This window comes from Mus musculus, chromosome 13, assembly GCF_000001635.26.
Source record: "Mus musculus strain C57BL/6J chromosome 13, GRCm38.p6 C57BL/6J".
Taxonomy (NCBI): Eukaryota; Metazoa; Chordata; class Mammalia; order Rodentia; family Muridae; genus Mus; species Mus musculus.
The window spans coordinates 72512717-72656895 of record NC_000079.6 but is presented as its reverse complement, the minus strand read 5'-3'; the positions used below and the strand labels follow the sequence as shown (position 1 = coordinate 72656895).

Here is a 144179-nt window from a genome sequence, read left to right as displayed (position 1 = left end):
CCGGCCTCACTGCCTGCTGTCAATACTGTCATCACTTCTAAGTGCCAGTCTCATGTTCCCCACGAACTGTTCTCCAGCAAAATGCAGCAGCCATGCTGTGCTTTAAAAACATTTTAAAACCCCTATTAAAAATAAGTTAAAAAAAAAAAAAAAACTAAGCCTACACAGCCCACCTAGGCCTCCATGCCCATGACACATCACTGTGGCTTTCTGCAGCTACCATGTTGCTGAGTCATGACCCTCAGGCTTTAAAAGGTTTGGACAGTAGACAGAATGAAGGCTTGAATTGTGGAATGTCCACAATTTCTAGAACACCTGCCATGAGCAAAACCCACCAGAGCATGTCAAATGTTAAGCAAAAGTCACACAGTCTCTCTTAGACCCAGACTCTGGATTAAGAAAAGCATTAGGTAGTGAGATTAGGCAGTTGAACCTCAGAGAACATCAGGACAGGTATCCAGGAATTACATCTCTGCCTTTCAACACCCTCTTCTGGAGCAAGTGGCAGGAAACAGCTGGCCAGAATTTCTGGGTGACTTAATGAAGAATAGTGTTCTTTGAGCAGATCTGGTGATTAAATTGTATCAAAATAATATTCCCTGTTGGGTTTCATGAAAGAACTTGACCTTGGGAATCACTGGGGTTCACTCTTCCATTCTCCTATCCTAAAGGGACAAGAAATGAGGTTTAAGGACAATGCGTGGGGATTTCCTCCACAGTAGATGGTGGCAGACTGCTTACATGATCAGAGCTGGTTCCCTTGAAACCTTGTGATAAGGACAATGGTACCGCTGTCACTCAGGCCACTCTGCAGATTCTGGCCCTGTCTCCAGACCTCTGCATCAGCACATCAAATAATTCCTACTTTCAGAGAATCACTAGTTTGTTGCAAGCTGGTGGGGAAGTTCAGCCCATGCAACCTGTCTTTTTAAGCTCTGTGTTGGATGATGTTAGATTGGAAATGGAGAGCCAGAACAGCCCTAGGGAAGTTGAGCTAAGGCTTAGGAATAAAATTTGCCTGGGAAGGCCCATAAGGACTGCAGGAATTCAAGAAGCAAGTCTCACCCTCACATGTGGCAGGACATTCTTCCTTTGTGACATTCATGGTCATTGTAGTCACCACCATTGACTGAGAAGAGTTGTTAATGGGAGGGTTTTTTTTTTTTTTTTTTTTTTTTTAACTATCCTGTTCAAACAGAATCAGGATCAGAGTGTTGGCTGGCTGTTGTCACACAACCAAGCCCTGGTAGCTTTCTAGCAAAGAATTTTCACTCTAAGCGTGCTACACTTTCCCTACCTCACTGCCTGCTGCCAATTCCTTCATCTCTTCCAAGTGCCAGAGTCCCATGTTCACAATGCACCTTTCTCCAGCAAAATACAGCTGCCCTGCTGTGCTTCTGACACAGCAAACCAGTGCCCCAACACACCCTGTTTGTTCCTTCACAACCGTTCTGAGAAATGCCGAGGAAACAAGATGGTTCCCAGAAAGAAGGCAAAATTCGTGTGAGTTCAGCATGCCCAGTGCACATATGACTACAGGTTCTCATGGGATATCATCAGGCTGACACCATCATAGATAAGATAGATGGGCTCCATCTCATAATCTCTGTGACTCTTTATAGAGCATGTGGCTCCTGTGTCATCCCATTCCTGCACTTCTCACCATGGCCAGACACTGACATATTTACATTTGGAGACCATTTTGTGCTACATGGATCAGGATCTCCATGGTCAGAAAATGCTAGCTTTTGCTTACACACTGGAAGATCATGAAGAAGGGGCATGCAAATACAAATTCAACTGATGGAATACCCTGTGCATGACCATGTGTATGCCCAGTCCTTGTTGCTTGTGATTTACATGGCACTCATGACTTCAGGATATCTCCCCTGAGGCAATGATGTAACTACAAAAGCCAACTGTCCACAGCACCTTTGCTGCTACCAACACAAGTCCTGTGTCCACAGCACACACACTCCCTTTTTCCCTTTCTAAGAAGCTGTTCTCCTCATCTCATCCCTTACAGTTACCCCCAGGTCACACTCACTCTCTTACTTAAGCTTCTTGGTGGGCTTGAGTAATCTTTATATATAATATACATACCTCTTATCGACACCCATTCTAAGCTCTTTTGAAAGTGTAATAGAGTCAATGACATTAGATCAATTAGCTGATAGACTTAATGGTTTTTGATAGCTTCTGGCAGTATCATGAAAACCTCTGGTGTGCTGTCTATGTGTTCTATTTTTAGCCTCAAGAAATTATCTGAAGTTTGTTGCCTCCACTATCAGTTTTGAAACTATAAAAGTCTACTGAACAACTCAACTAACCTTCCAGATGATCAACATATCACTATGCAGGATACTTCAAAGGTTTGGTGAAAGTACCTAGTGGTCTTGTCTGATGAAAGAAACTGAGCCCTGGTGTCTGTGTGCACAGACTTAAAAGAGATTTTGGACACTGCTCATCAGCACAAAAGAGGTAGTGAAGACCAGGGCCACTGGAGACTCAGTCCTTCAGAGGAAGCTGGGTGCAAATGCCTGGGTTCCTTCCTCCTCATCTCAGGCTATTGGAGTATAATAAGAATATGTTAAGATCCACATTTGACACAAAAACCCAACAAAGAAAAAGAACTTCAGACCAATTTCCCTTATGAATATCAATGCAAAAATACTCAATAAAATTCTGACAAACTGAATCCAAGAACACATCAAAACAATCATCCATCATGATCAAGTAGGCTTCATCCCAGGGATGCAGAAATGGTTCAATATACAGAAATTTAACAATGTAATCCACTATATAAACAAACTCAAAGACAAAAACCACATTATCATCTCATTAGATGCTGAGAATGCATTTGACAAAATCCAACACCCCTTCATTATAAGAGTCTTGAAAAGATCAGAAATGTAAGGCCCATGCCTAAACATACTAAAAGCAATATACAGCAAACCAGTAGCCAACATCAAACTAAATGGAGAGAATCTTGAAGCAATCCCACTAAAATCAGGGTCTAGGCAAGGCTGCCCACTTGCCCTACCTGTTCAATATAGTACTCGAAGTCCTAGCCAGAGCAATTAGATTACAAAAGGAGGTCAAAGAGATACAACTTGGAAAGGAAGAAGTCAAAATATCACTGTTTGCAGATGATATGATAGAAATACTTAAGTGACCCAAAAAAATTCCACCAGATAACTCCTGCAGCTGATAAACAACGTCAGCAAAGTGGCTGGATAAAAAATTAACTCAAACAAATCAGTGGCCTTCCTTTACTTAAAGGATAAACAGCCTGAGATAGAAATTAAGGAAACAACACCTTTCACAATAGTCACAAACAATATAAAATGTCTTGGTGTGACTCTAACTAAGGAAGTGAAAGATATGTATGACAAAAACTTCAAGTCTCTGAAAAAAGAAATCCAAGAAGATCTCAGAGGATGGAAAGATCTCCCACGCTCATGGACTGGTAGAATTAATATAGTGGCCATCAGGCCGAAAGCAATCTACAGATTCAATGCAATCCCCATCAAAATTCCAAATCAAAATTTCATAAAGTTAGAAAGAGACATTTCCAAATTCACCAGGAATAAAAAAACACCCAGGATAATGAAAACTATTTTCAACAATAAAAGAACTTTTGGGGGAAACTCTATCCCTGATCTCAAGCTGTTCTACAGAGCAATAATGACAAAAACTGCATGGTATTGGTACAGTGACAGGCAGGTAGATCAATGGAATAGAACTGAAGACCCAAAAATGAACCCACACACCTATGGTCACTTGATCTTTGACAAAGGAGCTAAAACTAGCCAGTGGAAGAGGGCATTTTCAACAAATGGTGCTGGCTCAACTGGCAGTTAGCATGTATAAGAATGAAAACTGATCCATTCTTATCTCCTTGTACAAAGCTCAAGTCCAAACTGATCAAGGACCTTCACATAAAACCAGATACACTGAAACTTATAGAGGACAAAGTGGAAAAATTATAGAGGACAGGGGAAAAATTCCTGAAGAGAACAGCAATATCTTATGCTCTAAGATCAAGAATTGACAAATGGGACCTCATAAAATTGCAAAGCTTCTGTAAGGAAAAGGACACTGTCAATAGGACAAAACAGCAACAAACAGATTGGGAAAAGATCTTTACCAACCCCATATCTGATAGAGGGCTAATATCCAATATATACAAAGAACTCAAGAAGTTATACTCCAGAGAACCAAATAACCCTATTAAAAATAGGGTGCAGAGCTAAACAAAGAATTGTCAACTGAGGAATATCAGATGGTTGAGAAGCACCTAAAGAAATGTTCAACATTCTTAGTCATCAAGGAAATCCAAATCAAAACAATCCTGAGATTCCACCTCATACCAGTCAGAATAACTAAGATCAAAAACCCAGGTGACAGAAGATGCTGACGAGGAAGTGGAGAAAGAGGAACATTCCTCCATTGCTAGTGAGATTGGAAGCTGGTACAACCACTCTGGAAAACAATTTGGCAGTCCTAAGAAAACTGGACATAGTACTACCTGAGGACCCAGCTATACCACTCCTAGGCATATACCCAGAAGATGCTCCAACATGTAAAAAGGACACATGCTCTGTGATGTTTATAGCAGCCTTATTTATAATAGCCAGAAGCTGTAAAGAACCCAGATGACCTTCTACAGAGGAATGGATACAGAAAATGTGGTACATTTACACAATGGAGTACTACTCAGCTTTAAAAATGATGAATTCATGAAATCCTTAGGCAAATGGATGGAACTAGAAAATATCATTCTGAGTGAAGTAACCCAATTATAAAAGAACACACATGGTATGCACTCACTGATAAGTGAATATTAGGCCAGTAGTTCGGAATACCCAAGATACAATTCACAGACCACATGAAGCTCAAGAAGAAGCAAGACCATAGTGTGGATACTTCAGTCCTTTTTAGAAGGGGGATCAAAATACCAATGGGAGGAGATTAAAAAACAAAGTTTGGAGCTGAAACTGAAGGAAAGCTGTCCAGTGACTGTCCCACTTGGGTATCCACACCTTATACAGTTACCAAACCCAGACACTATTGTAGATGCCCACAAGTGCTTGCTGACAGGAGCCCAATACAGCTGTCTCCTAAAAGGCTATGCCAGTACCTGAGAAATACAGAAGTGAATGCCCACAGGCATCCATTAGACTGAGCACAGGATCCCCAATGGAGGAGGTAGAGAAAGGACCCAAGGATCTGAAGGGATTTGCAGCCCCATAGGAGGAACAACAATATGAACCATCCAGTACCTCCAGAGCTCCCAGGGACTAAACCACCAACCATATGTAGCAGAGAATGGCCTTGTGGGACATCGAATGAGAGAAGAGGCCCTTGGTCTTGTGAAGGTTTGGTGTCCCAGTGTAAGGGAATGCCAGGACAGGGAAGCGGAGTGGGTGGGCTAGTGAGCAGGGGGAGGGGGAATGGGATGGAGTGGTTTTGGAGGGGAAATGAGGAAAGGTGATAAAATTTGAAATGTAAATAAAGAAAATATAATAATAATAATAATAATAATAATAATAATAATAATAATAATAATAATAATAAATAAAGATCCACACTTGAAGCATATACCAGGAGTTATATGAGGAACCATATAGCTAGACAAAGGCAGTTCTGTCCCAGACTTTCACCTGGCAACAGTGACAACACACCTGCAGAAGTACTCACACCTGCAGAAGTACTCACACCTGCAGAAGTACTCACAGTGACCACAGGGACTTTCTGGAGGCCCAGGCACCCCACTGAGGAGTCCAGCTTTGTGTAGATGCTCATACCACAGACGAGAAGAGGAGAGGGAAGGCCCAGAGAACTGCTTTCATGCCTCACATCCTCCGACAGAGCCATTTCTTCCCTGCACCTGAGCACACGCTAGGATTTTGAAATGCTTGTTTGTGACTATCAGTGTGTGTGTGTGCAAACAAGAAAAGCCCTTGCTCAGCCCATGATATATTTGAAAGCAACTGCTTCTGAGAGAAGGGAAGTGCTGGGTGTGCCTGCAGTCTCACTGTTGTGGGAGAGAGAGCACCAGGCTACTGATAGCAATGATTGACAAGCCCCAAACTCTCTTGAGGTGCTCAGCCAACTTTCTGTGTCCAGGTTAAGTTATGTAGACACAACTCTGGCTCCAAAATGAGATATGCAGGTGAGCAGAAGGCTGAAGGCTTGAATGTGAGGTGTGATTGCGAAGATTGTGATCTTTATGGAGTAGAAGATTGGTTTGGACTGTGTGTACGTGTGTATGTGTGTGTACGTACATACATATGTAAGTGTGCATGTCAGTGTTTTTATACAGTGCATCCCCAGGTATGTGTGTAGAGTGTATGTGTGTACTTGATTGTGTGGCTGTGGGCAGAGTGAGGGGGCAATGTCCCTGTGTGGATGTAGGTGCATCCATGAGTGTGTTTGTCCCAGTGTTAGTGTACAGTGTCCCCTCATATGTGTGTGTCCATGATTGTGTGTATCTGTGAGTGTCTGTGAGAAGGAGAGATGGGATTATCAAAAATCAAAGATTCATATTTTTAAGGCAAGAATTTAAAATAATGTTTAAACTCAGAGAAATTTCAGCAAAGATAGGACAAGGAAGGATTTGGGTTAAAGTTAGGTTTAGAACAGTGGTTTTTTTTCCTGTTTTTTACATTTATTTTTTTAACCACTTATTCGCTTAACATCCCCCTCACTGCCCTCTTCTGGTCACTCCCCCTCCACTTCTCCTCTGAGTTGATGGGGGTCCGTTGGGAACCCCCAACCCACCCTGGCACTTTAAGTCTCTGCGAGGCTAGGCACTTTCTCTCCCACTGAGCAGCAGTAGAGCCCCCCACACTGTCACTCAGCACTCAGCATTATCACTCAGCACCATCACTCTGCACTATCACTCAGTCAGCACTCTGCAACATCACTTAGCACTCAGCACCCTCACTCAGCACTCAGCACCCTCACTTAACATTTAGCACCCTCCCGTGTAGAATGTGAAGAGAATAGACTGCCGCACAAACACCTGAGTGTTCACACAATATTTAAATAAGATATTGCTGCTGAGGTGCAGGACAGAAGCTCACAGTTGGCCTCTGAGGAAACCCTATACCAAGTCCAGTCAGTCCCATCACACAAACATGTGGCTACTGCCTTCCCAAGGGCCAGCTGCACATGGAACTGCACTTTCTCTTCCATAATGCTGCATGCCAACCCAAATCTACAGTTTACCTGGGAGTGACAGAATTTGCTGGCTCCACTCTGTCCACAAAGACACATTCATATTGAGTGGAACTCTTCTCGCTCCAGAAAATATAACCCTCAGTGGGACCACCTGTGCCCAGCATCACAAAAACTCGTGACTACACAAATCTTGCCACCTTCCCCAACAATCCAGTTGTGGGCGACTCCTCCCCATATATCCTAAATCAAAGGGTCTAGGGTCAGCCCTAAGATGTAGCACCCATGAGGGCTAAGTTCTACATTACTTACGTGCCTTCACAGGTACATTTTTTTCCATCATCCCGGCACAGTCCCCACCGTCCGTCCCTGAAAGAGAACAGGCATTATCTATTCCTTTCTCAAATCTCCAGAAAAATGTGCGATGTTTTGATTTGATGCTCTCTGGAGCCACTAATTACAGAAATAAAATATTAGGTGGGGAGGAACATTTCCTGTGTGTTTGCCTAGTTAACTTCTCCTATCAGGGGCACTCATTAAAATTAATAGCAGTTAGCATTAATAAAATGGTTCCGAATTTCATGAGATTCTTTTTTCACCTCTGCGCTTACTACTTCATCAAAACATCATGTGCTGAGGCTTATGAGCTGGGGAGAGAGGCTGGACAGTTAAGAGGTCTTGGAAGGAACTATCTTTGACGCTCTTGATAACGCAGGAATGTGCTTGTGTGTTTGCTCACAGGTGCACAGGTAATCTTTGGTTACAATGTATCAAGCATGTATCTGTAAGTTGAATTGTGAACTTACTTGATACCTTTGCGGAAAGCTGTGTTCTCCTCCAGGTGGCAAAAATTCAAGGAAATAATAATGACACTTGAACCAACAGCCTGAACTTCCTCAACAGGTGAGCGGCATCTCACAACGAGTCTGTTCTTCACCTACAAGTTCCTCCTGGAAGCTGTCTCCATGGACGGAGCATGCCTTTGGCTGCCCCTTCTGCACAGTAGAAAGATAAGTTCATCAAGTGAAGAACGAGATCTCGCTGCTGTCTCTCTGCGTGCTCTCCAAAGATATCCACTCCCTCCCCTCGCTGCACAAATGCTTTCTCCATCCATGACCCTTCTAAGCCTTGGGGTTGTTTAATGAGGGTACAGCAAGGATACGGAGTTAAGGTAAACCCTAATTATCAGCATTTGCCTTAGGGTGAAGAAGCACTCGGAGTCATTCCTGGGAACAGGCACCAGCCATGCTGAAGATCTGCAGAGAAATGGATGCCCCCTGAGAGAGCTTAGAACTGGGGGTGAGGGGATGGAATGTTAGTGATGAAGCCAATACTCCCTACTCCAAGTAAGCTGCTGTTTCTTGAAATGGTAACTTCTGCTTTCTTTGGAAAGCTAGTTATGTCAAATGATGGTTTCCTGGGGCACACAGGTGAAAAAGGATGCTTGATGAAGGAATATAAATATGACCTCACAGACAGTGGAGATGAGCACTGAGCTTTGGTTTGCCCTGCCTCACTATTCTTTATTAACGACATGCATGTATTGGTTCACCTCACATAGTGTTGATCTCAACTTGTAACGCAGCCATTGAGAGAAACTCACCCAAGAACTGCTCTGTTCCATGTTCCTGAGGCGGCTTGCTGCGTCTGCCACCTTGCCACAGGCCAGTTGGTGAGCCTGAGGGTTTCTTCATGATTGAATTAGAGTTGCTGGTTCATGCCTGATGTCTGCTTTTTGAAAGGACTGGACTGCAGCTGCAATTTCATGCCTGGTGTCTGCCTGCGTAGAGGATTGGTCTGCAGCTGCTGAGTCCTATTTGGTGTTTGCTACAGGATGGAACTGCTGCCCAAGAAGATCAATCTTGCCCCCCAAAAAACTATTGCTGAACAGGTCCTCTCCCCACCCCCCATATCTTAATAACTTTTCTCTTCCACTACTTTTCCTGGGTGGTGGGCAAGAGGAGAGGTTGAACCCTTATTAAAAATAGGTTGCAAAAAGTTTATGCCTACACTTTCTCTTATGCCAGCACTGAGTTCTGCCCCCAGGGCAAGAGGCCCCAGATCTCTGAGGCAGGAGCAGTCTCCAGCTCTGTCTGTAAGCCTCCAATTCTACCTCTCCACAGCTTGCAGGTGATGATCCACACAGGACTCCTGTAGCTGTTAGTATACACTGAGCCCTGGCCCACAGTGTGCTTTAGGGCCCCTCGCTGCAAACAGGAGTGGTTTGGGCTCTAACAGAGGAAGGCTTCAGAGGCTGGTGGGGACTCAAGTCTTAGGCTTGAGTTCATCAGCAGATGGTTAGATCACCTGGCAACCCCTGGGTGGGGCAAGTATGTGGTCTGTGGTGTGCTTGGGATGATATTTGGGATCTGGGTACAACATAGCTTTTGAAGACACTTCAGGGAAAATCATGGCAGCACAGAAAGAGTAAACAAGAGCGCTGGAGAGCTGTGGGTTTTGTGATCAATACTCAAAACTGAGGTCTGTTGTCCATGAAATCTACCCACCACATTGCTCCTTCTACATAGAAATTTTACTGCCTCTTCAGGGGATGACATTCTCTGAACTAATCTGGTATCTTCCTGTAGCTCTACATGGGGGCAGCTGTTATCAGACTGCCATCACACAGTGTTGGGCACAAGCATGGGCTGAGCTGTGCTAATGGTGACAACCATCAATTTGATACAACACAAAGTCACCCAGGAAGAGCATACTAATGAAGAATTATCTAGAGCGTGTTGGCCTGGGAGCATGTCTGTGGGGACTGTCTTATTTATTAATTGATAAAGACCCCACCCATTGTGAGCAGCACCATTCCCTAGTAAGGGGGATCCTAAACAGTGTAAAGGAGAAATCTGGCTGAGGACAAGCAAGGACGAGTTTGTTCTCTTTCTGCTTGTGACTACAGACATAATGTGACAAGTTGCCTTAGTTCACATCTTGACTTCCTAGAAATGATGGGCTATGACTTGAAATCATAAGGCAAATAAGCCTTTTTCCTCCCTTAATAATTGCTTTTTGTCAGAGTTAGTCACAACAACCGAAATGAAACTAGTGTTGCAACACAGTAGAACCTCATAAGGATCCCAGTCATTATTCTCCACTGGAGGCTGCAGCTAAACTCAAGGTGGGCAATGAAAGAGCCTCTATTGCAGCAGCATACCCCATTTCGCCCCACTTCACCCCCATGGAGGGCAGCAGATCCAGACTCCAGGTCCTGATGAAAACCCCATGTCCACATCTGTCACTTTGATTGTGTCATATTGCTTCCCAACTTATGTCTCTGAACACGTAAAAACAATCTACTCATGACCCAATGCATCTATGCCTGGCTGCCACATGTACTGTCAGTGTAAAACATAAAGACTCGGAAGACATGGTAGCAGATAAGAAGTAACTGGTCAACTTGCATCCATAGTCAGGAAACAGGAAGACGTGAATTGTAATGCTTACCCCCTTTTCTCATTTCCCTTTTTACTCAGTCTTGAACCCCAACCCTTGGAATGATGCCACCCAGATTTAGGATGTGCCCTCTTTCTTCAGCTAACATCTCTCTAAAAACACCCTTACAGACATCCCTAGGGCTTTACCCCAGGTGGTCCCAGTGAAGATTGACCAGCAAGCTACTCACACTTAGCTCAAAACTAACATTCCAGAGTCACAGTCTGGTGACTCTGGAATCTAAGAGGCTACAGTACCCTTTGATTAAGACATGAGACAATTTGCTGTAAATGGAATAAGGTGCAAGGACTACCTACCGGTAGTGCTCATGGAGAAACCATTGTTGAGTTAGAGTGTGGATCCAGGAACAGAGATGTGGTTTAAGGAAAGCCTTCATAGACAGAAGAGAGATAGAAGGTTGGAGAACTAGCACAAAGGAAGGATCATAGACTTTCTAGAATAGTGTTGGCCTACTGCTCAGCACATCACAAGTGATTATGCCTAACCAAGCATCACAATAGCTTCCATTGGCATTCTTAATAATTTCTTTTGGGCAAGCTCAGTCAAGTGAGTTTAGTCGTGTGAATCTCAGTTCTCCCCACTGTACAACTGTGCTCTAAGGCATATGAGTAAAAAGAAAATCTCAATTGACAAGTGTTTATTCAATACTTCTTATCAGTATTACGGTTACTTGTCCAGAGGCTCACATACTGAATACTTGATCTCTAGCTGGTGCAGCTCTTTAGAAGTGACTGGGTCCTGAGGGCATCAGTGTCATCAATAGATTAAGCTATTGATTTGTTGACAGCTGAATGGGAGTTTGGGTATACTCATAGGCTACTGGCAATGTATCTATGAAGGTGATAAGTATTAGTTACTTTCTATTGTTGTTATAAAACACATGACCAAGGCAACTTATAGAGAGGTTTGCTAGGGCTTATGGTTCTAGGGGACAAGTGTCCATCATAGTGGGGAAACATGGCAGCAAGTAGCAGGCGTGGCTGCAGGAGCAGGAATCCAAGGACTCACATCTTCCACCACAAGAAAAAGCAGAGGGAGAGAACTAGAAATGGGGTCAGAGCTTTCAATTCCCAGTGCCTATCTCCAGCTCCATAATTCCTTCAGCAAGTAGGTGCTTCTTAAACCTCTCCAGACAACACTACCAACCATGGACCAAGCATTCAAAGGCTGGAATCTGTGAAGGATGTCTTCATACAAACTGCAACAGGATACTCCCTCCCCCCAGACCTGGCAGCCATGACAGTTTGCCTCCTTTCTTGCACTCACTCTTAGGATGTTCTGACTCTTCTCAGGCTCCAAGCCATGGTGCCAACTGACCTTGGACTGAATGAAAGCTTTGAAATGGTGAGCCTCGAACATGCTTTCCTTGGGTATTTTGTCCAGATGATGGGAAACTGAGGAACAAGCTGCCAGAGTTTGTACATAAAAATAGAGGATGTCCTGTTAAACTGTATGTTTCTGAGCTCACAGAGCATTTTAGAGTCTGTGATAAACACATACTTATACACTGGTGCTCCAAAAGTATCCATTGTACATCTAAGGGTAAATGTAACTACATCCCTATTGTCCTCTGTAACTTTGTTGTTTATTGATCTTTATAGATTTCTGTTTGAATATTTTGTTATTCCTGTTGTTATCCCGGTGTACTTGTATCACATGCACTTGTGAAGTGCTGTGAACTTGGAAAGCCATCTGTTTTATGCTTGAGAAATTGAAAATGAACTCTAGTATGATGCAGAGATTTTAACTGGTAACAATGTATCTATGTACAATCTTCCTCATTGAAAGTTATGTCCTCCTTATTGCAATAATAATAAATAAAATAATAAAATGGAAACCAAGGCAGCAGAAAGATGCATCAGAGATTAGCGTCTGTGGTGCTAATCTCCAGAAAGTCTCAAAACAATGAGAACCTATTTTAAAAACTAAGCATACAACACACACACACACACACACACACACACACACACACAAAACCATCTGATTTTTTACTTTTATCAACAGAATCCTGTGTGTGAAGCCAGAAAGAAGCAGAGCAGGGATGACAGCTGGGCAACCCTGTATAGCAGCACATAATGATAATAAGCCCCTGGTGAGATGGGGGCAAGTACCAGTGCTCATAAATTGAGATTCAAACCCAGAACTCAGAAGTTTTGACTGCTGTAGAAGGAGCTTCTAAATCTAGCTGCATTGCATGTGGCTTTAAGGAAGTGGGAGTGGGGAATGCTGGCCTTCAAGGAGAAGTCCCTCTATGTTTATCATCATGTTAACTTGACACAAACCTAGAGTCACCTGAGAAGAGAGAGCTGTAGTTGAAGAATTGCCTCTGTCAGATTGGCCCATGGCCATTTCTATGGGGTATTTTCCTGGTTGCTAATTAATGTAGATGGGCCCAGTCCACTGTGAGTGGTGTCATCCTTAGACAGGAGTTCTAGGCAGTTTAAGAACAGTAGATGAGCTGGGGTGGGGGTGCGGTCCCATAAGCAGCTTTTTTTTCCTGTGGTTTCTGCTTCAAGATGCTGTCTTGAGCTCTTGTCCTGATTTCCCTCAATGATGAACTGTAACCTGTAAGATGAAAGAAACCCTTCCCTCCCCAAGTATCTTTGGGTTATAGTGTTTTTCACAGCAACAAAAAGCATTACAGGGCAATGCCCTTTTCCACCCAAACCCTCACCCGGACCCTGATCCTGACCCTAACCCTAGCCCTGACTCTACCCATTTTCCTTGAGGATTATTATTTTAGTCTTTCTGCTCCTTGGTCCCTATGTTAATCAGTTCTCTGGACTATGACAAGACACCTGAAGTCCTCTATTGATAAGGAAAAAGGGACAACTTAGACCCGTAGTTTTGGAGCTTTCAGTCAATGCTTAAGTAGCCTGTTACTCCAGGATTGCATTGTGGCAGAGAACACATGATGGAGAAACTGTTCCCCTGTGACCACTCTCACATAGCCTGGGGAAGAAAGAACTGTTCTTCTGTCTTCAAGGGCGTGCCCCACTGAACCAGGAATCTACTGCCTTCCAGCCACACCAGGCTGAGAACAAGGTTTTAACACACAAGCATTGGGGGAGACCCCTCAGATCCAAACCACAGCTGCCTCCTACCATCCGAACTCTCTTGTCACACATCAGGTCTGGCCCACTTATTCCTAGGCTTATTGAAGTTCATGTCCTTAGTCCTCCTACCCCAGAGCCTGTACACCAGCCTATCATTTAATATTCTCTAAACTCTTTAAAGGTTTCTGTGTCCCCAGCACACATAGATGCATAGAACAAGGCCCCACAATGACAGTTCAACTTCTGTCTGGAGGCTGCCAGACTGAGATCTGAACCCAGGTATCCTAAACATATGCTCTTTCCTCAACTCTTTTGCCCCTCTGCTGGAAGTGGATTTTACCTACTGAGATATCTTGCCAGCCCTATTATAAAGGAAAATGTATCTGAAAGATCTTGAATATGATTCCATTTATTTTAGAGCACTCTTGCAAACAAAACATGAATTATGTCAAAACACTTGATTAGTGCCAAGTTAGAAGTGTAAGTACATTGTAATGAAACCAAAAGCAGACAGGGCAAGGTAGCACATGTCTAATCCCAGCACTCAAAAGGCAGAGAGGCAAGTGGATTGCTATGGTTCAAGGTCACCCTGGTCTATAGAGAGAGTTCTAGGCTTGCTAAGGGTTACATAATGAGATCTCCCAAGTTCTTATCCACCTCAAAAGAGAAGAAATAAGTAAAGGAAAAAAAAAGGAAAAGAGAAAAAGGAAGAGCAGACAAGATGGCTACAGTATGTAAGTCAGGGATTTTGCTTTCTTCCTTTGATCACACATGCAAGCACAATGACTTCATTAGATGGCCCCACCAAACAAGTGACCAAGGAGCCCATCTTCTGGGACAGCTCCATGACTCCTGGCTTCATTACCAGAAACATTTCCAAAGGTTCAGGACAAAGCATGCTATGCTGAATTACCCAAGCCCACTCCCTAAAAGTCTGACCTCAACTTATGCATAGTCTGAGCCGCATTTTTCCTGTCCTCATGGGCATCACTGGTTGTTGGGCAATCTTAGTAATATCTGTGGACCAGGGTAGGCAGGGAGACAACTCACTGTGCAAGTTAGGGAACCCCAAGAACCAATCGACCTGGACTGAGAGGCTCTCTGTAGCCCTGAGAGCTCCCTTCCAGTGTGATCCTGATGACTGTTCCTTTACTTTGTTTTGTGTTTGAGATAAAAGCTCATGTAGCCCAGGCTACCCTCTAACTTGCTATGTGGCCGAGGATGGCCTTGAACCGCCTGAGTGGTGGCATTACAGGCATGCACTCTCGTGCTCTGTTTGAATGAGTGCCGGGAATCCATGGCTTCACGCACACTAGGCAAGCACCCTACTGAGCTGTATTGATGGCCACCTTGAATTTCACGGGGAGGAGAAGCAGACCAGTGAGCATGACAAATGCCCCTGGGTGCCCACTGGTGTGACCAGCGGAGCACCTGCAGGAACCGAACTGGGAAAAGAGAGGCTGTGGTCAGAAGTCTTGAGTGCTAGCCTCCCTTGCAAGGTCCTGCTCAGCAGTGCCCCAACCTCAGAGGACCTCTCTTGTAGTTCTACAGGGCAATGTCAAAACACAGGGTCATGGACTGTGCAAAAGAGACACCCTCTTGGTATAAGGAGATATTCAGGCTCAGTCTCAAGTCAAACACACTCCAGGACTGACTGCAGGAGCTAGCAGTTGCCGCCAGCTCTTCAAAAGTTCCCTCAACACCTAAGGTAATTTAGGGCTACTAAACTTCTCTACCCTGGTAGGTTCTTAACATGGGGTTCCCAACTTCAATGAACAACATCCAGACTAAGGGTGACTGGCCACAGGGGGGCCATCTACTTACCAGATAATGGAGTGCAGTGTGTTGTGCCTGGTCTTAATAGTGTGTGAAAGAGAGAAAGCAGGGCTGTGTAATTAAAGCTTCAGTATACGAATCTGCTTAAAGGTGCTGAAGTTAGGAGAACAGATTTGATTCTATACCTCATTAGAGGGTCTTTGCCCTGACAATGTCTGTCTACCCACAGCACTGCCTTACCTAACTCCTTCCTTCACAGCTAGCCACACAGAAATAGCAAGAAACTGTAAAATAACCCTTCTTCCCTACTTCCACTTCCGTCCCTTAGCAGAGCCTTGAGGAGCTGGATGGGCCTTGGTTCCTCCTGTTTATGTCTGGGCCCATTATCAGGGAGGGCACTTTAGTTGAGGGGTTGAGTATCATATAATCATTATAAAACAAATTGCTTTTCCACTGTGTGAGAGCCAGGGAGAAGAAACCAAGACCTGCCACCCACTCTTATTTAAACAAACTAATGTCACTCTGGAGGCCAAAAGGAGCCAGCTCTGCCACCCACCTCTACAGAGGCTATGGCTAAGCTGTCCGGCTTGGTCTCCCTGATGTGGGGGTGGGCTGGGGCAGCAGCAGCAGGGCAGTCCACTACCCCAGTGGGGGCTGTGAGGACCTCCAGGGAGCAGTTTCCCTGGCTATGGGGGAGGATTAAGGGAAAGCCCCATGGCAGGCACCACTCCCTCCCCCAGACTGTCCAATGAGTCTACTCAAGAAAGACTATAAATACAGCTTTCTGCTGTCTAGCTCTAACCTCCACCCCAGTGTCTGGCACACATACACACCGAGGTCTTCTGGCTATATTTCTGTAATTCCAGTAAGTCCTGAGGACCCTCTCCCCACCCTTGGGCGCGCGCGCGGGGGGGGGGGTGCTGATACACAGTTTCTGAAGTCTCTGGAAACTGAGCTAGTCACTATCAGGTCCCCAAAGAAAGGCTTCTACTAAGGAAAGGTAAACACAGGGGCTCAGAACTCCCAGTTAGAATAGCTGGAAGGCACCTGAATACCTGAATTGCTCTCTGGCGCCCCCATCTCGACCAATACCCTTTGCAGGGAAGCCTCCTACTGGGTTCCTAAGGAGGAGCAAGAGAACAGTGCTGAGTATTTCTGGGCGACTAAATCTCAGCACGGGGCCACCGGCTCCCCTATTTCTTTGCATTCTAAACATTTCTCAGACTCTTGCCTGCAGGCAGGCAATGGAGCAGACTACTAGTTGCGCACTCCTGCCCTCTCTAAGATCTTGGAGTGTAGAGTGTGGAGGGTGCGTCCTGAGGGCCAGAGGCGTATGTGGGGCCCCACTGGTTCCCTCCCAGTTATGATTCCCTGCCTTGGACTCCAGTACGCGGCTGCTCTACCCCAAGCCCCACCCTTCGGCGCATCGAGCAGCGCTGAGTCCCCATAGAGTATGGGAAGATCTAGTTCTGTGCACAGCGGACAGGGGACCTGTGTTAGGAAGGAATCGAAGAAATGCCAAGAGAGTCGGGGTGTCTGCTGGAACCTGTTCCAACCAGCGAGGACGCAGCTGTGGACTTGTGGGAGCTGAGCGCCGTTTCTTGGCTCGGGATCGCTCTGAACCAGAGTCGCTTTCGATTTGCGCAGCTTTTGCCCAGAGCTCAGCAGCACAGCACCCTCAGCAGCGCGATCCCGACACACTGGGCCGGTTGGCTGCTTCCCGGGGATGAGGAGATTGAGGGCTGAGACCTGGGAGGGAGAACAGAAAGACTGGAAGGGAAGGAGTTCTCCGTGGAGGGAGCCAGGGTACCCTAGGAATAGGGCCTCACGGCCGGATGGATCCTGTGGCTGTGGCGTCCTTCGAAGCTTTATACTATAACTGTCTTCCCGGGAGAACATGAGTCCTGGCACCAGGGCAGGCTGTGTTGCTCAGGCCGTGGGTGCCTGACCCCATTCTGCAGGGCATGCAGGCTGATTCTGAGGGTCCGGGGAACCTTTTCCCTCCAAGCCCAGACATTTCCGGGTACTCTCGACCCTGACTCCACCCAAAGCTCTGAAAATCTGTCCGGAGGTGACTCTACCAGGCAGCTTTCGCTCTGGGAACTCTTCCGCTGGCAGTGGCCTTACAGGACCTCGATATGATAATTAAGGACACACGTGGCTAAGGCTCTGTTCTAGTAGATAGAAGAATAGAAAGGGGCCTGAGAAGTTGGCCAAAAGACTCCTTCTCGGCTGGGACGATTCTAGGGGTGGGTGCGGGTGGATGGAGAGCTTTGTAACAAAATGACTGTAGTAGATAGGGCAAAACCTGCGGTTGGGACAGACCCTGGGTATCATTTTCAGGATAAGAACTCACTTCAGAACACCCTGCCCCAACCCCTTCACACACTCAAAAGGCGCCCATAAACCAGGATCCCTGTAGTGAACGAAGCATCCGGGATCGAGGAGCAACCCCAGCTCTGGGAAGAAAGAAATAGGTGCACCAGACCAGTCCAGCTCAGGCCTTTAGCTGGGGACTGTTCTGGTCAGTGCAGGGCGGTCTCTAGTGCAGGATGGTAAATAGGTCTCGAGCCACCTCGCCCGCTGTCCTTTGACACTGCAGCTCAGCAGAAGTCCAGAGCCTAGACTGCGGACGCAATTCTTGCTGCCTCCCTATTCATCACTCCTAATCTGATCATTGAACTCCTGTTCGGGTTTGGAGCCCTTCCTAGCTCGCCCTTCTCTCTGGTTGAGTGGGGAACCGAGAACCTGCACCCATGCAGAGCGAAAGTGCAGCGGCAGGCCCAGTGTATGCAGAATGGGCAAGGTCTCCAAGGAAATGTCCTCAGGCCAGACCATCTCCTCCAGCGGCGTTCGGGTAACCGAATGCAGTCACTTGCCCTTGATCTTGCAGGGCTGAGACCAGGGCGGCGGGCACGCTGAGAGCTCAGACCTGCACGGCCTTGGCAGCCCAGCCCCACATCCTTTGATCCGCCTTATTCATTCCAGCTGCGCCCTATTTGTCTGTCATTTTCCCCTTTTCCTCCAGAATCATTATTTATGGCAGAAAAATAAAAGGTGCTCCCTGGAAAGAACCGAGGCAAGGAGTAAATTTCTGAGAAACAAGAGAGTGAATATGTTTCCTTTTAAAGGTCACCAAAAAGGAGGGGAGGGGAAGGGGAAGTGAAGGGGAGGAGGGGAGGATGAGGGTCTGATCAATGCTTCCTGGAACTCATTACGGGAGAGCATTAACTAACCGCTAGATCAGAGCCACGAAAAAGCAAATATTTTTAAAAAAATAACCGAAGGTAATTATAACCCTGTTGTTGACACTAACGATTAATAATTGATCAGGAGCTACACACAATAAATTGTCAATTTATCTCCTCATAAAATATGCTTGCTAGTGTAGCTGGGTTTCCTCCCCTGGGCATGTCCTTCGAAGATCCACTCCGCGTGTACATGCTGCCTGGATCCCACAGTCAATCCTAGAAGAATGTTAGACTTAACTTCTTTTCAGCTCCAAATAGAACAAAATTATGTTGGGGCACCTTCTGAAAGCCCTTTCCTTATAAGCTCCGGGCTAGATTTAAACAAACAAGCATTCTTCCTCCTCCTTCTACCTGGGATTCCAAGAGAATAGACAGGGTGTTTCATAACTGTTTTAGCAGTATTACCAGTATCATCTTCCCAAATAATGTCTTCATTTTTCTTAGAAAAGACAGCACTCTACCCACTCCCAGTACTGAGAGCCAGTTCTCTGCTGGGAGTTGGGAGGAGAAAGAGCTGTTCGGAGAGACTGCAAGAAGTTCTGGCGAAGGCACATAGTAAACCTACAAATGGTGCCATTTGACCCCTACAAGTTGGGGTTAGCTGGGTTTTCTCCCTCACTTAGCAGTGGCTGAGGTCTGTGGTAGTCAGTAGGCTGGAAGCATTTTCATAATGACCAATAGGAAGGAGGAAATTATATTGTCATAGATTAATTCTCCTTAAAATAAGCCTTTAAAATATTGGTAGGGATTTGTCACTTGCATAAAGGTTTGAGACTACATCAAAGGGCCATGTCCCCCTTGGGATCTGTGGAAATTTAAATGACGTTAGCATAACATTCGCATGGGGCAGACAGCTGTGTGTTGTTTCCAGAATCCATTTGTGTTAACATCCTTGAAATGCTATTTTCATAAAAGCTACTTTAAAATATATTTAATATATCTATAGATTTAATTAGGGGGTCTAAGTGAATATTTTCTTCAGATCTTGATGGACTAGTTAACTAAAAAATTTAAATGGCGACAATGATTAGTATGTGGCTAATTGGAGTGAACTTTTTAACAATTCGGTGCATTTAAAAATTTTAAAAAGGCTTTTCTGACTCCTTAAATTGGTTTAAAGTGATTTAAAAAAAAAAAAAAGACTAATGTCTGGAAACTACTCCGTCATGGTGCTAGTTTCCTAATTTCAAGAGGGCACACTTTGCCTTTAGCCTCCTTCGTAAATATTCCAACGTCAGTCACTGTACTTGACCCAAGTAGGCTTGGGGCTTTGGTGCCATCCAGTAAGTCTGGACCAGGTGAAAACTCGATGGAGTCTGCAGCATTCAGGTCCACACACCTCTGCAGACCTCTCTCCCTATGCAGTTCTAGCCTTTCTCCCACATCCAGAAGGAGCGCAGACCGAGGCCCAAAAGAGGGTGCTTGGGAGACTCACCCCAACCCCTGCTAGACAGCTGATTGTTCCTGCCCCTTATTCTCTGTTGCCCGCCCCTCCTGACTTTCAGACAAAGGTGGGTGAAGTTCTTTTCAAGTTTCAAAGGCAGTTGCTAGGCAGCTCTGCTGAGACAATAACTCTTTTATTGGGAACAAATGTTGACATTTGACGGGCGCAGGAGGCAGCACCCAAGCCAGCAGCTTGGTGCACCCCCCCCCCCAACCGTGCTCTCGTCAATGCCCCGGCCCTCGGGCCCACCTGAGATTAAAGCGCGAATTCTGATAAATCGGCTCTAATGAAATCCGGTCTGTGGAGGGCCTTCTGCCCTTCTGGCTGCAGCGGCCAGACTACGCGAATGCGGGGCCCAATAGTCAGCAGCGCGCCCGGGCATGCAGGCAGTCTGTAATTCAGTGTGGCTGCCCTGCCAGAGCTCTGTGGGGCCCATTTCTCCACGGAAGTCACTTCCCTACATGGGGATTCTCCTTCTCTTCTCTTCTCTTCTCTTCTCTTCTCTTCTCTTCTCTTCTCTTCTCTTCTCTTCTCTTCTCTTCTCTTCTCTTCTCTTCTCTTCTCTTCTCTTCTCTTCTCTTCTCTCTCCCTCCCTCCCTCCCTCCCTCCCTCCCTTCCTCCCTCCCTCTCTCCCTCTCTTTAGTCCCCCTAAACACACCTGCAATTTTATGTTCCTCGAGCTTATTTAAAAATCAAGTTCTCCAGTAAGATATTCAGGTCGGGAGGGAGGTGGGTAAGCTATGGAAATCTCTGATAATTTGTTGGGCATATAAACATCAAAGCAGCTTCATTAGCTTTGGCTAATCTCCTGAGGCCTCTGGGATGTCACAGAGAGAAACAAAACACGCCAGCCTTCTGGAACCGGGTGAAGGTCTGGAGCCCTTTTGCTGCAAAAGGGACCCAGTAAGTCCAGGTAAGAAAAATTTCCTGAGATCCACTTTGGTCACACTGCCAGCTTTCTAATTCTGGGCACATGCAAGAAGGACATTTGGGCTTGGCAGTCACACTATAGCCAAACTTCTGCCTAAAATGATGCCTGTTCATTAGAGTTATCTTGGGCATTTTGTTTGTTAGATCTTGTTAATTTTCCTACCTCCCTCCTAAAATTTTCAAAAGACTCAAGTCACAACGTTACATGTGACAGAGATACTGCCACTCTGCCCTTTTAGTTCTCTGCTGATTTGTGAACATGGCCTACACCAATAGAGAAGGGCCAGGAGGGCCAGGCCATTTGTTACTGCTGTACTGCAGCATAAAGTGGATCTGGAAGGAGAGATGGTTATCTCTGCAAATCCTAAGAAACTGAAACAAACAACAAAAAGACAACGAGACTACCCTCTGACTCCCCAACCCAGGAATCTCCCAGACTAGCAAGGGTCTCTGTTGAATTAATTAATTTGCATATATATATATAATCTTCTCTTTTTACCTCAAGAGCTCAGCTCAAAACATCTCCATTCCCAACCCAGGGAGGCAGGGAGGGGAGGAGAGAAAAGTATCTCATACCAGATACCAGAAACTGACTTTAGGTCTGAACCCTGAGTGCCCATGCATTTCAAACCCATCCCTAAAGCCCAAGCGGCCTTCATTTCCCCCTCCATAGGCACCCGACTTAGTGCCTCCCCAGGCCAGCCTGCTGGGGCTTTGCTTCAAGTACCTCAGATGACTTTCCAATACCCTTTCTAACAAGACCCCAGCAAGAGGCCACTAATTTCTATGGCACAAAAAGCCACTGGAGAGAGATCCTTTTGTCAATAGCAACTGGCCTACAATTTCCCATCCTCAGCCACATCAGCCTATCGGAGCTGGCAGATGTTTAGACAAGATTTTATAAATCGTTCAATCTCAGCCCATAATGAACCCCAACTGACCATTCCAGAGCAGCCCAAAGCACCAGAGACCTCCCCCGCTGGGCTCCAATAACGCTCCCCTGCCGCACTGTTATTAATCATGGGATGAAATAGGTGAGCCTCTTGAAAAATAAGTGTATGATTGATTAAAGGGCAATCTAAGGAGCCATTATTCTTGCTTTATAAACGTAAGTTATATTCACTCAATTTATCTTTGCAGAGGAAATAAATGATTGTTCGTTTCTTCACCGAAATTTTATTATATGGGTATCTACATAATTTGAGAAAAGCTGAAGTGACAGAGTGGTTGCTTTTATGATACTAATCAAAGGGGCTGGGCTATTTGGCTGCAAATTCCAGGCTGGTCCTGTAATTAGGAGGTGAGTAGACAATAAAGAGACAATGTCTGAGGATGTTTAAACTTTTCTTTTCCCTGAGGGTAAGGGTAAGCAGAGTGCCACAGTAAAGAATCTAACTTCCCGCCCCCTCCTGTTAGTGGGAGCTGAACAGAAAGAAAAAGTAAAGGGTTCTTCAGTAAATGTGCTTGATCTATGTCAACTGAGATACTGCAGGCTGAGGAAAACAAGTGTCCCCATCAGTCATTCCCTGGGGGAGGACTCTCCAGTATCAGTGGGAGGACCCGATCCAGCACCACAAAAGAAGATGAAAAGCAGAGAGGTGGCATATCCTTTTATTTTGTTTTCTTCCATGTTTTAGAAATTTACACTAAGTAGGGATTTGCATATTCAGAGAACAAAAAAAAACCTGAATTACTTTCTGGAAACACATTTCTATGTGAATAAACTGGAACCGTAGGTATCTCCCTGTTGTACATTAATTTCTCTCAGGTCTGCAGTTTTTCAAATAAGCTCAAGAAGGACGTTTATTTCACTGGCTCTTCACTTAAAAGGTGAGGTAGGACCACCTTTGGGGCAGGAACCAGGGCTACCGCTGGAGCTTCTACCCAAATGGGTCTCCAGTAAAAATGAGCCCCAAACACCATTTTCTTGTAGGCGCGTCTGTTTTTATTTACAGTTTTAGATATAAATTAATAGGAGAACTGATGTTAAACAACCAACAGAGATTGTATAACCAGCAATGTTCAAATAAAAACCAGGCAGAATTTATTTACAAAAGTTTTAGATTTCATTGCAATACAACTTGCATAAATTACTAGAAGCTTTATATCATTATAAAAATAAATATCAAATTTGTTTCCACTTCTGAAGGACTCAAGTTCTTCAATCACGTTAGTTCTACCGTGTACATTTTTTTTTACAAATAAATTTTACAGCAAGTCCTATCACACCTATAGAATATATACCGTGGCAATGAAGTGATGAGGATATCCTGAGAAAAAACAGATTGTTTCCAAAAGTCACACAAACATAGGGAAGCTATACTATGACAACAAGTTCTCATATGCCCAAACAACGTGTGTCCAGTCCTTAGAGTCTGTGGGTTGGCAGTGCAGTGTGCATCCTCTTATACAGTGGCACAAAATGTGGTCCGGGTTTCCACATCTGGGGTTTGTATCTGTGTATTTATGAACTTGGGAAGGGAGAATAGCCTCCTGACTTTTTTTTCCAAAGCAATTGTGACACCTACCTGTGGACCAAGGAAAAGACCAAATTATCCCAAATTCTTCAGTTCCATGTCAACACATCACAACATTCAAGCTTGTGTCTACTGGCTCTGCCTCTTTGCCATCTTTAGTGGCTAGAACTAGTAATGTTGTCTAGTTTTAAATTTTTGTAACAGCTCTGGGCTAGAACTAGAGTCCACAGTGTCCATGTGGATACTGAACACCAAGTAGCAGGCCCATGAAAGACCAGGCCTGCTGGTGTCTTTTTAGTCTTATTCTGAAAGCAATATCCATTTCAGGCAAAATACCCACTTTTCTGCACAACTCACTCATCAGACAAGGTGTCCTTTATGTGTCTAAAAGAGTTTTGAAGCACACAGAGATGCCCAAATCTTTGAAACCACCATCATCAACCAACAACACAGTGGTTGTGTGTGTGTGTGTGTGTGTTCTGTTTAGAGAAGTGATTCTACAAAGCAGGACTTGAGCAGAAAAGAAAAAAAAACTATAACACAGAAGGCAAAGAGGCTAGAAGAAAGCCAATACTCTATTCTCCAGCAAAACCACACCACACTGCACAGGACAAGGACTTGGGGGCTAGAGGATGCAGAGGGAACCCACTTACTTGCACTGCTGACCTTGGCCCTCCTATAGGTAGGTCTGGACGCCTGCACCAACAACTGCACAGCCCTCACTGGTATCTGTCAGGGGAGGGGCAGTTAGTGAGGACAGGCTACAGCCCCTGGCAGCTAAGCACCTCCCAGCTCTTATCCCTGCAAGGGACACATACTCCCGGGGCATCTAAGATCCACGTTATTTATGCTCCCTCCTTCTCCTTCCTTTCTTCCTCTCCTCGAGCCCCAGTCTCGGGGATGCAGAGTTAGAAACAATGGAGGTAGTGTAAGAAAATTAGGCCTCCGAGAGTTCCCAGGAACCTGTGCTTTCCTTGAGCCAAAGGCAGACAGAATCCCACTAAGCTCCATTTTTAACCAACACCACAGAAGAAAGACTACACCCACCAGGGAGACAAGCACAGATCACACTTCCTGCCAGTAAGTTTGCCAAAACAAAATAGTTACTTGATAATATTAACAGTAAATTAAATAAAGAGTAAATAAAGCAGGATAGACCGAAAAAGGAGGGCTAGCCCTTTTTGCCTTCACTCTTCAACGGGTCTCCCCACACTGGCCTCCCAAATTCTGGGTCTGACAAGAGGCTAAGTTGGTCCAAAGGTCTCACATTCCCGGCGCCCTTTCCCAGGTTTCTGGCTAGTTCTGACTACCAGAATCCCTCCCCGCGGGCCTCAGGCAGCCTACCTTTCTTGGGCTCGTAGCCGCCGCCCGGAGGCCTGTAGTGGGACTCCAGTGAATGCGAGCCCGCCTTGCCCGTGTCGCTGGCCGCCTTGGGCATGGCGTGCAGTGTCTCGCCTGGTGAGGAGGCCGCGGTATTGTACCGCAGAAGGCCCTGGCCTTGCAGCGCTGCGTTTAAGTTCCCGTAGTTTGTGTAGTTGCCATAGAAAGGGGACGTGTAATAGAGGTGGCGGCCCAGCAGGGGCGAAGCAGAGTAGGGCGAGCCTCCCGGAGGGGCCCCAGTCGAGGCAGGCGCGGCGGCAGCAGGCAGCCCCGGAGGCCCGCAACCCGGGCCCAAGCTTGGTTGCTTGAGGTCCGACGTGGCTATCTCGGCCAGCGACCACAGCTTGGGTTTGCTGGCGGGCGGCGGCGCTCCTGGCGACGTCCGGCTGCCTAGGGGCGTCTTGCCACCGCTGCCACCGCGCGGCGCGGCTTCGGGCGCCGGGCTCAGCAGGGGTGCCTCCACGCCGGTGAGAGGCGAGGAGGTTACGGGCTTGGGTGGCGCCAGGTCCCGCTCGCACTCGTCTTCCTCGTCCTCCTCGTCCTCCAGGTCCTCAAACTTGTCCTTACACTCTGAGCCTGATTCGCACAAGGCATCCCCGGCGCGGCAGGGCAATTTTTCCCCATCTGACTCCGCTGAGCACGAGTGGTCCGTGAGCGAGTCGACGTGTAGACTGATCCCTGAGGGGACGCGATACGGTGGGCGAAAAGCTGGGCCAGCAGGGGCACCCGCACCCCCATCCTCCCAACATTCAGCACCGGCCTTCCCACGACCCTGCACCTCACCCCGAGGCAGCATTAAATGCGGCCCAGCATCTCTACAGAGCCCGGGGACTCTCCAACCCAAATCCATTTTCTAGGCCCGGGACCCCGCGTGACAGGTGCGTAGTGTCCGCCCTTACCACTGCCCGCCTGGGAAGAAAGCTCCCTGAGCCTTCGCACTGACCGCTGCCCCGCTCACCTTCGTCCTCCGCAGAGGTCTCTGTGCCATCCTGTGCCTTGTCTGAACTCTCCTCCTTGCTTCTGGAAGCATCTCCCTCGTCCTCGTCCTCATCCTCGCTTTTGTTCCTTGGGGCCCAGGTCATTTTGTTCTCCTTCTTGAGACGTCGGCGCGCGTTGGCGAACCAGGTGGAGACCTGCGTGAGGGTCATCTTGGTGATAATGGCCAGCATGATCTTCTCTCCCTTGGTGGGGTACGGGTTCTTTCGGTGTTCGTTGAGCCAGGCTTTCAGTGTGGCAGTGGCGTCCCGCGTAGCGTTCTTACGGTACGCGGGGTCGTTGAGCTGGTATGGATAGGCCGCACTGCCATATGGATGGTAGCTGATGGCGCCAGTCATTCCGGTGGTGTGCGTGTCGTATGGCGAGCCCTGGAACCCACAACAGCCTGTGAGTGGAAGGTGCATGGGCCCCTCAGGCGTCACCCCCAAGGCGACCCTCCGTCAGCCCCTTGCTGCCTTTCCTGCTAGGCTTCTCTGGGTTGGAAATCTTTCTTTAGCCAGAGAACCAGAAAAATACAAGGCTAGCTGTTGGAAAACAAAACTATTGCCATTTGATTCTAGGATTTTGTTTTAACACTTTACTTTTTCTAAAACGACATAGTTTCCCGAGTAGCGCGAACAGTGTCTGCAAACATATCTGGATAGTCCCGCACTACAGCAAGTAGTTTCTTTATATCTAAATTTCATCATAGGCTTCCCGCTCTGCTCCCTCCTTCCCTTCCCTCCCTTATGTAGCTTAAAAAATACTTCGGAACCCCACTCCGCTATTCACCCTCTAAAGCAGAGTAAATCCAATTTGCAACTCAGAAGCCAGTCAGCGTTTCCAATTCTTCAACTACGTAGTAATTAGCATTTTAATTCATCCTTTAACGTTTAACTAGGAGAGGTTTGTAACCTTTTCCCAAGGCCTGGTTCCTACCCAGGGAATTCCACCTAGAGCAAACCCCCTCCGCCCATACACAATGTCTTCACACACCCCAAAACTGCCAAGACCCGCTCTGGCGGGGCCTGTTTTCAGAACTCAGAGATGCTCAGACAGATCCCGGATCTACGGAGCTGGAACCCATAGGCCTACTACGAACTCTGGCAGCACTTAGCGGGTCCCAAACCCGTTAACACATTATTTTTTTTTCCCTGAAAGCCGGGTCAGCGAGACAGAAAACGGCCAACACTAAAGAGCTTCGGCCTGGGTCTAGGGCGAGAGCCACAGGCTCAGCCTATCCCCACCCCACCCCCCCCCCACCCGCATCCCCACCCCCCCACCCCGTGACCCCGCCGCCACCAGTCTGGCCAAGAAACCCAAAGCTTGCGGCATTGGCCCTAGAGGCCTGGGCAGCCGGGGCCCTCAGCTTGGAACCACGCGGAGAGCAGTGGACAGATTTCGCAGCCCCAGCAATCGGCACGCGCGGATTAGAGATTACTCTTGGCCCAGGCACGGGTGGAGTAGCACTTCGCACGAGCTCAAGGGAAATCAGCCTACGAGCTCTGCAGGTCAGTCCCGTCCCTTGTTTAGTGCGGCAACGGGTGCTGGTGACTTTGGAGCTGCCACCCGCAACGCGTCCCCAGCGCTCAGCTCAACTCACTCCCTGGTCCGGGTCTCCCCAGCCCCCACCCCAAAGCAGTTACCACGTAGGACGGGAAGCCGGCAGCCGCGGCGGCGGCGGCGTCCGCCGAGTACTGCAGCGGGCTGCCGAAGCCGGTTGCCGCCTGCGCTGTGAAGGCCGCCGAGCCGGGGTACGGGCTGAACGCGGAGCCCGACGCCGAACGCGCCAGCTCCTCGCTGCGCGGCGCCGCCAGCGCGGACGCGCCGTACGCGGGGCACGAGTAGAGCGCCAGCGAGCCGGGCGCTTGGTACAGGTAGCCCTGCGGGTAGGACATGGTGGGCGCGGGGCGCGGGGCCCGCGTCACACGGAGCAGCGGGCAGCGCGCGCGGCGCCCTCCATCCACGCCCGGCCGGGGCGCACCGAGGCCGCGGGCCGGAGCAGGCTGGGCTGGTGGGCGCTAGGCTGGGCGCGGGGCTGGAGGATCGGCGGGGCGGCGGTAGCGGCAGCGCGGAGCCGGTGGGCGCAGCCGCGCGCCAGGCCGGCGGTCGGGATTTGGGGGAGTCTGCAGTCAGGAGTGAGGAGTTGAGGAAGGAGCGCTCGAGTTTCCGAGGGACATTGGAACGCCGAGCTGTCCGTCACACTCTCATCTGCATATTCTGGTGCCCGCCCCTCCCCTGCTCCGCCCGCCGCCGAGGCCCCGCTGAGGCCGGGGGAGGGGCAGAGAGCGGAGGGGTGGGAAGTGGAGGGGAAGGCGGAGGAGTGGCAGCCAGAGGCTGGAGGGAGGGACGTGCAGGCTTTTGTCGCGCAGCGGCCTCTCTCCACTCCCGCCCCGGCCCGCAGCCTGCAGCGGTGAAGCCCAGCCTGGCCAAACTGGGCGTAGCGCTCACCCCCTCCCACTGGCACATCCTCTCAGCCACGTCCGCGCACCCCGCCGCCGACTCCCGCCTTGGCCCAGCCACCTTTCTCCTTCCCGGGGCCCCATCCGGGCACTGCCGGCGCTCTTGCTCGCCTAGCACTGGTCAGCAAAGGCCTCCTGCAGTCGGGCCAGGTCCGATCCACCTGGAGAACATACGGATCGGGCACCCCTCATCACCCTGAAGATAGCAGCCCAGGTCGCATGCGGTGTCCAGGGCAGACACCGCAGGGAGATGGAGGGCAGTGTGGAGACACCTGCAGAGTTGCCTGGGCATCCCACTTCTACAGTCCTCTGTCCGCCTGTACTCCAGGCTGAGGCTGCCCGTGTGGCTTCCCGTCCGGTCTCCTGCTCCTGGTGCCTGGGCTGCCAAGCATCTACCCGGAATCTGAGCGTTTCGGTTTGAAGCTGTGGGAGGCCCCGTGGTGAGGCTTCTGTCCAAGTCCACAGAGAAGATTTCAGGCCGTGTTAGGAACATCATGTCCGTTAACGTCTGGAACACGCCAGTGAGTGACTCGCTTCAACAAACGCCACTCTGGTCCAAAAAGAGTTTTTGTTTTCTTTTGTTAAGTTGAATGCCTGTTCGAAATTGGGGGAGAGGTTCCTGTCAGGAGAGCTGACTTGACTTTGCTAGAGTATCCACTGCCACTTCCCGAAAGGACATGGGCCAGCTTGTGAAGTGTCGCAGTCGTGAGGTGGTTCAGGTAACCTGAGGTCCAGGAGTTGACTCGCGGGTCCCTTGAGCCCTTAGGTCCCAGCCCCTAAACTTTCTCGACCATACCTGCTCCCTTTCCCCAAGTGAGGGGAGTCGATGGCCAGGATGGGCACTAGTACGCTGGATGTAAAGGAGCGTCAATGGGGGGCGCTTGGGATTCGTAGGGGTCAGGTGTGAGCTGGCCCGGGAGGGGGCGCCCGCCCAACAGGTGTCTCCTTGAAGCTTGCTAGGTAGAGCACGAGGACTCTGAAACCTGGCGCGCGGGCCTGAGCTTCCATTTTATTCTCGGTGGGCTCTGAAGCTAGTAGAGGGCGGCAGAGTTCTCCTGCCTGTGAGCGCCTGGCTTCTGCTTAGGCCTGGATCGTGGCGCTCCAGCTCCTGCAGCAGCCAGATCCGTGACACCGAATGAATGCTGTAGTCAGCCAGGCTGCTTTTTGTCTTGTCCAGGTCCCAGGGAACCAGGGATCAATTGTAGTGATGGACTGGAGACAATTTTTCCCGGGCAGGCAGGCAAGCAAATTTATCACTTTTGGTAGGAACTTTCCAGGCACTCTACTCAAACACTGCCACCACCATACACCCTCCCCTTATTGCCCCCCCCCCCGCCACCCCCCAGAACTTCTGAACCCCTTTCAGCAGTCTCGGTGCCTGTGCAGAGCCCACTCCCCTTTATACCCTGAGTTATTTACTGTCTAGCATCTACAGAAAAGACCCTGGGTGGGGCATACTCATTCAAGGGAGGGGGAGGGAAGGGAAGGGAAGGGAAGGGAAGGGAAGGGAAGGGAAGGGAAGGGAAGGGAAGGGAAGGGAAGGGAAGGGAAGGAAGAGGTCACCACGCTAGCACCCCAGAACAGGGCATCTGGGTGGAGCCAGATCAGTTTATTCAGACATTTTTGTTTTCGCAGGAAGAGATTCTTTTGGGAAGGGGCCCTAGGTGAGATGTCCTGTACTGGAAACAACCACAAGTCAGACTAAGGCTCTTAGCTTCCAATTAGGTTGGTTTCAGTCTTTTATATGAAGTATCTAATTTTTACCAGGAGAATGATTGTCCAGATCTTAATCTTTTCTAAAGATTAGTTTCCTGTCCTGGTTTCAATTTCAGTGGAGTTTACCCTACCTTTTCCTTGTGACTTGTGCCAGGTATGTATGGAGGAGAAAGCAGTGTGTGTTTATACATATATGTGTGTATATGTATATATACATATGTACGTGTATATACATAAGTATGTATATACATATACATGTGTGTATACACACACACACACATCTTTCTCTCTATATATATCAGTAGAATGGAGCAGGTTCTTATGCCTATATGCAGCTGATTCAGACATTAATTACATAACCATACAAATGTGCTTGACTTTGGAGGGCCTCGTCCTGCCCACAGACATTGAGAAAGTACAACCCTATTATTGCTCAGTACAACCTATCAAGACCAAGACCTCCCGTATTTCCTCCACGAATTATCTTTCACCAAAATTTAAAATGTCCATACTGCTGTCTGTTACTAATAAAAACAGCCTACCTCGTGTAATTAAACAGTCGAATCTGACTACATGCCGATTTTATTGGTAGTGACTGTGGCACATTAAAATGCCTATACAGGGACATTAGCTCGTGAGTTCCCATTGTTATTGGCGCATTAAAACTCTGGTTTACACGAATGATCCCAAACTCTGGAAAGCCCTATTTTTCTTCTCTTAGGTTAAAGTTGCATTAATCTTAAAAACAAAACAAAACAACAAAAAAACCACACCACCACCAACAAGAACAACAACAACAACAAAAAATCAAGGAGGAAAATTTACTTTCCAAGTATAGCGCCTGGGCAGATAATCATCACTGCTACTGGGGTGACAGGGTTACCCCAAACTGCTCTTGGTTTCCAACTTCAAAAGAGGCCTGGATTCTGTGCTTCAGGGTAGGAGGAGAGTTCAGATGTCTCTTGGGAATCCAGGTGCTTGGCTCCTCTTTCTCCAGCTACATACATGGAGTGAACAATGTATGAAATGTAGCGAAATCGGTTGACTGCTTAGAAAGCGGTCTCTTGTGGTGGTTGTCCAGGCTGTGGGTACATGCTGTGTACCCTCCCTCACGTATGTAGTGGAGTTAAAAACAAACCATGTTACTATGGTCCTCACACAAACAGAAGTGGAAATATTTAGAGTTGGCCCTGGCTAGCGACTCTTTCAAGTTGCCCCCGTTTTCCGTGGAGGCCACTTGTGGGCCAAATATTAAGGCTAGGAATGGAAGATCTTTCTGGGTACTAAACTGGTTTTGAAGGCCCAGGCGCTGGCCTGATACTGTCCTGTTCCATGGTTTTCAGGAGGCGACTAGATCTAAAGTCGCGCGGCAGGCGGCGAGGGGGCGCTGTGGCCCGCGCCTGCCGGCTGAGGCCCAGCTGCGGAAACCTGGTGCTGCCACCGTGCCACCGACGCGTGGCTGACGCCCCGCCAGCGACCAGATCTATCTCTTTCCATGCCTGTTTTATTCGGGAAAGAAGGAAAGCAATAATACAAGGGCATTTCAACAAAACTAGAGCTCTCATGACTATTTTCTATTTCAACTATGTCTTCCGTGGTTTAAGTTTGGGGCCCAAAAATAAGCTGCCATTTAGGTGCGTGCAGATTTTTTTTTTATCTTAAATAAAACGAAACATTCACTTTTAAAGTGGGTTTACTTTAATGAAGGAAAATTTAAAATGTAAGTAAGTTTCGATGTATCAAGTCATATCCTATTCTATTAGCAGCCAGGACTTTCTGGCATGTGCATGTTCTTGGTCATCAAGACAGAAGGGCGAGATGAAGTCAACCTTTGCTTCTTTATTCTTTCAGTTTCGTTTTTGTTTGGTTTTAAAGATTTTCAGTGCACCAATTTTAATTCTACATGCAAAGGAAGTCTCCCTCGGGCTTACAATATATTGGGGCTGCATCCGTATTTCTAGTTTCTAAAGGCGACGCGCTTTCCTGGAAAGCGCGCACACAGGACAGTCCCCCGAAGGTGAGGGGCTCTTTGATGCCCGCTTCCTTGAAAGAGAAGTCTGGGCCCCAACTGGGTTCTCAAACCTGCCTGAGAGGCCTGGCCTTCTTGGCCGGTACAGGAGGTGGCTGCCCCTGTGGAGCCCAGAATTGCTTTCCGTCCTGAACTTGGGGGTGGGGAAGGGGGGGGGCGACAACGCACTTTTTTTTTCTTGTTTCCCTCTCGAAGATCGAGAATTCCACTAACCAGTGCTTTCTCTTTTAACTATCCTCTAACCAGTGCTTTCTCCTTTATCCTCGCTCCTTCGCTTCAGATCCTGATCAGTTTCTCTTCTCATGGTTTTCTTTAGTGGGAAGCATGAGTTCGCATTCTCCGGTAGAAGCCCCGCTTTAGACAGGCTTCCTGAAGTTTCTCTCCCGCGCGAGTCCGGACAATTCTCCCTCCACATCTGGCCATTCGGTCGCTGTTCTCACCCTTGTCTGCTGGTGTCATGCTTCTGTCGCTCCTTTTCTCTCCTCTTGTCTGTCTCCCAACTGCGATCCTGCCCCCCGCGGTCCATCCGTGTCCTGGGAAAGGCGTCCACGAGAGACCCGGTCCAGGGTTTTGCGCCCCTCCAGGAGGTGGCCTAGCTGGCCAGATCCGGGAGTCTGAGGCGCCGCCAGGAGGGAGCGCAGCGCGCGCAGCCTGAGAGCCAGGCAAAGACTGGACTAGGGGACTGTGCTAGTTTGCGGTCCCAGAACCAGTGAGGGAGTTAAAAGGGAACCCATTTCAGGCCTGGCTGAGAGCCGCTAAGCAATTTCACAGCCGGCTCCCCTGGGCCCCCGCACTGCAGACACAGCTCCCGACATATAGGAGCTGAGTCCCGGCTTGCTTACTCTTGGTCTTGGAAGACGCATTTCCTGAACTCTCCTTAGCGGTTCTAGGCTCTGTGGTCAGGTTTGCAGCCATCTGAGCCTGCCTTTCAAGCTTGGTCCCATGAGCAAATGAAAACCTACCTGCCTGAGCCTGGGAGGAGTCTTTGCTGGAAGGAAAGCCAGGCAAGAAAACTGCAATTCTCTAAGTCTTTCCCAAGAAAGCAGGTCTGCTGGGGCAGGCTTAATTTCCACCTGCCATTTCTCACTGGTATGTCCAAACAACTCTCCAGGACATAGTCTAGGCGGCAGGTAACCATGAACACACCGTTTTCTCAGGCTCTCTCAGAGTGCTCTTACATACCCGGCAAGGAATATTATAATTTTTAAGAAAAAGGAGGAATGTGGGAAGGGAGGGAAAGAGAAAACACGGCAGGGAATGTAGATTCTTTTAAAATGGATAAATCTGAATTAAAAACAAACCGCACTGGGAGAAGAATGTTGGTGCTGGTACAGGGTGGGCAAGGATGCAGAGTCATGAATTCTGGAGTATCCCTGGGAGAAAATGTGCTCACCTCCACACCTAGAAGAACTTGAAAATGACTGGATCCACTGTGCCAGGGAAGGCCTCCAGACAAAGAGCTGCACTTCATACCTCTACCTCAGAACTCCACGCAAGACCCAGGGCAGAAGGTATCTCAACCATCTGGACTGTGACAGCTCAAATTGCTTCGAAGAATTGGGAGGAGCATCTAGTGACACCTGAAAAAGCGGGAGGTAAGAGCTGCTGTCCGCCCACATCACTGCACACGACATAGGAAATGCCACACGGGCGCTGGGGGAGATTGTGGCACAGAGTAGCAGACCTGAGACCTCCCAGGGGGTAGCACAAAATGTTGCCCCTGGAGAAGCCACTCAGGTCAGCAGGAGACTGGAGAATGGGGGAAGAAGACAGAGAGGGACAGTGATGAAGATGGAATTTAAAAATAAGTGCCAGTCTTTTGTGCTTCCAAACAGAGCAAGGGGACCTTGGAGGACTGTCTGTATCCTACTTCAGGCATGAGATACCTGTGCAGGGCTCATCTCTGTCAGAAGGGGTGTGTCCCGAAAGATACTGGTAGAGTAGGTAGGTAAACATTGAGGGACCCTAACAACCCTTAGCCGGGAAGGGGCTGCTGCATGAGAATATATTGCTCTTCACTTTTCCTTTGTATGAGCTATTTTATGTTTCTAAAATGTTTACAATTAGGCACTAGCCTTACAAAGGAGCACCCTAGGTGTGGAAGTATAATGTGCTTCTTGGGGGAGGGGGATGCTTGACTTAAAAACAACAACAAAAAAAAAAACCTCTCTCTTTAACATTTTAATTCTGTATTCTCTTTATAATAAATACAGATGTATTGATTTTGCAGTTTAACCTTCAAAACAAATGACATCTCTGTGTTGGATGGGGTTGTTTGAGGCATGGGAGGAAGCTGAGCAGGATGTTTTTCCTTCCATGAAGTGTGAGATGTGGCCCTGCTCTGATCAGAACTGTATATACAGGAATTCTGCAGACCATAGATTCTGCAAGGAGAGGTCTAAATGCAGGCAGGACACCTGCACATTCCTGTGGGAAGTGCCTTGCTTCTGCTCTGTATGGGATACTAGCGCCAGCATCCCGGGGGAACAGTGAATGTACATTAGATAATTCAAATAACAATTAGAGAGGGGACATCAGGATCTAGGAAACTGGAGGAAGGGCCTGTGGATGAAAGCAAGAAGCCAGACAGGGAAAGAGAGAGGGTTATCCTCCTACTGCAGACATTCCCAGGCTACCTCTCTCTCCAAGACTGGAACACAGAGAGCTTTTCTAGAAACAATGGCTGTAGGCTCTGTCCACTTGTCCTGACTGCAGCCAGAGGAATGGGGTATTTGCAAACCTAAGTCCCCATAAAGCCCTTGCACTTTGAGAGACCATTTACTATGTTCTTTCCATATAACCTGCCGCAGAGGCAGAGAGGAGAGCAATATGTTTCCAAGGCTTTGCTTTGTTCTGTGGTTCAAACCGGAGAAAGCCTGAAGCCTTGGGTTACTGCCACAACTGTCTGTCCACAGCAGGGCTTCTTCTACTGGCTGCTGCCTTCTGTAAAGCCTTCCATGTCTCAGGAGTCTCCAGGGGCAATGTTACCATCAACAGGGCTTCCTGCGCTCCTCACTTTCTGCCACTGCCTCCATGCCAGCCTGCCTAGCCTGCCTAGACACTAGAGAAGCACTAATGCAACGAATGCACACATGAAAGATAAATGTCTGGCTCTTGGCTGGTCATTTCTGGAAGGCATTAGGGTTGATATAGGGCATGGAAGACAGCAACAACCACGATGTAGATGTTTCTTTTAGGTGCTGACTTCCAGCCCCACCTGCATTTGAATGTGTAACCAGTCTAAGTCCAATCAGACTCTCCCATAGCAGCTTGGGCTTCTGAAGATAAAGTAAGATCAGCCTGGAAAGCTACATTTTAAGGCCTCTCGTTCTTTGCCTATCACCATAGGCTCATTGTTTAAATCCTTGGTCCCAGATGTGTTGCTGTGGACAACATTGGGTGGCTGTGGAAACAGTAACAGAGGTGAAGCCTATGGAAGTGGGTTACTTGGGCTGGGTCTTGGCATTTTGTAGCCTGGTTCCACTTCCTCTTCAGTCTTACTTTCCTGAGTATGGATACAATGTGACCTGTTGCACCTCTTGCTGCCAAGCCCTTCCCCCTCCATGATGTAACTGTTTCCCCTTGTACTGTAAGTCCAAATAAATCCTTCTTTCCTTAAATGGGTTTTGTTAGGTGATTTTTGTCATTGCCACAAGCAACCAATGAAGGATCCAATAGATAAGACTATTTCAAGTAGCTTTTTGTTTGTTTTTGAAACACAGTTTCTCTATGTATGCCTGGCTGTCTTGGATTTCACTGTGTAGATCAGGCTGGCTTTGAACTCATAAAGATCCACCTGCCTCTGCTGGGATTAAAGATGTGGATCACCATACCTATATTAGCATTTCATTTTAAAAATACATTTGTGAGTTAGCAGTCATCCCCAGACTTTGTATTCCTTGCGTGAAGTGTACATATGGTTTCATTTTCTGTCTCAGATTACCTGCAGATGTCCCTGAAAGGCCAGATATCACAGCAGCTGAATGAATGAATATTGACACTTTGATAAAAAAGAAAGTTAAACAAAAGCAAATTGAACTTTGATATTTTTAGTAAAAAGTATATAACGGAAGCAGGTTATAAATACCTTATTTAAATACTTACCTAATTTCATTATTTATATGTGTGTTTTTTTCCTTTCAGGTATGTATATGTGTCACATGTACAGTGTCAGAGGAGGTCAAGAGAAGGACATAGATTCCCTAGATCTGAAGTCACAGATGGTCATGAGTCATTATGTAGGTGCTGAAGATGGAACCTGTGTCCTTTGAAAGAACAGCAAGTGTTCTTAACTGCTGGTCCATCTCTCCAGACCCTATGCCAACATTTTTCTTTCTCTCTTTTTTTTAAAATATTTATTTAAGTTTATAAAATAATTACATCATTTTTCTTTTTTCCTCTCTCTCTCTCTCTCTCTCTCTCTCTCTCTCTCTCTCCCTCTCCCTCTCCCTCTCCCTCTCCCTCTCCCTCTCCCTCTCTCTCTCTCTCTCTCTCTCTCTCTCTCTCTCTCTCTCTCTCTCCCCTCTCTCTCCTAAGTACATAAATACAACCTGATCAGTCTGTACAATGTTACTTGTATGTATGTTTTCAGCGCTGACCATTTGGCACTGGTTAACCAACTGATGTGGTGTTCCTTGGGAAAGACTGTTTCTTAGCTCTCCTAACTTAATTTTTTAAAATGTATTTTAAAATAAAGTGTGAAAAGGAGATTCTCAGCCTCTGCTTTCACTGCTTCTTATGACAGCATTAAAAGTACTTTATTTAATTGCGGGCTGTTTTGTTTTGTTTTGGTTTTTTTGAGATAGATTATCATTTGTCTCAGGCTGGTGGGTCTTTCACTCACTATGTAGCCAAGGATGACCTTGAAGTCCTTATTGGCCCTCCTGTGCTCACTTTCTCAGTCTTGGGATTATAGGTGTGCTTCAGCTCTGGGAAGGTTTTGTATGCATTTATTCTTGTGAACACAGAGCCCTGGGTTCCACTCTACTGTAGTAACCCCTGCCCCCGGATCTCGGTTTAGCGTCATTGACCTCCATGTGTGGAATAGATCAATTTGACTCATACCTTTAATCTTAGCACTCAGGGTGCAGAGGCAGACAGATCTCTGTGAATTTAAGGCTACCTTGAATGTTAACATCCCAGGGGCACACTTTGAAACAAACCAGCATATCACTGTGGCAGGACATTTGTTTTCAAGGGTTGGAAATATAGATTGGTGGTGGAAATCTTGGCTGTCTCCTGGAAGGTCTTAGACTCAACTCCCACAGCAGCTAGTAAATGAATGAGTGAATACAGATGTTCTTATTTTCTGGAGGTCAGATGTTGCTGATCTTCTAATTTGCCAACTTCCTCCTCTTTTGGTTATATCCTTCTAACTACTCCCTCACAAGAGTTTTGGTTGTGATATATTATGGTCATATCCTTTAATACATACACAGTTCACAAATATTTCCTCCTAGTCTGAGTTACTGAGTTGGGCCTCCAAATATTTATATTTTATTTGTGGAGTTTTTTTATAAACAAGATTTTACACTTTGATGTAAAATCTTTTCTTTTTGCTGTCTGTATATATATGCATGCATATATATATATATATATATCATTTGTTCATTTCTGTGTGCATATTTGTATGTGTATATCGTGATTAGGTGGTGGTTATGTGTATGTGTATGAGTACATGTATATGGGTACATGTGTATATTCACATAACCACACATGTTTGTATATGGGCATATGTATGTGCATGTGGGCATGAGTATGTACATATACACACACATATATATGTATCATGTACTTAGGTGGTGATGTTGTGTATATTTCTCTGAGTGTTCATGGGCAAGTGTGTGTGTGTGTGTGTGTGTGTGTGTATGTGCATGCTCCATTATAGAAGTATGTGTCTAGTTGAGAACCTCACTCTCACATGTGAAACATTATTGTGTTTCAGTTTGGCAGTAAGTATGTCAGTCCCAGCTATGTGTTTTCCACCTAGGCACAACACCAGTTCCTTCCACTTTCATAAAGTTGTTCTTGGAAATGCCACACCCTTCTCATTGCATGTGAATTCCGAATTAGCTTTGAAACTTCTACAAAGTGCCTGCTGAGGGTTGAGTTGAATTTAATTTACAAGAGAGATCAATTTGTGGAGATTGCTTTCTTAAAAGCATATTAACTCATTCAATCTGTAAATATTACAAATCTTTCCTTTTAAATTTTAAAATTGTTTTCTTGAGATTGCTATATGGCTTTTGGTGTGCAAACTTTGACTATATTTATTAACATTATTCTTCAACATTTTATTCACTTATTTATTTGCTATGGAAATATAATTTTTTAAAATCATAATTATAGAGGAGTAAAAGTGAGGGATTTGTTTTTGGTTTTGTTATTTTGTTTGGTTTTTTGTTTCTCGTTGTTTCTCTAGACAGAATTTCTTTGTATAACAGAGTCCTGGTTGTCATGGATTCACTTTGTATACCAGGCTGGCCTCAAATAGAGTACTTTTCTCTATGCCCTGGGTGCTGGTATTAATGGTATGCACTACTACACCTGGTAAATTCTGAGTTTTATTTACTGACTTTATATTTTACAACCTTGCCAGAATGTGACAGTTTATTACATTACCTGTTAGTAGAATAAAGAACCAAAATCTCTGTAAACTGTTTTGTTGGCTGTCCACAATAATTTCTCTTTCTTGTTCTGATTTTCTTGCTTTCTTTTTCATTAGTTATGACATATTAGTTGTATGATAGAGTGAGCTTCATAATGACATGCTCATAATGCATATAGGGTACTTTGAGCATGTGGGCTCCCCTGTGCCCATCACTCATCTCCAGCCCTTCCCTCCTGACCCCTCCTATGCTTTAGAGGTTCCCCTTCCACACTCCTGTCTTTTTCTTTTTAGATTTTTTTTCTGGGTCTAGCTTATTTTACTTAACATGGTGGCTAAATGTCCAGTCCCATGTACTTTCCTGCGAATGTAAAGATTTCATTCTTCTTTGTGGCTCTATTAAATACCAACTGTGTCTGTGCCCAACATTTATTTCTATTGATGACCTCGTGTGCTTAGGCCCTAGAATTTGGTGGACAGTGTGGAGGGAAACTTGCCTCTTCCCTGTCCTGTGATGCGAGTCTCTTAGCACTGAATGCACATGGGAGCAGTCTTGGCTGAGTCTTTTTTTGGTCAGACCAAAGAAATTTCCCAGTACGTTTAAGCTGGACAGGGTTTGTGTGAATAGTAGTTGTACTTCCTGGACCTGATTTTTCCACATATAATGAAAAAAAAATCCATGAAAATCTACTAATACGTGTTTCACTAATTGATTTTCAAGTGTTGAACTGAAGTTGCATTACTGAGGCTTCCTTCACTGGATTGGACTCTTTTACAGACCAGGGTCTTTCCTGAGCATAGAACCCAAATCCTCAAGCATGTTCATGGGTCAAGCTCATTAGTGCATCAGTAGACAGGACAAATCTTCAAACGTGTTCATGAACGAAGCTCAGCGTTGACCGTCAGCACGACACAGGGAGATAAGTTCTCTGTAGGAACTTGCCATATCAGCAGAAAACAAAACAAAACAAAACACAGGTGACCATTTCAACATTTTCCACTTCTTGGTGTCCGGGTTGTAGCTCTGTGGTAGAGTGCTTGCTTATCAACACTGTAATTCCAACCCCAGCACTGCAGAACAAACAAACAAACAAAAGTAATTTTTTAGTCAAGGCTATTCAGGAGACTGCAGGCAAGATAAGACGTTTAACCTGCAGAGTTAAGCTGGGGAGTAAGATAGGCATACCCCCTTCTACTCATGCACCTGAATTTGAGAAGGAGGACATAGGCATAGACAGACAAGTGAGATGCTTACAAAGTGTCTACAAAAATCCCAAGCTGTCTCCAAGATGTTAACTTCACACTAGACTTTAACATAGTTACAGGATCAAAGCTTGTAGTGGTTTAAATGAGTAATATCCCCCACCGGCTCATATGTCTGAACACTTGGTCCCCATGGGGTAGCACTGTCTGGGGAGGTATTGGCGCCTTGATGGAGGAAGTATGTCACTGGAGGGGTGTGGATTTTGAGAGTTTATAACCTTGCCTCACTTGTCGTTTACTCTGCTTTTAGTATGTGTGGATTGAAATGTGGTCTCTCAGCGGTCTGCTTTGACTGCCTGCTGGCATGCCATTTCACCATTATGGACTTTTATCCCTCTGGAACTGGAAGCCAAAATAAACGTTTTCTTCCACAAGTTGCTTTTGGTCATGGTATTTTTTTTTTTTTAATCACAGCAAAAAAATTAACTAGTACAAAAGTCCTTGTTTTTAAAACCCATTGTGTTTCTGAATTATAACAAGAAACACTAAGTATATTTAATTTTTAAAATGCCACTCATAGTATTATCAAAATATTAAAATAGCATGGATAAAATGAAGTCAGACAAAACACGGAGAACAACAGGTGGAAAGTCAGTGAAGGAGTTACAATGTAACAGGAGTCACCACAGCTGTAGCCAGAAGTGCAGCTCTGCTAAGCAGCTCAGTGGTCAGACTGGAATGGGAGTCAGTGAAGTCTCAGTTAACATCCCAGGAACTGTCTTTACAATGTCAACACAGTTGAGAAGGACTGATGACATCGTTTCTTCCCTTGCTGTGAGGTCACAGAATTAGCTCTTTCTGGTGAAACACAGAGAGGAGACCCAGAAACTGACAGAACCAATGGAGGACGCAGGAGAGGCTCACACAGATCTTGCCTGTTAACTCTGAAGTCAATGTTCTGACAGAACAAGTCCATATGCAGGGAAAGGAGAAAACTAGCAATGCCTCTTGCCTCACAAATATAGCAGAGTCATTTTGAAACTCATGGGACTAAACACAAACATTTTGGAGAAAAAAAAAAGGATAAAATGTTACAAATTCCAGGTTTCCTTAGGACTCAAGCAAAACTGCTTATAATAGAAAAAGACATATATTGGTTAAAAAATCACTTTGGGTGGAAAATATAATAAAATGAGGACTGGAGAGCTGGCTCAGTGGTTAAGAATTCATATTGCTCTTGAAGAGGACTTGAGTTCAGTTCTCACCATGCTCCTATCCATGCCACAGGTTCAACCCCAGCCACAGGGGATCTGATGCCTTTTTGTGGCCTCTGTAGGCACCTGCATTCATGTGTACATATCCACATGCAGGCAGGTGTGCACGTACACACACAGAGACACAGACACACATACACACCGAAAATAAATATATATTTTAAGGATGAAAAAAGCAAGCCACAGGAAATCTCTGTATAAACTATATGTAATTATTAATTAATATCGCAGTTTATTCTTTACTGAGATATTTATATTGGCAAATGCATTTATTAAGATAAATCAACTTAAAATTTTCAGCTCTTAAACATTCCTTAAAGAAGATATAAAAACTGTTAGTAAGTATTTTGAAAACATTTAACATCACCAGTCCTAAAGGCGCATCACTTTGAACCCTATTGATAAACCCAGGACAAGTCCACTAGAACGGCTAAATTTAAAACACGGAATATCAAACGTGGATAAGAATGGAATAGAGAAACAGTTGAGTGTCCTGGGTAGCTGCAAAGCAGAACACTGGCTCTGCATGTAACCGTGAGCTGTCACTAATATGGGGAATTTTTAACCAATCATCCACACCCCCACACACATACCAAAGGTACCTTCTGTCCCATGGTCGTGGTAATCACATAATAGCTGCAGACGGACATCCAGCAAATGAATGGACCACTAAATTTGGGTCTATTCAGACATGCAGGTTTTAAAATGTGTAAGTGACACGTGGTAGGGATCAATCCTGAAGCAGTGAGCTAGTGGCAGACAGACAGATGTGGGATCTGGCCTCCTGTTCATCCTTTCTTCACAACAGGCTTTCAGGCAGTGTCCATAGATATGGAGGTCACCTGGGACTGAGGGGCAGAGGTAGGAAAGAGGGAGGTATTTTTATAAGAAAGGGATTGACATGGATTCACAACATATAAAAAAATTAAATGTAGTGGTTGGGCTTCACATGGTATGTAAATTTCATCTCCATTAACAAAACAGACTGCTTATGCTTTTGCTGAAATGATGAATTAATATTTAAATACTCACTGAAGAATTCATATTTGCATGACAGAGTCTATAAAACTCTTGCCAAAAGCAGTTGTTCCCAGCCACGCTTATCTGATGGTAGATGGGGAATATTCTGGTTTTATTCTAACTACATTTTTAGATAATTTTTTATTCTTGTTTTTGTATATGTGTATGCATATATTTGTGTATGTGTATGCCAGTGTGTCTCTGTGTGTGTATGAGTGTCTCTGAGTATATATGAGTTTGTCCATGTATGTGCTTGTCTCCGTGTATATGTGAGTGTGTCTTTGTGTGTGCATGTGATATGTGATTTTGTCTGTGTGTGTGTGATGAATCTCTCTGTGTATATGTATGTGTGCCTGTGTAAATGTGTTTGTGTGCCTCTGTATGGGTGTGTGTGTGTGTGTGTGTGTGTGTGTGTGTGTGTGTGTGTCTGCATGTATTTCTGTCTCTGGATGCATATGTGTATGTGTGTGTGTTTATGTGCACACCACATGAGTGTAGGTGCTTGTAGAAGCCAGATAAAGTCCCTGGATTCTCCTGGAGCTGAAGTTGCAGGCAGTATGGATCTAGCCAGTGTGGGTCTGATGGAAGAACACCAGGTGCTCTTGACAATGGAGCCACCTCCCCAGTTTTTGCTTTTCTTATTACATTTGTTACTTGGCATATTTTACATTGGCCTTCTTCCCATTCCTGAGATTTAACTCCTTGGGACCTGTGCTTGCTAGTTTTATGCCAACTTGACACAATCTAGAGTCGTCTGAAAGGAGAGAAACTCAATTGAGAAACTGCCTCCATAAGGTCCAATTGTAAGGCATTTTTAAAACTAGTGATTGATGGGGGAGGGCCTAGCACATTGTGGGTGGTGCTACTCCTGGGCTGATGGTACTACATTCTGTAAGCCAGCAATCTGAGCAAGTCATAATGAGCAGTCCAGTAAGCAGCATCCCTCCATGGCCTCTGCATCAGGTCCTGCCTCTAGGTTCCTGCCCTTGTTTGAGTTCCTGTCCTGACTTCCTTCAGCAATGAACAATGTTGTGGATATGTAAGCCAAATAAACCTTTCCTTTCAAAACCTTTCCTCTTGCTTTTTTAAATTTGGTCACAATGTTTCATCCCAACAATAGAAATCCTAAGACAACATCTTTGCTGTTTTGCTGTGTGTGTGTGTGTGTGTTTTCTTCTCATTCTGTAGTTTTGAAGAGCTCCTTCATAGTTGACACTATGTTCCTCTTAGATGTTGTCTTTCCTGAAATTGTCTTTGGATGCTATAGGGAAATGAAAAGAACTAGGCAAGGGAGAGGTAGTTCTCTCCAAGGAGGAGTTACATCGATTTGTCGTTCAGTGCCAATCGCCCTTAAAAAAATGGACACATAACATTTTGTGACATTATACATAACAAAAGAAACATATATGTAAATTAAAATACATTCTTGCAATATCAATTAGTAAAAAAAAAAAAAAAGGCCATTGATTTGAAGAACAGGGAGGGGTATATACTAGGGTTTAGACTCAGGAAACGGAAGGGAGAAATGTTTAAATTATAATGTCAAAAATAAAGAAACAGTCTTTGAATTGAAATAACATCTTAATTTTTTTTCCCGAATAAATTGTGGCTTTTTGACTGACCAGAAACATTTCTTTCCAAGAACTTGACATTTAAAAACATCCATGTTTTTCTTTCATCTATTGAGTCTCCCAACTAATTTCTTTTCTTTTCTTTTCTTTTCTTTTCTTTTCTTTTCTTTTCTTTTCTTTTCCCTTCCCTTCCCTTCCCTTCCCTTCCCTTCCCTTCCCTTCCCTTCCCTTCCCTTCCCTTCCCTTCCCTTCCCTTCCCTTCCCTTCCCTTCCCTTCCCTTCCCTTCCCTTTTCCTTTCCTTTCTTCTTTCTTTCTTTCTTTCTTTCTTTCTTTCTTTCTTTCTTTCTTTCTTTCTTTCTTTCTCTCTCTCTCTCTCTCTCTCTTCCCCCCCCCCCCTCTCTCTCTCTCTCTCTCTCTCTTTCTTTCTGCACACAAGAATGGAAATAGGAGATGACTATAGACTGTGCACAAGCACCAAGGCAGAAGATGACTATAGACTGTGTACAAGTACCTAGTCAGAAGCTCTGCGGCTTTGTTTCCTATTCCCATAGTTCATCCTGGCTCCTGCTCCTGCTTAATGCTGTTCATTGAATGACCTCCACATTCCTGGCGTGCAGTATGCTCTGGTTTTCCTCTATTAAAAATGGCACCATATCCCTTGGCTGGTATTCACATCCTCTGGGGAAGGGAAATGGGCTCTGTTCTCAGCATCATGGCAGGCTCACTACTGGTTGCAATAACATTTCAACAATTGAGAATGCAGTGTCTTGTCTTCTTGACCAGCCTGTGTGTTGAAGCATGTGCTGAGATGCATGCCTGAAGTCTCTGTTTCCAGCGTGCACCTTGCCTGACTGGGCTGTGTGTCAAACCTTATACCCTTGTGGCAGGGGTGAGTATAGTCAGATATGGGATATGCAGAGAGGGTCAGTGCCACCCCATTGGGATTGAGCTCACTCAGTGGGACACTTTTGTACTGAACATCTTCATGGAGACTCAGTGGGGTGCTGCGTAGAGCCTGGTTTGTGAGGCTACAGCGAGGTTCCTGGTTTCGGATCTTCTGGTACATGTTCCTGCCTACCTTGTTTCCCAGGAAGCAAGTGAGCAGGAGCAAGAAGAACTGGGAAACACTACAAGCAATTAAAAAAGGGAGTTTGAAAGCAGCCCCAGGAGAAGGTCACCCCAATGAGGGACATGGAACATCAGCCTTTGTGAGTGACAATGAGATTCTGGAGGGTATCTGGAGGGATGCTGTCCAGGAAAGGTGGGCAGTGGCCACCCATATCTTACAATCACAGGGCAGAAGTCAGGGAGAGTTAGTTTCTGTGGCTGATGTGAAATGGCCAAACATGGCTGGCTTAATACAGGAAAAAAAACCTATGCCTATATCTATGTATATCCTATCTGTCTGTCTGTCTATCTATCTATCTATCTATCTATCTATCTATCTATCTATCTATCTATCTATCTATCATCTATCTATCTCTTCTCAGAGTCTCAGAGAATAGAAGTCCACAATGTAGATGTCCTCAGAACGAAGTTGGGAGACCAGAAGCATTGGCCTTTCCTACCTCTTCCAGCTCACAGATTGTCAGATTGTCAGGGAATCTCCACAACCCCAGTTGAGTTGGGGTGGGGGTGGGGCGCACTTCAGCCTCCAGGACTGAAAGCCATTCTCTAAGAGGAATGCAGCTAGCACATGCCCTTAGGTGCTGACCCCATGCAGGAACTCTGAGACCCGAGAGGAGCAAGACATACGTGCCAGGCAAGAAGCTGCTGCCAGCAAGAGACAAAGCAGCAAGACCCCTGGACATAGGTGTCCTGTCTCCAGGTAGGATGCTCACAACAGGCCAATCTTTGCTACCTGCCGTCTTTTATGTTCGCTCCATGACTTCTAGGGAGTTTATTCTCTTCTTATCCCCATGGTGTTTCCAGGGTTGCCCAAACTCCAGCCTCACCCCTCACCTTCCTGTTTCCCTATGTTCCAGGTGAAAGTTTTTTCCTGTATCTGTCCCCAGTCACTAGTCCTAGAGCAGAGGTCTGATCAGGACAGGAAGCACAATGCCCCATTCTACTAGTTTAACAGTGCCCTCTTGATACTGCCTCAAGTCAGCCACAGCTGCTAGGACAGCCCCCATTTTCCGGATGGCTTCAGTGATGGCATTAATTTTTTTTCACATCTGTGGAAACTGCAGGACCAAGGCTGGGGCTTCAGCAGGGTTGGAGTCTCCTGAAGCAGGAGGGTAGCTCTCTATTTCTGCTCCTTGGTTTCCAGTGACCTCACAGGGTTATGTGAATCCTGATCATCCCATTTATGAAGATGCATCAGGAGTGAGGGAGGGTCCACCCTAAGGGCTCCGTTAGATCTCATCCTATCATGGGGGAGTGGGGAGCAGGTTAGGGTTACCACAGGGATCTGGGGGTTCATGCCAGCCTTCTGCAGCCAACCTACACACTAGCCTGGGTTTTCCGGGGTGTCAGAGCTTGTGTGCCTGATTGCCTTAGCCTATTGTGCAAGGCCTGACTGCAGTTCAGTTCATCCCTGACCCCTGCCTCCACACTGCTGGAATGTGCCCTCCGGTCTCCACACCTCAGATGCAGGTGAGAGGTGCTGCAGAGCACAGCTAGTCTAACCTGTTCTTAACCAGATTCAGAGGAAGAGATCATCCTTAGTGGGCCTGGTGTTCATTCCTAAGTCCTTCAGCCTTAGGGTCCAGGACAGAGGTGGTTGGGTGGGGCAGCCAGGGTGCACCTGGTCCCTAGGGGCTTTAGTTTGTCCTTCTGCCCACCTGCCTGGCTTTCTGTGGCTCTGACTAAAGTCCCTTGGGCTTTGCTGACTTATGGAAAGTACAGAAAGATGGGTAGGTAGGGCTTGCACCAAGGGGGAGGGCTTTACATTGAGTACTTCACATTCCTTTGAGTTGGTCATGCTCCCAGACCACTCCTGAGCCCAAGTGGTCTGCTCTTGTCAGAGGGGGTCTCCAGTTTGCTTCTTTCTTCCTATCAAAATAAGAAACGTAGATTCCATTTAGTTCTGAAGAACAGATCAGTCACTGACCAAGGTCTTGGTGAAGACATTTGTGCCAACACATAAACTGTTAGTCTTCAGTTTTTTTAAAGCCTGTTTTGAAATCAGGGCTAGGCATGGTCCCCAGGCCTGTAATCCCAGCACTTAGGAGAGGAGAGACAGTTAGATCTTTGTGATTTCCAGCCAGTCTGGTTTCCATAGTGAGATGCTATCGAAAACTGTCCAAAGGAGGGCTAGAGAGATAGATCAGCAATTAAGAACATTTGTTGCAGTGACAGAGGGCCATAGCTTGGTTCCTACCACCAACATCATGCAGCGTACATGATCATCAACATCACTTCTAGTGCCAGGAGGATCCAGGTCTCGGGCAGTCTGTTTGTGCATTCGGGTGCGTGCACGTGCTCGTGTGTGTTCATCAAAGAAAGCTGATGTGTAAGAAACATTGAAAGCCATACAACGATACCTAATTAGTTTGCAAAATTATTTTCTAATTATTTTCCAAAAGTTCAAATGGTAAGCGAGGCTATCACAGCATGGAATCAATAATGACACGAGTCGGAAATCAGCTGCGTGGGAACTAGAGGTCATCAGCAAAACTGAACGCACCTTCTGAGCGAAAGTGTGTGAGACTGAAGGCAGGCGGGAGGGCGGGGTAGGAAACAGAAACAGCACAAGGAAGTGGATGGACGCAGGCCGTGAGGCTTCCGGACAAAGCAGTCAGGTCCCCTGGACTAGGATACCTATTTGGTCAGAAAAAGGGCACTTTCCAGGCTGTGAGAGGAAGATGGAGGAGGAGAGAGGAGAAAGGAGGAAAATGGAGGAAAAAAGGAGGAAGAAAGAGAAGGGGTGGGGTGGGGAGAAAAAGAAAGAAGAGGGAATGGGGGAGGAGAAGGGGGAAGGAGGAAGCTAAGAGGCTGCAGGACAAGTCAGTCAGTCAGGGCTGTGCTGCGATAGGAATCAAACACTCATTTACATAAATCACACATAATTATACTGTTACCGTAAATGACTTCAAGATTATTGATCAAGTTAAGATTCCCCTGGCTTCTGTAAGAATTTACTGCAAATTGTGGCTTAAGGCTACAGACTGCCCTCTTTGTCCTAGAGGTGGGAGGTCAAGTAAGGGTGCAGATGGGTCTGGCGCCATCTCGAGGCCCTAGCGAGAATCGTTCCCTCTCCCCTGGCCCCTCAGCTCTTGCCCGGGTGGCTTCATGACCTCTGCCCTTAGCTTCACTTTATGGTGTTCTTTGTTGAGTTCCTCCTTTGTCATGGGCCTGTGCGTCAACACACACACACACGCACACGCACACGCACACGCACACGCACACGCACACGCGCACACAGGCACATGCACACAACATACACATATACATACACACATTCACACACCTCACATACATACACTCACACACACATACCATATACACATACACTCACACCACACAAAACACACACCACACATACACACTATACACACACACATGCCATTCACACACTCATGATCTCTCTCTCCCCCCCCCCCCACCCCACACACACATACATACACACCTGTAATATTTCCTCCTCTCACTCCTGAGGCTGCATTTTCCAGCTTCACCCTGTGAGCATGGCTGTGTTGAACTGGTCATGCCCTCTTAGTAAAGTCCTGACCTCTCTCATATTGTATTTATATATATAGTTCTTGAAACATTCTTATCCAGACATGGTTTCTAAATGTCCTCTATTTATTATGAGTATGTGTATACAAGTCTTCACATGGAGATCAGAGGATAATCAGTGTGATCACGTCTCTCCTGTAACTATGTAGGTTCCGAGGATTGAACTCAGGCCATTAGGCTTGGCAGCAAGTGCCTTTATCCACTGAGCCATCTTCCTGGCCTGGGATATGATTTTAAGTGGACTCACTAAAGAATCGGTAACAAGAGGCCGTGAGCCTCCATGTCTTTGTGTGGAATGTGCCTTCATTTCCCTTGGGTAGGTTGTGAGAACTGTGAGACCTGGGTCTTCAGGAACAACTGTGTCCTGCATTTGGGGAGCCTTTCCCAGGGCTGCCGTGGTATACTTGGCTCTGGCCAGGTCTCTGGGCAGCAGGAGCTGCACCTGCTCTGCCTTCTTTCCAGTGCAGCTTTCTCAGGCTTTGTTGCTTTAGCTCTCTCTCTCTCTCTCTCTCTCTCTCTCTCTCTCTCTCTCTCTCTCTCTCTCTCTCTCTGTAGGCTTGTACCTGGGACTTCTTGAAGTTTTAATGCGTGTTTATCTGACACCACAGTAAACACCTCTTCATGTGCTTTTTACCAATCATGTGTCCTTTGTTTATAAATGCCATCTTTATATTGCTATTATATGTTCCCAGCTTCCTTTTGCGTTTTAGATACACCCCTTGTTGGATGTTTAGATCCATCTCTTACATGTGACAGTCCACTTAAAATGAACATTTGCAAATTAAAAAAAAATGGACTCTCAGAGAGCAGAAGGCACATGGAAACTCACTCTCCTGCTTTTCTGTGGCACTCTGCTCACTTTGCATCCCGGGGAGGACGTTTCTGCATGCGTCTATGTTAGAGATGGTTTTGTTATCCCTGCCACAGGCTTCATATCTGTCATTTTGTCTTCGACCTATCATCCATTCCAACCTTACTCTTGTATTTCACTCGTAAGCTTTGTTTTGTACTTTCCAATATTGCCGTGGACTGATACTTTTTCCTATAGGTAGAGCTATTGGGACTTTGTTCAAGTTCACAGACAGTTTATTAGTTAATTGGAAGAAACACCAAGACCAGTCAATGAAAGCTATGTGCTTACCATGTGTTTAGGGTCTATAGTGGTTTCCGTGAGAAGGCCCTTCATAGGCTCAGATGTTTGAATACATGGTCCCCACTTGGTGGAGCTACTTGAGGAAGTTTGGGAGCTGTGATCTTGTTGGAGGAAGTATGTGAGTTCAAAGAATCTTAGCCACTTCTAATTTGCTCTCTCTTCTTCATGCTTGCCAGTTAAGATGTGTTCTCTGTTGCCTGGCCATGCCTTCTGTCCCTGCCACCATGGACTCTTCTTGCTGGAACTATAGGTCAAAATAAACTCTTCTTCAGATTGCCTTCAGTCATGGTGGTTTTTTGTTTGTTTGTTTGTTTATTTTTCCACAACAGAAAAGTAATTAATGCATGCAGGGTCTTTTGCTTTTGCTCAGTAATGTTCTGTGGTTTTCAGTGTGCACACAAGCATGGTCCATTTGAAATCTTTGTTACATACTTAACGTTTGATGCTGTTGATACAGATGCTTAAATGTTTCCATGTTCCTACTGGTCACTGGGCATAGAGAAACAGAGTTGCCCTGTGTTTGCCTTGATCTGATTGACTTCATTCTTTGGTTCTGGCAACTTCCCTAGCTTTATTAGAATTTTTTTTTTTTTACACATGATGATATTTTCTAAAAAGAGAATTTTACTTCTTCATTTTTAACCTCAATGGACTTTCATTTTTCATCTTTTTGTTCTAGTTAGAGCCCTAGCTGAGAGTTCACTAGAAGCAGTATGAATACAGGTTGTCACTATGTCTGTGGCCAGGGTTGAAGGAACATCCAGTGTTTATTATGAAATTCGATGCTAATTATAGGTCAGACATAAATGCATTTATGTGTTGAAGATGATGCTTTTCAGTACAGTTGGCAGAGGGTTTGGGGCTAATAATGGAAACAAACATGGTCAATCAGTTTACTTCCAGCTGTAATAGTCATGAGTTTTCTTATTTCTTTTAGTCACATAGTGATTTATGCTAATTTATTTTGATTTATTAGACTAACAAGTAAATTTGGGTAGAAACTCCTTTATTGTAATGGCGTACATTCATATGTTACTAAATTTGATTTACAACCATCTGCAAAGCTAACTTCTGAGATGGATATTAGTTGACAATTCTCAACTGGGTTTTTGTCCCAGGCACAAAAGGATTTGGGAGAAAAATCATTAGGATTTCATTTTTAAAATCATTTTGAAAAAAAAATGTGCTGAGCTTATTTAGGCCTGGAAATTATTTTTTTATGATGACTTTGAGTATATAGACATTTTTAGATGGCTAGATAGGAATCTGATATATTTTTATCTATATGTTTAATGAACTGTGACAAGTGCTATACAATGACTTCATACTTCAGCCTCTCTGGAGTCTGTAGTGATGCCTCCTTCCTCTCTGCTTCATATTGGCAGTTTTCCACCTCTCTTGTGGTTTTTCTTCTTCAGTCAACAGAAGTTCATGAATTTTTTCCATTCAGTTATTGATTTTTCCATAGTATTGACGGCAGCTCTGTTCTTTCTTTTTTCTCTTCTTTTCTTTTCTTTTCTTTTCTTTTCTTTTCTTTTCTTTTCTTTTCTTTTCTTTTCTTTTCTTTTCTGTTTTGTTCTTTATTTTTTTCTTCCTCCTAATCTGGTTTTATTTTATTTACTTCCTTCCTTCCTCCCTGCTCCATTCTCTTAGGATAGATGTTTAAACTTTTTAAAAATTATTTGATTAACTGTCAGCATCTCACTCTGTAGCACAGGCTAGCCCGGAACTCAGTATGAGGTCTAAGTTGACTTCAAACTTGTGGCAATCACTCTGCCCAAGCCTTCTGAGGGCTGAGTTTATAGGACATGAGATGCATTATGACCATAGGCTATTGATTTTCTCTCTCTCTCTCTCTCTCTGCCTTGAGACGGACTCCACAATCTTGTTCATGGAGATACGAATTCCTCACACAGAGCTTCACACCTTTCTTTCTGAGCCTGGAAAGTCTAAGCCCCATTTTCATATCCTCTGCCTTTCCCTCTCATCTGTATCTGTTATTTGACTCACAGGATCACTTAAATGAGCTCAGCTTCATTTCAGAAGTGGGCCAGCTTCATGACTGTATGCATGTTCCTTTTTGCTATCTCAGTGCTGTCCTGTCTGAGTCTGAGCTCTGAATTGTCTTAGTCCTCCGTTCACTAAACCCATCCCACTGCCCATTGTGAGGTTGGTCTGGGCTATGATTTGCCTTCCCCAGTGGACAGGGGACGTTTGTATCTGCCACACTCATAGTTTCCTTAAATTAGCATACAAAGTTATGTCCTTTACCCCTTGTCACCCTATGACTCCCTCCTGCTGATCCCCTCCCCCACTCCAATATCTCTCCTCTACTTTCTGGACACATACAATCTACTATACCAGTGAATTTCAGACTTTGGGTTCCAACCCCCTTGGGGGGGGTCTCATATCAGATACCCAGCACATCAGATACTTACATTACAATTCATAACAATAGAAAATTACAGTTATGAATTAGCAATGGAATAATTTTATGGTTTGGGGCTAGCCCAGCATGAGGAATTGTACTAAAGTGTCACAGCATTAGGGAGACTGTGAACCACAGTATTACACTTTTCTTTAACACCCCCCCCCTCCACCTCATTCTTCTTTCTGGTTTTATGATCTACATCTACACTTGCCTATATAAAATTAACGCATATATAAATTCACATATATAGACACATATACAAATATATTTAATATATTTATATAAATATATTAAAATCTAGAATCTCTCTGATAGAAGCATGTGTGTAGTATTTGTCATTCTAAGTGCCGATTTGCTTAATAGGATAATTTCCAGTTTTGTTTCCTCACAAATGTATGGTTGCATTTCTCTCTCTAGATGGACATAATTTCATTGCATGTGTCTGTACCATGCTCATTGCTCTGTTGATAGACATGTATCTTAACACACTTTTATTATGAACATGACACCTTAGGATTGCTTAATATCCTCGATTCATTGACCCTCTTGTCCTTAGTAAATGTTATCTCCTGTCTTTAAGGCTTTAGTTCCCAGTTGAAGAGCCCCTTGGATCTTGAGACGTTCACTCCATCTTTCTGAAGTTAGCTTTGGCATTGTGACTCTGTTGATTTTTGCCAACCTATGCAGATCTGTCTGGAGGCCTGAGATTTGAAGACCTTACAGAATGGAACAGACTGTGGTCTAATGCTGCAGACAACTTTACTTTAGTTTCTGGCTACTTAAATACACACATGTAAGATAGAAAGCAATGATGCAGGCAAGGTTGCTTGAGTTCAGAAAAACATGGAAATAAATGCCAGAAAGCACATACTAAATACTAACAGATCAGTCCTTTCCCAGAACTGTCCCAGGTCAGACCAATTTAAACACCCTTGTCTGGCATATATTATAGATTATATCTGGGAAAGCATGAAAACAAGGGAGGAGGCCAGATGCAGATTCAGGGTACATTGACAGCACTGAGCATATCCTTTCGCCAGATTGGATTCTACAGCTATGTTCTAACATCCAACAAAAATAAACACATTTCATAGATTGAATGCAAATGTTTGTCACAGGAGGCCTGAAATCATACCCAAGAACAATTCAGGGAACAAAATGCACTTGAGGTAAAAGGCCCTCAGCCCTTTGTCCTGGAGCCTCTCACAGTTCCCCAAGGCATTGTTCACCTTGCACATTCTTTTGGCCACATGCTGACATAACTCTTTCTGTTCTTTTATTTTAACCTAGTCATACCTTCACAGGAAGCCTGTGTTTATTGATAGGTTGCAGCTGTCTTCTGTTTTTCTATCAAATCTAATAACTTCTGCCTTTTTAATTGGGGATTTTTTAGCTCATTTACACTTAGTACAACTATTATTCACTTAGTTTAAATCAACTACATTACTAATTGTTCAGTCTTTTCTATTCCCTTGTTTTATCTTCTGGTTCTTTAGGAAAACTGATATTTAAAATTCTGATGTTTATTAAATTTCAATACAAAAGCACCCTCCTCCTTGCCCCTCTCTTAATTTGCTTTCTGTTGATGTGATGAAACAATGACAACAACAACTTGAGAGAGGAAAGGATTCTTTCTGGGTCACAGTATATCACTGAGGGAAGACAGGGTGGGAGCTGAGGCAGGAATCTGAATCAGAAACTGAAGCAGAGACCATGGAGGACACTGCTTACTGGCTTGACCTTCATGGCTTCCTCAGCCTGATTCCTTATACACCCTGGGTCAACCTGTCCAAGGGTGACATCACCTACCTTGGGCCTCGGGCTTAGGCCCTCCAGGATCAATCCACAGTTAAGGAAATGCCCCATAGACATAGCCACAGTCCCAGTCTGATAGAGGAGATTTCTCAGTAGAGACTACCTCCTTCCAGGTGTGTGTAAGTTTGCGTCAAGTTGATAAAAACTAAGCGTGAAACGCCTACAGTCCCAGTTTACTTAGGAAATAAGGGCAATTATCAACAAATGGAATTTCATGGAATTTTAAAACCTTCAGTGCAACAAATAAAATGAATAAAAAGTCAGGAATAAAGTATCTGCAAGGTATAAAACAAAACCCCCAAACAAGAAGAAATCAAACACTTAATCAATAGTCAGTTCTCAGCAGATGGAACCCAAGTGGTCTGAAATCATGGAACCCACGTGGTTGGTAGTCATACTAATAATGTTCAGCTTTCCTGGCTAGTCTAGAAATTGCTCTTGAATTTTTACTAGTTGCATTTGTCTCCATTACTAGTATATTTATTAAAACTCTTCTAAACTATTTCAGGGTCACTAGATGGTTGCCTTTACTCAACAGGCTACACCTTGGGATGCCATGTGAGAGTCTCTTTCCCAGCTCTCTTGCTGTTGGTGTACCCTTGAGATCCAAGCCTCATAGTGTGTTGTGCCCATTCTGGTTCCAATGGCCAATGATCTTCTAGAGTTTACGTGACAAAAATGTCTGTGTCATTCACATCCTCACCTGCCACCCCCAGAGTTCTTTGTTTCTTTTTTTTTTTTTGTATACTCTAGCTCCTCTCTGAAGTCACTTGAGCTCAGCACCAGAGGCTTCTTCTATTAACATTTCTTGTGGTATTGTCCACTGGCAAAAAAATCCACTAAGACTTATCTACTTGAGGAAAACCTTTATTTTGTCTTATTTAACTGAACGTTTGCTTGGATCTAGAGTTCCAGGTTGCTTTGTTCACTTGCAGCACTTTATAGATTTCCTCACGGTTCTGGGTTTTATAATTCCTCACATGATGTTTGTACACACTGTGATCTTTGGCTTCTGTGGGAGGGGGGAATTTCCCACCCATGATGGCTGCAAAGAAGTTTCTGTGTGCTGATTGCTGCTGAACTTCAATGACTTTTATTTGTGTATTCATGAGCTGTCATCTGATTGATAAAACATTCAGCATTTTAAAAATTGTTATTATTGACATTAGAATTTTTTCCCTTTCCTCACCCCAAACCCTTCCATACATCCGTTCCTCTTTGCTCCTTTTTGTGGCTCTTATTTTCATTGTTACAATGGAGCTCCAAGTCCTTGTGGCGTAGTGTGTTGTGATTCCCTAATACCACACTGCAATACATTTCTCCTATTCTTGTCTTTGTAACCTGACTCACTTCCAGTCTTATTAACAGCACACTGTGCCACACCTGGCTAGCACAGTGCACCTGCACTCCTGGCTTGTATTTTCTATTGGGCACTTCCCATCATTATTTTGAAGTATAGTCTTACTTCTGTGCTGGGGTGCTCAAGTTTGCTCAAGTGTAGAACACAAACATAGTACTCTTTAAGCCCTGGGTTTGACCCCCAGCACCACAAAAAGTACAAAAGGAAGGTCTATGCTTTTACATAAGAAAATGGAAAACCCTACTGTTACACATTGTGTTTCAGTGCTTTGACAATGGTCTCACACATCTCAGGAGGACTAGGTCTTAGGTTGGACCATTCTCCTATTCTGTATTTTCCTCAGGAGAAACAGATTACCCTACCTGCATGTATTATGCAGCTGAAGTCTTAGCAGGCTGTAGAATCTAAGTTAATGAAGGGAAAGTCTACACAATCATGGAACTTTTTTAAAAAATTGTATTTATGTTTATTATATGTGCATTGTCTTTTTGCCTGCATGTATGTTTGTGTGAGGGTTTTTGATCCCCTGGAACTGGAGTTCCAGACAGTTGTGAGCTGCCATGTGGGTGTTGAGAATTGAACTCAGGTCCTTGGGAAGAGCAGGCAGTGCTTTTAACTGCTGAGCCATCTCTGTAGCCCATCATGGAACTTCTTATTAACGTATTCCTAAAAACAAATTTTTACATCAGGCAGCCCCTGGTTGTGTCTGCTAGACTGCTCATAGGGAACATCTAAGGCTGCCAGAACAGTGCTAAAATCAACCCCCCTTTGCCAGAGTATGTGCACATGACTCTCTCCTCAAGTCTCCCAGGAGCATCTCCAAGCCCAGTGGTCACAATGATGGCCATGGAAAAGGTGATGATAGAGGCTCTGGGATGGGCATTTGATTACTCAATTGATTTTCTTAAGAAACACAGAGATTTCTCAATATTTATTATTGCTTTGTGTTTGGTAGTAGACTGGTTATTGTTTTAGAAGTTTGTCTGTTTCATCCAGGTATCCAAGTCGGATTGAAAACAGTTCAGCACAGTCAAAAGGTGGGTTTTGTTTGTTTGTTTGTTTGTTTTGTTTTGTTTGTTTGTTTGCTTGACTTTTTTGTTTTGTTTTGTTTTGTTTTTTAAAATAAGGATGCAGATTCTTGCAGAACTCCATAGTAGAGACAGGCCAAGCACTAGAAGGGTCTGAATGGGGAGCTGCAGGGTGGTGCCAAGTGCCTTCCTCTGTCCTCTACTAGCTGCAGGAACTCTGGCTTTGTCTGCACTGTCCCTGGGTGGCACATTCACACATCAGTGCTCCCCAAAACATTGGTAGAAGACAAAGGGTTTGCACTGTGACACTGGTGCCTTTGGGGAATCTGCACATCCTGCAACCCTTAGGCTGACGTTATAGGAAGATTAAGACATAGCTTTAGTTCAGTCATCCTCCAGGAGCGGGAATCTCAGTATCTATTATGTTGCAGTCTATATTATATAAGATATTGTCTTACTGTACAGATAAGTATTACTAACCCTGCAATTATTAAGAACAAGTAGATAATTGTCACTAACTGTCCCTTCACACACTCTTTTGGGAGCTGGCTGAACTGTATTTGAGAAGAACTGTTTCCAGGAAAGAGGACAGATACATATGGGTCGCTGAGATTTTTCTTTGTAAAAGCCATATTTTGCACCTTTTGTCAAGTGTAGGTCTGGGCTATAATAGAAAAATACGTTTGTTACAGATGGAAGTTTTCCAGCATAAAGTACAGTCTCAGCAACCAGTGGGATTTAAAGAGTTCACTTTCTTGATGGCCAACAAGAAGGGTGACTATTTCCTAAAAAGCAGGGCTGTAGGGCCACACTTTGGGAGAGTTCAAGGACTGTGCTAGTACCCGGGGATGGATGACCTCAGCTTAGATGGCGATACTTTGTGGCAGCTTTGAAGGAATGTTGTATCTTCCAAGACATTCAAGAAGTGAAACTTTGTATCAGGACAGAGGATGAGAATTCTCTACAGAAAGCACCATTTCAATTGCTTAGTGGCCCAATGACATCCCTGCAAAAGAGGAAGTTTCTGAGGACAGACATGCCAGCTTTTCATTTGTGGCTACTTTCCCCTGTGAACTAATCAAATGACATGCGCTCAGCTAGTCATCGCCACAGGAGAAAAGTCATGTTCAGATGACAGAATAACTATCCAGTGTTGCCTCATTAGCGGGCCAAGGGTTATGCTCCTGATGCCAAGAGGCCTGGCTATACTAGTTCAGCCTTTCAGAAGAGACTGTCAGTTAAGCTTCTGAGAGGAATATTTGCAGTTTGTTTCAAAACTAGGTAGCCCCAAAATATATGATATTGTGCAAGGATAGCTAATGATATGTAGAGCTAGGCCCTGTGCATCTGGGGGGAGCCATGTTTTTTGCCAGCCAGCCCAAACTCTGGGGCTCTCTGAGCTTTGTACCCCACAGTCTCAGTGGTGACTTTCTAGCAGGGAAAGCCATGAACTCACCAACTGAGCATCTAGATCCACATGAACATTACCAGCAGCCACTGAGACCAAGATGAAGATTCATCTGGTAGTAAAAAGGCACCCTTATGTACCCAGGCTAAAAGAGCATTTAAACTAGACCAGTGTGCGGCTCAGTGCTACTGATCTTGCTTCAAATGCATGAGGGCCCAGATCTAATGCATAGCCCCAAAGAACAAAAAGAAAGAAGAAAACCAATAATGCAAATCTTTTTATGTTAAAGAGAGGAGGGTTGAACATGAAGTTCCAGAACTCTGGTTGCAGTGGGGATCTATCTACAGTCTGACACGGACAATACAGGGTTGAAAATCTAGCCACCAACTAACACTGACAGTGATGGAGATCTAGCCACTATCCAATAATAACTGTCATGGGCATCTAACTACTATTCTGCATTGACACTAATGGGAATCTAGCTACTGTCTGACACTGGCAGGGGTGGGTATCTAGCCACTCTCAGACACTGACAATACAAGGGTGCATATCTAGCCATCATCCAATACTATCAGTGATGAGGATCTAATGACTTCCTTCTCCTTTATAGGTTCCCGGGAACTAGCTTAAGTACCATCTATGTGGTGTCTGAATAAGGTACTCTTGGTGGACCAAGCGGCACATTTCATCATCTGAGCCTGAAGGAGCTGAAGGAGGGAGCGACACAACTCTCGAAGAACAAATCACCAAACGCTTTTCTTTAAACTGCCATTTGTTTCAAGAGAGACACAGATGGAGAGGCACATTAGGAGGACTACGATATAGCAAGGAGGAAAAGCTGAGGAGACACTGGCTGGGCTTGAGGCACAAGTGACTTGGGAGTGTGTGGTGTGGAGACGGGTAATGAAAACACTCCTCTCTAGTGAGGTCCTCAGGCTGCTGTCAACCATTCCTGGGGCATAGCTATGGCCCATGACTCTGTGCTTTCCAAATGATAATGTGGTGTGTGTGAGTGTGCAAAACTGTGGGCATGTATGGGTGTGAGTGTGTGTAAGTATTGTGTATGTGAGAATGTGTGTATGTGAGTCTGTTTGTATGTATGTATGAATGTGTGTATATGAATGTACGTGCTTATATGTGTGGGATGTATATACATGTATGGTATATGTATATGCATGCATGTGAGTGTGCTTATGTTTATGTGTTAATGAATTTGTATGCATGCATGTGTGTGCATTCATTAATGCATATTCGTGTGTATACATACATGTTTGTGTGTGTGAAAATGCATATGTGCATTATTTTATGAGTGTGTGTATATACATGTATGTGTGTGAGTGTCTATGCATGTGTATGCATGTGTGTATGGGTGAATATGTGTATGTGCATTATGGTATATGAGTATGTGTGTATACATGTATGTGTGTGAGTGTCTATGCATGTGTATGCATGTGTGTATGTGTGACTGCATGTGCATATTCCTGTGTGTGCATGTGTGTATGGTGTGTGTGTATGTATGTGAGTACATGTATATATACTTTGTGTGTGTGTGTGTAAGTATGTGTTGGTGCACACACATCCTGGTAACACTAATGGAAGATATTAAGATCTTCAGTAAGAACAGTGATTGTGTCTCATTTTCCAGAAATAATAAAATTCAGCCAGATCTTTAAATTTGAAGCTGATTTGGAGAAGGAACTGTCAGCTTCTTGTTTCCCAAGCAGCAGACTACATTCCAGAGCTTCTGAAAGAGTCAGCTCTCAGTCCTGTAAGGCACAAGAGGAGCAGGTGACTCCTCCCTACTCCCCTATGTATGCTACTCACTGATGTAATAGGGCAGTTTTTATTTGTTCATGGGCAGTTGGAGTCTATGAGAGTCTGCCCTTATTTTTCACAGGCTTTGTGGGAGGAGGAGGTAATCTGGGGCTCCCTGATAAGTACCCGGATAGAAGGGCTGGAAGGACTCACGGACCAGCACACTTGCAGGGCACTGGAAGTGGCTGTTTGGGTTCTCACTTGCTGTGCTGGCAATGACTTCTTCTCAGCATCTTGTAGCTTTAACTAATCTTTCCTCTTTAATTGTAATTTCAACCATTTTTGTTATTGTGAAATCTTCCACTCTTGAAGCTCCCACCTGCAGTCCCTATAAAGCAGGCATCTCCATTTTATGTGGTGAATTCCGCTGGGTTCTTCACTCTGGGTACCAACTCCAAGAACTCTTTACTGGCCGGATTTATGATGGATGCCATCTGGTCTGATAGGAGGAAACAGATATTGATTTTTAATATTTTCTCCCAACTTGTTTACCCTAGGATAATACTGCAGCTGTGTGGCAGCTTGTCTCCAAGTGGAAAGGATTATTACCACCGCCTTTTGACGGGATGAATCACCCAGGACGGCTTGAATGGCTAAAGGGTAGACTTTGATGTTATGTCGCTTCATTTACCCTTATGACTAAATGATTATTGATTTTATATTTTTAAGCTCTTGAAACGTGAAAATAACTCGGTGGAGAAGGCTGGCTGTGTTAGTTTTATTAATTTATTTCTGCGGGGCATAATTCACTTTGGACCAGGTTGTGAAGGTTCTGGGTTCATGACCGGCTGTAGATACAGTGGCAAAGAAATGGCTTATTTATATAGTCATTGAAAGTAGTCCCAAAATCAATACAGTCTGGGATTGGATGATTAAACTCAGTCCCTTTGTGGGGTTCATTCCTGTAGCTGCTGCCGAAATCAGCTGGACTGCCCCAGTTTCATGTGATCAAGTCTACAAATAGCAAGTTTGTTCAAGTTGAAATATGATTTTTTGGCTCATCATTTTTTTTATCTGCTATGTTCACTCAATGACGCTTTAACAGCCTACGGGGAAAGGGGTTGATTGACTGCTTCACTGAAATCAGTAATTTGCGTCCAAACAGCCTCCTCCAAGGACGTCTAGGATGCAGCTGGATGGATCCTCCAAAGGTCTCAACAGAGACCCGCGGTAGCCTGGGCTCAGTGCTAGGAGCATCCATCTGCAGTAAGACCTAAGATGAAGACTGGATCTGACGCCCTCTGTGTGTTCAGTAGGGGAGGTGTGTCCATGCAAGTGTCTGCAGAGCTCTGCCTTCAGGACTCCCACCTAATATGTGGTGCTTTTGTCCCAAGCATACTAAAGTCACTAGACTCCCTTTATTTCTCCATGACAAGCTCAGAGTCACAGGCAATGGAAGATTTGGGCCTTTTGAGTTCCATTTTACACACCCCCTCCCCAAAGTAATTTTTAAAGATTTTAAACATAATCCCTCATATCTATTCCTTGGTTTGAACCAAGAATGGTGTCACATACCAGTCTTCCTGGCATTCCAGGCAGGAGGAAGCTGAGTTGGAGGATAACCTGGGCTATAAAGGGAGGCTCTGGTGGCTCAATAATCCAAATAACAAATAATGGTTTGATTATTAAGGCTCTCAGTCAGTTTTTGTGATTTGAATAAGGGCTTTTAGTCCTTCATATAATCCCAACCTGTCTCCTAGATAGCAGAGAGCAGCCCTTGAGCATGTGAACAGAAGAGTTTGTTTTCTAGAACTTTCCACATAGACACAGAGACAATGAAAGACCAAAGTTAGCCCCAGAGATTCCTGGTGTGAACTCTGGTTCATGCTTCATTTTTATCTCAGCCAAGTTTTCTGCCTTGTTCTCCCTCCCTGGGCTTTCTTTTGGACCATAGTCTGAGTCTTCCATGGATAGAAGGGACAGCTCTACAGGGACACTAGAGTCACTCTTGTCTGAGGTGGATACCCTTAGATGGTTATAGCCCTTCTACTTGGTCAGATGAAGTTTTCCCTGGAAGCCATTTCAGATTGACTGTAGGGTAGACTGAACTATGAGAGGATCAGCCTTAACTCATACTATCCGAGCTTTCTGCTTGTGCACATAGGTAGTCACCCTTAGGCCTTCTGTTTCCAGGACAGGGCTTCCCAGAATTGCGAGTCACAACCGAGTGTTTTTATGGACTTACACAAGGTGTAAAACACTCCCTCTCACTTTAGTCAGTGTGTGTGCATAATTAATATGCAGTAAATTATATAGCTCCAGTTTAAAGCTTGTTTAAATGCATAGAATTGCAAAGAGAATGGAGAAATAAAATAACTTCGGAACAGCGTAATGTAATATGTTGATCAATTTTATAGGGAGTGGTGAATATTTAATTAATCACCTTTTGACAATTATTCACAGTGGTCAGAATCAAGGTCTCCATTAAAGCCGAAGAATAGCTTCATTACAAATGACTCATAAAAGTGTCAAAGCCTGGCTGTGAGGACAAGTCATTTCCTTTCCCTTTAAAACCATTAGCCGGGCTGGTGGGGGTGAGTAAAGTGACAGGGCATGGAATCCTCTGATTACAAAGAAAGCTTCAGGGAGGGGGTGTGTTGTTAGAAAGTTGACAGGGTTCTTCCATCCTCTTCTCCTTTCAGAAGGAGGCAGACATGGAGGCATGCTGCCTCTTGCTGCATCCCAGCCTGCTGCATCCCTGCCTCCTGCATCCCTGCCTTCATTCTATAGCGTTTGCATCTGAATGTCAGTCCTGGTGGACTTCTCTTTCCCAAGGCTCTCAGCAGAGAGATCCGTTTGCTCTCATCTTGACTGATGTACTGCTTCTTCCTGGAATGGCTTGCAGACAGGGACAACAAAGAAAAACATGTCACAGGCTGGGCTTGACAGCAAAGAGAAACATTGTCACAGGTTGGGCTGGACAGCAAAGAGAAACATTGTCACAGGTTGGGTTGGACAGCAAAGAGAAACATTGTTGCAGGCTGGGCTTGAGGGTTCAGAATGGCTGGATCATCATGGAACCTCTCCACTCAAAGAACAATTTCAAGACTCCATAACTCCTGTTGTGTCAGTGAACCCATATCTCAGCTTGTCCTCACTGCCCAGGAACCCTGTCTTCCAGTGTTAGCTATCAGGATAGGGTTAGAGGAACCTATATGAACTCTTCACAGAGTTCACAGTGTTTTTCTCCCAAGTGACTGAGTTGTGATGTGAATACTTATGACAACAGCCTTGGAAAGAAACATTGCCAGACAGACCTGTGACTCTAAGTCTCCTGGCATCTGCAGGGGTAGACACGTTGGTATTGGGATCACATCTCAGCTTCAAAGGACGGAGCCTGGAGTTGAATTCACCATGCCAGGAGAACAAGTGGATACTTGAGTTCAACTGCATTTGTGAGTGGCTTCCTTTGCTCTTAAACTTTCTCCTCAAACTAGCAAAATGCCTGAAGTGTTTTAACCCAAACAGAACCTGAGCATACTTCAGTTTTCAAAAGCTTCCCCTGTTGTCATGACCAATGGTGGGATGTTTCTTGAACTCCTCTTTCCTTATTTGAAGCTCACATATGACGTCCATGGGCAACCTGGTTCTGGGGCACACACCCACCCACACAAGTTCAAGTGGCCACTTTTAAAAACTAATGGTTATTGACTCTAGTCGAGATCTCTATGATGTTATCTGGCCCATAAAGACTTCGTGGTATGCGTTTACATTGTATCTGGCAAGTGTCTAATCAGTATTGATTTTCGTCGTGTGTAGTACCTATGTCAAACAACCTAATATATTTAAATGGAGATTATTTCAGTTATTTATCTACTATGTGATAAGATCAAAGGCAGTTAACTGTGCGGTAGGAGGGGAAGACAGCCCAGCGTGCTTGGGCCTTCACTCTACCATTGTACCACTTGATGATGGCAAGCAGCTAAAAATTAACTTTGTGAAGCATGCTGAGATTTGGGGTCTGAGAAGAATCAAGCAGATGGAGGAGAGAGATGCTAGCTTGTGGCTCTGTGAATGCCTGCAGCAGGAGGAAGGGCTTTTCAAAGGTCCTGGGAAATCATGGCTATGCTTAATTTACTCCTGGTTTTTTGTTTAGATATTTCTGGAGAAATCAGGAGCAAACTCAGGCTGATGGATGTGTGATTTCCCTGAAGATGTGTACCAGTTAATCTTCAGAGTGAGTTGAGGGGGATCTGCCTCTGGGGGAGGGGCTTGGCAGGACTATCTGTGGGGGGGCATGCTTACTGCATTTCACTAATGGAGAACTGTTGATGGCATGGGATAATTGTAACTGCCTTAGCACATGGCATCTGGGAGCAATGAAAACTGGATTTATTTTTGGTTAATTCCCTTCCCACATAGAAATTTCTCACTATTTCTCCCTTTCAAATTCATTTGAGTAAAAGCTTTTAGAATTAATTATAACATAAGATACATATTTATTGTTTTGAAGTGATTAGCAGCCCATTTAAAACAATCTAATGAAAGTTTTCCAAGAATTAAAAAAAAAAAAGTCACAAGCAGAGATTCATGACAGGGAACTTGAGACTCCCTGGCAGAAAAGTTCATCAGCCACAGACTCGTGACCCCTGCTCATCATTTCCAGTCTCTACCCTCCCCATTTCTCATTCTGAGACGCTGATTTGGCTCCATAGTGAACTTGGCTGCTTCCCTCTGAGAACTCATCTGCAGGGATGACAGCAGAGCTCCCTGGCTTCACTGGGTTGTTTACTCACAGGGCCAGGGTGCTGCTCAGTGTTGGAACACTTTTCAACCACACACCAGTCTAAAGCCTCTCACCGGTGGGGCCCCGCTGAGCCTAGCACCAGGCCAGGGTCCAGGCACACCAGCCTCCCTCACCACCTGCATCTCTACTCTTCCTGCCACTGGCTTTGCCCTGAGCAGACAAGCTTCCTGACGGTGGTAGAGTGTGACTGTTACAGTGTGCTTCTGTGAAGAGCGACTCGATATTATCGACCTGTGCTTTCTGTGGCTTCAGGAGCAATCTGTACTGATGGAGGGAGCTCTGTGAAGATCAGGAGACTCTCCCTGCTCTTCACTCTAAGTGAGTGGCAGGAGTCTCATGCCCAGTTGTCAACAGGGCCTCTCAGGGGCCTATGCAGCAGAGAAGAAAGACTCAGGGTGAGGGCTTAGGCTCCATTCACCTCCTGTGTCTTTCTCCCTGCCTGTCTTCCTCTAAGTCCTACTCCTCTTCCTTTTTGAGCTTCTCTCCTCTTCTGTCCCATACTTCCTTTCTCCTCTTCTTTCCTCTGCACTTCTCTTTTCTCCTGATACTTCCCCCTTCCTCACTCTTTCCCAGCACCTCCTTCTCCTTTTATCCCCAACTTGGCACTCTCAGTTCTATTTCCTTTAATGTCTTTCCTCATGATCCATGTCTCCTCATCCAGACCTTAGTGCTAGCCTCTGCCTAGTGTGGTTTCCTTATTGATGCCATAGCTCCTTCCTGCTATACTCAGTGATAAATTCACTGGGCCCAGAACGCAGAGATGTCTCTATTCTGACCTTGCCCTGCACAGCCTGTGGTCTGTAGTGCCACTGTGCTTAGAGAGTTGCAGGGAGTATAGATGGGCCTGGGAGTTCCAACCTTTAGTACCTTCTTGCAGTAACAGTAGCATCTTTGGCCCAGACCTGAGGAGCCATGATCCACGGTGGTCAGAACCCCACCCTGTGTAGAGGATGAAGCTTTTGTGTAGGAGGCAGGGGATCATCCACTTAGCCAAGGTTCTAACAGCACAATGCTGCTGTTGAGCTGTCAAATCTGATGGTGTTTAAGGCTAGGTTCCTGTCCTCAGGGCTTAACTTCTTGTTTCCTCTCTCATTCAGAAATGGGTAATTTATGCAGATATGTGTCAATCAGCTTACTTTTCTGTAAACAGTTTCCAGCTTCAGGGATGCTGGGTGTGTGGTAGCATCATTACCACCTCCACAGCCACACTGCTATGGAAGTGGGAAGCAGACATGCTCAGAGGCCCTAGCAAAGACAGGAGGGTACAATATCTCTGGGTTGAAGTCTACCCAGAACCTCTCTAAAGAACAGCAGCAAAGCCTGCTGCCTGTTTACCTGGCTCTTTGAATCAGCACCATATAATAGCCACAGGGAAAAAAACCAGTGGGAGACCCATGTCATCAGAGTCCCAAGCTGGACAGGACCTCAAGGATTGGGTCCCACTTACAGTTGAATTGAATTGACTCACAATGGGTTAAACTCTCTCTGCTCCGGTGAGTGCTGCCAACTGGGCAGATATGCTTGTACAGAAAACACTCAGGACTTTGACACGCTAGGAGGAACACACTTGGCAGTGGCATCCTGGGCCAGTCAGAGCAAGAAACAAGGGAAGCTCACAATCTTCCATACAATCTTCAGCTTCTACCAGCCAGACACAGGAAGCTGATGTGTCTGAAGGCAGCACTGATATGGAGAAAAGGGTGGGCTGCCATTTGTGAACATGCACACCACTGTCTGGTAGCCCAGAGAGCCCAGGCCTCAGCTTAGCCAAGAAAAATCACTTCTACCCTCCTGCAGAAAATGACATTTCAATAATCACATGCTTGTGATGCTTAAGTCGAGATTTATTATTATTGCTAATAATAATAAAAATGAAGATTGCTTATGTTCTCCCTCAGTGAGCTGCAAACATTGATTTTCCTAGGGCCTGCATGCATGTTCAAAGCCCACCTTTTCTTCGGTCTGCAAGGTGGATGGGTATTTGATTACCTCAATCCCTTAAACTCCAAATGAATGATTGGCATGGTATTGATACGCCCAGGAGAGATGGTGTGAAAATCTCATTGCTCTGTCTCACGCCTTTATGGGTCTATCAATTACAGCCACTGGGTGGAACCTTAGATTGCAGCAAAGGAGGACCACGTGCATAGAAATGTCCTTCCTGTCTGTCCATCAGAGACACATGTCCTTCTAGCATGTGTCCTGCTTGCCTCACTAGTGAGGGAGGCTTTCTAGACAGGAGAGCCTGATGGGAACTTTTCCCAGAAAACAGGCAGTACTCTGTTACTAAACAGTAATTAACTCCTCCAGGCTCAGCCCTCCACGCCTGCTAATCTTGGTGGCTGTTTACATGCTACTATTTGTTAAATGGCAACGTTTATTGATTTAGTTACCTCAATCCCACATTGTAGATTTTCTCTTGGTCTGTGTTCCTACATGTGGTTCAGCATTTTTAAATGTCAACTGCAAAGTATTATTGATCAGTAATTAAAAGTGTAGAGAAAAATTAGCATAGCAGAACTTTGCGGTCATTAGCAGAAGTACTGTCGGGCAATTATTTAGCATGTTTTAACATTTATTTTCCTTCCTATTATTGACATACAGTATGGTGCTCTGGGAACAGTTTTTTTTTCTTTCCCTAAAAAGCAAAGTTTTAACATCAATAAGAATTAATGACGAGCCGGTCGTTTGGAAAAATTGCTTGTTGGATTTCCCGCTCCACAAATAATCCTACCCTAGGGCCTGTGTGCTGGCAGGAGGGAAATGAGGGGGCTTATCAGTTTTGGGGTGCTCATTAGGATGGCAACATTAAAGCTCAGTGAGTATGTGCCCTTCTATTTCCACAAGGAAGAATAAATTGCTGCTCAAAGCTTCTATGGTACATCTGCAGAATGTTCACCTGTGCCTTGTCACATGAAGGGTGGACTTCATTGTTCAGCAGGGCTGACTGATGAAGATAGAGTCCTATTCCAAAAGCTTAGCCACTATGCTAGAGCTTCAAAAGACTGTGCTCTCACCATGTTCCAACAGATGAAGCACAGAGCCTGAATGGGCATGGCTGCAGGTGGCTAAGGGTGGTATAGCCATGGCACCTCCTCTGGACTGATTGTTCTGAGGGCCACTCACTGTATTTGAATAAGGAAAGAAACTCTTTGGATCCATCAATGGGGACTAGAGGTAAAAATAAGCACACAGTCTCTATAGATCCCACCCAGAGCTTGTTGTAGAAAGGCCCAGGGATGTCCAAGTTTTTCTATAGCAAGTATGGAGAAGAAAGTATAGCCCAAGTGGGGTCACGTCATGAAGGTGCTGGAATTGGACAGGCATGGATGGGATGGTTGAAGTGTTACTACAATAAGGGGAACAGCTTTAGGGTTTGAGCCTGTGAAGGCGATTAACATGGAGTAATTTTATGTTTCCAACTGTTTTGGTTAAATTACTCTCAGCTGTGACAAAATATCTGTTAGAAGAAGCTCAAGGAAGGAAACATTTGTTTTTGATCATGGCTTGAGGTCAAGGTGGCAACTACTACAGAAAGTTGGTCACATCGTATCTACACCATCGGAGCACTCAGAACAATGAGCACTGTTTCTCAGCTCTTTCGCTTTTTCCTGTAGTGTAGGTCCTCAACAAAAGCGTAGTGCTGCCCACATTTTGGGTAATTCTGCCTTCCTCAGTTAAAGTTCTCTTGAATCATCCTCACAGATACAACCAGGAGGTGTTTTCCCATGGTGATTATAATTCTTGTCCAGTTGACAAGGCCTTCCATTTTGCTCTTCCTTCCATCTTTACATTTCTCCTTACATCCATTTATTCAGCCCCCATCACCTCCACTGATCCACCCACTCACCCCCCCCCCCAGTGCTCCAACCCACCAACCCACCCAGCTACCCATCCACTGATCTACCTAGTCATCTACCTTAGCTAGAATTTTAATTGTGATAAAATATGATAGCTAGAAGCAGCTTGGGGAGGAAACAATTTATTCCATTGTACAGTTGCACACCACAGTCTGTGAAAGAAGGAAGTCATGGCAGGAACTTAAAACAGAGCAGGAACTTGGAGGCAGTAACTGAAGCAGAGGCCATGGAGGGGTGATGCTTACTGGCTTGCTCCTCATGTCTTTCTCACTCTGCTTTCTTTTATATCCCTGACCCCCCAGCTAGGGGTTGTACCACTTACAATGAACTGGGATCTCTCACATCAATCACCAATTAGGAAGATACCATGCAGACTTGCCTACATACCAGGATTATGGACACATTCTGTTAATTAGAATTCCCTCCTCTCAGATGTGTCTAGGTTTGTGTCAAGTTTACAAAACCCAACCAGCATAATTGACCCTTTGTCAACTTAACACACATCACTTCGTCAAAAACCTTTGCTGTTCACTCCAAGATCTCGTATTAACATCAATATCACCATATAAAATTTCACATTCTTTAAGCATTCTGTCTCTTTAAAACATAAAGAGCCTCTTTATTATCATTATCCAAAGTGTCTGTGAATTACTTGAAGCCTCTAGGAAATATTCAGAATCTCTGTAAAATACCGACGTCTCTTAACTGTGGGCTTCTATAAAACAAAAGTGAATATTAAAATACTTCTTTTACACCAGGAGTATGGTGGTACTTACCTTTAATCTCAGCACTTGGGAGGCAGAAACAGGCAGATATCTGTGAGTTCAAGGTCAGTGTGATCTACAGAGTGAGTTCCAGGACACCCAGGGCTGTTACACAAAGAAACCCTGTCTTGGAAAACCATAAAATAAGATAAAAATAAAATAAAATACTTTCTTACTCCAAGAAGAAAGAGCCAGGGCATAGTCACAAGGTGAACAAAAACCAAACCAAATTCCAACAGTTTAAATAGCTCTATGTCTAATGTATGGGAGTCATTCATGATATTCTAGGCTTTAAAGGCCTTGGAGTCCAGCTCTGCCTTACATATGACCTGCATCGTGTCTTTTGACTCAGTCTGGCTTCACTTCACAGCTGTTACTGTTCTTGGTGGTTGTTCCATGGAACTGGCGTCTTCAGACTGATGGGTCCACATTACAGATGGACTGCACTTTCACAACGAGCCCCTCCTGGCTTCTCTTTAGGGATTCTGACTTATCCACATATAACTTCAATTAATCCAGTAGTCCTGCACTTTTACCAATGGCCTTTGCCAGCATCTCTTTACAGTCTCCACTCCTGGGGCACAGTACCAAGCCTCCACTTCCTTCTGTAATGCACTAAAGCCTTCAAAACCACTATCATCTTTGTGGCTCTTACACATTACCAAGATCATGAGATACAGTTTTGGTCCCCTTTGGACCAGAGTTTTTATGTGCTGACTCTAAGGAAATACTTCCCGGTTCTTTAGATCAATATATCATCCACTCATCCATCTATCAACTCATCCATATACCCATGTACTTATCTATCAACCCACCTATCCATAAATCCACCAGCCATTATGGCCTCCTGTTGGCTTTCCAATGCCTTCTTCTGGTACATGATTTGTCAACCATCAACGGGAGGAACAGATGAGACCTTGGAAATCTTGTGTCTAGAATAACGACTGCAGGTTTCTCTGCTTAGTGTTCCTCTGAAATCCTTGGGAGACACAATGACTGGTGGTGGAGTGCTTACTGTGTGCTCAGTGCACCGAAATCAAGGCAAGTTGCTAAGAGAGTGCTTAGAAGCCAAAGTGGGTGAATGGCAGGGAAGTGCTTTTTCCAGTTTGGGTATGCGTTTCTGATAAGGTTGACAGGGAGGTATCAAAGTTGTGTGGATCAGGCAGGATGTGAAGCAGGGAAATATTACTAGGCTTTCTGTGAAGAGAGTGCTATAGCCTAATGAGGGGATACCTCAGCACTGAAGCAACAGGATCCCAATTGCAGAGATTCAAGAATAATAGAGATGAACTGTGCACATATGCACAGTGAAGTCTACGGCACATAGATAAAATGGATCTGATGTGGAGACACTGAGACCCATGAGTACTTGGAAGCTAACACATCCACAACAGAGGATGTTATTGACGCTCCAGCTCTGCCAGAAGTTTACCCCAACTCACTTCCAGCACTCTGGGGAGTGAGCAGTATAGTAGTGTTCCCATACTTCCTTGAAAGGTAGGATGCAGGGCTATTGGGAAGACATGATGTCTAAAGGAGAGATGTGACAGGAGTAGAGGGGATGAGCTCACCATGGTCCAGGTGTTAGAGTTTCAGGGTTTGGAGAGATGCATGTGTGACATGGGTACCAGATTCTACCGAACCATATGCTTCCCTATTTATATTGTGGAAGACCTTTGACAAGACAATATCTCTCCACCTTTTGACCTACTTTGCTCATGCACAGATAAAGGTGTCAGAAGCCATCATTTATGAGGTATGCTGAGGAGCACCCAGGACCAAGTGTTGGATTTGACTGTAGAGTGGCTTTATGTTTCCCAGACCACATGTTGCCTGGGTCTTTACACCCTTGCTGCGTTGAGTTTGGTGGGGTTACCATGTGCCTACTGCAGCCCCAAGAGGAAGGGTCAAGTTTCCAAAATCCAGCACACACATCCTAGGAATATGTACACTGAAGAACAAATATTTTCTGTTACCTGATAAAACAACTTATAGGGTGAAAACAGCATGGTCTTTCATTTGATTAGGCAGGTCAGATTATTCTGTGACCACCAAGGAGAGCAACAGACTGTAAGTCTGTAAGTTACTGTAAATTACATCACTGCACACCTTGATGAGAGACTCCAGCGCCAAGTGAGGCTGAGATGACACTGTGTGTGGTTAGTATCTGTGAATCTTATGAGAAACAGCAGCCAGGGTCCAGCATGATGGGCCAGATTTCTACACAGCCCCAGCAGGAGAATGTCCTTAGATGTATTTGCTATGATATGTCTAAAAGGTATACTTCATTCCCTATCTTTTTGTGATAACTACTTTTCCATTGCCTAGACATAAAACTCCGTGACCAAGGTAGCAGAGAGAAGGAAGAGTTTATTTGGGTATAAGTTTTCAGAGGGCTGAGTTCACCTGGCTCTAGGCATGGCAGCAGGCAGTCACGGGAGGTAACAGGAAGCTGAGAACTCAGGTCTTCAACTCAAGGACACTTCTCGAAGCCCACACTTAGGAGAGTACCTCCTTCAGTAAGGCTATATTTCCAAAACTCTTCCCTCATGACCACTAACTGGGAGCAAGTGTTCAAATAAACCATCAGGTATTTATTTTTCTTGAAAAGAGATTCAGTACAACTTTACTTAGATGCCTGATAGGGGATGCTCAAATGCCAGGCGCCCACCTTTGCTAGCCAGTGCAAACTGTAGTCTGTCAGACTTCCAGATGGAACTTCTAGAGTATGGTTTCAGAACTTTGTAACCCCACCTCCCAGGCTGGATGACTTTGCTAAGCCTGGTATCTGACATAAAGGAGTGCAAGGTGCAGGGGTGATGAAGAGAATCCAGAAGCAACCAGAAGCTGTAGGAAAAGTAGAGAGAGGTTTGATGGTGGCTAATGACTTTCATGGAAGTTACTTTGTGCTAATATAACCTTATGCTAAGGAGTTTGGTAAGAAGACCAGAAAGTCAAAGAGAAACATAGATCTGGGAAAGGGTGGATCTCCAGCCAGCTGCAGGCAAAGTCAGGCCCAATGATGTATTTGAGACATCTAGAAGAATTGAACTGATGAATGAATATATATTGTAGTGTGAGATTTATCTGACTGACTTAAAGGGCAGGAGCTATGAAGTCTAATGATTGTTGCCTGCATGCTTGTGAGGCTGAAAACCTCATAGCTGTTTCGCCACAATCTGGTGCTAAAGGCCTGGAGGATTCCTGGAGATCTGCTGTTCCTTGTCCCATTTTGGAAAGCAGAAGATCTGGGCTCCACCATCATCACACTTCATTTTTTTTCCAAGACCCCCTCACTCCTGGGCTGCCAACAAAGGGTGCAACTAATTCTGGTGGCTGGTCTAGTCTCCGCAGTTAGTCTGTCCTGGAAATGTCCGGACAGACCCACCCAGAGGCATGTCTCTCACTAGGCAAAGGTTCTGAGTCTAGGATTTAGCTTCCCAGGATACAGGGCATGCTCTCACCTGCACCCTCCCCTCTACCTTGTCCGCTGGTCAGGCATACGCTTCCCTCATTCTACAGTAGTCAAACACCTACATTTCATGTGTTCTCTGAAGATACCCCGTGACAGTGGAGGCAGGACCATACCCTCCCTGAGGTGACAAGAACTAGATCATATGTTCACATCACCGTGTCTTGCTTACACGCCTATAGTAACACTTGTCTGGGCACTACATCTAAAGCAGGATATTTATGCTTGTCCATACCTCTGGCTCATATTCTTTCCTCCACTGGGGAGTCCTTAGGAGCAAAAGTTCCAGTGGCCACCACTCTGAGGCTGCCCTGGTCATAACGGGGATACAGTAGAGCTGGTCATATCCCAGAGAGGCATGTGCTCAGTGACTGCATCAGAGAGAGGAACACTGAGAAGGGTCTGTCCTGAGAGACAACACTTATACCAAGGGTGAAGGAAGGGCATTCCTCATAGCCCCTGCTTTCTAAAATTGGGAATAGTCTCCTGGTGACGATTTAAGAGGTCCAGGAACTAGAGGATATTATCTATTGCCCAAGGAGAAGGGAGTACCACTTGTGCATCCTAGGACAGATCTGCTCTCCAGCACTGTCCACAATGGGGAGGGGAGAGAACGGAGCTAACCCTAGCAACACTGATGCAGATAGGAGCTTCTGAAAAGCAGGAGAGCTCCTGTGCTTAGGAAAACATGGAAACTTGTGAAAATTGGTGGCACTGTGCTGGTAGCTGGCAGAGAGCTCTGAGGCCAGTGAGAATGTTGCCACTTAATAATTCAGTGAGCTATGTGGTTTTTTTTCAAGAAATGAAATATATTAAAAGCTGTGTTTTCATTTGATTAATAAATGTGGTTTAGGGATGACAAATAACCAAATAATTAAAGTAAATCCAATCTCTTCCTGCAAACATCCTTTAAACAGTCCTTAATTTGCTTTTAAGTATAAATATTAAACACCACCCACCCAGAAGGTTCCTTGCTTTCTGATGGCTTTGCCCTCCTGGTTTTCTCTGCCCTTTATTGAGTGTGACCAGCTCTTGCTTCCTGGCTAGAAGGTTGGAAGGAAGAGGTTGTCCCCTGTCTGCTCCTTTACACAGGCCGCCCCAGAGCAGAAAGACATCTGTGCCACTGGTATTCGCGTAACAGGAAGCTCTCCTTAACTTCAGAGGGCAGCCGAAGTCCCAGGGTAATCACCATGACTATTTTATAAATGGAATACTTTCCCCAATAGCCACTATGCAACATCAATAAGCTTTTTTTGGGTATAGGGAGTATTACTATGGACACACTTGCAAGACATGGGGATGGTGTGAATGTACTTCTTGTCCCAACTTGAAATCAGTCTTCAGAGTCATGCCTTGTCTGTCTCTCCAAAAGGATCCAGAGAGAGATTCTCAAGGCGTGTACCTGATGAAATAAGAGCCTTGTGTCCTGGTATATGGTCCAGGGGCACAGGTGAGGGATGCTGCAGCAACAAGAATCTCAATGAACTGGCATCTCCTGTCCTCAGAATTGCAGAGCAAGTGAGAATGCTCCTCAGTGTGTGATGTAGAGACACACGTCCAGGCATCCTCTGTTTTTATGATCCCCTTGGTCATGTTGTCTCCCCTAGAAGACTACCCTCTTTCTTTTCTCTCTTGCCATTTCTGACAGTTTTTGTCAAGAGAGTTATCTCTGCCCTTTGCTGAGGTTCAGGGAGACAGAGCTGTGCTGTGAAGACAAACTCAAGCTGGGGCTCTTCCACTGAAATCCCGTGGTTCATCAGAACATCCTACCTGAACACCAGAGTTGCTGGTGTTATCTGTGCTCCTGTTCAACATTGGGGCTATGATAAATCTAGGTAAAAAAATTCCAGATGGAGAAGCTGCCTTTTAGAAGGGGGAGCAAAATACTCATAAGAGGAAATACGGAGACAAAGTGTGGAGCAGAGGCTGAAGGAAAGGTCATCCAGAGACTGCCTCACCTGGGGATCCATCTCATATACAGCCACCAAACTCAGACACTATTGTGGATGCCAAGAAGTGTTTGCTGACAGGGGCCTGATAGAGCTGTCTCCTGAGAGGATCTGCCAGAACCTGACAAATACAGAGGTGGATGCTCACAGCCAACCATTTGACTGAGCATGGGGACCCCAATAAAGGAGTTAGAGAAAGGACTGAAGGACCTGAAGGGATTTGCAACAAGAACAACAGTATCAATCAACCAGACCTCCCCCACGAGCTCCCAGGGACTAAAACATCAACCAAAGAGTATACATGGAGAGACCCATGACTACAGCCGCATATGTAGCAGAGGATGGCCTTGTCAGGCATCAGTGGAAGAAGAGGCCCTTGGTCCTGTGAAGGCTCGATGCCTCAGTGAGGGGAATGCCAGGGCCGGGAGTCAGGAGTGGGTAGGGGAGCATGCTCATAGAAGCAGGGGGAGGGGGTTGGTATAGGGAGTTTTCAGGGATGTGACTGGGATAGGGGGTTGAAATGTAAATAAAGAAGATATTCAATTAAAAAAAGAAGAAGATGGAAGAAGGGAGAGAATTATGGTGGGAAGAAAAAGGAAAGAGAGGAGAGAGAGAGAGAGAAGGAAGGAGGGGGTGAGGAGGTAAGGTTAAGAAGAAGGGAGCCAGGTGAGATCAGGAAGTACCTAGCAATGCTGTCAGAAACCAGATGCTCATCTGACTGGGAAGAGAGGGTTGGTGCAAACCAAAGGTGGTCCTGGCACTTGAGACTCCATCATGATGCTTCTGCTGGAACCTACATTGGGGTTCTCAGGCCTCTGATATCTAATGATACCATATGGCCAAGTGTAGGTAGGCACTTGACCCTAAATATGCCCAAGGTCTTTTGGGGTGAGCTGGGATACTATACAGGAAAGGAGGAGAATGTGTAGAGGAGGGAGTTTGTTAGGTCAGCCAAGCTATGAATGAAGGAGTGAAGAAATAGCCCAAGGAGGATAGTGACTCAGGCCTGGGGTCTTTCCTCTCACAAAGCATGCTCATAGGTGAAGTGAGTGCTGTGTGTAGCAACATGCAGTCTGGATGCTCATACACTCAGTGTCAGCGAGGTGCACACTGATGTCCAGGGTGCCACGTGCAGGTCTCACAGAGCAGTGAGAAATCTCACTGTAGTCCCCACATCCCCTCCAGGTTCTTCAGAATCTTCTTTCTGTCCCACAGCTAGGATGTATGGTGGCTGTGTTTACCATGCCTAACAGTGAACATGTAGTCCCCAGCTTTCTACCATGAAGAACCACAGTAGTCACCATCTGTTTTTGGGTACCTGTGTACGTAGGAGGATGGCTAGATGCCAGCAGACAAAACTTACCACTGAGCCTGATCTAGTCTGAGGGGCTCCTAAGCCAGCATCTCTTTATCTTTGGTGTAAACCCATGTTGTGGACTGGGTTTGCATCAGAGAAATGAAAGAACAGAAGGAAGTGGGAAAGATTAGGGACCTGGAATAGCGACAATGTTCAGGCTCAGCTTGGAAGGTGCAGGTGGAAGTATGCACAGAGAATGGCCCTGTCATCTGGGGTTGGTCACTAGCAGGGACAGACTGAACTACTGCTCAGCTCACAGTAGGAGCAAGCAGTCTGCATGCTGTGTGAAGGAACCTGAGCGAGGCATGTTCGAGGGAAGTCTCAGTGCTTTCTCCAGGAGGGACATCTATGAACACATCCTGCCCTGCTGAATGTCTATTGGTAGCCATTCTATTGGTATTGGTGCTATTCTATGTCTATTGGTGAGCTTTCTGGGATCATTCACAGGAGTATGAGTAAGTCATAGGCAGCTACAATGCCCAGAAAGTCCACCTTTAATCTACTGTCCATCTCTGACATAATGTTAGAGGAGCTCTGTGAGGGGGCAGGGTGGGGAGCAGGGATCATGTGAGCCTCCTGAACCTAGGACATCCATGGGAAAGTGTTAATAGATCTCAGGTCCTAAGGGTCTGATGAAGTTGGCCACAGCTTCTTTGAACTCATCAGCTGAAAGAATTGGCTACAGCATTCCATCTGCCCTCAAACACAATGTCTTCCCATTCTCCATCTTTTCTGCAGAATGGATCTGGCTAGAGCTACCTAACAACAACCCTAGAATGTGTGTGTATTAAACACCATTCAGACACATCCTGAGGTTTCCTGTGAAATGCTGTTCACTGATGAAGTGCTTCTGTATTGCCCCATAAAGACACATCAGTTTGGTGGTAATCCCATCAATATGTCCTTTCTTTTGTAGCCCCTACTCTGGGGTCATATCATAGAAACTGGTGTTATGGAGTTTTCTTCATGTATCCATTTGGTCTTACATCTGAGTCTTTAATCCAATAAACTTAATGTCTGAGCTCATGGACTTTTCCTTACTTGAAAATCCAGTTTTTCCACCACCACCAATTGAAGAACCTGTCCCATTGCTACCATGTCTGGTTGGCACCTTAGCTAAAGACATTGAGCACATACACACTGGTTAACTCCCAGCCACCTACTTATTCTACTCCTTTGTCAGTTTGTGAATGCCATGCTGTTTTGGTTACTATAACTTTATAATGTATTTGAAATTTCTGATGCTGTGGTGGAGTACCATGACCAAGAAAACATATAGGGGAAAAAAAAGCTTATTTTAGCTATAACTACAGAGTCTACCAGAGTGGCAAGCGACAAGCATGGGGGCAGGAGCAGAAGTTTGAGATATCTCATGTCTTAGCTTTAAGCACAAGGCAGAGAGAAGCAACTGGAAGTCGTCTGAGGATTGTAATCACAAAGTCTGTGCTGAGTAACACACTTCCTCCAGCAAGGTTGCAGCGCCTCACCCTTCCTCAACAGAACCAGCACTGCACCAAGTGTTCAAATGCCCAAGACTATGTGGGATATCGATCCTTGAAATTACCACAAGGTGTAATTCCCGCAACTTGGTTCCTTTTATTCTAGACGGTTTTGAGATACTCTGGGTCTTTGTTGTATTCACAATTATTATAAGATTTTTTTTCTAGTGCTATAAAGAATAGGGATTGCCCCAAATCTGTGACAACTACTCATCAATTTCCACCAGAAAGAGGGTCCCCTTGCTTGTCAGTATGTCAAATTCAGTGTACCTGATCAGTGTTGCATACTTTTCGGGATTTTGTTCAAATTTTACTTCTGCTTATTTTATTTTGATGCTATTATAAAATATCTTAATTTCTTGTAGAGCATTCACTGCAACTTCACAAATGCATTGCTGCTTAAAAAAAACAAAACTGTGTTTATTCGTGTGTGCCTGTGTGTGGATGTGTGGTGGTTCGCATGCTGGAACAATATAATTGATATTTATGTTGGCATTTTGTCCTTCAGCTTCACTGAATTGCTATATCATTTTTTTCTGAATTTTCATATATATATAAGCAGCAAACAGAATGAAAGGAAAATTTCTCAGATAAGGAGAAAGTACTAATAAAATAAATATCAGCTGATCCGCTAAAGGACTGATGTCTAAAATGCATAAGGAGCTCAAATAAGCCACAAGAAGAAGCAAAGAATGACTTTAAAGGAGGGGAGAGGACTTGACAGACATCCATAGAGGAAAGACATGCACATGACACCAAGTCTGGAAAAAAATTCCGCATATTCTTATTAGAGTAGCTGTCATTAAAAAGAGCCAGTGCTCCAGACCCTATCCCACACCCAGAGATAGCTTGACACCCAGGAGGTCCATCACAATCAGGCTCACAGGTGAGCAAAGGAAAGGAAAGGAAAGGAAAGGAAAGGAAAGGAAAGGAAAGGAAAGGAAAGGAAAGGAAAGGAAAGGAAAGGAAAGGAAAGGAAAGCTGCCCTCTGCACCACTGCTCACAATGATGGCGAGTGGGATGGGCCTGTCAGCCTGTGGCTGAGTGAGCCTATGCAGTAGAGGCAGGGGCAGAACACTTGGCAAGCTGGAGCAGTGTCCAAGGGTCAAGGCCGGAGAACCTGAATCTGACTGAGTTAAGAGAGGCGATTAATGAGTGAGTGCATTTTATGTTAAATTTCCAAAAGTTGAATTCCTATGATAGAACCTAAGGGTAAGCAAGGGCAGGGCAGGTCCAGGGAGCCACTGGCCAAAGATTCAAAGTCTCTGAAGACAGTTTTAGTGACAATATTCTATATAATGCTTATTTCAAAGTATCAAAAGAGGCTTCAGTGACTGTTACCACAAGAGATGATGAACAGCTGGGGTGACAGATGTGCTAATTAGTTTGGGTAGGCTATCCCATGTTGTGTGTTTGTATGGGAGCATCACATTGTGGCCTTATAAAGGTATTCAGTCATTACTGGCTGATTAAATTTTTCCAAAAATTAGAATTTTACATTGTCTTCTCATTGCTGTTTTAGTTCTGAGAGTAAGAACTCATCATGAGAGATTTTGTTCACAGAGTAAGAAATTACAAACACGGATTTCTGTTAAAGGGGTGGGGGGAGAAAGGCTCTCTCAGTCTCTGTAAGTCAAAGTATCATAGCCATTCAGTGTTATGAACATTATAAGTTATTGGTCTACATCAAAAGTGCCCAAGTGCCCTTTTCTGTCGTCTAGCTGAATTAAATAAATAAACACTTTCTGCTGCTTATGAAAATTAGCTCTACTGGGAAACTCTGTGTCTCCTGCGTATCTATCTGCTCTCAGCCAGAGCCGGAGTCACCACTGATGGTGTTTAAATCCCCTTCCATTGCAGCCTTCACCCCTGCACCTTTCATCTGAAGTCATTCGTTCTGGAAATAATTTATTGTGGAGGCCCACAAAGAAAGGATGCCTGCTTTTCAGAAACCCATGGATCAAAGATGACTGAACACTGTTCCTTGTTTTTTTAAAATAAGAATAAATCATCTCTGGCCTGAAATAGGTGGTGGAAATTTTAGCTCAGAAAGATGCTACAGTGGGGAAGTTCAAGAGGGCTCAGGTGGTCTTCATGGCTTCAACTCTTTCCTACATTGTGAAAACACACAATGGGGAATGTCCAAGCACAACACAAGGCTTGTGTACCAGGAGGATGGACTCTGCATTTGGCACACAGCTCTGTACTGCACACCGGCCAAATCACCCTGGACAATACCCCTTCTGCAGAAAGCACTTGGCAGTATCTGTTTAGAAATTTCATTTTGGGGAAACTACTGTTTTCCACAGCAAAACATCTTGGTTGCTATCAGGGTAAAAATATAAACACACATGTGCTAAAAAGCAAGTCCACATTTCTCCTTGCTTCTCCAAACACGAGCAGTGCATGCTGGGTATTCAGAACGCTCTGTGCAGCAGGTGTGGAGGCCACTGTGAACCCCAGGAGAACTAATATGGCATAATTCAATTTAAATTCAGTTCATTCATCGCTAAATAGGAGGGGGGCCTCTAAACTTTAGAATCTTTCTGCTTATTTTTTATTTAGACATGATTTTGAAAAATCAGCTATTTCTTGAACATGAAGGGATAACAGGAACCTCAACCATTCAGCATCTTGATTATTTTACATAACTCTATTTGCCTGCCAGCTGATGTCGAGTGGAGTTGTTCTTATTCTAACAAATCCAAAACAGAAGGATAGCGTCCTGATGTCTAACTCTCTTCACTCTAAGTCACTCTCAGTGTTTGGTTCACAGTGATAATTTTTTTAAACTGTATGTACATGTGTTAAGCACTTCGGTAGACTCCTTTGAACCCAGCCTGCTGCTGGCAGGGAAAATGGAAGCATGTGCGGTTCTGTGTACACAGGCAAATACCATCAGCCATGCTTTCTCTGGGACACTAACCTTCCCACACACTTTCCACCCTGCCTGGGTTTTCTTGAAGGTCGATTGGGTTTTTAGCTGTGTTATCTGCAAGGTGTTTGATGGAGTGATCCAGATAACAGGGGAGAGAGCAAAGCAAAAAGAATTTTTTGAAGATCAAAAGTGGCTGTTCATTTTGTTATCTGACCCCATCTGTTGTCATGGTAACAGGCTCCTTTTAACCTGTGTCGTGGGATGGGTTGCCTCTATCAGCTCGGAGCCCTCCTTTGACTAAGGGCGGTTCCTGCAGCAGCAGCCGACTTCCAGGCTTTCTGTGGAGCTCAAGGGGGGCAAAGTGTGGTGCCCCACATTGCGGAGGACTGAGATTACATTTTCAATTTAAACTGCTATCTTAATTTAGGTAGAGATGAAGCCAATGCAGTAGCTTGTCCCCTGCCTTTACAAGGGGTAGGTAAATGCCATTTAGAAATAATAAATAAATTGACATGTCGACTTGCATGCGATGGAAGATTGGTCTTATTTTGTTTGTCTTTTTGTGGCAAGGCAAAGTAACAGAGAGGCATCAAAAAAAAAAAAAAAGGGAAAAAAATAAAGGATTCTGTTTGAGGGGTCCATACAAAGGTAATGGAGGTTATGCATGGACATAGGATTTTTGAAGTCAGTTTATGTCAGGCTATGCAAGGTGGCTTGAGACGGACACATTTGTTTTTAAACAAAGCTCTGGGAAGAATGAATTTCGGAACACGGAGTTCCTTCTGAGGCCACATCAGGGACCAAATGTAACTATGATATCCTTTCAGGCTCAGCTAATGAAGATCCCAGATCAGCTAATGATCACCCAGTGCTTGATTCACAGATGTCTATATCCTACAGTGTCACATGCAAGGTAAGCATCTCTCTTTCTCTCTCTTTCTCCAGCTCACCTAGGCAGATACGTGCTGTTCCATGTCTGCCTCATCTTTACTCAACAGCACAGAGCCTGTGGCTCCTTCCTCTGGACACTCCTGACCCTGTCAGTCCCGAGGCCTCTGTGACACACAGTAAGGATGTCTGGTGTGAACACTTTCATAAGCCCAATTGTACACCTGCTCAGCTTCCCTTGAGTTCAACTCCCTGTGCACAACACAGTTTCTATGAATTCCTGAGCTACCAATAGCTTAGGTGACAGCATGTGAGTCCCTTTGGGTTTGCTCATGCCAGTGAGGGACTTTCCACCTCCTTGCTATGGACAATTCCTCCTTCTGAAGAAGATTCTCTGAGGGGATTCAGCGTATCTAATGAGGACTTAACCCAGGGAGACCTTCCCTGGTCTGGGCATCCTTAACAGCATAGGCATTCTCTTCAGTGGGCTTAGAGAGGTTTTATTTTGGACAACACTGACTTGGGTTAGGCACAGAGTCATGTCCCAATCCATTTGCAGAAACAGAGGCAGCACCTGTGTCCAGTCTCCAGGACAGGACAGTAGGAGTGAGGTGTTTCCCCCAGTGTGCCATGCAACTATCTGACTCCTCACAAGCAGCTGAGATTCAGTCCGAGGCTGTCCTAGGAGTCATGAGGTGGACAGGGACACTTTGAATCACAGAGGCGCATGCCTTGCACCCCCAAACCAGAAGCTTTTCACATCCTGGTTGACCTCCTAGAAGAGGCTTAAGGGGTCTTGTAGGTGGGTAGCCCTGGCCTGAAGAGACGATTACACAATGTGCCCCTAAACATAAGCCACCCTGTGAAGATGTACATGTTTCACAAGATGGTTAAAACTTATCGAGCAATGTGATGGGAAAGCTGCATCCATGAAATCTCAAACACATGGTGTCCCCATCAGGTTGTTATGATGACCACACTAGTCACCAACATTGATGGGGGAGATCTCACAAGCCCCGCCCCTGGATGAAGAGGCTCAGGCAGCCAATGGGTGCTGAGAAAGGGATGAGCTCCCTGGTACAATATCCAATCCCAAGTGGCTAGCCTTAAGCCTATGTACATGTGGATAAGATTAATTGGATCCAATAGGTTGTGTGTATGTGTGTCAATAATTATCAAGTAGAGGCTATGAGTTCTAGAGGGAGTGGGGAGTAAATCAGAAGAGTTAGAATGGAGAGAGGAAGAGAGATAAATGATGTAATTATAACACTCATGTGAAAATTTTGAAACTATTAAAAGAGATAAACTCTAAATAATACTGAAAAAAATGTAGAAATCCCTGGCAGAGGCCACTATCGATGTTGAACAAGTTGTGTATATGTTGGGTGTAGGTGTGATATTTATGGGTAGAGTTTTTTTAAGATTTATTTATTTACTTAGGTTTTTTTTTTTTCTTTTTTTTTTTTTCTCCGAGACAGGGTTTCTCAGTTGTAGCCCTGACTGTCCTGGAACTCACTCTGTAGACCAGGCTGGCCTCAAACTCAGAAATCTCCCTGTCTCTGCCTCCCAAGTGCTGGGATTAAAAGCGTGTGCCACCACTGCCTGGCAAGATTTACTTTATTTTTAATTTATGAGTATACTGTAGCTTTCTTCAGATACACCAGAAGAGGGCATCAGATCCCATTACAGATGGTCATGAGCCGCCATGTGGTTGCTGGGAATTAAACTCAGAACCGTTGGAAGAGCAGTCAGTGCTCTTAACTACTGATCCATTTCTCAGAGACAAACACACTGAAACATCCTTTAAAGTGTTTGCCTCAAAAACTCCATGTTTCAGTGTGTCTGTCTCTGTGTGTGCATTTGTATTTATGTATGTATGTGTGCTTGTGTGTATGCCTGCGTGTATGTGTATATATGTGTATATGCACTGTATTTGTATGTGTGCAGGTATGTGTCTTTGTGTGTGCATGTGTGTATGTTTGCATGTGTGTTTATGTGTGTACATGCATGTGTGTTGCATGTGTGTATGTATGTGTGCTTCTGTGTGTGTCTGAGCACATGCTTGTGTCCTTTTCCTCTCAGCAGCAGGAGGTAAGGGCTATACTCACAGGAACAATGAAGTCTCACTGTAGAATTCTTACATACCTGTCAATTCTTTAACTTCAACAAATACTCACTAATGTTTTGTGGTGTTGAAATAGATCTGATGCTGAGGTATGTTGAATTTATCCTTCCATTGTCTAAACCGTTCCCTTCATGCTTAATTGGCTGTTTTAAAACCTAATACCAAAAGAAAGCTTTAAGGTGGATATATTCTTTTCTCCAGGGAGCTGCTAAGATTTCCCTTTGGGTCTTTAAGTTAAAGACAAAAACCAAGCAACTTTACCATCTTTCGAAACATATGTGGGTAGAAAACGTATGCTCCCTCAATAAACGAAGGTGATTTCGTTGTTTTTGTTCAGTATTTTGACTGCAAGACCCACATTTTAACCCTGTTTCTGTCGATGATACATTGTTCAACAGAAAATGCTTAGCATCTCCCCTTTATTTTGTGGATTAGTCTTCCTCCAGACTTAAACTAAAAGGTTCAGATATGCCTGGCAAGACAGCAGGCGGCATTCCCCAGGTAGCATAGGCAAGGAACAGGAGCTCTGTGGACTTTGAAGGGCCTGTCAATTACAGCAGGGACCTCTTGGTGTTCTAAAGGCAAACTTGTTGCTGGAGCCCATTTTTTAGAGAGATAGCAATGGAGGCCTGGTGCACCTGACTGTGGAGGGATGGGTGCTGGAGCTATGTCAATTGCTAGGTGCTCCCCTTACCCACCTTCCCACTACCTCAAGTGCTCCTTTTGAGTCCTCCCTGGTCTAGGAGGCAACCAGAGTGATACCAGGCCTTGAGGGTTCCTGGAGAGACTTGCCTCTGCACCTGTCCTCAGACAGTCACCCAGGCGGCTTCACCCTTGGGAGCCTCTTACACACATTGTAAAGGCCCATTGTCTTCCTGCTGAACTGAAGCCCTTTAAAGAAGCCTTATGGTGGGTGCCTGGAGAGTCTCTCATCTAGGAACTCTAAACAGAGAGACTGGAGGAGCACAGGCAGGTTATGCAAATGCTTCTGCAAGGACCCATTTTAAAGGAAATAGCTTTGCAAGGCTGTGTAACTACTTCAAAGAGTCTGTTGTCTGTCAACGAAAATTATTGAGAGACAATGTCAGAGACGAGGATAGAAGTGACACCCTGGACAGGGATAATCCTGGGCTGCCTTTAATGTCTGGCTTTCAGCATGAATGGAAAAATAAATTAAAAATTAGGAAAAATAAGTGGGAAATGTCGGAAGTCAAAGTGCTATACCCTCCCTCTCTATTAAGTTCTATGACTCCTGTGATGACTTGTGGACTCTCAGATTTTCTGTTTCTGACTTTCACGTTTAAGCTGAAAAATAAACAGAAATGAAGTGAATAATTAACCTCTGATAAATAAATAACTCCTGATAAATAAATAACTCCTGATAAATAAATAACCTCTGATAAATTTGTCCCAGGAAGGCAACATGAACCTAATTTTACAAGACATATTACCACTTTTGTTTTTTTGTTTTTGTTTTTGTTTTTTGTTTTTTAAATTCTAAAAATTCCACTAAGAGTCCATGTGTATGTTTTCATGCACTTGTTTCGCTTATTAGGATTTCCCTACAGAAAGCATTTTAAAGTCATTTTCAAAAGCTCGCTTGCTTACTGTTCTGGAGCGAGGAGCCAGGAGAAGCAGGCTAGCCCTCAGATCTGCAGGCTGGCTCCCTGGCAGGTCAGGCCTCAGGAGAAGGCTTTGTCATATGGAAATGTTTAAGGGTCCGGCTCACAGCCTGTGGAGGATGCCTTTTATCTTTGCAGGGTTTGAACATGATCCTTTCAAAGCCAGATAACCCAGGAAAGGCCTCGCAGGGACTCTGGCTGCTTCCTTCCAAGCTCCTCAACCTGATCCTCAAGGGAACAGTTACTAGGATTCAGTGTGCGCTTTGGTCTGTGCGGCCCTGGAAAACAGCACTTCTTCCTACTGTTTGCCTTTAAGCAGAAAACGCAGTTTTAAGATTGCAGTTAGCCCAACACGCCTACTTGGAGATTTGTTTGAACTTAGGTATCTTTTACAGATGTTGCAAAGCCGGTAACCGAAAATTCCACTGAAACCTTAAGCTCCCAGCCCCAAGTGACTGCCTTGCCTCTTTCTAGCCTCATGGCTTTCCCACAGCTCCTGGACAAGCAAGATGGATGCTTCTCACCTATTTTCACAAGAACACTTCATGAAAGAGGAGGACATCTCACTCAACACAGAGACAGCCAAGTGGCCAAGCATACATCACAATGGATGGCACACTTAAACCTCAGCTTGACTCTCATAGGTCTGCAGATCAGAAAGACTGCAGACTCAAGTTTTACTTTGAGGTAAGAACAGAGCTTCAGCAGCTGAAGAGCAGGAAAGACTCACCTGTCACTATCACCAAATTCACAATAGACCATTTTTTTTTGTCCAATATACTAATAACAAATCAGTAATTAAATAGGAAGATGTCAAGGTTTAAACCATTTGATTTCAAGTGGCATAAAACAGCCCAGTCACACTGCTGCATCAATGGAGAGACGCCCGTTTCCAGTTACTTGTCTGCATCTGAATCTCCTATGTCACACCTCTGCTGAGGGAAGCAACCCATATGCATGTTTGACAACGGAAGAGGTTCCCATCACCTGATTTTATTTCCAGTGATTGAAGACAGCCATCTTCATTCCTAGATAACTTAGACTGGAAAACGAGTAGCCAATAGTCTCTTTAAGACAAGAAAGGGCTCCGTTGACAGCAGACTGAGCACATAGATGTCTTTTTGTCAAATTGTTAATTCCATGTTTCTTCCTGAATCTAGTTCAGGCAATCTTGCAGAAGGATGGTGGGAGTTTAGGCATAACAGGGTTTGGGTAGACCGTCTGCTGTTCAACACACTCCTCCGGCCATGAGTTTACCACGGATGCCCACAACTTCTTCAAAGAGGGTCAACAGTCAGTGAGTTTTGACTTGACCATTTGTCAAAAAACTAACATGTCCTGTGTAAAGCACTTCTAAATCTGAGGCTCTGTAGAGTTATAGTGTTGGCAGGGTTCAAGCAGAGGTTATTTCTACCAAAATTTATTCCTCCTACACACACACACACACACACACACACACACACGCACGCACATAGATGCACATGCACAAGCACATATACACACATCATTTGCCTGTCCACAATTTCACTGGCTATAGCTATATGTATGGCGATATAGAGATAACTTGCCATCCACAGGAGAAATCCAAGGAGCCTGTACCCAGGCATGACACAAAATTATTGTGACATTAACATGATGCAAGTTGAGAGGGGAGTTTACTGAAAGGACTTTCCACCTCAGAGATCTAGGAAAACCCTCAGTGTATCACAGTGACTTGTAGAGTTAGTAGAAAAGATGGCCTAGTCGTCCATCACTGGAAAGAGAGGCCCATTGGACACACAAACTTTATATGCCCCAGTACAGGGGTATGCCAGGCCAAAAAATGGGAATGGGTGGGTAGGGAAGTGGGGGGGAGGTTATGGGGGACTTTTGGGATAGCATTCTAAATGTAATTGAGGAAAATACATAATAATAAAAATATTAAAAAAAAGAAGTAAAGTAAGGAGAACGGAGATGAATCATGAACCAAGAACATGCAACAGATCTTGCAGAAGGGCAGAGTTCAGTTCTCACCATTATGTCAGGCAGTCCAGAATCCTGTCACTCTAGCTCTAGGGAGACCTACACCCTCTTCAGGCCTCTATGGGCACTGTACTCACACATACAAGTTCACAGTCAGACACAGATGGAGACATACACACACATAATTAAAAATAAAATCATTCTAAGTTCTAAATTTATTTATTTTTAAATATTTAACTATTTAATTTATTTACTTTGGTGAGGACATTTCTGAGTACTAACAGGACATTGAGCTACATACTTAGCCCTTTAAACATATTTTAGTTTAAAGAGTTCTTGAAGCCGGGCGTGGTGGTGCACGCCTTTAATCCCAGCACTTGGGAGGCAGAGGCAGGTGGATTTCTGAGTTCGAGGCCAGCCTTGTCTACAAAGTGAGTTCCAGCATTGCCAGGGCTTCACAGAGAAACCCTGTCTCGAACCCCCCCCCCCCAAAAAAAAAGAAGAGTTCTAGAAAACACAGATATATATTTATTTTACTTATCTTCACAAAAAATTATAGACTAAAAAATATTTGAAACTTCAAATGCATGCAGAAAATGAGTTTATTTCTTTTTTTTATTTTAATTTTTTTTAATTAGGTATTTTCCTCATTTACATTTTCAATGCTATCCCAAAGGTCCCCCATATCCACCCCCCAACCCCCTACCCACCCACTCCCCCTTTTTTGGCCCTGGCGTTCCCCTGTACTGGGGCATCTAAAGTTGGCAAGTCCAATGGGCCTCTCTTTGCAGTGATGGCCGAATAAATTTAGAACTTAGAATACTTAAAGGGACATTTATTACAATATTTATTTAGATTTCTTATAAACATTTTACTTCAGGTTTTTGTTCAGGAATATTTGTCTTCTGAAAAATTATATATATGCACATACATATATATATGTATGTGTGTGTATATATATATATATATATATATATATATATATATATATTAAAAGATTTTGGTTTGTTGTTGTTGTTGTTGTTGTTAAAGATTATGACCAATTTAGCCAGACATGATGGCATACACATTTAACCCCAGGATGCAGAGGTAGGCAAGTCTCCAAGTTTGAGGCCAGCCTGGTCTACAGAACAAGTTCCAAGACAGCCAGAGCTACAGAGAGAAATCCTGTCTTGAAAAACTGAAAGGGCTGGGGAGATGGCTCAGTGGTTAAGAGCACTGACTGCTCTTCCAGAGGTCCTGAGTTCAATTCCCAGCAACCACATGGTGGCTCACAACCATCTGTAATGGTATCTGATGCCCTCCTCTGATGTTCATGAAAACAGCTACTCTGTACTCATATACATAAAATAAATAAATCTTAAAAAAAAAAGAAAAAAAATCAAAAAATAAAAGAAACAAACTAAAGAAAGGTGGTGGGAAAGAATGAACCATGGAGCTTTAACAAAAGCAGAATATATCCTGTATATGAGGAGAGGTGAGAAGGCAGATCATTGGCAGCAAGGATGGAAGGGCCGAAGGGTGGGGCTAACACATAGAGCTCAGGCCATCTACAGAGCACATGGTGAGTGGGCTGTCAGGAGACTGCTGCTGTGTCCCCTGACCTGCTCTTTCAGTCTGGGAATGATGGAGACAATATCAACAACAGCAACAGCAACAGCAGCAACAACAACAACAGTAGCAGTATCAACAACAATAACAACAGAAGCAGGAGCAATAACAATAACAATAATAAAACTCAAGGAAGTCACACTGTATGTAATGACCAAAGACTGGATGCTTCTCAGCTGAGCCAAGGAGCAAGGAAATGTCCCCCGCATTCACCCCACTTTGCCTGTCATTGCCCTGGAGAGCATGCTCCGTGCAAGGAAAAGACATTCAGGCTGGAGAGGATGAAGAACACATCTCTGTTGGAAGATGGCATGGGTATAAGTACATATGTTATGTATGTAAAGAGGAAAGCTTCAGGAATTCACCGAAGGAGGAAAACTGTTAGATAAAGAGTTCAACAAGGTTAAAATGTATCAAAATCAGCAGGCACAAATGACTATGTTTTCCATTTACTTTCATGAAATAATTCTGGAATGAAATAAAAAATACAATTCAATGCAATGTAGCATCACAAGGAAGAAAACACTTAGGAATGCACATGGCAGACGAAATGTTGAATTTATACTCTGAAACCATAGAGTGGATTTTTGTTTTTGTTTTTATTATTGTTTTGTGTGTTTTTCTTAAATTTTTGTTTGTTTGTTTGTTTTTAGATTTATTTTATGTCGCTGTCTCCAGACACACCAGAAGAGGGCATCAAATCCCATTACAGATGGCTGTGAGTCACCATGGGGTTGCTGGGAATTGAACTCAGGACTTGTGTAAGAGCAGTCAGTGCTCAACGCTGAGTCATCTCTCTAGCCTCACCATAGAGTGTTTTTTAAAAAGAAATTATGCAAGATCCAAATAAATGTATGAACATTCCATGTTCATGGATCAGAGGACTTGATATTGTTAAAATGTAACACTACCCACATTGTCTTAAAATTTCAACAAGATCCCTACCAAAATGTGATTACTTAAAATTTGATAAGCTGATTAAAATGTTCACATGGGAACCATAAGTGATCTGGAAGAGAAAAAAAACTAGTTGGAAAAGAAGAATAAAATATGAAAACTTGTGCTTCGTTTATTCCAAAACCCACTGCAAAGCAGAGGAACATTGGCCCCAGACACAGAAAGTACCAAGTCCTCTTCATGAGCCTGTAACCACATTGGCTTTCGTCTAGCTTAGAACCATGATGCAAGGCAATTTTATGGGAAAAGAATATCTTTCAACAAACAGTACTAAACTGCTGGCTATCTAGTCACATGCAAACAAAACCAGTTCAAACATACCTTAAAACTTTCATAAAATTAACACAAGTAGGATAAACAACCTAAATGTTGACAAAAAATTAATAAACATGCTAATATATACAGAACCCTTAGAAAATATTAAGATAAATCCCCATGACTTTGAACTTAGGAGTTGATGGCTATATAGGTTACCCAAAGCTTAGTCAATAACAGAAGACTGGATTTCACCATCATTAAATGCTCTGTATCTCAAAGGATTCTACTAAGATAGTAAGATGTCCTTCCATACTGTGAGAGAAGATCTTTACAGAGCATGTGTTTGTCAAGGGACTTACACCTACAACATCCCAAGAACTTTCATACTGTATAACAAAAAGGCGAATTGCACAGTTTGAAAGGGCTAAAGGATCTATGTATGTTTCTTCAAGGAGAACATACACGTGGGTGACAAACGTGTGAGAGGTAGCTGGGCACCTCAGGTGGGAGGTTGCTTCAAATTATTGCACACCTACCAGGATAGCTGGACAGAGTCAGACACAACACACATTGACGAGGGCACGGAGAACCTGGAACCCTGAGGTGAAGCTGGCTGGCCTGAAAGGCAGGTCAGTGGGTCCTCAAATGAGTAAGTACGGACCTACCTTGTGACCCAGAAATTCTCCTCTTAGATATGCATCCTAAGAAAATGTAGACATTGTCTATGCAAGAGTCAGTGCATGTATAAATTGCACTGTTTATTAGCTGTAGCTCACAGGTGGGAAGGCTCTGAGTGCCCATCAATTGATGAACAGCTAACCAATGTAAGGTTTATCTGTAGTTGGGAATCCTGGTCTTCTACAAATGGATTAAGATACTGCCATGGGCTACAGGACAACCTGCTCGACCTTGAACACATTATGCTAAGACTATCACTTCTCCATCTATAGGAGCTGTCCAGCGCAGGAAAAAAAAACATAAAAGAAGAATGTAGATGATGTCTTTCTTAGGAAGATCAAAGGAGCTGAAGCTCAGGGACTGTTTTCTTTCTGAGGTGCTCAACAGTTCTGACACCAAAGGTTGTGATAGCTGCACATATTTTGGACACACTGAGATGTACTGTGTGCTGTAAATTTATAGAGCACACAGCACATGGATTACATCTCGGTAGAAGTGTTTATGAAAAGAGAAGCCATCTGTAAGCTCCTATTGCCACACCCATAGGTGGAGGCTCCTCAAGGACCTCAGGAGCTCATACCTTGCTCCCCACACAACATCAAGAGATTGCATAGGCTGGAGGCTTACTTTTCCTTGTCCCCAGGCACCTTAGGTACTTTTCTTCTCTCTGTGTTCAACTTATTGAAGGAAGAGTTAGAGGGCACAGTTCATCATGGTACTGAGATAGGCTTTTATCTGTGCCAGTGGGAATACGAGGCTGCTTGCTCATATTCTGGCTGGTCACAAAGCAGTAAGTTGATGAGAAGAAAAATTGAGTCCTGACCCTGGTAACCACTTTTCTCCAGCCAGCCTGCCAACACCTTACTTCCACAAAAGAGCTCCACTAGGTGGGGACCAAGTCTTCAAAAACACAAGCCTTTGGGTACATTTTACACTTGGACTTTAATAAAAGGTTGTGACCCACCAAGGCACAAACTTTGTTTCCAGGCACACAAATGGAAGGGTCTGCACACATGTAATTCCATATCAGAGCATCTGGAGCCCCTAAAGGGACACGCTCAGACACAGAGCTTCTTTGCAGGTAGTTCATGTGTGGCATCTTTCAAAGGGATCATGACCAGGGTTCCTGACTTGTTCTTCACAATAAGATATAGAATGCTCTCTTAAAATGCTAAAGATCTATTTAAACAGATCTGTTGTGACTGATGGAAAGGAAAAGTCTGAGCCTTACACATAGACAAAGAAAACAAGATCTGCGAATTTCGAAGACTACGAAGCCATCAGAGAGAAAAACAAAACAGAAGTTTGCTTCCAGATGTTGTGAGGTTGCTAACAGTGTGGAGGCTATGGTTCGGATCCTGTCTGTGGCTACCACTGAAAGTCTCAGAAGTAGAGGCAATGCAGTCACCTCTCTGTCTGCTCCTGTCGGCCCTGTGGGCTACAGTGACTGTTGAGCTACAATGCACACTCTTCACAACCAAGACTCTTTCCTTGTCTTGTGGGCATCTTCCAAGGTCCTTTGAAGCTGAATCTTTAAAAAAAATATTTTTATTAAATAATGTTTTTTTAAAAAATAATTTAAAATAATAGTTTAAATTTAAAAAATAGTTTCTTTTTCTTTTTTGCTTTACTCACTTGATGAATAATGACAATGTAAATGCTTATAAACATTGCTTGAGAACTAATTTTTTTATTAGATATTTTATTTACATTGCAAATGTTATCCCCTTTCCTCATTTCCCCTCTTAAAATCCCCCCCCCCGCTTCCCCTGCTCACCAACCCACCCACTCCTGCTTTCTGGCCCTAGCATTACCCTACACTGGGGCATAGAGCCTTCACAGAACCAAGGGCCTCTCCTCCCATTGATGTCTGACTAGGCCATCCTCTGCTACATATGCCACTGGAGCCCTGAGTTCCGCCAAGTTTACTCTTCAGTTGGTGGTTTAGTCCCAGGGAACTCTGGGGGTACTGGTTAGTTCATATTGTTGTTGCTGCAAACCCCTTCAGCTCCTTGATTCCTTTTTTTAGCTCCTTTATTGGGGACCCTGTGCTCAGTCCAATGGTAGGCTGTGAGCATCCACTTCTATATTTGTTAGGCACTGGTGGAGTCTCTTAGGAGACAGTTATAACAGGCTTCTGTCAGCAAGCACTTGTTGGCATCCACAAAAGTGTCTGGGTTTGGTGACTGTATATGGAATGGATCCCCAGGTCAGGCAGTCTCCGGATGGTCATTCCTTCAGTCTCTGCTCTACACTTTGTCTCTGTAACTCACTGGTATTTTCCCCCCCTTCTAAGAAGGATTGAAGTATCCACACTTTGGACTTCCTTCTTCTTGAATTTCATGCGGTCTTGTGAATTGTATCTAATATCCACATATCACTGAGTGCATACTATGTGTGTTCTTTTGTGATTGTGTTACCTCACTCAAGATGATATTTTCTAGTCCCATCCATTTGCCTAAGAGTTTCATAAATTCAGTGCTTTTAATAGTTGATTTAATAGTTTTAATACTCCATTGTGTAAATGTATCACATTTTCTGTATCCATTCCTCTGTTGAGGAACATCTAGGTTCTTTTCAGCTTCTGGCTATTATAAATAAGGCTGTGATGAACCTAGTGGAGCATGTGTCCTTATTACATGTTGGAGCATCTTCTAGGAGTGGTATTAGTAGATCCTCAGGTATGTTCTGGTTACAGTTTGTTCCCCCCAGATCCTCCCCACTTCTATACCTACCCAAATCCATACCTCCTCTTTTTCCTTTTCATTAGAATACAAATATTATCTATAATAATAATAGTAATAACAATAAAGATAAATAAAGATAAGTAGATTAATAAGAAAAAATAAAATGAACAAGCCAAAATAAGACAAAACAAATAAACATAAAATCCAAAGAAACTGTAAATTGAAATGGAGGAAATATCAATTCCTTCTCTCCTGCTCCTTCCATCCACCTTTCCTTAAACCCATTCCATGTCTCCACTCTCAAGTTGATAATCCTTTTCTTTATGTTTGTTATGTGTGTGTTTGTGTGTGTATGTGTGCATGCACCTGCATATGTGTGTGTGTGTGTGTGTGTGTGTGTGTGTGTGTGTGATCTGCTGAGTCTATTTTTTATTGTTTTTGTACATGGTTTAGACAACTTTGCATTGGCTAAACTATAAGGGGCTCATCCCAGAGGGAAGCTATGTGTCGGCCTCCCAGCCATTAATTTATCTTTGTAGTCTTTGTGTAGGGGTGGGTGGGACCTCATGAAATGTTCCCTCTTCATGTTAACATGTTAACATGTTCACTGATGTTGCTATTGTTTTGGTCTTTATGCAGCAACTTCTAAAAGTGCGTTCTCTCTCTCTCTCTCTCTCTCTCTCTCTCTCTCTCTCTCTCTCTCTCTCTCTCTCTCTCTCTCTCTGCACATAAAAGGAAATTAAAACATTTGGGCTGACAGTACTCCTCACAAGAACTAGAACTAGAACTAATGAACGCCCCTACCTGCAACACACACACACACACCAGATATAAGAGATTTTTGTTAGGTTGTTCAGGGTAGTCCAAGTGACTTCCAAAACAATAGGTAACAGATATAGCCTTTTGTTACCTCTGAGGAGTTGAGGGTCCTCCCTTATTGCTGGAGACACTATGCCCTCAACACACATGACTTAGGTGACTCAAGTAGGATCTGATTTAAAAAAACATCTTTTCTGAAATCTAGCTTCCATGGTTCCAGAAAATATTGTGCAAGCTGCCAAAGGAGGGAGGCTATAAACGGCCCAGCTTAGCAGGCCTGCCTTGTCTTGACCACAAGCTGGAATACTCGATGTGAGGCAAGTCAAGGGGTTTTTAAACCATTCTAATTCTGGAAATTTTCTCCTAGCCAGTGAGTTACACATCCAGGGCCTGGGGTAGGCTGTGCTCCTGAACCTGCCCCTCACAATTCCTATACTGTGGGGAGAGGAAGCGAAGTGCAAGGTAGGAAGGTAAATGCATACCCCATGCCCCCTCCTGCCCCAGGCACTCTGTATATCCTGCCATTTTTAGTTTCTTATAATGATCCTGTGGGATCGATTGTGTTATTATTGTGATTTAAAAAATGGGCAACCTGGAGCTAAAGATGATTAAGGAACTCGTCAAAGATTGCAACAAATGCTGGGGAAATAAAGCCAGGAGAGGTTATGCAGCCATTGTTCTATGGGTGTGCATGCCTCTTTGGATGCAGGAAGAGGCTTTCTGCAAGTATCCTGAAGCTCTCTGGCTACTCCCTGCAGGCTACCGCATTGCTAGACTCTGAGCCCCCACTATCTTCCTGGTTGCATTCCAATCCTATTACTTCCAGTTCTCAACCTGACTGTGCAGGGAGCTGGTATTTTGTCAGAAAATGTCACCTGAATTTTCCAAAAGATGGTTGTCAACTTACAGGCATCCACTGCCATCACCAACCACACTGGTCTCCCATGGGGGCTGTACTTAGTACCCTGGTCTTAGGAAGCTCAACTGGGCAAATTCCATGAACACCTGAGCAAGACTAAGTTGGCTTTTCAGGGTCTAAGAACCATCTTAGTCCATTCTTCCCTAGTGTGACAAGCTGCTACTACAGAGCCAACTCTTTTCAGCTCAGGACCTCTGTGAGGGAACATCTATTGTGTTATCATTGGTGGTAACCTCAGATGGGCACCAGCTTGTGGTCAGCTGGGCCTGAGTGGGTTTGCTGTATAAGTGGGAGAGATTTCTTCACCACCCAGTTGACACAGAATACAGCTGTGCAGGCATTATCTCATTATATTTTGGTACTCATTACAAATGGTGATGGTGGTAGTTGTGGTGGTGGTGGTGTGGTGTGTGTGTGTGTGTGTGTGTGTGTGTGTGTGTGTGTGTGTAATGTTAGAGATGAGGTGAGTGCTGTTATACTAAAGGTACCCTTAGCTAATGAGGGTGCTGTTATGTCCCCTGCTGCCCTTATGTGCATAGTGTCAGTTGTGTGTCCCCCCTCAGATTAGAAGGGCCCGCCATTTTTTCTTTTCAGTTGGTTAAACACTTGAGATGACACTAGCTCAGTGTTTTGCCATCTTTCCCTTAAGAAAGGTAACCTGATTTCTTTTTTTGGCCCTTACATATTGAGCTCCTAGGTGCATCAGAACACGTTGCAGGTGTTATGTATTCCACATTTCAGTCTGGCATCTGGCTGGGCTTAGGGGGATATCGGGAAAGATTCTATGGGAACCCCTGTGCCAGGAAGAACTGCCTTCCATCCTGCTGTTGTTAGAGACCTCATGAAGACCAGTACAGTACTGTGGTGACCAAGGCTAGTCATGTGTCACATCAGAGGCTGTCTATTACTCTCTGTGTACTAAAACTACACTGCCCAGGTAACTATGTCCACGCCATTGTACAGGTAAGGTCAGGGGTCCTTGGGAATATTCAAGACCCAGCTGTGCCAGGTTGCCCTTCATTCTGTGGTAGTTATGGAACAAGAGCTCACATATATATGTCAGGTCGTACTTAGTCAAACATAAATGAGCAGGCATTGATTCCTTTGAAGGCAACACACTGAGTTATAATGTACATACCCCAGGGGTCACATATTGAGCATCTAATTCAGCCCAGAGAGACAATGACAGCCAACATCAGTGTCCATCAGCAGCAAAGCCAGATGTGCCATTTGGAAAGTTCTAGAAAAGAGTCCTGGAGAATGGTGTGTTGGACACCATTTCCAGATTTTCTGGGCTGCTGTGATCTTCCTGTGCTTCTGAAGCAGAAACTCAAAAGGGTCCCTTTCTCTCACTTGCACACCTGCCACCAGGCTCTGAGGGGGACACAAAACAATTATTGTTGTCTGGGAAAAAACCCTGCGTGTTTACGATCTGTTTATAGACTGCCATTAGAGGTTAGAGTAGGATCTTTCAGTTATAGTCATTAGTACAAAACAACTGAATTTGAGAGCAAGATGTGAGGTCAAGCAGTTTTCTAAACATGACTGTTTACTAGGAAACTCAAGAAAAGAACGAAGCCTGTTTCTCAGAGGAGGGAGTTAAGTCAGACACAACTACAGGTCAATGGGGTAAGTTCCCTCATGATATGAGAGTGGCAGCCTGGGCTACGTTCACACCAGAGAGCATAGGAAGCCTAGTGAGAAAAATGACCAAACAGGTGAACTGAAAACAGACTATCAAAGAAGGAAACTATACACACAGCTTAGGAGAAGGTTAATGTAGGGATAAGTGGAAGATTCCTGGGCAAAAGTCAGGATCACAAGTTAAAAACTCCCAGGATCTGATGTGGAGCTCAGTAAAGTGTTTGCTGCACATCCCTAGAACCCATAAAAAAAAAAAGACAGCATAGCAGCTGGCCTGCAATCCTAGCAGTAAGAAGATGGAGACAGGAATATCAGGGCATGCTGGCTAGCTAGACTAGTCAAGTTGGCAATCTCTGAATTCAGCAAAGGGTGCTGCCCTAGTAAATAGAAGTGGAAAGTAATGGAGGAAGGGGCGTGGTATGAGCTTAGACTTCCACGTGCATATGTACACATACCTCACACAGGATGTATGCACATTCATGTGCGCACACGCACACACACACACACACACACACACACACACACACACACACACACGCACGCATCCCGCTAAAAAGAAGATTGTAACTCCGTCCAGTTAAAGTTCACTGGGACATAAATATCCTGTGACTCTAGCCAAAATATTGATCCATGCAAGCTGTTCCTTTGGGAGGAGGCATTCATGTCAGTTCTAGCTCAGGGGCCTCGAGACATGTTTCTGAAGTCCATGTGTCGTCAGCAATAGGGCCCTACTTTCAACGTCTGGGAGCCACCAAGGATTGTAGTGATAACCTGTAATGCTGTGGGACCATTTGAATAGCCCTGACTAGCAACTCAAAGACAGCTCCTTGTACCTGGCGTTGGGGTTTTCTAAGGTGGTCTTCAGCTCTTGGAAAGCGTACCATCATCTCATCCAGATGAGGAAATTTTATATGAATTCTATATGTTTATTTATGTACAGACTTGGTTGTATACCAGTTTTTAAAGGTGAACAGCTACTAGTATGACTCCTTATGGCTGTTTCAGACTCCCTTACTGTTGCATTATCCTCCTCTTTCCTCCTCCTGTATTTACTACCCCCGACCCCCGCATCCTGAACTAGAGCCCCTGTCTCCTTTCTCATTTCCCTGGACAGATCACTTGTAACCTGCTATTCCCTTCTTGCTCTCCCACCCTACCCAGCAATGGTTCCTTCTGCTTTCCTGGTTTTTGTAGTTACTTCAGGATATTATGTACTCATATCTGGCGACTCAGGGATTCAGGGCTAAGACCAATTCTTTAAAAGAATTACAATGTTTTGATGAAAGAACAATTAAAAAAAAAACAGTAACACTTTAGAGTGTCATTTTAATAATTGCAATACTTACTCTTTGAACCATCCTTAAATTACTGAAAAGAGAAATCATTGATAAAATAACAATTCTAAGGAAATTGTCTCTTTATTGCATTCAGAGTGAAGATATCCTTGCCCTCACCTGCATGTAAACACAACAGCAACAGTGTTGCTCTTTGAAGGATCTCAGGACCCCAGGATGCTGAATCTTGGGTGAGTACAGGCACGGAAAACTACACTGCCATCATTTGTGTGTGCATATCCTCTATAGATACTGTATGACACATGAAGAGATTCAGTTTAGTGGCTCCGTCTGAAGCAGAGCTCTATGAAGGGCAAAAGAACTAAAATGATTATCCACAAAAATGGATCTTTGGCTCAGGGAAGACCTTGGGTGGTCAGCTTTCTGCTATGCTAACCCAGTGACACAAGCCAACAATATTTTGAATGAGTGTGGTTTAAGAAAAAAAAAAACTTCCTTAAAGTATTTTCTGATTTTATACCCTTTGATAAAGTGGAAAAGATTTTTGATATTTTCTTTCAGAGTGAATGAATGCTGTTTTGGCAACTTTGATATTTCATTCGAAGGGACTGAAATAAACTGTTTTCTTTGTATTGATTGAAGAAATATAGTGTTTACTTTTTTGCTTGGTTTTCTAGTAGTTATTCAATAGGTGAAAGGGCAAAGCCATCAGTTTCCTAACAGGACATTCTGTGTGAGATTTGCAAGTCCTACAGGCACCTTTAAGCAGGAATAAATATGCACTCCTGCTGCAGATGGGTGTTTTTTTTGTTTTTTGTTTTTAACCACCAAAGGATGATTATAGTGTGTGCCTTGAGACACAGGCTATAATATATTTCCTGTCCCTTTATTGCATTTTGGAATCATAAACAATGACTGTTTGGCTCAAAGCCATTTATTCAGCCCAAAAAGACATTATTTGCACAACAAAAATCAATAAAAATGTTACTGGGTCTGGCTGGATACTTTGCTTAACTGTGATATTCGTCTATCACTGATGGAATGCCATCTCTCGAAGGAGACTGGGGCCAAAACACAGCGATCGATCCAGTCAGCGGTGATGGATACTGGCATTTGGAGAGGGCTGCTGTAGAGAATCTCGATTAAAAAAAAACTTTTCTAGGTTTTGCCTGCAGCCCAGTGAAGATCACCCACACAAGAGCTTTGCTCTGTTCTTTTGGGTCGCTCCCTCTTGTGGCAGAGAAGCGCTCCAGACCCAAGTTATCAGGGAAAGAATTAAGTCAGTCTGTGTTTAGCCAAAGGCTTTGGCACCGTGTCCAGCCTGGTTGATTTAGACACAGTGTGTCCCATCCTTTTTATCACCCTGGTGTGAAAAGCCATGTCCACCTAGCCAGGGTAGTGAGGAGCTTCAGGAATGATATCTCTCTTTCCTTTTCTCCTCCAGTGCTACCTTAGTACCTACAACACAGGTTAAAACGTCTCCCAGAACAATTAGTTCTGTATTCCAACTTCTAGAAGGAACGCACAGGGAAGACTAAAGTCACACTCTCCAAAATGACAGGCGTGAGTGACTCAGGGAACATACCAAATAGGCTCGAGACAATTTAACGCACGGAGCTTGGGAAAAGATGATCTATTACCCTCCAGGCCCATAAATTTAAAATATGAAATTGTTTTTCATTTTTCACTGGCTATCTCCCGATCCACAGCATAAATCTGACCCGGAGAGCCCGCAGAAGGTGAGAGGGGGTCGCGCATACTTTTACTGTATTTTATTATTTCATTTCACTTCATCTATTCACGGATATATGCCATACCTTTTCCAAAAAGCCCATGCGGCAGATGGAGCTGTCTGAAGAGCCTGCACACCAGCGTGTTGCCCAGGGGGGTCTTTGGGCTTCAAGGCCAAGACTCTTGGGAAGTTTCACTGGGGCACTGAGCAAGTGGACCCTGGGCTGCCAATCCTTTCGATGGATCCCGAGTTCCACCAGAAAGTGTTACTCTTTAGGTTTTTCCAATACTGCTGGGCAAAGTCAGGGAGCTGGTGTCTCTGTGCACATCTTTGAGGCTGTGCCAAGCGGTTGGGTATTTGTTTATAACTCACAGAGCAGTCTCACAGCCTCCCACTGTTGACTGTTTTCTACATCTACAGTCTCACTGTCCTAGGCAAAGTGATCAGTGAAGATAATTCACTTGGTTGCCAGCACACACTGTGCTCTGGTATGGTCATGGATCCCAGCAATGTAGATCTGATAGTGCTGTCTCCTCCCACAAGCTCTCTGTAGCAGAGGTCCTAGCTGTGGATTTCACACGAGCTCTAAGTGATCACTTTTAGCAATTCTTGCCATGTAGCATTTTCTAAAGTTGAGTTATAGCTACATTTGTAAGACAGGAAAGTGTCATATCACAATAATGAAAAGCATCTGTTACAGAGATTAAATGCTTAATAAATCTCACAATGTTATGATTACAATTTCGTTGCTGCAAGGCTATGTATAGTATATACACCACACACACACAGACACACACACACATTTAAAGCATAATCATGTACAGAAACATATGTGTGCATGCACACACACTTGGGTCCTGAGACAGGAACCTCACATTGTCAATGCAAGTACCACAATGTATTCTTCAAACTATGTTTTCCATGTTGCTGTGTGCTAATCTGAGAACACTCTTCCAATCATCATTTGTGAGTCAGGATTGTGGGTGACCTTTTCTGAAACTCTCCCTGGAATGGGGGCACACCTGACAGCACCTGTCACAGCTCCCAAGAGTATCTGCTTACAATTCTGTCCTGGTTGTTTTCTTAGACCTATGTGCTCACCAATGATTAAAATTTAGTTCTCTCATATCTCACAACGCAGAGAGATTATGCAAGCTACTGCTCTGGGTGCATAGACAGATGCAGGATGGTGGACACCCTTGTGAAGGGTCACAGTCCCTTTAAACAAGTTCTAGTGAGTTGAAATCAGCCCTGCCACACAGATTGGCTTATCCCACTGTCTCTTTTCAAGCCTCCAATGGGTGTTATAATGGAAGTTTCTGTTTTTCAGTTGAACCTAGACCACAGGCTGTCTTTTATGAATATTTCACATTTTACTTTAAAAAACACATCATAGTCTAGAATCTGCCCTTTCTTCTCATTTGTCTTTTTCAATGACTTACAGAGTAGACCTCGACTCCATGGATAAATAAATAAAGGACTCCAGTCCTTTTGACTGGAGTGCGGAGATGCATGTTGGACTGGGAAGCCTCATGTGTTATGTGGAGGCAGGGCACATACGACCATAGATTGTTGGTGCTACATTTAATCAACTGAGAAAATGACCCAATTAAAGGGCCTTAAAAGGTGTTTGCTCTGTGGCTACTGCAGGGAAACGGTATCCAATTCAAATATAGTACTAAACCTAGTTAAGTTAATTGGAGTTAAATTGTCCTTTTGATGGCTAATATGGCCATCTGTGAATAGCAAATTACTGAAGTAATGAAATACCAGCAGGTTCGAGTTCTTCCTGGAAGAACCTAGAGCTTGGCTCTAGGATGAAGTCTGTTTTGTGAGTCAGTCTGAGTCTACAGTGGAGATGGTTTCTGGGTTTTCTAACAAGGCACCCATCACTGACCTGTGACAGTCCAAGCCGTGTTAGTACTAGGAGAAAGCATTATTGCATGGGATCAAACAGTCGGAAGAGCCCCCAAATTCACTTAGTATCTAATTTATTAGGAAATGTTGGACCTTGCTGGAGTACTGCAGTCACGTGATACTTGAGAAATCCAAGCAGCAGTTGTCACACAAGGTGGAGATAGAGTAGATACATTTTTCAGATCGATAACATTGATTGCCATTAAAGCAGCCAGCGCAGAACAATGAGGTGGGTTGATTCCCAGACTCCAGGTGGACCCTGCTCTGCCCTTCTCTCTTCCCAGTTAAGAGCATCATTAAATGTTTGAGCAAACAGCACACAGAGAGGCCAAGTGTTTTATTAATTCATCATCAGAATTATCTCAGTGCATTAATATTAATAGCCTCAAATTGGATTTCATTTAAGAGCTGAAATAAATATGCAGATGGTGAAGGCTGCACAGCCACGAGCCCTGAGTATCCTGTACCTCAAGCTCTGCTTCCTGAGGACTGTAGGGCATGGCACCTATCACGCTCGGATTAGAGAGGGCAGAGAGTAGGCTTGCACCGGAAAAGGTTCATGTTGTGGCTCAACTGACCCTGCTAGCCTCTACTAAAGAGCCATGTCATTCATGATGTCTGCCCAATAGTTTGTTCACTCAGAAGCCTCTCTGCAAGGACAACTTCTCTGCAAAGAGCAGAATCTTGAACCTGTGCAGTGCCCCAGGCACAGCAGGAAGGGAGGAGAGTTAAGTCATGTTGAGCTTTCTCAAGGTAAGAGGTCCCAGAGTAGACACAAAGTCGAATGACTATATTCAAGCATGTCTTGTGACTAATTCAACTCAGGTAGAACTTTTTTTGGAGTGAAGTTTTAGAAATCTCTGTCTTTTTGTATCCAGGCATGGTAGTGTCACAGACTGCTGTATCAAAACTCTCACAAGGTGAAGACCAGATGGGAAGGTGACAGCACTCTCTGTTCACAGGAACAATGGTAGCTCTTCTTGTGTCCATAGGATGCCCCTTCAATTTATGCATATGTCTTTTTAAAAATTTTTTTATTAGGTATTTTCCTCATTTACATTTCTAATGCTATCCCAAAAGTCCCTCATACCCACCCCCCCACTCTCCTACCCACCCACTCCCCCTTTTTGGCCCTGGCGTTCCCCTGTACTGGGGCATATAAAGTTTGCAAGTCCAATGGGCCTCTCTTTCCAGTGACGGCCGACTAGGCCATCTTTTGATACATATGCAGCTAGAGTCAAGAGCTCCGGGATACTGGTTAGTTCATATTGTTGTTCCACCTATAGGGTTGCAGTTCCCTTTAGTTCCTTGGGTGCTTTCTCTAGCTCCTCCACTGGGGGCCCTGTGATCCATTCAATAGCTGACTGTGAGCATCCACTTCTGTGTTTGCTAGGCCCAGGCATAGTCTCACAAGAGGCAGCTATATTTGGGTCCTTTCAGCAAAACTTTGCTAGTATATGCAATGGTGTCAGCATTTGGAAGCTGATTATGGGATGGATCCCTGGATATGGCAATCACTAGATGGTCCATCCTTTCATCACAGCTCCAAACTTTGTCTCTGTAACTCCTTCCATGGGTGTTTTGTTCCCAATTCTAAGGCGGGGCATAGTGTCCACACTTTGGTCTTCGTTCTTCTTGAGTTTCATGCGTTTAGCAAATTGTATCTTATATCTTGGGTATCCTAAGTTTCTGGGCTAATATCCACTTATCAGTGAGTACATATTGTGTGAGTTCCTTTGTGATTGGGTTACCTCACTCAGGATGATGCCCTCCAGGTCCATCCATTTGGCTAGGAATTTCATAAATTCATTCTTTTTAATAGCTGAGTAGTACTCCATTGTGTAAATGTACCACATTTTCTGTAACCATTCCTCTGTTGAGGGGCATCTGGGTTCTTTCCAGCTTCTGGCTATTATAAATAAGGCTGCTATGAACATAGTGGAGCATGTGTCCTTCTTACAGGTTGGGGCATCTTCTGAATATATGCCCAGAAGAGGTATTGCTGGATCTTCCGGTAGTACTATGTCCAGTTTTCTGAGGAACCGCCAGACTGATTTCCAGAGTGGTTGTACAAGCTTGCAATCCCACTAACAATGGAGGAGTGTTCCTCTTTCTCCACATCCTCGCCAGCATCTGCTGTCACCTGAATTTTTCATCTTAGCCATTCTGACTGGTGTGAGGTGGAATCCCAGGGTTGTTTTGATTTGCATTCCCCTGATGATTAAGGATGTTGAACATTTTTTCAGGTGCTTCTCTGCCATTCGGTATTCCTCAGGTGAGAATTCTTTGTTCAGTTCTGAGCCCCATTTTTTAATGGGGTTATTTGATTTTCTGGAGTCCACCTTCTTGAGTTCTTTATATATATTGGATATTAGTCCCCTGTCCGATTTGGGATAGGTAAAGATCCTTTCCCAATCTGTATATGACTTTTTATCTGTGTGTATGTGTAAACATTCATTTGTTCATGTAAGTGCATGAGACATGTATGCTCATGTTTGCAGTGCATGTGGCGGCCAAAGAAAGCCTCTTCCCTCCTCCTTCAGGCTCCTTAGCTTAGTCCTGGAGTTAGGACTTTCCCATTCAAGGCAGAAATGTCAAGGAGAGAAACTCACGTTATATAGACTATAAGTGGATGATAGCCTCCCACTGCGCCAGCAGTTCGTGAGGTTAGTAGTTGAACTAGTGATGTCATTGCTAACAACAACAACAACAACAACAACAACAACAACAACACACTAATGTTGTCACTGCTTCACCTGTAGAACTTCTCCCTCAAGGTGAAGAGAACCGAGAAAACCTCTGTGAAAAGTATATATCCCTGACCTGCCTGCAGCTTCTGACCTTGAACCGAAGCAGTGAAGGAGCACTATGGAAATGGAACAGGCACTCCCTGCCCAGCCACCACTACTGGACCTTAGCAGTACTGTGGGAAAATGAAACGTGCTCCTACACGGTCCCACCCAACCCATACCACAACTGCTGCATTCCCATTAGGTGGTCTCAATAGACCGAGTATTTCATGGGCAGCCTCCATTTGGTTTCTTAGTTCTCTGGGCAGCCTCTGCTACGTCGTGGGTCAGACCTTGGCTGCTGTGTGGCTTTTCCTGAAAGATGTGAACAGACAGATTTCTTCATCAAATCTCTGGCATCAATGACTGAACCAAGAAAGAATTCCGTCAAGCCTAGCTTGGTGCACCAGCAGTTCATTGGGGATACTTATAGAAGCATGAATGAGGACTTACTCATGGAAGAATGGATGACTCAAAGGCAGGTGCTTCACTATAAAGCCAGCCTCCTCATGAAATCTTCATCCCTATAGTTCCTTCTGCAACTTGCAGGCAGCAACACTGGAGAAAATCCCCTCTCTATGATTACTTACTAATAACCTTGGGAAGAAAGCCTTGGCTATTTTGTAACTTTCTGCGTTTCATAGGCCTTATAAACTTTATTAGCTTCCCAAGACTTATGACCTTCCTTTTATCCCTGGGAAACAATATTTTTGCGTGTGTGGTTTCAGATTTTTAAAACTTTATTTTGTGCATTTTTTTTCTTTTGTCTGTGGGTAGGTATGTGCACCATGTATGTGCCTGTAACCTGCAGAGGTCAGAAGAGGCCATTGGATTCCCTAGAAACTGGAGTTGCTGATGGTTGTGAGTCACCATGTGGATGCTGGCCTGAGTCCTTTACAAGAATAAAACACCTTAAGTGCTGAGCCATGTCTCTAACACAAGGAAGGGATTTTTTTTTTTTTTTTGGTATGGAAATCTTTTTTTTTTTCCATTTTTTATTAGGTATTTCGCTCATTTACATTTGCAATGCTATACCAAAAGTCCCCCATAGCCACCCACCCCCTCTCCCCTACCCACCCACTCCCCTTTTATGGCCCTGGCGTTCCCCTGTACTGGGGCATATAAAGTTTGCGTGTCCAATGGGCCTCTCTTTCGAGTGATGGCCGACTAGGCCATCTTTTGATGCATATGCAGTTAGAGTCAAGAGCTCCGGGGTACTGGTTAGTTCATAATGTTGTTCCACCTATAGGGTTGCAGATCCCTTTAGCTTCTTTGGTACTTTCTCTAGCTCCTTCATTGGGGGCCATGTGATCCATCCAATAGCCGACTGTGAGCATCCACTTCTATGTTTGCTAGGCCCAGGCATACTCTGACAAGAGACAGCTATATCAGGGTCCTTTCAGCATAATCTTGCTAGTGTATGCAATGGTGTCAGCATTTTAAGGCAGAAACAGTTTGCACAGCAATGACAAAAGCAGTATGATTTTGAAAGTGAAATTATGAGCTTACGAATCTGTGGAGCTGAAGCCCCCGAGACAACTGGAGGAGGGTCCTCCCGCAGCAAAGAGGAAGGGAGGGAGGCTTCACAGATGTGGAGAGGGGCACATCAGACAACAGCAGCAGTGTTCTCCCCCGGCAGGGTAGGATGTGTTTCACCGATGATCTTTGAGGTGAAGAGCACCAAGCTCTCCTTAGATCTAAACAGCTTCTGCTGGTTCCAACTGGCATGGAACCTGGAATACACATCAGACCTGAGTACCTGTGCTCTGCAGGAGGTGACAGCCAGGGTCATCCTGGACAAGGCAGCAAACTTGCTGAAAAGGCATCTGGTTGAGGGTAATTTGAAAAGAATGACCAAAGTGTGGGATGGTTCTGGACATTCAGGGACAAACCAGAGGGAGAAATAAGTGATTAGTTGGCAGCCAATCATTCCTATGAATACGAAAGAGTTATCTCACTGATGCTCATTGTAGCTAGAATTATTCAAATCTGGGCCTCCTTTGGATGAACGTTGTTTATGCTCAAGAACATTGGGGACTCTTCTGCACAACAGCAGTGTCTATGGCTTGAGAGATGACACTTAACAAACTGTAGGATCCTCCAGGGTGGAAGACTAGTCTGAGTCTCCCTGGCTGTAGCCTCTCGTTGGTAACATTCATACCACTCAGATCACTCAGACCACACATCCACAACTGTGCATCCATCCAACGGGACAATGTCTGCAGGCTTCCTTCCCAGTTCCTCTAGACAGTGACTTTGGAGTGCTAGAATGACTTTCTGTCATTTATATTGTTATTTATCTACCTCAGAATATCAGGAGACTAACATTTAGAAATTAAATTATTACATTATTATGTATTCTCTCATTAGAACCTTCTAAAATAGACATGCATAATCTAACATAATGGCTAATTCCTGTTTCTTAGATTGTATTTCAAATGAACAGTTAATGATTTCTGAGACCAGAAATTTCAATAGAAAGGAAAAAAAAATCATGTAATTAATTCAACCACATGTGAAAGTGGAATTTTTAAGAAGATAGATTCAATGCAAAGGTAAATATATCTTCATATGTAATTTCTTTCCTAAATAATTCAAAATAATATTGTACTGTGAGAGGGTGAGTTTTGTAGGCAGACTGTCCTTGATCAATTTTCCTGTGTAAATACTACTGAGATCTGAAGTACCAGTGTGATTTCATTCAAGACTTCTGAGGTCAATTAGAGAAAAGTCTCTGTGTCGGCAACTTTGTTCTGTTTGGTTTTGAGATGCTCAGCGTTGATCACAGAACTAATGCGTGACTGTCATGCTTTGTAAAGTAACACACAGCATTTCCCACAACCACCTTCACATTGGGGAGGTGATGGAGGCTTCCGGAGTCAAGAGCCAGGCAAGATTTTCACAATGTCAGGTACGTGGTGCCAATCCAGCACCAAGGTCAAGGTCTCGGAGGACTAGGTAAGACTTGGCGCTCAAGATGCCACTTGCCCAAGTATGGGGTCCCCAACAGTGAGCACTCTCTCCTCAGGACTCCAAGCCTTCCTGGCAGGAGCTATGTACGACAGCCATCAGTTAAGAATGGAGGGTCTCATCTGTCTGAGGTTCTGCTCTCAGAAATGAAAACCTCTCAATTAGATTTGCAGTTTGGAGATACACCTCAGCCTGGAACCTTTTGACACTCCTTTAAAAAAAATAACAAAACCAAAAACTTGTCATTGGTTCTTTGTGAATTTCACATCATGCACCCTAGTCCCCTCATACCCACCACCACCCTTGCCATCTCTCCTCCAATGAAAAAAAATCTTGTTGTGGAAGCTTTAGTGTATCACAGAGTGTCCACACTCCTTTGCTTGCAAATGTTCATTGCAATGAGTCATTGGTCTGGTTCAAGACCTTGGGCTTCTCCTACACTATCAATACTAGATCCACACTGGGACTCCTCTCAGATATCCTGATGTTGCTCTATGTCATGGAGATCCTGCAATTTTGTATCTGTAGGACCAGCCTCTTCATTCACCCCCACAGATCATAGATGGGGTAGATGTTGGAGTGGACCAACTCAAATCCCTCTATCTGGGTCTGAGAGGTATCTGTGCTGGTCAGCTTGCCAATTCTCCTACATGCACCCACACTACCAGGCAAGCTCTTATCCTGCCCAGGCTCACTCATCCAGAGCCAAGACCAGCAATGGGCACAGACAACTTTTTGCTGTTATACTCTTGGGGTTGGGTCATCCATGCCCGCAACATCAGGGACACCTCTTTTGTGACACTCAAGTGAGGTACAGGGTCCACTCTTCCCAGTACTGCTGCAGGCCAGGGTGGTCTGGGCCAGCTCTTTTTCTCACCCTGGCTCATCTGAAAACCTCTGTCCCCCAACCAGGGCCAGCTGTACTTTGCTGCCCAGGAGACGTGTAGGTTCTGCCCTCCAGAGTGTTGCAGGCAGTGTGGATCTGTCACTCATTTTTTAAAAATCTATGCTTACAACCAATCTGTCCTTGGCACAATTCGTTGTTCTCAATGTAACAGGTTTTTTTTTTTTTTCCGAGACAGGGTTTCTCTGTGTTGCCCTGGCTGTCCTGGAACTCACTTTGTAGAACAGGCTAGCCTCGAACTCAGAAATCTGCCTGCCTCTGCCTCCCGAGTGCTGGGATTAAAGGCATGTGCCACCAGGCCTGGCTAATGTAACAGTTTTAAGCTAGCAGACATAAGCATTCCAATTGCACCTGTCTGGCAGGGTTCTGCTGGGTATATAGAAGGGAGAGCAAGTACTTCGTCTGTCCCCGTCCAGGTCCAAGAGCTCCAAGAACAGGAAGAGGTCAGAGCAGGGACAGTGGGAGAAGCAGAGTTGCTTCAGAGACCACGGGCAGAATCAGCGTGGGCTCACTGAGCTTCATCTCCTCAGCAGTCTGTCTGTGACATATACACGCTTGCTGGGACCTTTTGACTTTGAGTTGAGGTGGGTCTTTCAAGAGAAAGTTTGCTTTTCCTAAAGAAGTCCTCTGTCAAGCAGGCATTGTTTCTGAGATCCAGTCTTTATGCACATATAATGACTACAGCATTTCATATCAGAACCCAAAAAGTGTACTGACTGACACAGTTGTCCATTGCATTCCACAGTCTGGGTTTGCTCCAGGGATGGAAGCATTTCCATTTGATGGGTAATTCAAATATTTCCCCTTTCTTCCATTATAGGAATGTCACAGTGTATAATGCTCCACACAGACAGTGTTAGCAACATCTTAGTCTTATCTGCCCCCTCCCCTCATGGCTCTGATTTGAGTTTCTGTCACTGTGCATACTCTCTTCTCCCCAGTCCACTGGGCTCAAAGGATTTCATGTTGTTTTGCTTTTGGAATTATTTGTGCTGCTCTGGGTTGATACTTGCCACGACTCTTCAGCCCCCCCCACCCCCCAAGGCTTTTGTTCATTTGCATGTCTATCCACACGTATGCCTTCAATGAGAGATAGATGCTGAACATCCCCCTGGCTGTTGGTGGTTTGGAACTGTGTCCACGTCCTGGTTGGCTGTCGAGGCTCTCACTGTAATGTGTTTGGCTCATACTGCTTGTATTCCATGTAGAGGACAGAGACCCAGTTTCAGCACACAGAGCTCTCTGCTGTATCTCTGTACATACATGTGTAACTTATGCATGCAGGCATGTTGGCTTACGTGTCTATGTGAATCAGCAATCAGTTTACCGTGTTCTCATGTGTTCATTCCCTCCAGCCGCCAAATCCCAAACCCTCTGACTTGTGTCCCATGCTGACAAGATGTGTCTCTCTGTGTGTACAAAGCACACGGTTGAGATCTTTTGTCTATGGTCCTAGAAGAGGCATTGTTTTAATAGACTGAAATAGTTAACACTTTCTAAACTGCCAAGCTCTCAGATTTTCTTTAAACCTGCGTGTCTTGCCTCTCCCTTTTCCTGGGTTGTGGCTTACATGACTTCCAATAGAATCTTATTCTCTTTCCTTTTTTTTTTTAAAGATTTATTTATTTATTATATGTAAGTACACTGTAGCTGTCTTCAGACACCCCAGAAGAGGGCATCAGATCTCATTACGGATGGTTGTGAGTCATCATGTGGTTGCTGGGATTTGAACTTGTGACCTTCAGAAGAGCAGTAGGCGCTCTTAACCACTGAGCTATCTCTCCAGCCCGAGTCTTATTTTCATAGACCAGAAGATCTCTTTAATGAAGGTGAATCTTGACATAGTTCACATTTTAAAAGGATGCAAATACACACACACTGTCATACACAGAGTACACAGTCACATAGCCACACAAACACATTCACATGTAATCAGGTATACATACATATATACACATGCATCCATATAGAGAGAGACATGCACACATACACACACACACAGAAAGAGAGAGAGACAGAGAGACAGAGAGAGAGAGAGACAGAGAGACAGAGACAGAGAGACAGAGAGTGCTGGGCTTAGATCCAGGAATTCATGAACCTGAGCTCAGAAGCCTCCACATCCTGGCACAGTGACTTAGGTCTGACATCACTCAGCTGCTTGAGGGCCATTTATGGAACAGGTATAGAAGCCTTGCTCTCTCTGTGGCTGGGAGCATGGCTGGTTCCTCACCCTTGGTAATTACTCTTTAGGAATATATACTCTTCCCTCTTCTGATGGTGGTCCTTCTTTTTAGATTTTAATGTAAACAGTTATCAGAAAATATATCTTAAATGGCATGACAGAATCACACATTCCCCAAGATGATCACATCCAATAAACTTCCTTTTCTGTGGTAGTAGAAACCTTGTCTCCTATCCCTGCCCCAATCAAAGCTTTTGTGTGAAACATTCTCAGATCACTGCAAGTTATTATCTACCTTACTTTGGTTATAAGATAATAAGGTTATAAGGTCATAAGATGGTTTTATATCTCATCATCTTTTCTACTCTGACCTGCTTGTTTTCCTCGCTCTTTGTGTAGCTCTCAAATTCCTGTCACTCATGTAGAAATTTAGCAGGTGCTCAAATATTTCTTTTTCCCTGTTTTGATAAGGGTTGTTTCTATAGGTCTTTATTAAGAGATATTGTATTTTAAATTAAGTCTCTTTGTGTGCAGGAATGTAAACACAAGTGCAGGTGCCTTTGGAGCCCAGAGATGCTGGATTCCCCTAGACCTGGAGTTACAGTCATGATGAGATGTCTGCCATGGATGCTGTTGACAGAACTCTGTTCCCCTGTAAGAGAAGTCCACACTTTGGCTGCTGATCTCTCTCCTTCTTAGACTTCTCGTTTGCTATTTTTTTTCTAATAACCTCCTAAGTTTATTCTTTTCGTTGTTTGTTTGTATATCTTACCACAGCCTAGGCTGGCCTGAAACTTGTGATCCCTGTTCCATGGCTCCCTTAGTTCTCAGATTAAACGTGTGACATGACATGCTTGGCTTTCTACTGGGTTAGTTCCTGTACAGTTATCTGAGGGTGGAAAGGACCCTATGCTCCTGGTTGTGCACCTGTCTGTGAAGCCTTGTGGTCAAGATAATCATGTCCCAGCAAGGATGGTGTTTGTTACTACTACAAATAGCTACTTCACTTACTGAGATATTTCATGAAGATACAGTCAGCCAGAAACAGTGTTTGGCATCAAGCTCTTCAGCTGTAGCTGTAATGTTTGTCTAGGTCAGTGGAAAAGACTGAACACACAGAACTGTCTTCTCCTTGTCATAAGTTTGTGTATTATTCATAGATTAGCTTAATCATATATCAAATTCATTGGTATTAACCTAATTCAATATTTATACTTAAAGGCATTCCTCTATTGCCCCACAGGTAGTTATATATGGTAAAATCAATCTATGATGTGATAAGAATCAGCTGCTCACAGCATTTCACTCACAATCTCCACCTGGCCTTTTCCCAAACACACTCACTCTCTGCAGCCCTAGCTGTCCTGAAAATCACTATGTAGACCAGGGTAGCCTCAACCTCACAGAGATCCCCGGCCTCTGCCTTCCAAGTGCTGGAATTACAGACGTGTACCACGGTTGTCCAGCATAGTTCAGGCTCTTAATGGAACTCAGACAGTAAATCAGGCAAAGATCAGGGCCTGAGGTGCCTTGGCCTCTTTTTCGTCTTCCTGGAAAGTAACCCCAGGAGCAGGCAACTGAGGATGAGGACATCCTGCCTGTCCATGCAGTCCCCCAGAGCTTCAAGTGCTCAGATGAGGCTCCCACTGTGGTGGATCGGAGCCCCAACTGGATTCTGTATCATCAACCAAGCAAGGCAGCCCCTTGCTGGACATCAGCTCTGCTCTGCAAGGCCAGCTGTCACCTTTGTGGTACCATGCTAAAGGTAAGTTTTTACCCTTGATGCTGGCTGAGGAGCGATCACTCTATGAAACAAGTCACTGACAATATTGCCACTAGTAACTGACATGGGAAGAGTAGGTCGCAAAGTAACCAAAATCTTCACCAGTATTTAGTGCCAGCTCTGAAAAGAAGCACCAGCCAAATTGCACAGGATGTCATCAGACTGGGTCTCTGATACAGTGTCCACTACAGTGGGAATATGTTTGAAGCCAGGAAGACTTCCAAATATCTCATGGAAACGGCTGAGACTGAATTATGGAAACAGACACTGAATGCTTCATATCCAAAGAGGCTGTACCATGGAACATGTTTTTCAGGACCCCCACCTCCTTCTTAACCACTGAGGAGTTGAGGAGCCAAATTTGCTGATAAGAATTTTGACTAAAAGAACTCAGAAAAAAAAAAACTTCCTAGTTTATTTAAAAAAAAATGGAAGAAGTTACAATTGTTGGTGAGTAATCCCTCCATCACCCAGAGGACATTACAAAGCCTATAGAAGTTGAGACTCCTCAAGTTCTTTCATGGAAAGAGTAGGGCATTCACATTCCAGCATTGGAAGTGTTTACATAGGTGGATCTTGAGAACTTTCATTCACACACCAGTGTTAATGAAGACATGAATATGTTATGTGTCATGTATGGGTTGTAGTAATCGCCTTCCCGTGTACCATAAAGTATTTCAGGTATGTGTTTCAATAACAACCTTTCTTCACACTCAGTCAGTCACAATAGATTCATCCAACTTCAAGAGTCTTCCTTAATTTTGTTTTGTTTGGTGTTTTATTTTGTCTTTGTAGATGTAAGTGTGAGGCCTATGGGTATATATGGGTATGCTAGCTTATGTGTGTCTATGTGATAACCTGAGGTTGACATCAAAATATCCTCCTCCGCTGCATTCTTTCACAGAAATTCACGATGCTGTTTGTGCTAGACTGTCTATCTAGAGAGCTCCGGAATCTGCATGCTTTCACCTCCAGCACCGGGTTACATACGTGTAACCCCCAAACCCAAATATTTCGCAGGCACGAGAAACGCAAACTCGTAAACTCGGGTCTTTGTCTCTATGCAGCAAGCACTATGTTATGCCTGTTGAGTGGTTCCCTGTTCCTCTTTCTTATCTTTTAATCAGCACAAAGAATAGCTTCCTTGTGGCATTTTCGCACATACTTAATTTTGGTTTCCCTTCCCTGATTTTTAAGCCATAATTATTTTTAACTAAAATTAAAATTCTGTGTGATTATGTTTTCGATGGTGATGGTGCTCAAGTGCATGTTTAAAAAATCTTAGCATTTATTTACAACTTTATGGTTGCACATGTAAAGGTGTTTAGTGGAACTCAGAGACATAACAGCCACGGTGGTTTTCCTGATTGGTCTGCAGTTTTTACTAATTACCAGGCATTACTTATAGGAAAATCCTCTCAAACCTGGGAGACTTCATTTAAACATCTCCTACTTGGAAGATTATTTGTAACCCAGCCTTCTTTCCATGACCTACTGTGCCTCCTCATCCAGAAGGCGCAACTCTCATGTTCACTTTAGCAACTGCTCCATTGCCGGTTACGGGATGGAGTGGAGATCATGGATTCTATTTCTACCGACTCTCAGCAGACACAAGGTGCCTCTCAGCCTGTTTCATGAGCCTTCCCGAAATGTAAGTTCCCTGGCCTAATGCAACCTCCTAATTTTAAGTTGCTTTCTTGTATAAAACAATATCATTAAAAAACAATCTTCAGTAATCGTCCTTTGATGCCTTTCCTTGTGTGGATAACTTTGAATAATCCCGTTTCTCTCCCTGGGTACAGACTTTGGGCAGAGGGACTTCCTGTTTCCCAGCCCTTGTTATGTGTTTCTGGATAATCCTGTTGTAAATTGCTCTTCACTGAACTTTCAACAGAAAAAGAGACTCTGTTCAATGGGAAGTTTCTCTGTCATTTTTTTTTAATCTGGAATTTCTCTCTCGTTATGTTGTATCTGGATCATTGTTTCATTTGTTTCTCCCAGCGTGACAGTCGCGCTTAGCCTTCAGACCTGCCTTTCTTCAACTGTTTGTAAGCCTCTCTTTCTTTTTCCTCCTCCCCTTCTTCTCCTCCTCCTTCATCCTCTTCCTTCTTCCTCTCTCTCTTTTTCTCTCCTTTCCTCTCTCTTTCTTATGACATATCAGGCAATGTCTATGGTGCTTACTGTCTGATTTCATAAATTCATTTTATGGCATGGTGGTGGCTGCAGTCACTGAACACAGCCTCTAGGTTCTCATTGGCTGTTTCTAAAAGACCCAGGACCCAGCTTCATACAGCTTGAGACAAGCCAGTACCATTTTGAAGTCTCAGCTTTACCTACGTCTCTTTGTATGGACCCCGCTTGTCCCAATTTAGTCAAATTTCAAGTGTGTGCATATGTGTGTGTGTGTGTGTGTGTGTGTGTGTGTGTGTGTGTATGTGTGTGATGTACATGCATGTATATACATATAGAGGCCTGAGATTACTGTCTAGTATCTTCTTCAATTACTCTCTACCATGTTTTTTTTTTCCCCTACACAGAGACTCTAACCAATTTGGCTAGACTGCTTGGTCAACCAGCCTAAGGATTCTCCTGTCTCTGCCTCCCCAATACTAAAGAGTATAGACATTCAGTGCTGAACCCAGATATTTTTTACATTGGTTCTGGAGATTGAACTCATATATCACGTATGTAGCTCTAACAGTTTGCCAACTGAGTTATCTCTCTCAGTCCCCTTTGCACTTTTATGAGGTTATAAATGAGAATTTCGCCTTTTTTTTGGCTAAAAGTTCTATTGCATCTTAGATTCCCACTATGTAGTAGCATGGTGTTGGTAAAGGTTCCATTGCATCTTAGATTCCCACTACATAATACTCAATAGTCTTTCTAATTATCCCAGTCCATCAAGTGATTCAATAATCCAGAAATCCCTGGCTTTTCTCAGAGTTGGTCTTTCCCATATAAGAATAAGCATGCTGTATAGGCACTGATCTAATAGCCTGCAATATCCAAGTGCCTTGCACCCAGGGGGTTTGAGTCTTGCTTCTCCTGGGTCTCTGTGGCCTGTGAGGTTTGTGAACTCATCTGCTTAGGCATCTCTTGGCAAAGTCAGCTGAGAAAAGTAGATAGTAGTGACTCCACCATTACAAAGCAGGTAGGCTGCAAGGACATAGGGTTGTCCTGAGAGGCTGGGGTGACCAGGCCACCTGGCTCCGTGCCAAGGTTTTCTACAGCTCAACTGTGGTGATTCTGTGCCTAACAGGTGCTTGCAAACATTTTCTTTTCTCAACTAGAGGAATGTCCTTCATAAGCACATCAGGCAGACCAGGGTAGCGGGGCAGCCCAAACATCAGGTGTCTGATGGGCTACTTGCATAGCATCTGTGGGCGATGTTTCCTGCTCACCCCTGATTGTTCAGAGATTAAAGCCCAAGTTCAGAGGAGATTTGGAAGGTATTTGTGGTGTCACAGATGTCGTCGTGCCAATTCTCTAGCAAGATTCTGAGTGCTGCACTACAAGCAAGGGTCACATTTCTCTCGTCTTTGTGTACTCCTAGTGTGTGGCTATAAGAAGACCCAAGTCTCTTTAGCGTGTGAAACTTTGTTACACAAGTAAAGCATCGCTTAAGGTTACTTAACTGTAAAAGGGAGGAATAAGTGAGGGTAATGGTGAGCAATGAGAAAAGCTCAGCAGGGTGCGTGTGCCAAAGTGTCACAACAAAACCAGTTAGTTATATTCCAATTAAAAATAAAAATAAAAATCAAAGGTCATTTTAATCAGATAGGAAGAACACACTATAAATCTTAGAGCACAGGGCAGCGAGACAGCTCAGGTGGCAAAGAGCTTGCTATGCAACCATGAGGTTCTGTGTTCAATCTCTCCAACCTATGGAAAAGCCAGGCATGGTGGTATCTATTTATAATCTTAGCACGGAGGAGGCAGCTACAGAAACATCTACAGAGATGGCAGCAGTTTATGGTCAGTCAGCCTAACCAAATAGATGGGTGAGTTCCAGGCCAAAGTGGAGGGGAGAGCAGGGAGAAGGGAGCTACAGAGGAAGGGAGAAGGAGAGAGGGAGAGAGGGAGGGATAAAGGGAGGGCAAGAGGGAGGGATGGACGGGTGGATGGAGGGAGGCAGAGGTCTATAAAAAACAAGATGGAAGGCATCCCAAGGAATACTGAGGTTAATACGGGCCTCCTGCATGCACACACTTGAAGAGTGTACACACACACACACACACACACACACACAGAGAGAGAGAGAGAGAGAGGGAGAGAGAGAGAGAGAGAGAGAGAGAGAGGGAGGGAGACCTTAGCGTACTGGTAGCTTTCAAGTGGGATTGCTGCTTGTATCTTAAGACCCAGTAGTGCAGTGTTTTAGGTTATGGGACCTTTGAACATGTCTTAAGGCAGAACTAATCAACAAATACCTAAATTTTACAGTGCCCAAAACAGCATCTGTGCCCCGACAGGGGCGAGGACTAGACAAGATATGTAGAGCTCACCCAACAGAGTGCACTCGGGATGGTGAGAAAACTCTACTGCTTTGCCCATTACTCCAAATCAAAGGTTTCTGAGTCAGAGAGCAGAGCTCTTTAGTGCTTTGGTTGATAGATCTAAAGAAAAGCCTCTGCAAAAAGAATTCTGTCCAAGTATCCACTTAAGAGGGGGAAAGGGAGGCTGGATCAGAGCCAGAGCAGCAGCCTTTGGAAGTCACAATGTTAGAAAATATCCTTTTGTTTCCATTTCCTTAAGGTTTACTCAGTTCATGTCTCGGTTTGAAAAGTTGAAAAGAAACAGAAAGATCTACATCCACGTTTTTACCTAGTACTTGTCTCTCCTCCGCCCAGAACATAGCAGCACTACTTGTGGGTCTCTGCTTGGAGGAGGGGTTCTTAGGACCAGGTAGACACTATACACTGGGGAATGCAGAATGGAAAGAGAAGATTATTTACTCTCCCTGTCAGTTTAATTAAAACCTCCAGGCTCGTGCCTATTAGAGCTAAATAATGCAATTAAAAGGACATCCTATTCTCTACCTGCTTATTACTGTGATCTTAGTAACAATTGTTTTCCCAGGAACTACAAACCCCCTTTCATTTTCCATCTATTACTTTGGGACTTTCTGCTCCCAACTTTCAGGATGTGAGTGACTTTAACATGTAGCTCTTTGGGACGTCCTGTCATCTGTGTCACAAAATTAACAAATGAACGGTTAGAGAGCCAGTAGTAGAGTTGGGAGTGGAAGACTTGTGTACTGATAAAGCTCTTGTTGGGGTGTGGGATGGAGTGGGAGCTCTTGTTGGGGTGGAAGTGGGGGCTGGGGTGCCTGGCCTACTGGCTTCTACCTCTACTTGCTAAGGAAAGGAAAACATGGCAGAAAGCCCTGTCACAATATGGATTGTGGTGTCGTGTCTTTAAAAAAAAAACCCACAATAAATATATCATTCAGAGCGGTGATAACATACATAATTAGGATGATGTATCTATATAGATATAAATAAAGATGTATACATGATATAGTATATAGACATATTTCTTCTGCCTGAGCTGTAGCCCACTCCAAGCTGTGGATGGACAGGTCCCCCCACAGTGTTTTCCCGAGTGTGCCTCTGTAACTATTTAAGAATAGCACTGGGGGACGTCTCTCTATATTATATTTAAAAGCCAGGTCGGAGGAAGTTCATAGAAAAGGAGCATCAGTCATCTGAAGTGTAACCCTCTCTGAAAGACAATGGGGAAACAAATGGCCATGAGGTTAGTGCAGTGTCTTAAAGGGACAGCAATAAATTGCCAGGACGTTTTTATGGAGTTTTTTAACCTCTGGCCTTTAGAGGGGAAAAATCAATAAGATATTAAGAAAATCATGAATTAATGTTTCATAGAGTGTAGGCATCCATGAGAGCTGGTTTGGGTGGGAGGGGGAGATAGGTGAACATCCCAGCCCTATTGAAACACGGAGATGCTCAGTTCAAGAGCCGCAGCCATCATGCCACCTATTTCAACTCCACAGGAGAAAGGCTTTGCAGCATTTTGGTGAATGTGAAGAACTGAGGCTGCGATCTGGACACACTGATGAAATCCTCAGAGGAAATGAAGTACAAATAAGCTTTAAGTGAATTGCTTCACCAGGGAGATTCATAAAGATTTTCTAATTGACTCTCAGCCATCGAGGTGACCCTAGGCCGTGTTTTGTGTAAATGAAGTCTGACCTCAAGCTGGCTCTGCAAACATGAGTGTCTTTGGGGTTCCCAGAACATTGCTCTTTGGTTATTCACACAACCTGATGTTACCTTCCAGCCACTTCTGGTCTCTGCCATCCCTCCCTTTCTTAACGTGGCTTCTTGGGGGAAGTTATATGAAAGCCACTCTCCATAAAATAGACATCCAGCCCCAAGGCTTCCAACCCTTGCGACTGTCTTTCTTTTATAGCTGGATTTGATGAAGATGACCATGGCCTTCAAGAGCCTCCTATCTTGTAGGTCACTATGTCCCTGTACCTAGGCTAGGGCTTGCATCCTGAGAGCTCAACAGGTGCATCAAGGAGCTCCTGGTCCACAGCTCAGCCCTCAGTCAGCTCCCCATCCTCTTGCCCTGCCTGGAGGCTGGGTACTTCTTGCTTCTCATTTTTCTGCTGAAGAAAAGAAGGCAGCAGCTAGCTGCAGGGGCAGAGTTGCGACTTGTCTCTGAGAATCTAGCTCCTAATTCCTAGCTCTATTGAGCACACCAGGACCCAGTGCAGACAGGCACCTGTGATATTGGGTACTGGAGTCCTTTCAGTCTGGAGTTGCACCGTCATCTCTTGGTGAACATACCTGGGCCCAGACACACTCTGGGATGCACAGACCTCCAAGAATCCAGAGGGCCCCTGCACATGATGCCTACCTCTGACTCCTCAAATGACTGCCCCACTGGGGCAAGGATCTCCCTAAGGTAGGTTAGAATCAAGGACCCTAGTCCTACCCACAGCTTGAGCTCACTTGAAGTCTCCGGGAGATCAACTGGGATGTGCTTTTCTCTGGTGGGGTGGAGAGGAAGGAATTAACAGTAGAACCAGGCTTCTGATTCTTAAGGTTGTCCCCACCTGGGGGACAAAGGCCTCCCCCAGAGCCCCAGAATGCTTCCCAGGTGGTAGTAGGACCAAGTGGGACAAAGCCCATTCAGTTTTCAGGTGACAGAAAAGTTAGTCGTTAATCCCTACAGTGAGAGAGGATGCTCCTGCAGAAGGAAAGGCCAGCATCCATGTGCTGAGGCCCCTGCTCCGTACCTCCACACCAGGGAGCTTGGTTTCTTATCAGAATTGTTTAACTGGTCTCATAGCACAGCTGCTGGTGAAGATTCCTGAGCTGCCACCATTGTAGGAAAGTAGATCAGTGGCTATCATTGTGGCCAATCCAGGAAGAGCCATTTAAGGGACAATATGGCTGGGTATAGAAACTAAGGGGTCTATCACCAGCTATGGTCTGGAGTGATGATCTGTGCTACTTCTTTCCAGAGGAGTTGGCAACAGAACTCTGAAACCTCTATTTCCTTCCAGACAGGAGAAACAGGTGCAAAGAATCCCATAAGAACAACAGTGTTCACCAAACTGTGTCCTCAGCTTCCGCAGACCTCACTCAAGACTCTGTGATCACAGGACTTGGTAATGAAGCCTAATATCACTGACCACTGGGGAGAAAAGTCTTGGGGACTTTTTTTTTCACATACAACATGCTGTGTATTCAAGTGGCCACAAGTGAAAGGGCCTCTCAGTCCCTGTCTAACTTTGCCTGTGAGCAACAAGGATGCCCAGTTGCTTTCCACGTGCTAGATGCCTCTTGGTTCTAGAATTTACCACAAAAATACCCACACTGTGTCACCATGATGCAAAGTGCACAGGGCCTCGGGGGCCTGGACTTTATGGAGTCCTGGGTTGATGTGAAGCTGGAGCTGCTGTCTTCTTACTTGAAAGCACAATGTCATCCTTGGAGGGACATGCTCCCATAGGGCTGATGGCCACCTGCAGTGGACACTTTCATGGACCCTGATTGGGGAAGTGAGACCAAGTCAGAGTTGATAGAGAAGCAAAGGAGAGAAGATCGGTCAGGCACTACAAGCCTGGGAACATGTTGACAAGCTTGAATGCACTGTATCCTGCCTGGCCATCCTCCCTTTTATATCTGAACATGCAGAAGGGAAGAAACACCCTGGGCTGCAGCTCCAGTGGTTGGAGGGACAGTGCCAGTGACAGTGATGGATTGATGGTGATCATATCATTTGGACAGCCCTCATCAGAGTAGGATGCTCAGGACAGGACTCCTCTCCAGTGCCTGCCAACATCAGACAGGTAATGTCACCTCCCACACTGAGACAGGGCAGTGGGCTGAGAGAAGATATGGGCCTATCGGAGGGATCTCTCCCAGCTTTGCCAAACAGCAGCCATCACAGACCTACTTTGTCATTTTTCTGTTAGAAGCCCAGGCTGTTCTGATCAGCCAGTTTGGACAAACACTGCTTACTTCTTAACCTGGACATGGTACTTTTAATCCAGGGCTGGTGCGTAGCTCTGCTGCTATGTGTGGGCCCTAGGCAGGTTAGAATTCATGGTATGTATCAGCCAGAGAGGGCACATGTTTGCAGTCACCTTGTAGCATGATGAGCCACAAAAATTGTCCAAACTGTCAGACTTTACACAAAATGCTAATGCATATGAATAATGAGTCCTGCCAGGTCCTTCTGTCCTGGCTGTGCTGGCCGCTGTTGACACTGGATACACAGGGAGGGCTCATGAATGCCCCCATGTTGCTCATGTATTCCATTTTTGAATGGAAGCAGGGCTGATTTAAGCTTCAAATATAACTGCATAGCCATCTCCAGTAGAGGAGAGCACATGGAGCTGAAATTTCATCTCTTTATTTCAATGGTAATGGGAGGGGAAAGCTCTTCTGTACATCCTGGAGAAACATCTCAGATACGGTGAAATTACAGTGAGAGACCAGAGCTGCCCTTGGCCCAAACTTTATTGTGTCTTGGCTCAGATAGCTGGAGGATGACTAAGACTGGGAAGATAATTCAATCCTGAAGAGCGAGTCCGTTAGTTCTAGAGTTAAACAGGGAGGACAGTAGTGAGACCTGTGAATTAAGGAAGGCTTGATAGCTCCTGGTTAACTTCCTAACATCCTTGTGGCAACTGTATCTCACCTGCTGGTTCCAAAAAAAAGAGAAATGACAACATTCAACCCACCACCAAAGAGATGGAGGACAGCATTTTATCCTTGCTCCTCAGGAAAGGAGGCAGTGACTGAGAATCGAAGACCCAATCAGGCCGAAGAAAAAGATGCCCACACCATTGTTCCCAACAGCAAATTTAAAATACCCAGTATGTACCTTCCAGCTCATTTCAGCAAGAACACACTCAGAGTCTGTACAATCAGTTTGGGTCTTTGACACACAGGAGGAATCTGTAGTAAAATGTACATTTTTTGTACATTTGTGTGTGTGTGGGGGGTGGGGGATTGAGTCTTTTGAGGATTGAGTGATGCAAATGTATTGTGAGTGTTGTCTAAAGGATAAAGGAGAGGAAAACCCAGAGCCCTGGGCGGCTACGCCCAGGGATGCTTTGTGGGGACTGACAGATGTCAACAGCACCAAGACCCAGAGTGGTATTAGTCGTCTCCTCCTCCCTTTCTTTGTTCAGTATTACATTTTCATAATCACCTTGGGGGTGAAACCATGTGGACATTTGCACTGTGATGATCCTTCAGAGCCTAGTCTGAGGGATAGGAGAGACATTGTAGCTAGGAAATACTTTCCATAAGGATGAGGGCCTCAGTTTGATCCTCGGAACCCACGGTGGAAGAAGCTAGGTGTGATGGATTGTATTTCTCATCTGAGATGGAGATAAGACCTCTGGAGCTTATTGGCCAACCAGACCAACTACTTGAAAAGTTCTAGGCCAATGAGAAACATTTTTTCAAAAATCAAAACAAAACAAAACAAAACAAAACAAAACAAAACACGGACAGTGACAGAATTGCAACAGCAAAGAAGACTGATCATTGACCACCACATGCACACACACACACACACACATGACTTACATGTGTACACACACACACACGACTTACATGTGTATACACACACACATGACTTAAATGTGCATACACACACACACGACTTACATGTGTATACACACACACACATGACTTACATGTGTATACACACACATGACTTAAATGTGTATACACACACATGACTTACATGTGTACACACACACATGACTTACATGTGTACACACACACACGACTTACATGTGTACACACACACACACACACACACACACCTGCTTTGAGATGCTTGCTCCAAAGCCTTTGGGTTCAGGCTCTATGCACATGGTACTATGAAGATCTGAGTTACAGACTTGTACAACACAGAAGGACCGAACAACATTCATGATCCCTTAGCCAGACTGACCATGCAAACAAGCTGTATTGACTAACCTGAAGAAAGGAATTGAAGGGATCCCTTGTGGATTCCTATACTGATGTCAGAGTGAAAATGGGAAGGAATGTATTTTTAATACACGATCAAAGACATTTTCACCGATTTTCTTGAGTAAAGTAGCAACCATACATCAAGGAGTACAGCTGTAGGTGACAGGGACCTTCGATGTACTTCAGGCTTACAGTAGCATGACCAATACAGAAAGCAGAACTCTGCCTGACAAGGGTAATGAACGCCTCCAGACTCTCTTTCTCTCTGGTTTTCAAAGGCCTTTGAATTGCACAGGGCATCTCTGACCTAGTTGCTATCAATAGAAGTTTTAGAATCTTGAGGGAAAGCAGAGGAAGTGTGTGGGGTTGGGGAGGGGAGACCCTTGTTGGAAGATCAGAAGTTCTCTGTGGGATTCTGGTACTCCACTCAGTCTGCGGGATTGCCCATCTATTTTCTCGGCTCTACACTGTACTGAGAAGCCTCCTCAGATCTGACCTTTGACTGCATGTCTGGGTTTCTCACTAATGAAATGAATATTCACTGGGCTTATCACTAATGAAAGGAATATTCTCTGGGTCTTCTTCCAAGGCATTGGGTTTCCAAGCAGCAAGTCCATGTTGCATTGAAATGAAGGGGCTCTAATGAGGAAATCACTGATGGAATGAACTGTGTGCAGGTGAGGTCTGGTCCAGAACATGAGAACTTCATACATCCTGTCTTGGGATAACAAAGATGTGTGTGTGTGTGTGTGTGTGTGTGTGTGTGTGTGTGTGTGTGTGTGAGAGAGAGAGAGAGAGAGAGAGAGAGAGAGAGAGAGAGAGAGAGAGAGAGAGAGACTTGGATACTTCTGTTCTGTGGAATCTGAAGAACTGAGCATGGCAGGATGATGGAGGGACTTCAAGCCTTGGGAAGAAGCAAAGAAACTATAAGGTGGGTCTGAGATAGATAAGAGGCACAAGAAGCCATCGTATGCTTGAGGAGTGAATGGATGTGGCCTGATGAGGCAACCCCTTGTTCCCTGTCCATGCTTCAAGAGTGCTAGCAGATGAGCCAGGCTGAGGAGGGAGAAGGTGCCCATCTTTGGTGATATCTGAAGGGTCTCTACATCAGCACGGTTCTGCCCTTGCTTGTTTTATGTTTGTTTAGCGTGGTAAGTTCTAGAGAGACAGGTTAGGGTGTCCATTGATTGTGGATGTGCTAATCAAGGGCACAGAAATACATTAGTAGACAAGTTATTAGAACCAATTAGAAGCCACAAGGGTGCCATACAAAGAGATCAATGGTATCCCTAAAACAATTGTGGTTATTAGAAAGCCTTAGTCACTCACTGTAGTTCCCATATGAACCATTGTCGTTGTGGTTGTGTACCAAACAAGAATCAACTCGAGTAAGCTAAGTTTATTCTGGATCACGGTTTGAGAAGATACATTCTGGTATGGTAGGGAAGGCAAGGCAAGGTGGCAGGAGCATGAGGCAGCTGCTTAAAGTGTGTTGGCAGACAGGGAGCAGAGAGAGAATTGGATTGGAAGATGAAGTTGATTACAACCTCTAAGGCTTGCTCCTTAGTGCCTAATATTCTCCACAAAGGTCCCACCTGCTAAAGATTCTGCAACCTCACCAGCTGATAACATGCTTAAATATGTGAGCTCATAGGCGACGTCTCTATGAAAGCCACAGGAAGCCACCATGTTTACAGAGAGTCGTGGTGATCTCAGAATGAGAATGTGTTCAGTTCAACTTCAGAAAAGTTCCCTAAAGTCCCAGTTCAGTTCAAAATTCTATGTCCATGTCTTTCTTGAGACTCAGAGCAAATGCTCAGCTGTGTGTGGAGGTTTGAATGAGAATGGCCCCCCTAAGCTCATAATTTTAAAGGTTTGCTCCCCTTTTGTAGTAGAACTGTTTGGGGATAATTAGGAGGTGTGGCCCTGTTGGAGGAGGTGTGCCACTGGAGATAGGCTTTGAGTTTTCAAAAGCTTATACCATTCCCAGTTATCTCTTGCTCTTTGTGTTATAGGTGTTGTATGAACTTGTGTACTCTCAGCTACTACTCCAGCAACATGCCTGCCTGCCTGCCTGCTACCACCATCTTCACCATGCTGATCATGGATTCACCTTCTAAAATTAATCAGGCCCAGCAAGTAAATGCTTTCTAAGTTTTCTTGATCCCGCTATCTCCTTACAGCAATAGAAAAGTAAATAAAGCACTGTGCAGCCATTAAATTAATTTTTAAATTGTTACTAACTGCAACATAAGTAGTGTAGTATAAACATTCTCATTCTAAGATGGAGAACGTGGAGCATAGCAAAGAACCAGACCAAACTACAGCAGAAAATAGCAAATCTTGTAGATCTCCATCCTGTCTTGGTACATACTGTGCTGTGACATGAGCCCCAACAGTCCAGACAATGCGGCTCCTATAGCCTTTCTATTTGAAGGCCATGAAACATCTCTCTGGAGCTGATTTTGCTTGATGTCTTCAGCTCCTTGGCAGGCATCCAGTTGTCCCAGCATCTACAATATCTGAGAATATCTGTTTCAACTGAGGTTTTGCCTTTGTAGATTCTTTCAGGGATTCCCACCCTACTGCACCTTGTTTAGCCTCATCGCTTTCTAGAACCATGGTATAAACCTCCATGACTCTGTAACTCTCCTATTTTGCATGCTTGCCAAAACAGTACCATGTGGATAATTAGTTTAGGTTCTGCTGCTGGACAGTATGTAGCCAGGCCCCCTTTTCACCTCAGCTGTAGTCTGCCTTTGAGTTCCTTCCTGTCCGACTCTAGGAAAATATTTCTCTTTCTTGAGGAGTCCTTGGAATCTGTCTTTATTCAAGAGTTCTCTTTTCAAATGAACATTTAAAAAATGAATTTGCATTGTCCTACACTGTATATTTTGATGGTGGGTTCTTGCTCTTAAAGTACCTTCCCTGTAGGCCAACTGTAGAGTGTGAAGTTTTTGCTTAATTTTGCCGACGTCTTTAATAGGCATCTCCAATTTTGTTTTCTAGAACTGTACATTCTCTGACATGCATTCCCTTAGCTATTTGTATGTGTTTTCTCCTCTTTCTGAATTGCTTTTTTGCTTTGGCTTCTCATTGTAAACGTCACTAGACACAGTGAGCAGTAATCATGCCACAACCAAACCATTATGTTGTTTTGAAATGTCCTTGGCAAAGTTGATTAGCTCATTGTCTTTAATTTGTCTCATTAAAAGTACCCAACATATGGAGGACACATTTATATACATTAATAGGGAGGATACATTAATATAACAGAATAGCTTTTGTCTAGTTCCTAGTACAATCCTTGTGTGGTAGTTCATATTTTCAGCAAAATAGGATTTATAGCCACTTAGAAGATAAGCCTTTGTCTAGATATTGCTGGGAGGGATTATTTGCATCGGGTAAATTGAGGTGGGGAGATCCACCATGTCTCTTGATGGCACCACTCTGTAGATTGTGATCTGGCTGAATACAAGTGAGAAAGGAGCTGAGCACCAGTGTTCATTGTTTCTGACTTCACGATATTGAATGTGATGTGACTAGCTGCTTCATGATCCAGCTACTGTGATTATGATGGACAATACCCTTGACACGAACAACAACAAACCTTGCCTGAAGTTTCTTTGGTCATGGTATTTTGACACAGGAAAGAAACGTAACTAGTACCGTATGTTCACCTATGCAACCTTTCAGCTTGACCCTGGTCGTGCACTTTCCAGTTGACATTATGGCTGTCCTCATTGCCTCCAGACTGGCTCAACAAGCACTGCCTACAGCATGCTAGAACCCTGTTATCCTCATCTGCTTTCTGCCCACAAACTGGCTCCAAAGGCCTGAGAACCACATCCCCAGGCTTTGTTTCTGATTTTTCTTTTTCCACAGCAATGATCTCAATTCTGGGTACAGTTATTTTTTTTTTCATGGCTGTGAACAAATACTGGCAAAGAAGAAATTTAAGACAGGAAATATTTGCTCTGACTCACAGTTCAAGAGAGTCCAGTGCATCATGCTGGGGAAGACACGGTGGTGGGAGCAGCTTACTGTGGCAGTGGAAGTGTAAGGCCCAAATCTTGTTGGCAGTCAAGAAACAGGGAAATCAGGATTGAAGTTCTTTTAGAACTGCAGTGAGCATGAGTACAATTATGTCATTTCCTGGGTGACACAACTTAGCAATGATCTACACAACATTTATATTGTGTTTAGCATTATAGGTAATTCAGTGATGATTTAAAATATATGGGATGTTGAACATTTTTTCAGGTGCTTCTCTGCCATTCGATATTCCTCAGGTGAGAATTCTTTTTTCAGCTCTGAGCCCCATTTTTTAATGGGGTTATTCGATTTTCTGGAGCCCACCTTCTTGAGTTCTTTATATATATATATTGGATATTAATCCCCTATCCGATTTGGGATAGGTAAAGATCCTTCCCCAATCTGTTGGTGGTCTTTTTGTCTTATTGACGGTGTCTTTTGCCTTGCAGAAGCTTTGCAATTTTATGAGGTCCCATTTATCGATTTTCGATCTTACAGCACAAGCCATTGCTGTTCTATTCAGGAATTTTTCCCCTGTACCCATATCTTCGAGGCTTTTCCCTTCTTTCTCCTCTATAAGTTTCAGTGTCTCTGGTTTTATGTGGAGTTCCTTAATCCACTTAGATTTGACCTTAGTACAAGGAGATAGGAATGGATCAATTCTCATTCTTCTACATGATAATCCACCTCACACCAGTCAGAATGGCTAAGATAAAAAATTCAGGTGACAACAGATGCTGTCGAGGATGTGGAGAAAGAGGAACACTCCTCCACTGTTGGTGGGATTGCAAGCTTGTACAACCACTCTGGAAATCAGTCTGGCAGTTCCTCAGAAAATTGGACATAGTACTACCAGAGGATCCCGCAACACCTCTCCTGGGCATATATCCAGAAGATGTCCCAACCGGTAAGAAGGACACATGCTCCACTATGTTCATAGCAGCCTTATTTATAATATCCAGAAGCTGGAAAGAACCCAGATGCCCCTCAACAGAGGAATGAATACAGAAAATGTGGTACATCTACACAATGGAGTACTACTCAGCTATTAAAAAGAATGAATTTATGAAATTCCTAGGCAAATGGATGGACCTGGAGGGCATCATCCTGAATGAGGTAACCCAATCACAAAAGAACTCACACAATATGTACTCACTGATAAGTGGATATTAGCCCAGAAACTTAGGATACCCAAGATATAAGATACAATTTGCTAAACGCATGAAACTCAAGAAGAATGAAGACCAAAGTGTGGACACTTTGCCCCTTCTTAGAATTGGGAACAAAACACCCATGGAAGGAGTTATAGAGACAAAATTTGGAGCTGTGACAAAAGGATGGACCATCTAGTGATTGACATATCCAAGGATCCATCCCATAATCAACTTCCAAACGCTGACACCATTGCATACACTAGCAAGATTTTGCTGTAAGGACCCAGATATAGCTGTCTCTTGTGAGACTATTACGGGGCCTAGAAAACACAGAAGTGGATGCTCACAGTCAGTTATTGGATGGGTCACACGGCCCCCAATGGAGGAACTAGAGAAAGTACCCAAGGAGCTAAAGGGAACTGCAACCCTATATGTGGAACAACAATATGAACTAACCAGTACCCCTGAGCTCTTGTCTCTAGCTGCATATGTATCAAAAGATGGCCTAGTCAGGCATCACTGGAAAGAGAGGCCCATTGGACTTGCAAACTTTATATGCCCCAGTACAGGGGAACGCCAGGGCCAAAAAGGGGGAGTGGGTGGGTAGGGGATGGGGGGTGGGTATGGGGGACTTTTAGGATAGCATTGGAAATGTAAACGAGGAAAATACCTAATAAAAAATAAATAAAATATATGGGAGGATGAACTGCAATAGATTGGACTCAAATATTGCCCTCTTTAAAAAAAAAAAAAAAAAAGAATAGGGACTTGGCCTTCTATTGGTTGGTACCAGGCATGGTTATAGAAATATCTAGTGAGATACCAAAATTGTATGATTAAGGTGGCATCAGTATCAATAGAAAATACATTTATTGTTTAGTTTTTTTCTGGGATGAGAGACTCATTATCCAGAGAAAAGAATTCTTAGTTTCTGCACATGTTATAGATCCCATTATAGGTCAAGCTCACACTGCTGACAAGAAAATTAACAGGCGATCTGGAAGATGGAGTCATGGGTAAATTCAGTATCAGGGAAGCCCCCTGTATGGTGGGCAGACATCAGGGTTGCTGGCAGACCAGGTAGGACCAGGTGGGAGACTGAGGAAGTACTTCAGTGTTAACTCTGCCTCCACGAAGCCCCTAAGACAAGTGCCCTCGGAGTGTAGCAGTATGGCGAGGGGCTTAGTGGAGAATAGGTCTTTGGGAAGGACCTATTATCAAGCCATAAAGTTATTAGAGAAAGCAGTCATTCCATATCCACCTGCACAGCTTTGACTTTCCACAGAATAAAACAGTCCTCCCTGTAATTAATAGGGATCATCTTTGACAGGCTCTCCTCATTCCTCCACATCAATTGCAGCCACAATTGCTTCCTTTTTTATTCATGGGAGTATATATTTTTAATCATCCTTCGGAAAATCATTAGAAAGGGACAATTGAGTAACAATTAAGTTTGCCTTTAGAGCTGCAATTAAGCTCCACTCTCAGGCTTATCACAGGCTTCCTGTCCTCTGACAGAGGCTGCCTAACTCCTGCCTGCACGGTGTTCTGGTTGAGAAGCAGTGCCCTTAGAGACATAGGCCTCCAAGATCTTTCTGAGATCTTCCTGGGGACTTCAGAGTGATATATATGATGTGGGATGACTTCATGAGTGTCAACTCAGGTCCACATGCTGGGACCTGGGATTGGATACCTGTGGGCCCAGAGAAGAAGTCACTTATCCAGGCTTTCTTTCTCTCACAGTGTTGGATAAATGAGTAAAAGGTTACTACTCATTTCAATATGATAATAGCACTGACTACTTATGTTCTTGGTGTGATGTGATGGCCAATAAAGGCAAAAATCAAACTACTTACAGTCAATCCTTAGAGGTGAAATAGAGTGTGAACTGAGGCTGGCTCTCACCCTGTGGTCACCATGGAGGACCACAGCTAGCACAGAAATGCAATGTGGTCTGTTTCATATGTGGTTCCTTTTCCACATTGATCAACATGCCTTGATATTAAAGCTGAGGTGGAAGGAACTGATGTATGCATAAATATTTTTGCAATGTACTTTTAATAATGGCTCAAACTCTCCTCTGGCCCACGACCTAGCCAAGGCAGTGGAAGAGAAAAGTTATTAGGATACGAGGGAAGTGGACCTATCCAGCAATATCTCTTTGGTGGCAAGATTGATCTTCTTTGGCAGCAGTTCAGTCCCATAGCAAAGACCAGATATGAATCAGCAGCTTTACACTAGTACTCAAGGCAGGCAGATACCACATACGAACCAGCAGCTATAGTTCAGTCCTCTAGGCAGGCAGTCACTCAGCATGAGCCAGCAGCTATAGTTCAATTCTGAAGAAACAATGAGACTCACAACTGGCCTGAGTCAAGGCCACAGAAGTAGCAAGCTGCTGCAGGAACCTCATGAGCAGTTCTTGGGTGTTTCTCTCAATGGCAGCATAACCACAAGTTGAGCTCAACAAGACTGTGTAAGGGAAACCAATACATGCTTGTTATTAGGGAAGAATGGTGAGGTGGAGCAAACCAAACCGATGCTTAGTTCTCATCTCCCATAGTCTGTGGGGTCATATTTATACTCATCCAGGGTCCTTTCACGTGTTTGCTATATCAAAACCTCCTTTAACCTGTGTCTGCTTTAGGAAAACATTCTTTACTGTTTCTGCTTTAATTAGACATTCTTTCACCTGTGTGCCCAGCAAAACATCATTTGACATCATTGATTTTCCAGGGAAAGTAGAAATTTCCACTTCAGACTCACAGTGGACTACTCTACTGGAGAAAATCTCAAGACTGTACTTTGTGGTTTTCCCTGCTGAGTCTGATTTACTCCCATTATTCCTGTTTCCCCACCAATCTTTCTTCTTGCCATGTGTCTGGTCCATCTGGCCATTTCCAGAGCAGCTTGTGTTGCTTTAGCCATCAGACACTCAGGAAAGAGGGACTCAGAGCCACTGTGTTCACAGAAGCATCATTTCTGGAACCATCAGAAGTCCACGGGAAGCTTATCCTAGGTGGGTGTCCAGGTTACATCCTGACTCCTCTTTTTTTTTTTTTTTTTTTTTGCACTAACATCAATTTAAAATCTTTTTTTAAAAAATTAGGTATTTTCCTCGCTTACATTTCCAATGCTATCCCAAAAGTCCCCCATACCCACCCCCCCAATCCACTACCCACCAACTCCCCCTTTTTGGCCCTGGCGTTCCCCTGTACTGGGGCATATAAAGTTTGCAAGTCCAATGGGCCTCTCTTTCCAGTGATGGTTGACTAGGCCATCTTTTGATACATATGCAGCTAGAGTCAAGAGCTCAGGGGTACTGGTTAGTTCATAATGTTGTTCCACCTATAGGGTTGCAGTTCCCTTTAGTTCCTTGGGTGCTTTCTCTAGCTCCTCCATTGGGGGCCCTGTGATCCATTCAATAGGACTGTGACTGTGAGCATCCACTTCTGTGTTTGCTAGGCCCTGGCATAGTCTCACAAGAGGCAGCTATATTTGGGTCCTTTCAGCAAAATCTTGCTAGTGTATGCAATGGTATCAGCATTTGGAAGCTGATTATGGGATGGATCCCTGGATATGTCAATCACTAGATGGTCCATCCTTTTGTCACAGCTCCAAATTTTGTCTCTGTAACTCCTTCCATGGGTGTTTTGTTCCCATTTCTAGGAAGGGGCAAAGTGTCCACACTTTGGTCTTCGTTCTTCTTGAGTTTCATGCGTTTAGCAAATTGTATCTTATATCTTGTGTATCCTAAGTTTCTGGGCTAATATCCACTTATCAGTGAGTACATATTGTGCGAGTTCTTTTGTGATTGGGTTACCTCACTCAGGATGATGCCCTCCAGGTCCATCCATTTGCCTAGGAATTTCATAAATTCATTCTTTTTAATAGCTGAGTAGTACTCCATTGTGTAAACGTACCACATTTTCTGTATCCATTCCTCTGTTGAGGGGCATCTGGGTTCTTTCCAGCTTCTGGCTATTATAAATAAGGCTTCTATGAACATAGTGGAGCATGTGTCCTTCTTACCGGTTGGGATATCTTCTGGATATATGCCCAGGAGAGGTATTGCTGGATCCTCCAGTATTACTATGTCCAATTTTCTGAGGAACCGCCAGACTGGTTTCCAGAGTGGTTGTACAAGCTTGCAATCCCACCAACAGTGGAGGAGTGTTCCTCTTTCTCCACTCCTCGCCAGCATCTGCTGTCACCTGAATTTTTGATCTTAGCCATTCTGACTGGTGTGAGGTGGAATCTCAGGGGTGTTTTGATTTGCATTTCCCTGATGATTAAGGATGTTGAACATTTTTTTCAGGTGCTTCTCTGCCATTCGATATTCCTCAGGTGAGAATTCTTTGTTCAGGTCTGAGCCCCATTTTTTAATGGAGTTATTCGATTTTCTGGAGCCCACCTTCTTGAGTTCTTTATATATATTGGATATTAGTTCCCTATCCGATTTGGGATAGGTAAAGATCCTTTCCCAATCTGTTGGTGGTCTTTTTGTCTTATTGACGGTGTCTTTTGCCTTGCAGAAGCTTTGCAATTTTATGAGGTCCCATTTATCGATTCTCGATCTTACAGCACAAGCCATTGCTGTTCTATTCAGGAATTTTCCCCCTGTACCCATATCTTCGAGGCTTTTCCCTACTTTTTCCTCTATAAGTTTCAGTGTCTCTGGTTTTATGTGGAGTTCCTTAATCCACTTAGATTTGACCTTAGTACAAGGAGATAGGAATGGATCAATTCTCATTCTTCTACATGATAACCGCCAGTTGTGCCAGCACCATTTGTTGAAAATGCTGTCTTTTTTCCACTGGATGGTTTTAGCTCCCTTGTCAAAGATCAAGTGACCATAGGTGTGTGGGTTCATCTCTGGGTCTTCAATTCTGTTCCATTGGTCTACTTGTCTGTCACTATACCAGTACCATGCAGTTTTGATCACAATTGCTCTGTAGTACAGCTTTAGGTCAGGCATGGGGATTCCACCAGAGGTTCTTTTATCCTTGAGAAGAGTTTTTGCTATCTTAGGTTTTTTGTTATTCCAGATGAATCTGCCGATTGCCCTTTCTAATTCGTTGAAGAATTGAGTTGGAATTTTGATGGGGATTGCATTGAATCTGTAGATTGCTTTTGGCAAGATAGCCATTTTTACTATATTGATCCTGCCAATCCATGAGCATGGGAGATCTTTCCATCTTCTGAGATCTTTAATTTCTCTCTTCAGAGACTTGAAGTCCTTATCATACAGATCTTTCACTTCCTTCGTTAGAGTCATGCCAAGGTATTTTATATTATTTGTGACTATTGAGAAGGGTGTTGTTTCCCTAATTTCTTTCTCAACCTGTTTATCCTTTGTGTACAGAAAGGCCATTGACTTGTTTGAGTTAATTTTATATCCAGCTACTTGATTGAAGCTGTTTATCAGGCTTAGGAGTTCTCTGGTGGAATTTTTAGGGTCACTTATATATACTATCATATCATCTGCAAAAAGTGATATTTTGACTTCTTCCTTTCCAATTTGTATCCCCTTGATCTCCTTTTGTTGTCTAATTGCTCTGGCTAGGACTTCAAGTACAATGCTGAATAGGTAGGGAGAGAGTGGACAGCCTTGTCCAGTCCCTGATTTTAGTGGGATTTCTTCCAGCTTCTCACCATTTACTTTGATGTTGGCTACTGGTTTGCTGTAGATTGCTTTTATCATGTTTAGGTATGGGCCTTGAATTCCTGATCTTTCCAAGACTTTTATCATGAATGGGTGTTGGATTTTGTCAAATGCTTTTTCTGCATCTAACGAGATGATCATGTGGTTTTTCTTCTTTGAATTTGTTTATATACTGGATTATGTTGATGGATTTCGGTATATTGAACCATCCCTGCATCCCTGGGATGAAACCTACTTGGTCAGGATGGATGATTGTTTTGATGTGTTCTTGGATTCGATTAGCAAGAACTTTATTGAGGATTTTTGCATCGACATTCATAAGGGAAATTGGTCTGAAGTTCTTTATCTTTGTTGGGTCTTTTTGTGGTTTAGGTATCAGAGTAATTGTGGCTTCATAGAATGAGTTGGGTAGAGTACCTTCTGTTTCTATTTTGTGGAATAGTTTGTGAAGAACTGGGATTAGATCTTCTTTGAAGGTCTGATAGAACTCTGCACTAAACCCATCTGGTCCTGGGCTTTTTTTGGTTGGGAGACTATTAATAACTGCTTCTATTTCTTTAGGGGATATAGGATTGTTTAGATTATTAACCTGATCTTGATTTAACTTTGGTACCTGATATCTGTCTAGAAACTTCTCCCTTTCATCCAGGTTTTCCAGTTTTGTTGAGTATAGCCTTTTGTAGAAGGATCTGATGGTGTTATGGATTTCTTCAGGATCTGTTGTTATGTTTCCCTTTTCATTTCTGATTTTGTTAATTAGGATGCTTTCCCTGTGTCCTCTAGTGAGTCTGGCTAAGGGTTTATCTATCTTGTTGATTTTCTCAAATAACCAGCTCCTCATTTGGTTGATTCTTTGAATAGTTCTTCTTGTTTCCACTTGATTGATTTCACCCCTGAGTTTGATTATTTCCTGCCTTCTACTCCTCTTGGGTGAATCTGCTTCCTTTTGTTCTAGAGCTTTTAGGTGTGTTGTCAGGCTGTTAATGTGTGCTCTCTCTAGTTTCTTTTTGGAGGCACTCAGAGTTATGAGTTTTCCTCTTAGAAATGCTTTCACTATGTCCCATAAGTTTGGGTATGTTGTGGCTTCATTTTCATTAAACTCCAAAAAGTCCTTAATTTCTTTCTTTATTCCTTCCTTGACCAAGGTATCATTGAGAAGAGTGTTGTTCAGTTTCCATGTGAATGTTGGCTTTCTATTATTTATTTTGTTATTGAAGATCAGCCTTAGTCCATGGTGATCTGATAGGATGCATGGGACTATTTCAATATTTTTGTATATGTTGAGGCTTGTTTTGTGACCAATTATGTGGTCAATTTTGGAGAAGGTACCATGAGGTGCTGAGAAGAAGGTATATCCTTTTGTTTTAGGATAAAATGTTCTGTAGATATCTGTTAAGTTCATTTGTTTCATCACTTCTGTTAGTTTCACTGTCTGACTCCATCTTTTATGTTGTGTAGTCTGTACTAGCAACTCAGTTGGCATCTTTTATTCTGCTGCTCATATCTGACATCTTAAATGTGGAAGTCTGATAGTTCCATTTCTAGTTTTGAAGTCTTCCCCCAGCAGTAAGGAGAAAGCCATGTATATCAATGAACTCTGACACTTGTTCTCATCTAGGGTCAAGACAAAGGAGTTGGAAAACATGGATTGAAGAACATGGAAGATGAATGGGAAGATGAGCTTCCTGGATGATGTTTCTTCCCTCTACAGAAGTATGAAGGAAAGACTTACAACAGATGTTCTACAAGCCAGGATGTAGACACATCAAAACCCAGTTTAAAAAAAAAAAGACATGTAAATTCATTGAAAACACCACACACATACTTGCCAACCACAACCAGAGAGGTGTTACAGTGCAGTGAGTAGCGCTGGTGGGGGATATGAACAAAGATTAGATCCAGTTTACTACCAGGTAATAGCTGCCCACCACATTCCAATGGGGCTTAAATGAGGATGTGGGGACTGAACAGGACTGCTTTGAAGGCTGTGGTCCTGAATTCTGCAAGTGATTTTCCCCATGCATAGTGAGCATCCTTCCCATGAGAATATGTTCAGACTGTCAGCATTTGTTTACAGCCTAAAGTCTTGCTAGTAGTTCAGTGTTATTTAATATACATACGGACTCTCCCATCATCCCTTCAGAGGGTAAGCTCCTTACAGTTGAACAGTTACCAGAGGAGAAACAAATGAAAACTGACTTACAGACTGAAAAACTGGAATGGAGGATATCAGCATAAGTTCAGAAATAAAGGAATATCAACACATAAGATGTATTCGAGCATCACAGTAGTAACTAAACCAGAATCTAAACAGAAGTTCAGGAGAAACTCAGTTACCCAAAAATAAGTTCAACAATCGGAACGCATGATCGTGCATACGTTCTTGAAGGTTGCTGGCTGCAGAGAAAAGAGAAAGTCCATAAGTCCATAACTTTATAACTCTTGCATTTTCCATTCAAAACCATAGTCATATGGACATTGTGAAGGGTAGTTTACCAGGTGATCTATATACAACCTGGTCACCTCTGAGCCAGAGTTCTAGCCTTTGAGTGCTTGGGAGATGAACTTTCAGAGACTTACTTCCCAGGGGCCCTGGTATCATAATGCCCTGCAGCTCTATATCAAGGGGAAGTCTGTCAACAGAGTATACATTGAGCTTGAGATGGGTGGAGCCTGTCCATCCCCAGATGCCCTCAGGCCCCCTTCTCATTCCTTCCAGTGAAAAGTAATTGGCTTCATTGAATGGTACTAATTCCTTTAACAGCCTGTCTTTCCTGGGCTGGGAGTTAACACACTCTTTTTCTGGACAAACTGAAACCTTTGCAGATCTTTCTGTTTTCACTAAATCTGATCAAAACCCTTTCCTTACCCCACAGGCTGGGCTGCCTTGCAAATTGTTCTGTTAAATTAACAAGTCTTCTATGTTTTAAGCTTTCTCTCCCACAGTCTCATGACATGGGGGAAAATGTAGATATGCTCTTTTCTAATATGTAACAGGAATGGCTTCTAGTCCAACACCTAGCCACCCTTGTTCTCCTCTGAATCCCATATTCCTATTTGCATTGTCCTCTTTCCAACCCTCACAACAGTGACTCATTGAGCTATGCTGACAGCATTCTAAGACATTCTTATTTAAACTTTCCCAGATTCTTTCTGCAAGCCACTTTCTTTTTTTTTCCAATTTTTATTAGGTATTTACTTCATTTACATTTCAAATGTTATCCTGAAAGTCCCCTATACCCTCTCCCTGCCCCTGCTCCCCTACCTATCCACTCCCACTTCTTGGCCCTGGTGTTTCCCCTGTACTGGGGCATATAAAGTTTGCAAGACCAAGGGGCCTTTCTTCCCAATGATGGCCGACTAGGCCATCTTCTGCTACAAATGCAGCTAGAGACACAAGCTCTGAGGGGGGGGGGTACTGGTTAGTTCATATTGTTGTTACACCTATAGGGTTGCAGACCCCCTTCAGCTCCTTGGGTGCTTTCTCTAGCTCCTCCATTGGGGGCCCTGTGTCCCATCCAATAACTGACTGTGAAGATCCATTTCTGTGTTTTCCAGGCACTGGCATAGCCTCACAAGAGACAGCTATATCAGGGTCCTTTCAGCAAAATCTTGCTGGCATATGCAATAGTGTCTGGGTTTGGTGGCTGATTATGGGATGGACCCCAGGGTGGGGCAGTCTCTGGATGGTCCATCCTTTCATCTCAGCTCCAGACTTTTTCTCTGTAACTCCTTCTATGGGTGTTTTGTCCCCAATTCTAAGAGAGGGTGAATTGTCCACACTTTACTCTTCCTTCTTCTTGAGTTTCATGTGTTTTGCAAATTGTATCTTGTGTATTCTAAGTTTCTGGGCTAATATCCACTTATCAGTGAGTGCATATTACGTGAGTTCTTTTATGATTGGGTTACCTCACTCAGGATGATACCCTCCAGATCCATCCATTTGCCACTTTCAATGGATTAAGTTCCAAGTGGTCACCTTGAGTATGGCAATAACCCTATTTCTTTATAGCTCTGTGTTGGCTGTTTATATTCTCTGTGACAAATACCTGGGAACAATAATTAGAATGCAGAGTCATATTAGCTCCAGTGTTTCAGACATTGGGTCCATTGCTTTCCATTTTTGTGACACATTACATCATCATGGCAGAAGGGAGGGGGAGGCAGGAGCTGCTCACCTCATGGTAACCAGGGATCTGAGAGAGATGCCCAGTACAAACTACGGTCTTCAAGGTCATAATCCACCAAGTTCCTCCTTCAATCAAATCCTATTTTCTGTCCCTTCAATGCTTTCCAGTAATGTGATCAAGTTAGGACTGCAATGGGCTAATCCATTGATGAAGGTTGAGCCCTAGAACCCAAAGGCCCAGCTTTGAGTACTGCTGTACTGGTGATGAATGCCAACACACAAAACCAAACACTCCGTCCTCAAGCCATAATAGACAATATTCACAAAGATGCTAAGAGCAAGGAAAATTGCTAACATGGGTGTGAAAACTAGAGTTTTGGGTGATTTTGATCAGAACTTACAGTAGACAGAGGACAAGAGATCCTGGAGTTGGGAGAAGGTATCTGTCACGAATTTACTGTTAGAAAATTTGCACCATGGCAGTCAGGATAGGATGGTCATCTTGATCTCCATGCTAAGAAGCAATGGTCCTGCATGAGAGTGTGCAGCTGCAGAAATAATTTAATTGTAGGTGGAGCTATGGGGAATGGAAATATGTGAATAGCCACTGGGCATTAACTGAGGAACCAAGAGCAAGGACTTATATAAGAGGAGGGCAAGTGTACACATAACTGTAGCAGGTACTTTACACATGTGCACATACATACACACACATGCGCACACACACTTAAGTAAATAAATGCAGTAAAAAGCATATAATTGAATTAAAAGTATATGCCACAACTGAGTGATGTGGATTCATGTCTGTATCATACCTAATCACAGATCATCATGTGTTGTAAGTAATTTCACACTAGTACACCAAGGATAGGCATTTACTGAGATAAATAATATTTTGCAGAGACTTTTTTTTCAAAACTGACACAAGAATACATGCAAAATCTGATAAATCCTTAATCTTGTTAGCATACTGAAACCTTAATTAAGAACCTGTCCCCTGATGAATTGTTCTAAATATTTACTGACAGAACTGATCTTAAGCAAGCTCTTGCAGAAAACAAAAAATAGAAACAAACAACAACTTGGACCATGTGGTTGCTATGTTGCCAAAATAAAAATGCAAGGACAGTGCAAACAACAAAAGTCATGGTCTGGTGTTTTTTTGTTTGTTTGTTTTTGTTTTTTGTTGACAAACACCGTAAGTAAAATACTCTTGTGCAAATTCATTAGCATGCAAATGAGGCAGCACATCCTGACCAGATTATTACAAGAACAAATGTACATTAAGACCTGAAATTCAATGCATGTGTTTCAGTAGGATAAAACAATAGAAGAGAAGGTGGCATAATTGGGTATTAATTACACACAATGAGCTCTTGATGAAACTTAATGCCTATCCATAAGGAAACTATGGAAACTATGTTCCCTACTATGGGGACAGTTGAAAGAAGAGCTAAAACTAATAGAAGAACTTGATGTGGATCATCAGGCCTGACACTTCCTTGCTGACTCTGTTCTCGCTGCTGCAGCCCAGTGTGTCCCAGCGACACAGGCAATCCAATAGAGAAAGAAAAATAAAGACGCTACAAAAACTGAAGAGAAAATAACTCTTTTTTCTTAGAAAATATGTGGAAATTTACATAAATTATTAAAATTAATACATAAGTAGCCACTGAATTAAAGCTCAATATAAAACCACTTATTTTTATATATAACAAACATTTATTTTATATATAATGAAATTAAATTTTTATAAAATATCAGAGATAGCAGATATTTTTATGAAAGTCTAGATAGTGATTTACTTGTGGTTTCAGGACACAGAGAATGTGGCTCCAGTGTTCTTCATTTTCTCCTCTTTTTTTCTTGACTATATTTTAAAAGACGAAAACTACCCATATCTCAGCAGGATTCAGGCTGCATTTGAATCTATATCTTTGTTTACTGACCCCTGATCATAGCACCAGAGAATCCCACGTATTTAGGGTCAACCATGAATAAAGTATGCACATTTCTCTGAGACAATCCATAGACAACGTAAGTAAATGAAGAAAGATGACAATCAAACAAAGTAGTCTAGATCTGTAAGAATTTGGTGTCTGCAAAAAAAAAAAATCAATAAAGAATGACTTCTATCAACAAATAACTCCAACAGGATGACTAAAATAATCCAAAGACTGGAAGATGATATTTTAAAATCAATATATGTGCTGAAGAACACATCCAAGATACCTAAGAACTGTGACCAACTAAGATAAATATCAAGTTGAAGAGAGCACGAGGCTTAAACAGGCTTTGTATTTTAACCACGGGTAGTAGCTAATCTGAGTTGTCAACTTGATTGAATCTGGGATCAACTGAAGCTCAAGTTGCTGAGAAGTCAGGTAAGAAACATTTTGATCCAACACTTTTAAGCAGGAAGATCCACCCTAAGTCTGAGTGGCACCTGCTGGTAGTATCCCAGACAAACAGACATTGAAGAAGGAGACTTTGCCCTCACTCCTGCTGGAAAGTCCATCTCTCTTGTTTCTGTACCATTCCTTCACTAATACTAGAACCTTCTTCTTCATGACTCCAATGTAGGCTGAAGAACAGCAGCCCTCTGGAATTTCCCCAAGGTTCCAGCACCAGATTGGGACTGAAGAAACATCCAGCCTCTTAGACTGAATGATTACAGAATTCTCAGCCTTTGCTGTATTGGACAGCCACTGGTGGACTACCCAGATGCATCCTGTAAGTTAGTCTAATAAATAGAATAAATCCTATTATATAAAAAAGGTATATAATATTATCTACATTAATACTATACATAATTTATAAAATGAATTTATAATATATAACATATATTCATTCAATCAGTCATGTTCCTTCAAAGAACCCTGATTGGTACACACAGGATATCAAAAATATTATAAACAATTAAAATTATACTCAGTGTCTTTAACTGCCAATGACATACAAATTAAAGCTACCAGAGAGTGCCACATAAAGGTACCACAACGGACCACATGATGAAGTCTGATGCATGTAAGACAGGTTCCTCCCTGCCCTAATTTCAGTGTAGTGACTTACACAGCCATTCTGAGGGCTGTCTGTCAGTCGCCGTCCTGGTCAAGCACAGGTCTTCCCTATGACTCACAGTAACCTTCCAAAGTCCAGACCCTGAGGGAAACGACATCCACATACGAGAAGTATGTATAAGAATGCTCATGTGAACTTTAGTGACAAGAGCCCAAGGACAAGCCAGGAAAATGGATACAGAGTATGGCACAGCTGTAGGACATGAGACTGAACAGTGGTAAACATGCACAGGTGACAATCTGTACAACATTTTGCAGGACTCTCAAGACCTTATGAACGTTGACAGTAAAGTACAAAGCATATCTACAGACTGATAAAAGGTGCAGGTTTTCTACTGAAATCAAAATCAGAACAGAGGTGACCCTTGGGTAAGGAAGGGGCAAATGGCTTGTTGTGCTTTAACTATTTTTGATCTAGCTTTGTGGTAGTTAGAGAGCCAATAATACAAAGGTAAAAAATGTATCCATGCGTTCAATGGGAACTTCAGATTAGTGCATGTTACACTACTACATGTACATATAATACTTTAGGCTAAAAATTGGAGGCTCGAGGAAAACAAAATTAAGAGATGCATTATTTCTAAAACCTCAGGTGAGAGAATGAGCTGAATCGGAAGAATTCAGAGGTTTCTGTTGTTCTCATGCTGTAGTCAAGAGTCTGCCACAGCTATGGGATGGAGAATGGTCCCCAGTGAGCCCTCTCCTGCAGAGACACTGGTTGACTTGGGTAGAAAATACTAAATGGGGTCTCAAAATGCAAAATGCAAAAAAGAGAGGAGGGTAGAGAGATGGCTCAGTGGTTAGGATTACTGACTGCTCTTCCAGGGGACCTGGGTCTTCTTGCCAGCACCCACATAGCTGCTAACAACTGTCCGTGATTCTAGTTCCAGCAGGAGTCGACAGTCTCTTTGGACTCCAAGAGCATTGGGGAGGCATGTGATATACACACGCACATATTAATACAGAGAAATAAACACTTTTATATTCATACATGTATATATATATATATATATATATATATATATATATATATATATGTAAAAAAGTATAACTTTTAAAAATATGAAAGAAGGGAAGACAAGAGGGTAAAGACACTGCGATAAACACATCTTAATAAAAAGAGGAGGAGGATTAACACTTGCTGGTTATAGGTTTCCAATGGGGCACACAGTAGGTGTCTATACCTTCTGGGTTCACATCTGGGATGTGATGGCCACTGTGATGATAATGAGGCAGAGCACCTTCTGTCGACCTTGATAATTCAGTGGAGGAGAGGAGAAGGGGTACATTGGGACTAGAGGCAGTCAGAGGGAGGAAGGGCTGAGTCAACTGACAATGGACAATCCTGGAAGAAACTGCTTTCACTAGCTGGCCCATGAAAGAGAGATGAAAGCATAAAAAAATCCTTGTCTATTGGGGTTCAAACTCTTAGGTAAGTTTTCAGGGCCCTGTGGCCACCTTGTGAAGACGTTGTGTAAGGTCTTCACAGAGGGTATGTTTCTCTCACCTGACAGCCTAGTGGATATCTTATTCTTTCTTTCTGTCCATTTCAGAATTACCTGAGCTTTCACAATGAGCCTGAGTTACTTTTACAATTAGATGTGCTAAGATTGTAAGTAGCCATTAATTTTTCCATACAGCAACTCACCAGTAAATAAGTACTTAAATGGATTTATATTCCCCTGAAAGACATTTCCCATTAATACTTACACAAATTCTTACCAAGGAGGCTGTACATGCAATGGTGAGGTTCAGGAAACAGAAATGGGGAGCCGACTTGGCAACCATGTAGCAGATTTTCATTACGATGCACGATGATTACAGGCTGTCTTTGAAGATTTTTCTCTTTTCAAATTGGCTCCGCTATTGTACAGAAAGTAAGATAAAACGCCTCCTTTGCATCTGAGCCTTGATGTCTCTGCTGTGTTTCAAATTTGAAGGTTTTTTTTCTCTTTCCAATGAAAATCAAAAAAAATCATTAAATGATGTTAGAGACAGCAGGAAGTGTGTATGAATCAGAGAACATCTTGTGGTGGTTGATAATATTTCATTATCTAAATCAGTCGGTACCGATTTCTTATATATCAAAGCTTATAATTATTTTCAAGGATGTGAACCATGGAGGGAAGTGGAAGTCAGAATGATGTCAATAGAAGAACCAGGGCTTCTGCAGGAGAGTGGAGAAATTTGCCCAAAGAGCAATTATGTAAATAAAATATGCCCAGGGCTAGAATAATTTCACTGTCACCCACTGACAGGGATGGCCCCAGGCACAGGCCCACTGTATTCACTTAGGGAGGTGGATTTGTGGGGGTGGCGAGAGGAAGAGAACCCCCTTTAATTTATTTGTTCCTTATTATGCAGGATGGAGTCAGGGCTATTTCTGCCACTGTTTTTGCACAAAGTCCTACAGACCTTTTGAGATGGGAGGAGTCACCAGCGACTGGACGCTCACGTGACTGACTAGCTCAGACTTTCCATCCAGGTGTTCACCTTCTTCCTACCTTTAAACAGAAATAACAAATGTACTGAGCTCCACTCTTAACCCACGTGCTCTGTTACCTATCAGATGTTTTGAAGGAATAACTCCCATAGAAAGATGACTTTGGCTTTTAAATTAAATTTTATTAAGGGATGAGGGGATTCAGGAAGCTAAGTGGTATGGACAACTTCTTCTCTTGTTAAACAGAGGCATTGTGGGAACACGAATTATTGAAAAAAAAAAAAAGAGTGGCCACATAGTGGCTTCAGTGAGTATATGGAAGGGCATTCTCCAACAGCCAGCTCTGAAAAGTTTGTGATGGAGCCAGTGCCAGGTCAGCTGATGGCCAGAGACTGGGCAGAGCCAAGGGTTCAGACTTTTGTGTGTTAAGTAGCAAGTGAGACCCTGACTCTGAGGTTGCAATGGGGTCCTTGGGCAGCAAAGGATGCTATGGTTTCTTAGCTCAGCTCCTCACCATGGTCTGAGGTTTCAAGGTCAAGACAATTCTGTCTCATCTAGATGAAGCAGAAGGAAGGCCCCAGGCTCCAGGCATTGCAGCAAGGTGAACCTTTATTTTCTCTTCCACACGTTGGCGCTGTTATGAAGACCCTCAACTGAATGTCAAGCACATTTATTTCCATTTTGTGGACTGGAAGTCCAAGGTCAAGATGTTGGCAGAGTTAGTGTCACATAGAGGCGACTCCTGGTTATTGCATGACACCATCTTACTGTGCATCATGATGGGTAGGAGTGAGTTCTTGGTGGGAGGCTGTCCCGTTAGAGTGTCTATCTCATTTACAAGCCTTCACTCTCTTGTTAAAATTGCTTCCTGTGTGTTACTTTTCTCGTTGCTCTGATCAAAGTGCCTGACAAGCAGAAACCAAGGAAAGGAGCCATTCATTTAGCTTATGGTTCAAGGAACAGTTAGTCCAGGCAGTGAAGATATGGTGGCAGAATGCTGAAGCAGCTTCCCAGGGGGTGAGGGCCATACCACACCTTAGGAAATGGTTTGGGGTTATGAAACCTCAAGTTCTCCCTGCTCCTCCCCACTATGACACACTTCCTCCACCAAGATGCTACCTCCTAAATATCCCACACCTTCCCAAACTTTCTCACAAGCAGGGAAGCAGCTGCTCAGACTCTTGAACCTAAGGGGACATTTCATATTCAAACCACACCTCCCAGTAGCTTGTCCTTCATTTTCTTTAGGGGTCCTTCCGGCATGGGTATTTTGAAGAGACACAGACATGCAGACCATGGCAGGCTCCTATAAGCCTTGTAGTCTAGACATTAGGGAACTGACTAAAGAAGTGGGTGGGCCATCTGTTGATAACAGACCCATGGAGTGTTCGGATGCTCCTCAGCCACAAGTAACCCTTCAGGCC

General features: G+C 44.1%; 1 protein-coding gene and 3 long non-coding RNA genes across 10 annotated transcripts; 3 read left to right on the top strand and 1 right to left on the bottom strand.

Annotated features, from left to right (window-relative positions):
• Window positions 1-22699: 22699 nt before the first annotated feature.
• On the bottom strand, window positions 22700-32466 carry Irx2 (Iroquois homeobox 2). Of its 3 annotated transcripts, none has more exons than XM_030247164.1 (5): window positions 28460-32466; window positions 25920-26325; window positions 24926-25639; window positions 24235-24310; window positions 22700-23632 (listed from the first exon to the last, which is right to left on the bottom strand). In XM_030247164.1, the coding sequence occupies exons 2-4, from the start codon at window positions 26293-26295 to the stop codon at window positions 24258-24260; spliced, it is 1143 nt and encodes a 380-aa protein (XP_030103024.1). In that variant the 5' UTR covers window positions 26296-26325; window positions 28460-32466; the 3' UTR covers window positions 22700-23632; window positions 24235-24257. The 3 variants fall into 3 exon arrangements, with proteins under 3 accessions (XP_030103024.1, NP_034704.1, XP_030103023.1); NM_010574.4 differs by lacking the exon at window positions 28460-32466 and adding an exon at window positions 27583-28076; XM_030247163.1 differs by lacking the exon at window positions 28460-32466 and adding an exon at window positions 27583-28197 and having other exon boundaries at window positions 22700-24310.
• Window positions 28332-33430, top strand: Gm20554 (predicted gene, 20554). The gene has a single exon (NR_030701.1). It is a non-coding gene; the product is annotated as a predicted gene, 20554 (long non-coding RNA).
• Window positions 33431-55831: 22401 nt separating this feature from the next.
• Gm38580 lies at window positions 55832-114131 on the top strand. 5 transcript variants are annotated; one of them, XR_003950505.1, is made up of 9 exons: window positions 55832-58597; window positions 59343-59465; window positions 60010-60112; window positions 60618-60718; window positions 62155-62907; window positions 63609-63689; window positions 80866-80951; window positions 97640-97733; window positions 110532-114131. It is a non-coding gene; the product is annotated as a predicted gene, 38580 (long non-coding RNA). The 5 variants fall into 5 exon arrangements; XR_003950504.1 differs by lacking the exons at window positions 60618-60718; window positions 97640-97733; window positions 110532-114131 and adding an exon at window positions 88900-89306 and having other exon boundaries at window positions 55832-56298; window positions 58308-59485; window positions 62800-62907; XR_001780997.1 differs by lacking the exons at window positions 97640-97733; window positions 110532-114131 and adding an exon at window positions 85069-86447 and having other exon boundaries at window positions 59343-60112.
• A 5200-nt stretch (window positions 114132-119331) lies between these two features.
• On the top strand, window positions 119332-124412 carry Gm41000. The gene is made up of 3 exons (XR_873663.1): window positions 119332-120103; window positions 122839-122926; window positions 124265-124412. It is a non-coding gene; the product is annotated as a predicted gene, 41000 (long non-coding RNA).
• Window positions 124413-144179: the final 19767 nt, after the last annotated feature.

Bases quoted from the DNA above. Each gene is read 5' to 3' on its own strand.
- Irx2 (XM_030247163.1), bottom strand. From the start codon at position 27,834: ATGTCCTACCCGCAGGGCTACCTGTACCAAGCGCCCGGCTCGCTGGCG. The intron at 26,326-27,582 runs GTAACTGCTTTG...TGTGGGTTCCAG, and splicing joins CCGGCTTCCCGTCCTACGTG to GGCTCGCCATACGACACGCA. The intron at 24,311-24,925 runs GTAGGCTGCCTG...CTCCCCTGACAG, and splicing joins CGGCTACGAGCCCAAGAAAG to ATACCAGTGAGGGCTGTGCA.